The sequence below is a fragment of the Myotis lucifugus genome, unplaced genomic scaffold, assembly GCF_000147115.1.
Source record: "Myotis lucifugus unplaced genomic scaffold, Myoluc2.0 scaffold_23, whole genome shotgun sequence".
NCBI classification, from domain to species: Eukaryota; Metazoa; Chordata; class Mammalia; order Chiroptera; family Vespertilionidae; genus Myotis; species Myotis lucifugus.
In genome coordinates, this window is record NW_005871071.1 from 1,187,740 (window position 1) to 1,289,604 (window position 101,865).

The 101,865-nt window shown below is 44.5% G+C and overlaps 1 protein-coding gene across 3 annotated transcripts; it reads right to left on the reverse strand.

The window, feature by feature from the left end:
• Positions 1–16,429: 16,429 nt before the first annotated feature.
• Positions 16,430–86,127, reverse strand: MYZAP (myocardial zonula adherens protein). Of its 3 annotated transcripts, XM_014453397.2 has the most exons (12): positions 86,088–86,125; positions 75,278–75,433; positions 72,050–72,142; positions 69,281–69,394; positions 65,844–65,996; positions 63,906–64,031; positions 62,739–62,867; positions 60,646–60,725; positions 59,119–59,224; positions 35,742–35,825; positions 25,913–26,013; positions 16,430–17,393 (listed from the first exon to the last, which is right to left on the reverse strand). In XM_014453397.2, the coding sequence occupies exons 1-12, from the start codon at positions 86,100–86,102 to the stop codon at positions 17,294–17,296; spliced, it is 1,257 nt and encodes a 418-aa protein (XP_014308883.1). In that variant the 5' UTR covers positions 86,103–86,125; the 3' UTR covers positions 16,430–17,293. The 3 variants fall into 3 exon arrangements, with proteins under 3 accessions (XP_014308883.1, XP_023607373.1, XP_014308884.1); XM_023751605.1 differs by lacking the exon at positions 35,742–35,825; XM_014453398.2 differs by lacking the exons at positions 16,430–17,393; positions 25,913–26,013; positions 35,742–35,825 and adding an exon at positions 49,886–51,261 and having other exon boundaries at positions 86,088–86,127.
• Positions 86,128–101,865: the final 15,738 nt, after the last annotated feature.

Sequence of the window (101,865 nt, forward strand, 5' to 3'; positions counted from 1 at the left end):
GGGGACCCACGCTTACTCGTTGCGCAAAGTCTCTCCTGGCGCTCACATCTCCGCAGCTCCGCGAACTCCGCCGCCCCCAGTCCTCGGGAGCTGGCGGCTCGAAGCCGCGGGGCCGCGCGACATGCTGCGGGGGCTGCGGCTGGCGGGGCGGCGGGCACTCGGCTCCCTCGGCGGCTCCGCTGCCAGCGCGGGTCCGCCGCCCGCGGGCGCTCCGGGGCACTCGAGGGCGTCGCCATTTTCCCGGAAGGACTGGATTTATTCGAGCCGAATCGAGCTTTATTGAAACGCCGGAAACAAACACAGACAAGGAGAGGGGCGGGGGGCGTGGAGGAGTGCGCAGGGGCGGAAGTGTCCGAGGAGGACGTCGCGCCCCGCCTGGGCGTGAGCGCGCAGGGGTGGTGACTTCATCCGTCAATTCAGAAAGTTCTCCTCTCTGTAATGCTGTCAACAATTCAGTGAACGTTTAATTTAATTTAAATTTTAAAAAGTTTTACTCGTGCCGGGCCGGCGTGGCTCAGTGTTTGAGCTCGACCTGGTTGCAGGCTGGACCCCCGGTGTGGGGCGTGCAGGAGGCAGCCGATCAATGATTCTCTCTCATCATCGATGCTTCTATCTCTCTCCCCCTCTCCCTTCCTCTCTGAAATCAATATATATGTTTTAAAGTGTTACTCGGTGCCACCATGATCCCAACAATAGCCACTGCCATTGTGGAGTTTACAGAGTGCTGGAGAGGGCAGACATCAGTCAAATAAGGAAACAATATGATGGTAAGGTTGGTGTGGGCAACAGGGGAGGTATCTGAGGAGGGAAATGTAAGTCCAGACATGAGTGAGGAGTTGGCCGCTGGGGAGGCCGGGTCTGTGGTGTGGTGCCCCCGTGCCCGAATGGAGGCCTCAAATGTTAAAAGTGGAAAGGATCCTGAGGGACCATTCGCTTTTCTTAACGGGATGCTGTGGCCCGTGGACCCAGACTTTTATTCATTTGCGGCACTGCCCCAAGCATCGCAAGACATTTGGTGTCTGGCTTCAGAGCCTCTCTTAACGATTTCAGATTTTGCCTTTAGAAAAACAGAGGCACAAAAACGGAAGTAAATATTCCCAGGGCACAACACTAGTGACAGCACCAGCTTTCAAACGCAAACGCCCAGCTGCTCTTTCTACAACACCAATCTGGAAATCCCCTTCACTTTACGCCTGTTTCCAAATGTTTAAATTTGTTGAAAGGTGTTGTGTGTGTGTGTTTAAAGGCTGTTGAGAAGAGGAAGGTGGCACCTCATTCTTATCCTCTCTTTATAATTCAGCTACCCGAGCTGTGTCCCAAAGGAAAGACTAGGAAGCATGCAAGAATCACAAGAAATACCAACTGGGAGGTTTGAATGGCACCATAATTTCCAACACTGCCTCCCCATTCTCTGATATGGAAAATTTAAATTTTCTCAGTCCTATGTAAGGTGCTACAATAAATACAGCAATTTCCTCCAAATCAGACGCACACTCTAAGTCAGCGGTTCTCAACCTGTGGGTCGAGACCCCTTTGGGGGTCGAACGATCCTTTCACAGGGGTCACCTAAGACCATCGGAAAACACATATATAATTACATATTGTTTTTGTGATTAATCACTATGCTTTAATTATGTTCAATTTGTAACAATGAAAATACATCCTGCATTACGATTCGTAACAGTAGCAAAATTACAGTAGCAAAATTACAGTTATGAAGTAGCAACGAAAATAATTTTATGGTTGGGGGTCACCACAACATGAGGAACTGTATTAGGAACGTTGAGAACCACTGCTCTAAGTAATATCTGAAGCTACCCCAGGGAGCACAGTTGAAGCCTTTTCTGTGTCCTCCCAATGTGGTCCATTCGGATCAGATTAACTGATGGATCAAAATTCTCAATATAAGCCCTGCTTTAAGGACTTCAATAACCTGCTCTGGCCCTAACTAAATAAGAAATACTGGAGTAAAACCCTTGGCTCAGGTAATTGTCCCCTGGCAAGCTTCCCCAAACCTTTCTCATCTTGTCCCTGGGCCAAAGCTGAGGCCTTTATTACCCCTCAGTAGTGAACCCCTTCTTCTGATCCTGTGCCACAGGTGTCCCCAGGCAAGGATGCCTTCTGTCAAGCCTTGGAATTTTTCCCCCAGCTGTTTTCCTCTCGTGAAAGGCTGTCCCTTTCCCCTGTCCATTATAAATCTTAGCTCAAGTCTCACCTTCTCCCTGGATTATCCCAACCCAAACTGCTCTCTTTTGAGCATAACTATAGTGCTTAGTAGAGTTAGAACCTCACTGCATGAAGCATATTGTGCTTTTCCAGTTGTGTTATGCATGGTGATTTCTTTGTCCTTTCTAATAGAATTGTACAGTCAAGGAATTCTATAAGGGGGCTATGTTTGTACTTCTGTCTCTCCTAATGCATATTGACGAAATCTCACTCATAATTTTTCTTTCTGCCTTTCCCCCATATTCCTCTTACTCTTAATGAAGTGTCCCATTCATACACAGAAATCTTAAACTTTTTATATAAATATTAACCATAATGACTGTGGAGATATCTTCTGTGGTATGGGATAGAATCTTTTACACAACCTAGCTTAGGACTTCAAGGTTTCATAATGAATATCTGAATTTGTAACAACACCCATACACAAACTTTCTAGTCTAAGCTTTGGGTACAAAATAATGAATAAGATGAGTTTCCTGCCACACTCAAACATATATTCCATAGAGAGTATAAGTGCCACACAAAGATTTAATCAGGTGACGTGATCAGGAGTGATTAAGAGGCTACCTTGATTGATTAGATGGTTGAGGTTGGTTTTTCTGATGAGGTAATTTGTAAGCTGAGACCTGAATGATCAGAAGCAATTATCCATGGGAAAATCTGACATAAAAACATCAAGTAGAGAGAAGAGCAAGTACTAAAACTCTACAGCAAGCATGTCAAACTTGCCACCAGTGGGCTGCATGTGGCCCACAACAAATAATTTTTGCAGACCAGTCAATATAACTATGTAAGAAACGTTTTAATAAAAATTTTGTAACTTAATTTTTGCAATATCCTGTTATACATAATTATTAATAACAAACTACAATGTTCACTAATGACTGATTACTATAATTGTATTGCATCCATTTCCCTCACGCACCTGCCTTATGCACAGGCGCACCATTTATCTCCACTAATACAAGCAGCAAATATTTTAGCAGCTGATTGCCACGTCATTACTGACTTGTTTGGTGTGCACAATAGGAAATATTTCACTTTCAGAGAACAAGAAAAATAGGTTTATTTGTGTTATGCTTATTAATTTGTGCAGTTATCCAGTGTCTGGTAAGTTAATGTTCAAGAAAAATATTAATTTTTATTAAAATGTTCTATTTTATGTTAACGATGACTCATTTATTTCAGCCCTTTGTATTCAGCATGTCTCTATCGAAATAAACTTATGTTTCTATGAAAATTGAAGCGTTTGCTTTATTGAAGCCCACATAAACATACTTTGTTTATTTGGCCTGTGTTAGCTTTTGAGTTTGACATGCTTGCTCTACAAGGAAAAAAAGCTCAAACGTGTCCAAATAACAAACAAACAAAAAGGCAGAGCTAGATGTTGCAGGCCTTTGTAGACCAAGATATGGAGATTAAATTTTATTCCAAGAGAAATGGGAAACCAGCTGTCATTGCCAGCTCTAGGATGACACCCACCAGTCCTGCCTTGGTCTAATCCCCTCCCATTGTATGTGGGCCAGACTTACTGAGTTGCTTCCAACAAATAGAATATGGTCAACAGGATACAATTGGTGAAAGTGATGGGGTGTCACTTCAAGATTAGATTATAAAAGATTTGAACAGACATTTCACCAAAGATGACGTACAGATGAAAAATAAGTACACAAAAGGTGACCAATGTTATTAGCCATTAGGAAAATGCAAATTAAAAACACAATGAGATACTATTACACAACTATCAGAATCTGTGAAAGACTGATCATGCCAAGTGTTGGAAAGGATGTGGAGCAACTGAAAGTCTTATACACAATTAACGTCAATGTAAAATAGCACAGACACTTTGAAAACAGTTTGGTAGTTTCTTAAAAGCTGCCATGTGACCCAGCCACCCCTCAGCTAAATTTTTACCCAAGAGAAATGAAAGTATGTTCATGTGAAGATTTATAGATAGATATTGATAGCAACTTTATTTGTAATAGTCCAAAACTGGACACAGCTCAATGTCCATCACTAGGTGAATGATAAACCAATCATGGTATGTCCATTTACTTGAATACTATAGTCTATGCAACAACTTCAATGACTCTCATTTATACTCAGTGAAAGAAGACCCCCAAAAAAGAATTTATGTAGATTCTAAAAAATGCAAACTAATCTATTGTGTCTGAAAGCAGATCAGTGATTGCCTACTGATGCAACGTGGCAGGGAGAGGGTGGAGGAAAGGATTACAAAGGGGCAGGTGGAAACGTTTGGGGGTGATAGATATGCTCATTATTTTTATGTTGATAACTCACAACTTATCACGTTGTACAGTTAAAATATGTCCAGTGTATGGCATGTCAGTTATGCCCCTAATTAAGCTGTTCAAAGTACATCTCTGGCTTCCACCCTCTTCTTTTTTCAGAGATTAACTTCTTCAAAGACTTATCTACACTCTCTGACTGTACAACTCCACCACTCTCACCAGTGCCATGAACCCTCTCCTGGTTGCCAAACCCAAGGAGCAGTCTTTTTTGTTTTTCTCCTCCTTGCTGCATCTGACCCTGTTGACCACTTTCTCCCTAAAACTCTCTCCTACCATAAATTCCATGTTACCAGTCTCTCCAGGGTTGTCAAATCTGGAGTTTTGTTCTGATCTAAAATTAGAGTCAGGGTAAGGACCTGACCACCTGGCAGTCCCAAAGGTTTCTTAGGTTCAACTTGTCTAAAACTGAACTTATATTTTCCTCCCCCATCCCACTCTTCCTTTTAAAGCTCCCACTGTGTGGCATGACTCAGTAGTTGAGCATCGACTTATGAATCAGTTCGATTCCTGGTCAGGCCATACGCCCCAGTTACGGGTTCCATCCCCAGTGTGGGATGTGCAGGAGGTAGCCAATCAATGATTCTCTCTCATCATTGATTTTCTATCTCTCTCTCCCTCTCCCTTCCTCTCTGAAATCAATAAAAATATATTTTAAAAAATAAATAAAAGAAAATTCCTACTGTTTAATGGCAATACCATTCACCTAGTTGCCCTAACCAGAAACTAGGTATTCATACCTGACTATTCTTTTTCCTTCAACCCAACTGATCACGAAATCCTGCAGCCTAAATACCTTCTTCTCTGTGCACTCTGCCTCTTGACAGCCTTGCAGCACCTCCCCATACACCCACTGCTGCCTCCATTGTCTCTGCCCAAGCCCTTCATAAAAGCTCCTAAAAGATCTCCCTATCTGTAGCCTAAGCTGTTCTGTTCCTCTGCTGTCAGATAGTTTTTACTTAAATCTAAGTTTGCTTCCTTCACTTGGAATACTGATTGGGAAACACCATTATTGATGCAGCAAAGACTGGAAGTTGTTCGATTCCATACTTGTTGGGCCTCTCAGCACACAGAGATGGTCTGTCCCCACATTGGGATTACTGGAGCGGGGATGGGGGAGGAGGGGTGAGAGGGGAGGGAGTACGGCAGGGAGCCAGGGAGAAGCATGCCCAATCTCTCTGCCTAGAACTGACCATCGTGGTTGTGGTGCATGGTCATCGTGGCAGTGGCACATGAGGCCACTGTAAATTAAAAATTTAGCCCAACTCCTGCCAAGTGGCAGAAACTCGGGCAGCAGAACGATGGTTAGTGGGAGGTTAGTCCCAAAAGAGAATTTAAAGGAGTGGATAGTCAAAGATTGAAACCAGACAAGGCCATTAGAAACAATGGTCACCAACAAAGGAGCCTGTGATGGTTAATTTTATGTGTCAACTTGCCTTGGTCACAGTGTCCTGATATTTGGTCCAACATTAGTCTAGATGTTTCTGTGAAGGTATTTGTTGGCTGACATTAACATTCAAATCAGTAAACTTTGAGTAAAGCAGATTGCCCTCAATAATGAGGATAAGTCTTGTCCAATCAGTTAAGCCTTTGCCAGAACAAAGACTGGCTTCCCGGGAGCAAGAAGGAACCCTGCCAGCAGATGCCCTTCAGACTGGAACTGCAACAGTGGTTCTTCCCCGGGTCTCCAGCTGCTGTCCTATGTTGCAGTGATAATCACGAGAACCAATTCCTAAAACTGAGACATTCATTTTACAGAGTCCAATAGCATTGATCTGTTAGAAAAATCAAGGCTTGATTGATGCCTGGACTTCTGGTGAGAGAGCGGACCGAGAAGAGGGAAGGCTAGCTTTTGGTCCGCCCTTGCTATGTGCTGGGCACATGGAGAGGAGATGGGAACCAAGGGTCATAAACAGATTCAAATAAAATTCTATTTTCTTTCGTGTTGTTGTTTTTTAAGCATCCATTTGGGAATGAAACATGCTGAACTTTCAAACCATAGCAACCATAGCTAATAAAAAATTAATAAAGAATGGTAAACCTAAGACTTTATTGAACAATAATAGCTGACATCTGCATACCATTTACCAAACCTCCTCTTCCAGTCGCTCCCCAAACTGCTTTTTCAGGTAGAGCACTGGGGACTAGGCTCACGTCACAGAGGGAGAGACAAGTGCTAATTCCTCCTGACCCCTCCATCTATGGGCCAGTCTTGCCCTGCTGCCTCCTCTGTCTGTCCCTCAGCATAGAACTTCACAAATAACTGACAGGAGCCCTGGCCAATTAGGGAAGAGAAAGTAAGGGAGGACACGGGGAGTTGGAACTAGGTATGAGAAAAACAGAGTGAAAAAAGGAAAAAGAAAGGAACTGGTAAAGAGGGAGACAAAAAAAAAAGTGGACGGGGTAGGGAAGAGCAATCACATTTCTCCGCACAGGAATCAGAAACAGAAATCTTCATAGGAAGCTCTGTGCTGAGGAAATCACAGCTAAATTCTTCATTTCCCTTCCAGCCCTAAAACTCTATACTTCGACGGAATGCCACATTTCCCCTCTTTGTATTTCACGGTGCTCCCACTGCAGCGAAAGGTTTTCCTCAGCCACCCAAGGGCTTAGGCTGTAAAGAGAATGTACTCCACACTAAAAGTAAATTCTTGCATTACTTATCCAAACTGTTTGAAATGAGGGACCAAGTTTTCAGCTCCTATCTCCCTCTTTATCAGCAAACAGTAATTTAAGGCCATTTACCAGAGCTGTGGTTCCCGGCTGACAGACTGTGGCCTATTAAAATTAATCCTGACAGAAGATCCTGGTTGCTTTCTCCAAGCACATTCAGGCAGCGGGTTTATGAACAGGATGCACAGCGGCCCATCCCAGAGGGCTGGCGGGAGGAAGCGCATTAACATGGCCGCCTACAGCTTTGTTTGCTCAGCTGCTTGGAAAAACTAAGACTGAGGGAAATGGGATTAATCAAGAGGGCAGTTGCCCATGGAAAAAAAAAGAAAATAGGAAGACTCTGGTGAGAAAATCCCAGCCAAATAAGGTTCAAGTTGAAGGGAAAGAATTTTTTTTTCCCTCGTCAGACTTTCACATGGTTGAATGTTATTTGGTGTCCAATCTCCCATTGCAGGCCACCACCGTGTTTTATGATCTTTTTTATAGTGTGGGAAGAGATCATTTAGAAAAAAAAAATAATTGAATGTTTGATCCTCTAAAATTGCATGTGATTTTGTTTTTTAATTAGATTATGTGATGAGTTGTGGTTGAATAACATCTTTTTATGATTTTTAAAAAATAGTTATTGAGAGAGAGAGAGAAAGGGAGAGGGAGAGAGAGAGAAACATTGATGCAAGTGTGAAGCATCAATCAGCTGCCTCCTGCATGGCCCCCACCAGGGACCGAGTCTGAAACCCAGGCATCTGACCCAACTGAAATCGAACCAGAAACCTTTCAGGGCACAGGATGACACTGTGCACTGAAAATGAGCCACAAGGGCTAGGGCCTATGATTTCTCATATGAATAAACTCACAAACGAGAGAAAAAAAGTCCTTGAAAGACCACACGTACTGATCTTTGGTACACATGGTATAGGCATTATAGCTGAGTCCCCTCCTCTTAGTTTAGAAGGATCTTGAACAAGATTTAAAATATCTTCCCCTCCCCTTGATTTACTTCATTTTCCTTTGACAAATTAGCTGAAATCCCACCAATAAGATTATTTGGTTAACAAGGATCTTTCTTTGAGACCATAGATCTTCTGGAAGGGTTGTGGCCTATCAGTCATGTACACGTGAGTGTGAATTTGTTCCAAATGACTTTCTTACAAAAGCAAAGCTGAGGTGATGACTTACACTAAAAGAATGGAATTTGATAGGTGGGAAAGGGAGAAAATGGAATTAATTTTGGGTAATCGGAGAGGAAGAATAGACCAGAGAGAGTATTACAGCAGTGAGTTTAGGATAGCAGGAAGACCCCAGAAGACCTCCTACCCAAGATTTGGGGAATATGTAGGGCAGGCAAAAAGGAAGGATGTCAAAACCAATCTTTACTCAGAATTGGTTCAAATTCCATGCTAGAAAGCAGGATCTCCATGTAAATGGGCCTCATCTAAGATTTTTCACAAGACATCCCATACATTGTGTATCACAAGTCTGGCTATAAGAATGATTTCATTGCCTGGCCGGTGTGTCTCAGTGGTTGAATACCAACCCATGAACCAAGAGGTCACCAGTTCCATTCCTGTTCAGGGCACATGCCCCGGTTGCAGGCTCGATACCCAGTGGGGCATGTGCAGGAGGCAGCCAGTTGATGTTTCTCTCTCATTAATGTTTTTTCTATCTCTCTATCCCTCTCCCTTTCTCTCTAAAAAAAAAAAAAAAATCAATAAAAACATATATTTTTAAAGCAAGAATTATTTCATTAGTAAAATACATTCAGTATGTTTATACTTCTTTTGTGTTTGAGGAAAAATGGTTTCACATACATTTATCAGAAAACAGAAAAGAAGATCAAGAGAGGTAATTTGTAAAGTCACCAAAAGTGAGATTACATGATTTCCTTTCAAGTTTCATCAGGGAGGGAGTGGGAGTTGTGCCTGTAATGGAGGAAGGAAGGACAGGGCCTCTGCAACAATCAACACACCTTATGTCTCACCCTTTGAAATATGATGTACATCAGAGGCCATGACATAAAGAAATTGATCAGCAACAGGATGACATTAGGGAAAACGACTACTCATCTCTTCTCACTAGACCTGGCCAGAATCGAGTGTCTAGCCGCCTTTAACGTTCTGTCTTGCATGAAAAGGAACACAGCTCTGAAAAGCTTCAGCTAGGGGAAGTAGAAAAGGAGTAGCAAGGGATGCTCGTGTAATATAGAGTCAGGGGAATTATTCAGGAAAAAAAGTCCTCCTTGATTTTCTTCCCAAAAATGTGGAGGAGAGAACAGTCAGGCATAGTATGAAGGACAATAAAGGTGTACCAGATCAGAAAATGAAGGGATGTGGGTGAAATTTGTCAATCCCCAGCTATGCTTTTGGGGGAAGAGGGTTTGCATACCACTAACTTTGTGAACAATTTGACTTCTCTGGGCCTCAGTTTCTTCCTGTTTAAAATGAGGGTATTGAACCAGACAGATTCCAAGATGCCTTTCAACACTTAAATTATATGATTCCAGTATGATTAATGTTATAATGCATTCTTTGGCAACATCTGCATCTATTTAAGCCCATAAATGTTGAGAAGAAATATTTGGTATGCAGTAAACCAGGAAGCAGGTAGCTCCCTTTAAATAAATACTCATCCAACACTGACGAAGTTTCAGGTTTTATCAACCTTAGCTGGACTCCCACAGTTGCCCATATCTTATGAGACTGGATAATGTTTCCCATCACCTAGAATTCTTGGGCTTAATTTAATTTTTATATCTAATGGATGACAGCTCTGAGTAATTTAAGATTGTTTATAAGGTTTTTAAAAACTGAAGTTGTCCAAATAGCAGGAGACAAGCAAACTGTAATTAATGATGTGGGAGGAACATCATTCCAAGCAGACTGGAGGAAAAGATGGTTTGAAGGAATAAGAATTTTCTTTATAATGCACAGAAAGAAAACCAGACAATGCAAAATTGTGAATTTGAGTGACTTTAAGATGGACATGTACTTCAATCTGGGTGAGCATCCTCCCTACCCCCCTCCCACCAGCCACTCACCCCCATTATTCTACCCCAGACCCTTCCCACCTTCATGCAAACTTCCTGGGCACCAGGGCACCTGAGTTTGGGTGTGTGATGCAAGTATAAGTGAAAAATTTTGCCCATCTCTTTCTTTTCTGAGAGTCTACAATGTATATAGCACAGAAACTTCCTAGATTACTAGCAGGAGATATAAACTTGTTATAGGAAAGTGTTCTTTCCCTCTAAATCTCCATCTTCCTAAGACTTCTGTGCTTTAAGAATACCCACAGCCGAGCAGAGGTGGCTCGGTGGTTGAGCATCAACCTATAAACCAGGAGGTCATGGTTCCATTCCTGGTCAAGGCACATGCCTGGGTTGTGGGCTCCATCCCCAGTGGGGGGAGGGGGGAGGGGGTGGTGTAGGAGGCAGCAGATCAAAGATTCTTTCTCATTGTTGATGTTCCTATCTCTCCCTCTCCTTTCCTCTCTGAAATCAATAAAAATATATTATTAAAAAGAGAATCCCCACAAATGGTTCTCAGATAATTCATAGATTTAATATCCCCTCATATGAGACTACAGGGTTTTGTTTTTATCCTGCCCACCCCCACTCCCTGGAATCAAGTGTGAAAGGTGAATTTTAATTCAAAAGGACAGCCTTTCTTTGGGGAGAGGAGAGGCCAGTTTCCTTATTTTATAGTCAGACTAGTAAGTGCTCTGTCAAAGCACCCTGTTATTGTGAACAATTCCTAAAGAACTGTTTGCGAGCATCTCAAACAAAGCAAAGGCATTATTTACAAAGCTTGATATAACATTTTTATCTATGACAAAAGCCATTTTAAAAGGTCAAAGAAAATTGCGAATTTTTATGATCAGTGTGGACACATTAGCATCTTTATAACATCTCCTCCTCTAAATTCATATTGGAGATTTTGTAAGGAAAAAGGTTAACTCGAGATAACCCTTAATTTATTTTCCTTCAGCACCCCAAAATGTTTAAATAACTTTGAGGGTACCATAGAGACCTTTTACTTTTAGGGTTGGGCCACAAAGTGACCAGTTAAGGTTTTTCTGGCCGAATGTGTTTTGTTTAGGAGGTGGCAAGTTAAGAGGAAAGGGGGGAATTAAAACATTTGCGAGATGCCATTAATCTCCAGCAAGAGCCTAGAGTTGTTGTTTTTTCCCCCTTTCATTTCAGAACTAATCCAGCTTTCTGTTATTTGGCTCAGAAAAGTCTTAAATCTGTAACAAGAGAGTAACTTCCTGTTCTCAAGAGTAAGGCTGCCAAAGAAAACATTTACAAGAAAAGTCCCAGGGCCAAAAAATTGCCTACTAATTATTTCTCAACCCCCCCCCCCTCCCACCCCTAATGCAGGAAGGTGAATGCTGTAAATGCTGTATGTTAAAACTCTAAAGTATGTATTGAGAAATTAAGAGAAAACCCCCAAGAACTGTTTGCCATTTGTTTATATTTTATTGCATCCAAATTACATCAGTTTTATGGCCCTTGGGCACACATTAAATATTTCTTATAAATTTTGTTGGGAATTCCACAAAGATTATACTGTACCTTTATCAAAACACATTAGGGAAGTTTTTACCTGGTACCTTCCCAGCTGAAGAAGAGAGAAGTCGCTCCTGGTTTCAGGAGCTGACCTAGTCCTGCCAGCGAGACTGTGATGTTGCTACGAGCTGGCCTGACACTCACAGGCAGGTCTCCTTGGTGACCTACCTACTCAGTGCCATCCCATCAAAACCCCAGCAGCCCTTTGGTAGAAACTGACAGACTGTAAAATTCATATGGAAACGCAAAGGACCTAGATTAGCCAAAACAGCTTCGAAAAAGAAGAGCAAAGTTGGAGACTACCTGGCTTATGGTGAAGCTACAGTAACCAAGACAGTGGGGGTATTGATGTCAAGACAGGCAACTGAATCAATATAACAAAATAGAGAGGACAGAAGTAGAATTATGACTGTATGGCCAGTTGACTTTCTACAACGCTACAGGGGCAATTCCATGGAAAACGGGTAGACTTTTCAACAAATGGTGCTAAAACAATTGGATATTCACATGTGAAGAAACTTCTTTCATTGATACTTCTCACCACATATGAGTAATCTAATCCTGCAGAGTCCAATTACCCCCAAATTTAGCAGCATCTACCTCTGGTCTCTCTTTCCAGAAACGCATCTCCAGTCTCCCTTTTGGGCTTTTCCTTCCCTGACAAAGTCAAATGAGTGATTCCCAAATTTGTATATGAGGAAAAGGAGACTAACTTTCTGCTCATCCAGACACATTCTCCTACTTTCCTTCTGTACAATATATGTCCAATAAGAGAAGAGCGGAGATCCTTGGCTTTGCAAATGTTCATGGTGCCACACCTCCTTCCCAGCAATTATTAGTAATGATAGCAGGTATCAATAACTGTCATGTCTCTGGTGTAGAGCTGGAAAATTTTTCCATGCTATTTCATGTGATCTGCACAGCAAGGCTATGTGCAGGGTGCAATTCCATTTGCTTCCTGGGCAGAACTTCTTACTGGGGCACCGAGCCTCAGAGAGCTGAAGTGACCTAACCAAGGGGGTATTGCGATTCAGTGGCAGACCTGGGACCGACTCCAGGCTTCCCACCCGTGTCCTGGAATCAGACAGGCCTTGAGTTTGAGTTTGATCCCTTTGAGTTTCAGTTGCCTTATGTACAAAATGGTGGGGACAACACCTTCCCCATGGGACTGCTGTGGAGAGGCCGGGCATGTAAGCCGTGCTGCCTCAGCAATCTCGGGCCCCTTTACTTCCCCGACCAAGGCCCTTTCTGGAATGCTTTTCCTTTGTAGATTTCTTCGTGCTCATCAAGGTTGGGAATGATCCTCTCCAAATTATGTATGGGAAACTGCTTCCAAAGTGCTTACATCACTGGAGAGACAGAAAATGGATGTGAGGATAAATGATTAGCTATAAGAGTAGAAGAGATGGGCAGAGACAGCCAAAGATCAGAGGAGCCCGACTCACTAGGACAGGTTCTGGTATTGACAAGGTCTTGAGGTGCACATGTGTGTTTTCCTAGCACCTGGCACGCAGCACCTGGCACACAGCACCTGGCATGTGCTGGTTGACCTGAACTGAACCTCTGAGTCTGGATGTCAAGAAAAACACCAGAGTTTGATGTAGCCTGAGCTCCCCAACCCTTGCCCTGAGGACCAACCTGAAGGTCCGAGAGCAGGCAGACAGCATTTGCTAGGGAGAAAATGGGTGCCCAGAGTAGACATACTGGTACATCCTTGGTTAGTGTGCCCTCTAATGGGGACCATGTCACATCCCCCAACGCCAAGCACTTCCCAAATGTTCTCCTCTCCCTGGCTGACTCTGAAATCTGCCCTCCGGGGCATGTCCCACTCAGATTCACACCCCATCTCAGGCACATCGCCTGAACGTCCCTGTCCCATGGCTGGCTCTTGCTCCTGGCTCACTAAGCAGCAGGCCCTCTCTGATTCCGGGGCCCGGGGGGACACCTGCTCCTCTGAGCCCAGTCCTGTTTCCTGTCAGCTGCCCAGGCACTCTCTGGGCCATGGGGACGCTACAGGCCTGCAGAACACACCTGCAGTCCCTGAGCTCAGGTATCCAAAGGCAATATCCTGAAGGAATTTTCTTCCCTGACTGTTTGGAGGACATATGCGTCTGCTTAAAGCAAGCAACTTTACACACGCCTTCCTTTCTCATCCCCCATGCTGGCAAAGGGGCTGAGAAACCACATTCTCATCCTGTGGGGGAGAGTTTCAATGGATTCAAATTTCCACAAGCCAAATTAGACCTAAATGTACATCACTTTTGACGCAGCAATTCCTTTTCTAGGAATTTATCCTGAGGAAAATGTTTAGGCAAATGTAGAAAGACATATTGTACGGGATGGTTCATCAGAAGATTGTTCAAAGGGAGTAAAATTCCAACAATAAGGAATAGTCCAAGTGAATCATAGAACATCAATAAATTGGAATCCAATTAATTATAAGAAACAATGGTGTAGATACCTAGAATTATCATACCAAGTGAAAAGTAGTTACAAAAGTATGCAATGGTAACAGGCGGCATTTATTGGGTGCTTATGATATGCCAAGCACTATTCTAAGAACCCCACAGATGTTAACTTGCTTAATCATCACACCAACCCCAGTTAGGAAGGAACTGTCACTGTCCCCATTTTACAGGGGTTGAAGGGATTCTATGACTTGCCCAAGGCACACACTCAGTGGCTGAGCATATTCTGCATCTCAGAACAGGGGCCTATTTAAGAACAAAACAAAATAAATGGTGTGTGTGGGTGTAAGAAAATCTGGAAGGACTAGGCTAAAAATATTAACCGAGGAATAATGTATTATAGGATGTTATCTTTTTTTAAGTTATATATACTGTTTTGTTCATTTCATTAGACGAAATTTACCCTGTCATGTTAGAGTTCATTCTGCCAGTTCTACTCATGACCCGTGCTCAGGAGGAGATGAAGAGTTTAACTCTCTCAGGTAGTGGGTCAGGGGTCACCAGAGTTCATGTTGACAAAGGATCAAGGAGGGTCATCTCTATTTCTTTGTTTCAGTCTACACTGCTCAGGAACTCACTTAGTCTTTCTGAATAGTTCAAATGTTCAGAATTCTCTACATCAGTGATGGCGAACCTATGACACGCGTGTCAGAGGTGACACGCGAACTCATTTTTTTGGTTGATTTTTCTTTGTTAAATGGCATTTAAATATATAAAATAAATATCAAAAATATAAGTCTTTGTTTTACTATGGTTGCAAATATCAAAAAATTTCTATATGTGACACGGCACCAGAGTTAAGTTAGGGTTTTTTCAAAATGCTGACACGCCGAGCTCAAAAGGTTCACCATCACTGCTCTACATGTTAAAGATATATTTAAAAATATAAAAGCCCTAGACCTGGCCAGGTGACTCAGTTGGTTGGAGTGTCATCCCATACACCAAAAAAAAAAAAAAAATGGTTGCAGGTTTGATTCCCAGTCAGGGCACATATCTAGGTTATGGATTCCATTCTCAGTTGGGACATGTAAGGGAGGCAGCCAATCGATGTTTCTTTCTCATATCAATGTTTCTCTCTCTCTCTCCCCTTTCCTCCCCTCTCTAAAATAAATAAATAAATAAATACATACATAAATAAATAAATAAATAAAATCACTAAACATATCCTAGGATGAGGATAAAAAAAATACAAAGGCCCCAGATAGAGATCACCTTTAATGCTGTGAATGATCCATGGTATTCTTTGAATGTAAAATTACCCACTAAAATTTTCCCCTTTTTTCTTTCTTGTTTTAGGAAAGAGGCGGGAATGTGGTGGTGCTCACGGAGCAGGTTTCATTTCTGCCTTGCTCCCATCAAAGCTCCCATTCCTTCCTGCGTTGCATTGCATTTAGAAATGGCTGTCCGACCAGCTTCTCTAGAGGCCTGCGGCTGGCAGTTCCCTCTGCCACTCCAAGTCCAGCTTCTCTCTCCTGTTCCCAAGGGCTGCCGTTGTCTGAGATGCTCCTTTTCTGGGCACGGTTTCTCGCCACTGGGACATCCCCATGAGGGGACCAGGAGGCAGCAGAGCCTTAAAATAAACCTTCAGGATGAAGCAATTGCTCCTGCGCTCAGCGCCCGGCCAGTGCCTCTGTGTGAACACCTCATTCGGCACTCACATCAGCTGTCCAGGGAGGAGTGCTTATCCCAGGTTCTTAGAAGATGAAGCTTTGGTGACTGCCCAAGGTCCTACAATCATAATTTAAATACCACTTTGGCTTCAAAATGCACACTTTCCTTTTTACACTATCCTGACTCACAGGGATTTACCCATCTAAGTTCCTTTGCTTCATTTCTTCGGTGCTTTATTTTTTTGAAGTAGGGAAGGGCAGAGGGGGGATTGCGCAAAAGGGAGGGTGATTTTTTAAAGTAAAAACTACTTTTGTATTTTATAACCATGTATCTTATTCTTTTCAGAAAGAGAGTTAACTAGTTAAGTTTCAGAGCTTAAAAATACACACACACACACAAACACCATAACCCCCCCCCACACACACACACACATACACACACATCTTATGGTTCATAAGTGCTTCTATGGATTATGCTAATTGAAAGCTCACCATGCCCTGACCTTAACACCCACTTCAGAGTCTGATTCTGTTCTCGACCCCTTGTCCATGGTCATGGGTGAAACACAGAGACAACATCAGTAGAACAAAATATATGGCATTTATTAAACAGATGTGACACGGGTAATTATAATATCAGAGTAGAGCATGCATGAACAAATTACTCATTCGTTTAACAAAAACACTAATCAATACTGAAAACATGACATGATTAAATTTCCACAACGTACAAAATTCTCTTTCAGTTAAAATGAGAAAGAAAAAAAAATCACAGGTTGAATAAATACAGTGATTTCAGCTGGCTCCACAGAGGCCTAAGGCACAGATTAAACGAAGGGATTGGCAGGTCAGAATGAAGCGTGTCTGCCCACATGAGGACCATCTCCAAGGGTTCCCTCAACGCTGCACACAACCGAGAGGAGACCGCACTTGTGCTGGGAACAATCCACCTCCCAGCCCCCACCCCCGTCAAGTTCCCCGGTGCCCATGCTCTTGTGGGCAGGCTTCTCTGCTCCAGAGAAATACTGCCTCTAATACTTTTACGGGTAAACAAAGCCTTCATGCGTAACAAATGGTCCTGGCCAGATTAACATGAAATTTCAAATGAATGCCCTTTTTCCTCCCAACTGAAGTCTAGTAAAACAAAATAGATTGTGAGGGAATTCTTCTGACAGGACTTAAGCGTATACACGGAAAACTAACAATGGCCCAGGACAGTGGAATAGGCTGGTTGGGTGTTTGAAATACGACCTTGTAAACCTCTCTCCTGCCCTCCCCCTCCGCCTCCACTTTCCTTCACATCTTATGAAATGGATCAGAACCGCAGCAATTTCCATTCTGGCTTAAACTGCATATGCGAAGAAGCAATAGTCACCCTTTCCAGACTTCAAGCAGCCAGGTCCCAGGGCCTTTGTCCATCTGTAAAAAGTGCACGTCTCTGAGGGCCTAAGTCAGAGATTTCTTCATGGTTAACTCCAGGACTCGTGCGTATGGGGCATAGTTCCTGGAAGGCATTGCGGAGACTTCACGGGTCCGATGTGCTTCGCTGAGAAATGAGAAAAGGCTGGTCAGGAAGATGAAACAAAACTCTCCGTGCTCTTGGGAAAGTCAACTCTGGGAAATGGCTTTTTGACACTTAAAAACAGACTGTAATAATGCAGTTGAATATTTCATTTAAATGTTACAAAAGGGACCATTATTTGTAGCCAATTGTAAAGGCTTAGCACGTGCAAGGCATCCATGATTCAGAAAAATGTAAAACATGCATTGAAGGAACTCATAATTTGGTGGGAAAGATCCGTACATAAGTCATTTTAAGATGATGTATCGGGCACGACCATAATAGAGACGTAAAGAGCTGAGCTGGATATTCTCCATTTGCCCACTCAGATCTACTTTCCCGCTTCTCCACTCCCTCTCAGCCCTGGGGAGCTGACCCGAAGGTCAGCATCAATGGACTCCCTCACCGTTCATTGGGTCATTTGACCAATTGGGACATGATAGCGGGAGATGAGAAAACAGGACAGAGAGGTCAGAACATCTGTTCCCTCCTGGCCAGGTGGCAGGTGGCAGGTGGCCATACTCCGCTGGCAAAGGCCACAGGTACAGCCCTACCCTCTGTCTCCTCCACTGGCTTTCACCCCTGCCTCTTTAGGCCCAGACTCTGCCACGGTCCTTTGCTTATTTTCCTTAAAGGTGTCCAAATCTTTACAAATAGTCCCTTCATTTAAGTTTCTCCAATAGTCCCTTCCAGCCAGGACCCTGAGAAATTAATATATTATGGAAAAACTGGGGGCAGAATGAGCTAGCATTACTAGGAGGGCATCCGGAAATCCGCACAGGGAAGGTGAATCTTGAAGGATTCTCAGGCATCCCTCACGTGGGCAAGGAGGGGATGGGGATTCCAGGCAGAAGAAACCGTATGCGCCAAGGCAAGGAAGGGCAAACACGAAGGCCGCAGGTGCGAAAGGAGACACACTTGGTTCAACTGGAGCAAAGACTTCAAAATGGAAAGCGGGCAAAGCCAAGACGTGGTGGAGCAGGGCCCTTGGTGCTCTCCTAAGGAGTTCAGAGGGGACAGAGTGTCCTAAAGGCTTTCAAGGGGTTTGGGGGGATGATATGCTCATATTTTTATTCCAGCAAGATACCTTGGTACTGCTGAGGGCTGACTGCTAGGGGTCAGTCTGGAGGCAGAAGGTTAGTTGGGAGATTTTTGCTATTTAGGATGTGATCATGAGAATGAATTCTAACAGTAGCACTGCAGGTAAAGTAGCAAGGAAAAGTTAGGAGGATATGTGAGATGTAGATTTAATAGGATTTAGTGACTAAGATGGAGCCATATCTCATATTATTTCCTCCTGGATACATAATACAACTACATTTCCCAGCCTCCCTTGCAATTCGGTGGGCCACGTAACCAAATGAGCAGAAATCATTTACAGTTGACCCTTGAAGAACATGGATTTGAACTGTGCAGGTCCACTCATAAGAGGATTACACGGATTTAAAATATCTGCATATAAGGGGGCCCACACAGTTCAAACCCGTGTTCTTCAAGGGTCAATGGTATTTTCAGTCTGCAGTTGGAAATCCATGTACGCTCAAGGCCTACTTATTATAGTCAAATTTTTGATTGCGTGGGGGCTGGTGCTCCTAATTCCTGCATTATTCAGTAGTCAACTGTATACTGCTTCCAGGTTTAGCCTATAAAAACCTTCTACATAATTATCTGATTTCTCTCTTTCCTTTCATGCAGAGGAGACAATAGAGGACCCAAGAGGACTCCAAAGCCCAGGCAGAGTCACTAGACAGGAGAGTCCTGGGCTCCTGGGTGGTGTGTGGAGCGAGGCCCATGCCAACCTGCCTTAGGTTGTGGTGAGAAATCAACCTTTACTGTGCTCAGCCCCCAATATCTCTGGGCTGTTTGTTACAGCTGCTACATTTCTTATCCCGACTGTTGCAATGACCAATTATGTATATGAGATATAAGACTCAACTCTCTTTCCCCTAACTTTCCATGCCCAATTACGCACCAAGTGGTATGGAATTGAAAGTACTGTTTTGTGATCTCTCTTCTCTATCCCCCCAGCCACTGCCTTAGTTCAGGCTCCCATACTTTATCTTTGAATTTTGGAACAGTGTTCTAAATGGTCTCCCTGACTCCACCTCCCCGAATTTACTATCCATTTGCTGTCAAGGACATCTTCCTAAAAAAGACAACAGAACACATTACAGTTGTTAAAAATTCTCCAAAGTCTCCCTAATACTTCCTGGGTGAAGTCCAACTCCTCTGTCTGGTCTAAAGGCCCTCCACCATCTCCTGGCTGACTTTGCAAACCAGCACACAATTCTCACCATTCACTGCACTGCTGCCCACCTCCCTGCAACCTCATGCTGTCCCCTCCACCTTGAGTGCTTCCCTAATCAGATCGATCTGATGAATTCCTGCCTGTATTTCAAGACTTAAACCAGGCAGCACCTCCCATATGACAAGTTCCCTGACCCCCCCCACCAGTGACAGAAATGATCCTTCCTTTCTTTATCCGTTCACAGTTCCCTTGAGCAGCGCTGCTCAATTCCTTGCTTCCCAAAGGTTCACTTCTGCTAAACTTTCCCAACACTAACACCTCCCATTACCTTGCAGTGATTTTCAACTAAAGAGTAGTAGGGAGACAGTTTCTTAATGAGGTCTATTAGAAGCTTGGGGCGGGAGAGGCTTTTAAACTTCACATGTCTCTCCCCAATTGATTCAATATGTCCTTTCCAAGCCCTCTGCCTTACCCTCCCCATAACACCTTGAAAAGGCCTGTCACACAGGCTTCTGACACACCACTGGGAGCACCTCATTGCACCCCCTGGTCTATGCATCTAGGAGACAACTCTGCTGGGTGTCAGTTCTTGAAGAGTGAAAACTGCATCTCACTCATCTTCATGGCCCCAGAAGCTCACTCAGGCCAGGCACAGAGCCCTCACTCCACATACAGGTGACAGAGGGAACCAGAGGACCAAGGATGCTGAGAAGGATGCTCAGAGTGTCACCTGCCACACAGAGGAAGCCACGGGATCTGGCAACCCAGGAGTCCGCAGTGACCTCCCCAGGCAGGTTCGTGGAGTGCCAGGGGCAGAAGCCAGATGGCAATTTTTGCCAACCACTGTGAAAATTCCCCATAACAGAAATGGTCTCCAGTGACAATATTCTAAAAGCCCATAAAGTGCAGAAATATTTATAAAGGTGGACCTTCCGGGCTTCAGAAACAGGCTCATACAGCCCAACCAAAAAGAGTGAGGTATTTTACTCAGTTGATCACTAGGAAACAATAAGATTTAAGAACACAAATAATTTTTTCAACCATATAACTGAAATTTGACCATTTTCTTTAAAACGTTAAGGCTATTGTTAACCATTTATAAATCCATAAAGAGGAAATTCCCCTGGGGGAATGATAGCAGAATCAGCAACTAAAGCTTTGACAAAAGCTACTTTGTGTTCTGGTCTCTGCAACAGAAATTTGAAAATGTAGGCATTTTAAAGTGCTTACTGTGTGCTCGGCACTTAGGACCACAGGGAATATTTTTCATTAAATTGTACCTATTAAGACATAATTTATGAGTTTGCTGGAAACCAGGTTTTACTTGGGGCAGGAGTAAGAGGCCTCTTTTCTTTTGTTATTTTTGTTTTCACTTTTCTCTGTGAACTAAGGTTAGCTGACCTGAAATTGCTCTCCACGGCTTTAATTAGCATACGTCAAACCTTTCAAATAAAGCGGTTCAATCTTTTATTTTAAAAATAGGAGTTTAAAAGCCCCTGAAGTCGCACTGAGTGCCTTCTCACTTCTTCCCCTTCTCCTCGCTCCGTGAAGAGATCCTTGCTGTCCAGGAATGTGTGTAGCAGAGGTTAGAGGAAGGAGGGGAAGGATTTGAAGAGAAGAGCCTGGAGGTTGAGAGATTAGACATGACACTAACTAACCTCAGGCAGTGGGAAAAGAAAGATATGAAGCAAGTCATGAAGGAAAAAGGCAGCACTGTATGAGTGAGTGAGTCTAGAACAGCCATGAGCAAACTAGGTGACTGCAGTATACTGAGCTTAGGTAACTGGGAAAGCAGTGGCAGCAAAAGAAAATACGCAAATGTGGTCACTGCACTGGGGACCCTATGTCTGTGACTCATCTCAGCAAGCTTCTGAGGGAATTACTATCTTGCTATTCCAGGTGAGAAAACTGACTTGCACAGCTGTGGATGGAGCAAGAGGAGGCAGATCCAGGACCCAAACCCAGAGTTAACCTCCTGCAAGTATTCAACCACCACTAAGAGAAACCGACTTTGGTAGAGAGAATGACTGGCTCAGTGATGGATCTCGTGGTATGAAGATCAAGCAGACATGAGCTGGGAGCGTCCAGCAAGCAGAAGGAAATGAAGACTTGTATGCAAGACAGAGAGATTCAACTACTTCATGGCTCAGCCACAGGGCAAAGCCAGGAGACTGGATGCCATCTTTATAGAAACTACTGTAACCAAGCTAGAACCATGAGGAGTTCCTACAGTGAGATCTTAGAGGAAAAAGAGGATCCACCAAAAAACATGAAGGACAGGCCAGGAAGGTAGGAGAGAACCAAGAAAGGAAAGTCCTATAAGGGTAAGAAACAGACATTCTTCTGCTAAAAAGGACTATCAAATGCTAGAGAGGGATGGCTCCAATCAACAGATATATGTGCCTATTATGTGTGAAGTACTATTCTACTAGTAACTAAGTCCCAGAGAGACTACAGTTAGTGAAATGGATGAAAATCCCTGCCCTCCTGAAGCTTACATTCTAGTGGGGGGAGAGAGATAATAGAAACAAAGAGGTAAAATATAAGCAAGAAATGTTTTCCCACCCTAACCGGTTTGGCTCAGTGGATAGAGCGTCAGCCTGCGGACTCAAGGGTCCCAGTTCGATTCCGGTCAAGGGCATGTACCTTGGTTGCGGGCACATCCCCAGTAGGGGGTGTGCAAGAGGCAGCTGATCGATGTTTCTCTCTCATCAATGTTTCTAACTCTCTATCCCTCTCCCTTCCTCTCTGTAAAAAAATCAATAGAATACATTTTTTTAAAAAAGAAATGTTTTTCCAAGTCCTTTATTAAATAAACTAGAGGCCTGATACACAACATTCCTGCAAGGGGCTCAGCCCTCACAGCCCCAGCTTCGTCTAGTCGTTCTGCTGTTTGATTCAATTAGCATATTAGCTCTTTATTATATGGGATCATATTATAATACAGATCAGCTGCCTAAGACCCCACTTGGTGTATATCTTTCATTCATTCAGTCATGAAATAAATGCTAGACCAGGGGATGGCACCCTAGCATCCCTGTCAGTAGGCTACCCAGTGTCGGCAGTGATGGGGGAAATGTGTGTGTGTGTGTGGGGGGGGGGGGTGATAAAAGGGGCTTGATGGCTCTGTAAGTAAGGAAAAGGTTAATTTCAATTCTTTTCAGCAGTACATAAATATAGGACAGCTCTAATAGACAGGTGCTATTAGCCATAGCACAGCGTACAGCCCTTGCAGGTGTGAGGAGAAATGAGCCGTAGGGCTACTCCACAGTGAGACTTTGTGCCGGGGTCTGGGACACGCTGGGGCCACTCTGATGTCTCAGCTGACAGAGCCTCTTCAACCCCTGGGCCTGTCTAGAGGGTTTCAGACCGCTGATAGTTTAACTGAGGAGCTCAGTGCATACTAAAGCACTTCGCACTTGAATAAGCTATTAATACACCTGACGAAATCATTAATAACCACCAATAAAAATTAAGTTGGATACACTGTCTTAGCACACACACATTCATTTATATTTGATACACTGTCTTACATGTAAAGTCAGAGATTTTACTTGGTTACTAGTAATAATAGCTATTATTTAGGAAGTGCTTAATTTAGGTCTCGTTACCATGCTAAACACTTTGTACACGTTTTCATGTAATCCTCTTAGCAACCCTCTGAGTTCTGATACTGCCATCTTCATTCCCATTTTAAGGTGGAAATCACTGAGGCTTAAGAGAGATGACGTAGCTTGCCCAAGGCAGTGCTCTGCTGACAGCTGGCCGGGCAGGGCACACCTGCAGCCCGGGGTCCCCAGCTGGACCACATTGCCGAGTCCTTCGTGGGAGAAGAACAGGGAGCAGGAACCAAACCCTTGTACATCCCTGAGGCGTAACTCAGTACTTTCGTTGATCTAAAACACTGTGGAGGAGCCTGTTTGTAAAACATTCTGGAAAACACCATGGAATCTTGTATCGGTTAGACGCAAGTTTGAAGTCCAAATTAGAATCAGGAATTTTGTTGGAACACACACAACACAATTTAGCGACTCTATTTATTATTTTAAAACCACAAATGTACCACACCAGGGCTCAGAAAGCCTGGCTCTAATCCTGGCTGTGTGGCTTCCAGTCATCACTTTATCTCTCTGGGCCTCAGTTTTGATGTCTATAAAACATGGGGATTAAGCTAGACCAGGGGCTTCCAATTTGTTTGATCACAGGACTCTTTATTCAAACAAAATCTTACTTGGAATCCAACTATAAAGCACACTAAAAGCTGACTTCTTCTCAGTTGGTTTTCTTTGGGTGATGGTGGTGGTGAGGAGGGGGTCCCCATAAGCCAGCTCCTGGCTAACATCCTCACCCCAAAGCCTTAGCACAGAGCGTGGCGGTTCCAAGAAGCACAGGTGGAAAACGACTGCCCCGGATGATCTCTAAAGACCTCGTGGTGCTCACCACCCTGGCTGGCGTGGTGCCTGTCACATAGTAGGCACTTCATAAATATTTGTGAGGAAACGAATGAAATATTATTCTGCCTTTTCGGAAATGTGGATACGTAGTTTTCATTTCCTCCGCTGATTGACCCAGGTAGTTAAAGTGCTAAGATGGATCCTGGGGGAGACCAAATGTTACATTTATGGAAAAGCTGCTTTTAGATACCGAAGTGGCTTCCAAGTTCACCGTGGCCATAAGTTAAGGGTCTGTCAGCACTTCCATTATGAAAACCGCTTTGTGGTTTCATGACTTCGCCATAAAAGTTTGCTTCAGGCTATCCTTCGGCACACAAATTGAAAACCATGTTTTAAGCCAAAATGTGGGAATTAGAAAACAAACAACTGATTGGTTTCAGACACAGTTTTGGACCTGGCCTGGCCAAACAAGATTTATTATGTGGGCAATTAGAGTGGACTAGGCCACTTGGTTCTTAAAAAATGAAAAGGAGGGAAATGGCCTAACTATTTATATTTCAAAAGGAGTTCCTGGATATGATCAATCATTCCTTTTTAAAATTTTTATTAATTTGTTGACTTGAGAGAGAGAGAGAAAGAAAAAGAAAGAGAGTGACATGGAGTTGTTGTTCCATTTATTCACTGGTTGATTCTCATATGTGCCTTGACCAGGGATGGAACCCGCAACCTTGGCATATGGAGATGATGCTCTAACCAACTGAGCTACCTGGCCAGGGTGCTTTTTGGCTACACTTTTATGATGTACTCTGTACCTCACATGGGTGAGACCTGGGGCCTATTTACATAATCTTCTCCCCCTTTTTTCTTTCTTTTTTAAAAACTTTTTCTATTAATCATATCGGAGTGACGAAATTTGCCTTGCTTTCACCAGAAACAAGCAATGTAAATGAGAACAATGTGACCTTGGTTACCTAAGTCACAAGCCACATGTCATCAGCATGCTGCTTATCAGCTTGTTTTATGTCCTCTTTGGACCAAGCACAGTTGTGAGCACCTGGAGACGGTGGGTTCGTTACAGGTTCCCAGGCTCTAATCTTACTAGGACGAGACCTAGGCATGGGCGTGTGGAGCTGAACATTGAACGTGTCAGTCCTCTAGTGCAGAAATGCAACCGAATGCAACAGGCTATGGTTATGGTATATCTGCTCATGACTGAAGCACATCATTTATTTATTAATCTGAATCAGTGCTTGACAATACTCTGTTATGGTGCTGGGGCATAGATGAATTTTGTTCAAGATTTAGACTCTCCCTCCCTCACAGGTCCCTCTCACAATGTTGTAAGTCACTACAATATCTGTTTTCCCTTCCAGGCTGCACTCTAGGACAGGATTTCCCTCCCAGGCTGCCTCTAACTGTTTGGCACAATGTCTATGGAAGGAAGGAAGGAAGGAATGTCGGGCACAATCTCTTAGTAGGAGGAAGGATGGAGGAAGGAAGGAAGGAAGGAAGGACGGAAGGAAGGAAGGAAGGAAGGGGAGGGAGGGTTGAGAGGGGAGGGAGGGGACGGGAGGGGAGGAGAGGGGAGGGGAGGAAGGGAGGAATGCACTCACTGATAGTGGCACTCAATCTCTCCCTGAAGTGGCTTCCCAGATCTCTCCTTCACCTCCCCTCCCCCCTGAACAATGCCCCCCCCCCCCACAACTCCCACAGAAACCACTCAGATGCTTCAGCAGTCACCACTTATCTTTGAAGAAATATTTTTGATAGAAAGAATGCAATTCTCATCATAACAGCTCAGGAAAGTATTTTCTTAAGTCAAAGAAGAATTTGAGTCAGAAAAACAGGAAATTCCTAAATACCTGGGTACAAGATCACAGCCCACTCCAACCTCTCTGGTTTCCACTTCAGTCTTGGGCTGGGTTTCTATTAAGTAATCCAACTTGCTTTGTAATTCATTATTCTAGAGATGTGGGAGAAAAAAGTATTTTTAGTAAAACAAATATGTTCCCCCACAAATATACATGATATAATTTACATATATTATCAGATTTTCCCCCATGACATGGCTATCTATCACAATGTATAAATCAAGCACCTCTTATACAGTAGGAATTGAAGAAATACATAGATTGGATTCTTACAGGTAGCTTTCTGTGCATGCACATACATATGTATCCAATTTTACATAAATGGAAACAAACAAAATATCCTGATCTACATACTAAATCTGTTTTTCACTTAACAATTTGTTGTGAATACCTTTCCACATTTATTAGTTTTCTTTTTATATCAACAAACTCTTTTAATGCATTCATAGCATTCCATTGTGTAGATGTACATTATTTATTTAACTTATTGATGGGAATTTAGATATTTAGTGCATTTTTACAATTATAAATAAGGTAAGTTCAGCTTTTAATACTCCCTTATTAAACTATAAAATGAGTAACTCTATTAATTTAATTTAATGGGAAATACCTCTATAACTTAATAATTAGTATTTCATAGGTGTGGAAAATTCAGAATCTCAAACATATAAAATAGAACAAGCTCTTTGGGATTAAAATTAGCATTCTAATTATTTTTTTTTCAATGCAGGGCCAAACATTACGTAGGTTGATGATCACATGCTCAGGAATTGGAAATTTGCCCCATGGGGAAAATGAAGGACAAAGGAGCAAAAAAAGTTGAGGATATTGGAATGAAAACAGATGACATGAAACAGATGAAATGATGGTGCCTAAAATCTAATGGGCAAAAACTTACACAAAAAATTCAGAAAGAGGTTAACAGTGGTTATCTCTATATAGTGAGATTTTTAGATGTGTACTTAAAAGTTCTACTTATTTTTCTATAATGCTAGACTAAATTTTCATGCGGCAATGAGCATATCTATCTTACTGGTTATATCCTCAGAGCATGGCATGTAAGATGTGCACAATACTTCTTTATTGAATAAAAAATGTGTAAATGCCTTTACATATTATTTGCATAACTAGAAAAAAACGTTTCAGAATTTGTCTTCTCCTTAAGTTGGAGCAGAAGCTGAGGCTCCGTCCTAAGGTACTAGATAGCACAGAAACGTCTCCAAGTTCCATGGAAACAGAGGCTCATTTGTTGGAAAGGAAGAATGTGGGTTACAGCTCAGTAGCGCCCACTCTGAATGGGTGCTCGGATACAAACTCCTGGAGGGTGTAAAGAACCATGAATTCTTTCTAATAAATGGGAAGTGGTGTAAAGGAAGGGAATTCAATCCAGATTCCCTAGCAGCTCACAAGCCATGACAGACCTGCAGGCTCCGAATCTATCCCCTGACACTCAGTATGGGAGACCCCTGCTGGCTCCCTGCCAGGGGCACATCAACATTCTCTCTCTCTTCCCCCCGCACCCCCCCCCACCCATTCTCCCCTGTTCTCTCATATGTAAGTAGATTATATTATACATACTTTTGTACTTCGTTCTTTTCGTTTATATAAGCATTTCCTGTTATAAACATTTTAATGGTTGCATTATATTTTCTCTTAATCTCTTTAAAATACATATGATTTTTAAAGCAAAAATTACAACAATATATTGTGCGTTTATAATGTATATAGATTCAATACATATAATAATTGTAACAGCAGGGGGAGGGGTAAATGGTCCTATATCATTGCAAAATTTCTACATTTCACAGGAAGTGGTACAATATTACCTCTAAGTGGACTGGGAACACTTAATGATGTATATTTTAATACCTAGAGCAATCGCTATTAGAGAAAAGACACACAGCAACATTCCAGTTGATAAATTGAAATGGAATTCTAAAAACTACTGAAATCATTGAAAGGAAATGGGAAGCAAAACAAACAAAAACAAAGGGAATAAAAAACAAATAATAAAATGGTAGACCTAAATCCAACAATATCAGAATAATTAAATATCAATGGACTATATACTCCAATGAAAAGTCAGAGACTATTAGAATGTATAAAAAAGCAAGACCCAACTTCATATTGTCTATAAGACTTTAAATATAGAGGTACAGTTCAGTTGAAAATAACTGGATGAAAAATATATACCATGCAAACGCTAAACATGAGAGGGCAGGACTGGCTATATTGATAGCAGATAAAATAGACTTCAAGACAAAGAATATGAACAAAGGTAGTGACCAACATTTCATAATAATGAACAGGTTAATTCATCACCAAAACATAACAATAAAAAATGTGTATGTATCTATTGACAGAGCTTCAAAATACATGCCGTCAAAAATAACAGATTAAAGGAAGAAATGGATGGCCTAAAACCATGGTTACACATTTCAGAACCCCTCTCAGCAATTGATAGGACAATTATGTCAAAAAAACAGGAAAATATAAATAATCTAAGCAATATTATTAACCACCTAAATCTAATTGATATTTATAGAACACACACAAAAACAGCAGGATACACTCTTTTCACAATATTTAACCGAGAGAAACCATATGTTGGGTCATAAAACAAGTCTCAATAAATTTAAAAGAATTAAAACCATACAAAGCATGTTCTCTGACCATAATGATTAAATTAGAAACCAAAAACTATAAGATATCTAAAAACAAACAAACAACAACAAAAAAACCAACCACACACCCCTCAACTATTTGGAAGTTAAATAACACACTTCTAAATAATGCATAAGTCACAGAAGACTCTCAAAGAAAATTAGAACATATTTTGAACTGGATGATAATGAAAATACATCACATCGAAGCTTGTGGGATGGTAGCTGAGCAGAGCTTAGAGAGACATTTATAGCTTTAAAGGCTTATATTAAAAGAGAGGTCTATAACCAATGACGTAAGGTCCACCTCAAGAAGCTAGAAAATGAAGAGCAAAGTAATACCAAAATAATTAGAAGGGAGGGAATAATGAATATCAGAGCAAAACTCAATAAAATAGAAAACAGACAATAAAGGAAATCAATAAAAATAAAAGCCATTTTAATTTTTTTAAAAAACATCAACAAAGTTGGTAACCCAATAGCTAGACTGATCAAAGAAGAGGAGGGCAGGGAAGGAGGGTGGCACAGATTATCAGTATCAAGAATTAAAGAGATACTGAAAGGAAACAGGTGGGTATCTAGGTGGGGGGAAATCACTAATCCTTACACTCCATACAAAACACTAAAATGAATTCCAAAAGGATCACAGGTCTAAATTAAAAAGCAAAAACTATGACATTTTTAGAGGAAGTCATAGGAGAAAATTTCTGCAACCTTGTAGTAGACAAAGATTTCATAGGAGGCAAAAAGCATAAGCTATAAAAGAAAAAAAAAAGATAAATTGAATTTTATAAAAAATAAAAACCTAAACAAAAATACCTTCAAAATATATCCAAAAAGTGACAAAGCAAATGGAATGAGAAAAAATGTTCACAATACATTTATCTGACAAAGAGCTGGTATCCAGAGTATACAAAGTACACCTAACACAATAATAAAGAAAACTAAAGACTCAATAAAATAATGGGCAAAAGGTTTGAACAGACACCTTAAATATAGATATATAAATGGCCAATATGCATTTTAAAAGATGCTCAACATCCCTAGTGATCGCAAATAAAAATCACAGAGATACCACCACATAACCTCTAAAATGGCTAAATTAAAAAGACTGACAATACTTAGACTGAGGACGTGCAGAAACTGGAGCCCTCCAATGGCTGGTGGGAACAGAAAATGTTACAACCGCTTTACCAACCTGTTTGACAGTTTCTTTAAAAGTTAAACCTACATCTACAATGCAGTTATTTGACCTAGGAATTTACACAGGAGGAAAAAAACATGTCCACATAATGATTTGTACAGTAATGTTCATAGCAGCTTTCTTCAAAATAGCCCCAACTGGAAACAACGCAAATGTTTATCAACAAGCGAATGGATAAATACATTGTGCTATATTCATACCATGGACTGCCACCCTGCAATACATCTGAAATCATTATGCTGAGTGAAAGAAGCCAGACACAAAAGAGTCAATGCCATATGATTCCACTTACATAAAATGCAAACAGGTCAGAGTGACAAAAGTGTCCCCTCCTTGGGGGAAAAAAAAAGTGATTGCCTAGCAAGAAAGATTGACAAGGGAAACAGAGTAGCTGGCTGGGGAGTGATGGGAATGTTCTCTTTCTTGATTGTGGTGGTGGTTTCACAGGTATACATGACTGTCAAAACCCATCGCATTATACACTTCATTTTTGTAGTAAAGTATAATGACATATAACATATTAGTTCCAGATATACAGCATAATGATTCGATCTTTGTATATATTGCTAAATGACCCCCACAGTAAGTCTAGTTAACATCCATCATTATGCACTTTAAATAGATGCAGTTTATTTACATAAATTAATATATAATAAGGTTGACGAGGGAAAAAGAAAAGATGGTGAGAGCCTGAACCTGGGTAGTACAAGGGAAGTTGTAAAGGGAGGGGCAGATTTAAGAACTACTTAAAAATAAAATGGACAGGATCCGACACAGGAAAACACAGGCTGCCTGCTGCTCCCAGTCTTGCAGAATGCGACTAAACTGGACCGACAAGAGCAGCTCAGACTGCCGCCTGGCCTGTGCGCTTAAGAGGTTGCTTCTAGGATCCAGGATCAAGTTCCAGGGTTTTCCTGCTTTCAAATACCACCACCTTGCGTTTAGATGTGAAATGCATACCATCCAGCAGCTCTGGAGGCTGGGTGTCTTCCAGGAAGGAAGGGCCTGGTATGGCACCTTTTGACAGTCTTTTGGAAGTTATGTGACAAATGCGGGGCAGCCACCACCTCCCCCGTCTCCCTCAGGCCCGGGAAACAAGCAGCGAGGCTGTAGCACACACACTAAACAGAACGTGTGTCCAATAAAGGGCGTGCATGGAGCCCTGATGCCTGGGGCTGCTGCCCACTGGTACACGGGGAAATTAATGAGTCCCAGGAATGCACAACAGACACGTGGAGAGGTTTATGGACCACACAGTACACATTAAATGCAGGATGGACCAAACCAAGACATTCGAATCCTTCCCTCTGACTTTTCAATGTAGCTGTACATGTAGGATTTCCAGCAGAAAAAAATATATAAAATGGGATTTATGCAGAATTTCAGAAAGCTTACCAACCTAATGAAGATGTATGCTTGGAATTTTATTTTGAGAATATCTTCTATATAAAAAACAGGAAATGGGATATTTCTTCTTCAAGAGTTTGTTTGGAAAAAGAATGGGCATATTTTTGTATCAGGAAGATTTGAATCAGTTGATGAAAATGCAGTCTAGTGGGGCTAGGCTAGACAAATTTTGGGGGATCTGGTTGGGGTGGGAATTGCATAAGCATCAATAAGTACAAATGATGAATTCAGGGACCAAAATTATCCATATTTCTCTATTTAAGAGAAGAAGGGGGAAGAAGACAGGAAGAGGAGGAGGAAGAAATATATACCAATGACACCTAGACAACGGAAGAAATAATAAACACATACACTTTTCTAATCACTTAGTATTAACTAATTTAATCTCTCTAACAACTCTGTGGAGAGGATGCCATACCAACAGAGGACTTCCATGTATAGATGAGCAAACCAAGGCACAGAGCAAAGTTAATGTGCTCAAGATCACATAAGTAATAAGTGGCAGAGTTGAGATTTGAACTTAGGTAGTCTGGCTCCAGCGTCTGCAATTGGGCCCTTAAAAGAAAGTAGCTACTTTATTCATAAGACAGAATATAGGAACTTATCAAATTTGCTTACCAAAACTTTTCAAAGAGATCTGAAACACCACCACCGGCAAAATTATGGTTTAAGGCATGGGGTGAAAAGTCACAGTATAAAAATTACTGGTATTAGACTAGATCAACATAAAAGACATTCTTAGTGCCCAACAGAACCCTGTATTGTAGAGCAATGTAATTAGATAAATTTGGAGAACACTGGTGTGACCTCATGATCTTAAAAAAAATCCATTTTCCCTAATCCTGTTACTAAAAAAATTGCCAGATAGTTATTCTTCAATGTAGTTCTCCACCAAAATGAAGCAGAGCTGCTTGGAGACAAACCAGTGTCCCATCCTGGGACAGGACAGAAACGAGGATGGGTCGGAACACTGTGGTGTTGCTGTGCAGCAAGAATGACTCCATAGTCAGGAACCCTGCACCTGGGCAAAGTAGTTAAGGTAGGAGAACTCTCCCCAGCTGAGTGGCGGCAATTTGAGCAACAGAACAAGGAGGAGGAGGAGGAAATAATTGCTATAGAAACAAGAACAGTCTGAGAAATGTCCGGTGTTCAAAATATAGTTTAAAAAAAAAGAAGGGTGAATATAAGATGTGACAATTTGCATAGATTTTTAAAAATAAGTTAAGGTGGTATAGTTTCTTTTACAGAGTATCCTATATAATAAAAGGCTAATATGCAAATAGACCGAATGGTGGAACAACCGAACAACTGATCGCTATGACGTGCACTGACCACCAAGGGGCGTGTGTGGAACATAGCGGGCGTCGGCCACGGCGGGATGGTGGAGCAGGTGAGCGGGGGTGCCAGACCAAGGCGGGGCGCCAGTTGCTATCATTGGGGCGAGCCTCTGGTGGTTACTGAAAATTCTTTGCTCCCATGTGTCGTGGTCCTGCCCGTTGCTCATACCTGCTGCCAGTCCTCAGCACTGTCAGCTGGTGCGAGTGGTGGCTGCTGGCCCCGATTGTCCCTCAGCACTTCTCCACCTCCCCCTGTTCCTGAGAGGAGATCAGGGCCAGCAGCCGCCTCTCACACCTGCTGCCAGTGCTGGAGCCGCTGCTCGCACCCACTGCCAGCACCAGCCCCACTTGCACCCACAGCTGGCGCCGCCGCTTGCACCCGCTGCTGGCGCCCAGTGCCAGTCCTGATCACTTGGCACCATCAGTGGCTGCTGGCCCCGATCACCCTGAGGGCTTCTCTACTTCCCTGAGCTCTTGAGGGGTGATCAGGGCAGCAGTCACCGCTTGCACCCACTGATGGCACTGGTCCCACTTGCACCTGCTGCTGGTGCCGGCCCCAATCGCTCCGCACCATCAGAGGGTGCAAATGGGGCCAGCGCCGTCCACGCATGGGAGCAGCAGCAGCGGGAGTAGGGCTGCCAGGAGACAGGGGAACGGGGCCACGGCGGGAGGGGCTGGGCAGGGATGCAGAGGATGGGCCGAGACCCGCCCCTGTGCCCACTGCAGCCTTGCGGCCCACAATTCCTTTCAAGGTACACGAATTCGTGCACTGGGCCCCTAGCTCATTATATGTGTGCTTATAAAATTTCTGTGTTAAGTAGGAAAGAATAGCAAAAGGAATTAATTGTAAGTCAGGTCGTCCCAGCACATCAGGGCCCATGGAAAGACTGGTTGGCCTTGGTAGTCATACAGCCAGGTAGAAAGGGGCAGCAATTCCATGGCGTTAGTGGTCACACACAATGAGCAAGGAAGTAACAGTCAGCAGTGTGTCTGCAACACCCTGAGCTAGTCACACAGCCGAGAGAGGAAAACCAAGCACTCAGACTCACTCTCATGTCCCAGGAGATGAAACCTCTACATGGTCCAACTACATATGGTGGAATAGTAATAAGGAACATATTCATTTCCCATAATGCTAATGACCTGTCAATGCATCACCATGACAATGGGTCCTGAGTGTGAATCACCCTGAAACCACCTACTCCTGTGACCTAAGAATCGCCCACATCCTCTCTCCTTAGCTATTCAGAAAAGGATTCTCTCTCCTTTGGATCTGAGAGATAGCCCGGCCAGGGGAGGAGGAGGGGGAGGGCTGCTGGGCACTGTCTCTCCTGACAGCATTTCCCTCTTCTCTCCTGTAACCACCCTCTCTCTAGACCATGAGCTTCCACTGCGACACTCACTCCCTGACTCTCGCTGGGCACGTGTGATCCCCTCACGGGAGGTGATTTCAGAGGGCAGTCTTCACAACAGGAATGCCTGTTCACAGGGCTGGAGCTGGACCCAGTGACTGCGGAGGAGACAGGAATGGCACGGGGCAAGTATCTACTGACACAGCTGTCAGGACACTGAGATTCCTGGGCCTCGAATCTGCTACCAGGGCCCCAGGGACACGAAGGGACTGCTGGTTGTGACTTTTGTAGGCAGTCCCTCCAAAACGGAGTAAATGAAGACCCAGCTCGCCACCCCGACAAACATACTGGTTAAGAGCTCAGGCTTTGAACCCAGGCTTACCCATCTCTTCCGCCACATTGGGCATGTTCCTTAATGCATCTAAACCTCAATTTCCCCTTCTATAAAATGGGGGAGAATATAATCTAACTCTCTGGGCATCCTCTCAATAAAGAAGAACAATAATAACAAGTTACAGGTTAACAAGTGCCCAGTACCTGCCAGGCACTCTCTATGCATCTCGCTGCACAGTCACACACACACACACACACACACACACACACACACACACACACACGTAGATGCAGTTAACATTCGCATTTTATAAGAAACTTTCCCCAGCATCACCCAGCTAATAGGAACCAGAAGTCTGATCCCACTCAATGTCAATGTTATACAAAGGACATAGAAAGTAATTAACAGTGCCCAGTGAGTACAAGGTGCTTAATAAATGCCTCTTCTTTCCTGGCCCCTTACTTCATCCTCGCCTGGGCTGTCCCGGGGGAAGGACTATAATGAAGAGTCAGACAAGGCGAGATTCATGGAGGTTCAGAAGGAAGAGGCTCAATGCCAAGCTCTTAATACATACTCTTCAGAGCAAATAAATTTTGGCTTCTCCTCCAGTTAATACCTAAGCCCTCAATTTTTTTTCCCAACTCCATAATTTCCTTCTCTGGAACCTATACAAAATCCCAAAATGACTTTCAAAAAGCCAGAAAGTCAGCAATACTAAATAGCTTTAAAGTTGCAGGTGAAATGAAGTCACCGCTAAAACGTGGTGACTTGGTTTCCTAGAAGAACACTGGATTGAGAGCCCATCTCTCCACCCGGCCCTGGCGTTACTGAGCTGGGTGATCCCGAGCAAAGCACCTGCCTTCCCTGTCTCTCCTCTTTAAAAATTGGTTAAGCCTTAGCTGATTTGGCTCAGTGGATAGAACATCAGCCTGCGGACTGAAGGCCCGGGGTTCGATTCCGGTCAAGGGCACATGCCTGGGTTGTGGGCTTAATCCCCAATAGGGGGTGTGCAGGAGGCAGCCAATCAATGATTCTCTCTCATCATTGATGTTTCTCTCTCTCTCTCTTCCCTATCCCTTCCTCTCTGAAATCAATAAAAAGATGTTTTAAAAAAATAAACGTTGGTTAATACAAAGATAACAATTCTGCTCTTGCCTTGCTTAGAGCTGCTGAGAGAATTGTGTGAGGAATGTATGCGAAAATACTTCGCAAATTATGAAGCACTATACAAGCGTGGGCAATGATCAGTATTATTCAAAAGCTTATCAGGCTTCCTAAGGAAATTCTTGAACAAGAAAAATTAGAGCCGAAATCAGAGGTGAGCGGCAGGCGGGGTTGAGGAGAGCCAGGTGGCAAAGAAAAACTAGCTGTCAGAGCTCATGTTCAGCGCTGGCAGTTAACCTTCAATCTGTTTTATAAGGCCAGGAAGTAGCCATATTTTTAATTAAGTGTCGACGGTAGGCTCAGCAACATAAAATGTAATGGCAGGGAAGACACACCAGCTTAAAGAAACAGCGTCTTACCTCTCCTTCTAAGAAAGATATCTTTTCTAAAAGCTGCAATATTAAGAGCTGCTTCTGTTGCACCTTTTTCTTTAATGATTCAATCTGGAAAGAAAACAAATTGAAGATTGTTAGTCAAAATTACAGAACTGTACAGGTTAATCCACTGGAAGGGATGCCTTTGGTTTTCATTTAAACAAGACCTATCCATTGGTTCTGTGTGTTCCATGGAACGGTATGAACATGAGAAGCTCCGTGAAAAGGGAATTCCGTGCCCAGGTAAGCCTGGGACATCAGACGTGATTTTGGAGTCGCATGTCATTAGGTGTGTGCAACCTAACCTAGTCACACTGATTTTGCCGTGTAACCCTTATTACCATCCCACAGAACATGCTTTGGGAAATGCAGATACGACTCTACATAAAATAATTCGTTTAAATATATGAGGTTCCCAGCATGTCAAACATGCAGCTCTGTTATTCCTGTTAGTGCTTCCTATTTGCTCAACCAGGTGTCAAAAATTTTGGTCTGGGGAAAGGGCAACTGTCACTCAAACTGCTAATGAAGCTCAGAGGACTGGGGACTCCTGTGGCCTGGGGTGAGCGGGGAAGGCTCCCTAAAGAGACGGGCTTGAGCTGGGCTTTCACCTTTGCTTTTTGATACATATATTCTCTCTTGGACTCCTCTTTGCTCTTCTTTCACATATCACGTCTCCATAGACAAACCACAGATGCCTAAAGCATGAACCAGGGTACTGTGTACCAGGTCGTGACTCAGAAACTAGTGGGAATAGCGTGCAGGTTCATCAAGTAACTCACGATTTTGAAGAATGCACTAATTTTCAAACAATCTTGTATATTAAATTTGAACATTTGCAAAATTGTTTTTAAAGTCCCTCTCAATGCAAAGTGACACAATTCCTATAAAAAGTACAAAAATATAATTTCATCTATCCTTTGACTCAACAATTCGATTTCTTTCTTTTTTTTTGTTAATCCTCACTGAGGATATTTTTTTCATTGATTTTTAGAGAAAGTGGGAGGGAGGGAAGGAGGGGAAGGGAGGGAGGGAGGGAGGGAGGGAGGGAGGGAGGGAACGTGGAGGGAGAGAGAGAGAGAGAGAGAGAGAGAGAGAGACATTGATGTGAGAGAAACACATGGATTGGTTGCCTCCACACACACCCAAACAGGGGCCTGGGATCAAACTTGCAACCCAGGTATGTGCCCTTGACCAGAATTGAACCTGTGACCCTTCCGTGTGTGGTCCAACACTCTAACCACAGAACACACCAGCCAGGGCAGCAATTACATTTCTAAAAATAGATTTTGAAGACATATTGGCCAAAATATGAAATGACTTAAACAGGATTTTTTTTTTTTTTAGAAAACAAAACTCTATCAATAAGTGGCTGGTTAAATAAACCATGGTGCATCTTAGCACTGGATGTCTATCTAACCTTCAAGAAAAATGAAGATCTCTAAAACATTGATCTGGTGTATTATAAGGAATACATGGTCCGTAAGCATTGGTGTAAAATAGGTGAGGATATATGAATGCATACATATTTGCAAAAAGACATACTGCAAAGATAAAAACAAATCTGAATTATTAAAAAATAGTTGCTGTAGGGAAGGGGAGAAAATTAGATAGAGGACACAGAACAGAAGAAAGACTTTTCTGATAAAACTATATTATATAGGTTTAATTTTGAAAGCATATTTTACAGATTCAAAAAAGAAAACTAAACCAAAATGGACAAAATAAGTGAACCCTAAAACCTGAAAACAAACTGAAATAAAGGAACTTAACTGTATATTAAATTGGTGAAAATAATTAATTCAAGCATTTTAACAAGATAATTTGACTATATTTTTTAGTGGAATGTATTCTAAAGATAAACAGAATTGCAAAAAAATCTCTCATTCACTAGGAAAATTGTTAGTAGTAATATCAGTATTGTTATTTTAAAATTAATATTTTGTTAAACATCCTATTTAATAAAGAGCTATATAATAAAGAGCTAATATGCTAGTTAGACTGAACAGCAGAATGATTGTCCGGACAACCTTCCAGACGAAGTTGGGGCTGCGAGGGCCAAGCCTCTTGCACAAATTTCGTGCATCGGGCTGCCAGTATTTTATATTTGGAATCAAGACTTTTAGTGTAAGAGAAAGAAATACAAGTATGAAACCAAAGAAGTAAAAAGAGTTTTATTAAATTTGAAATAAAATTTAATAAAAATATCAGTAGGAACACATAATCTTTTATTTTCTTTTGTTAAATATGCATTTCCTAACTTTTTCCATGGAGAAAACTTAGAAACAATAACAATAAACACATAATATATGCAGATTGTGGTCTTTAAATACCATTCCTCACCAAAAAGACACAGGACATCTTGAAGGAATGGCCCTCTTCACGGGGCAAAAATATATTAAATGAACCCAAACACCTTGTTATGCTTGAAAACAAGGACATGAAAGGTTTTCCCTGGGCCAAGGTTGGGGCAATTTGAGCATCAAAAAGAATAATGAATGGAATTGAATGGAAAATATATATATATTTTAAGAGAAAGATGCAAATTGACCGTACCTTCACGATGCCCACCAGCCAATCAGGAGTGAATATGCAAATTAACCCAACAAAAAATGGGTTAATTTGCGTACACAGGCGCCAAGCAGCGTTCCGCACTGCCCCAGCCGCTCCGGGCCTCTGGGCAGCGTGGGAAGGTGGAAAGGCGGCTCCAAGCCAGAGTGAAGGTGGTGCCAGCAGCCAGGGGAAGGCCCATTCTTGCACGAAATCTTCGAGCATTGGGCCTCTAGTGTGTGTGTGTGTGTGTGTGTGTGTGTGTGTGTGTGTGTATATATTATGATTCTTCAGAAACAAAACAGCAACTACTCATTGGACACCATTGGAAGTGAAAGGGCACACAACCTTATTTACAAACTTGGCAATTTAGAGGAAAGAATAAAGCATTTATCCTGCCTTTCTTATACAAACTGCATTTTGAGATGACTAAAAAGTCCTAGTCTATGAGGGGGAAAGTTGTACTTTTCAGAAGAATTCCAGTTAATAAATGGGTTAAAAATAATAAATTTAAAAAAAAAACAGAAAAAGAATAAATGAGAAAATCACCATTGTGCAATCCCTATGAAACAACTGACTCGAGCAACCACCATGAACAGATGAAAGTGTGAGGGGCAAAGCTGATGAGGAACTTTACAACTGCTTCAGGCTGTCACCATCTGAACCCATGATCAACCTTGGCATCATTAAAAGTGGGACAACCACACACTGTGTGTTCTAAAATGATGCAAAATGAATCACAGAGCACCACTGTGAAGTATTCTTGCCTCCCCTCACACACAAGAAGTTGAAACTGAATCTAGGAGAGCTTCTAGAGCAAATAAGGAAAGAAAAAGACAAATCCAGAATGTGGGAACCTTTATAGGACAACCAACTCCATGTCCCTGGTGGGGGTGAAACTGGAGGCAGGGGGGCGGGGGTAGGGGTAAAAGGAGGGCAGCAGACTGTAGATTAAAACACTTTAGAAACATAACAACCAAATGTAATGGACCTTCTCTGTGTGCTGATTGGAACAAAGCATCAGTAAAAGACATTTTAAAGATATTTCAAAAAATATTATCACAGATTGGTTTATTCAATGATACCCAGGAATTATCATTAACTTTGTTAAGTGTGACGATGGTATTATGATTATATAAGAAAAAGTCCACATGTTTTAGAGATGGATGGTGAAGTATATAAGAAACATATGCAGAATGTCTGGGATTTGCTTTAAAATAATTACATGAAGCGGGGGAGGAAAAGAAGAGACAAATAAAGCAAATACAGCCACGTTTTACTATTTGTTGAATCTGGGCAGTGAGTCTAGAGAACTTCATTGATTATTCTCTGTCCTAAGTGCATTTGACATTTTCATTATAAAATATTTTAAATTCCACCCAGTGTCAAAAAATATAAACCTCCAACATGAAAGCAAACCTTACAAAATAGAATATACGAAACACACTTAAGAAAAATGTTCAATGTTGATCATAACTAAAGAGCTTAACAATTTCAAACAGTAATGAGGTACCCTTGAATACCTATTAAATTTGCTCCAAACTACTGACTAAAGAAATCAGTGTTGGAAGGGGTGGGAGGGACAGCTACTCTCATGTGTTGCAGGTGGCATTGTAAATTAGAATGACCCTTTGGGCAATTTAGCAATAAATATTAAGAGCCATAAAGCTGTTCGTACCCTTTGACCCACTAATCCCACTCCTGGGAATTTATCCTAAGGATATAACTCAGATGTAGGAAAAAAAGTTATAAATACAAAGATGTTCTTGCTCCTATTACTTATAATAGAGAAAATGGAAATAACCTTAATGTCCAGCACTAACGGAGCGGGTAATAAATTACGGGATATCAACTGGACAGAATATATTACACCAACACGAAAAACAAATATATTGCAAAATGGGAATGTGTTTATCAAAAGCCCAGAGGGGGAGAAAAACAAAAGTTTGCAATGACGAAAGTAAAAGCTGCAAGAGAAGTTAGATAAACTAAATCAGTCTGGGGTTGGGGTAGGATTATGGGCAAAACAAAAAACTTATATTGTTTACATTTCCTTCAACATTTGTAGGAAAATTTTTCAAAAATCATCCTTATAATAGTGTTCCTTTTTCATTCCTTCCTTTAGAGTTTAAGGTTTTTAAAAGTTGACTTTTCAAATCTTAAATGATAGGTAAAATGGGTTTAGTCCTGAAATGAACTAAAATGTTCCAGGAAGGTCAGAGGTGATATGTCATCAAATAACATAAAATAACATAGAGAGTAACTTCACACACACACACACACATACACACACACACACACACACACACACACACGTTTCACTGTCTCTGAAGTAATCAGAGGGTTTGTGAGTCAAGAGAAGCAAGAGGTGCGGTAAGGGCACCCTAATGAACAGCTCATGGGAGCATTTTCATTTAAAAAAGGAAATGAACACAAGGCAAGATGTCGTCTGCAGAGAGCTGAGGGGAGAATGCTGAGCATTCCGAGGGGCGAGAGGGTTGGTTCTAAAGAGGCCCCTGGTTCTCGGGAGAAAGGACAGGCTGCGGGGAGGATTGGGGTGCTCAAGCTTCTGCCCAGGCTCATAGCGATGTGCCCTTGTGCTGAACGAGAGCGGTGCGTGCACATGTCCTTTCAGCCTTGAGCGTTTCTTACAGAAGCATCTGGTACAGTATCTTCGGTGACCAGGGTCTGCTTGTTCCGATTAGGAAAGAAGGGCAGTAAGACTGGCAGGCAGGGCGTGGCTGGCCCCTTCTGCCCTACGGGTGCCAAGTGTGAATCCCCGCTTAGTCCGCCGTGGAGCCTGGCCCTTGGAGCACATCCCAGGCCCTCTCCCAAGTGAGAAGGTAACGCTTCTAAAATAAGCTGACTTGCATGCTTCCGGGTCTGATAACATAGCAACTGACTTCCAAATATGGCTCTTTAGCCACAACGGCTAAATCACACCTTTGTGTGGAAAACGGTGTTATTTTTGACTGCCCACTTCAAAGAGCTTTGAAATATTGTCTCACAAAGCACCTAGCATACCATCAACACTCAAAACATTAGCTACTACTACCGCATTACTGCAATTTCTCCCTCTTAGACTGTGAGCTCCTTGAGAGTAAAGACCTTGGTCACCTTTACATTCCCAGACAATGAATGAATCAATCAATGAATCCATCCACACATCTCTGAACAATCCATCCTAGACTTCTGGGGAGGAACTGTCTGGAACAGACTTGGAGAACTTGATGAACCCAGGTGAGCATGTTCCCAAAAGAACCTCTCAAAATCAGGGGCCGCTCAAAATCCAGGGTGCTGTGCAGCTTGTAAGTGAAATCCATGTGGTACCTTTGCCCTCACTTTTTGACGTGCTTAAGCTTACAAATTTGACCTTCAACAGGTTTATGTGCCCTCGTGGAGAAGCAGTTAGGTCCACCTGTCATGAGGTGGCGGTAAATGACCAGGCTCTAATCAGGGCATCGGGAAATGAGAAATGAGAAGCACTCGCCTTCCAGACCTCACCTACTTTATCTATACCAGGAGGTAATCTTGTCGCAATAGTTACATTGAAATATACAGTTGTAGACCCCCTGATAGAACAAAGGAAAGAAACCCATCTTGGTAGAATCTGGAACCTTTTAACAGATGTTAATAGAATCTTTTCTAATTTTTGTCTTCATGAGCATGGTTTTTGGTAACTCAACCTGAATATATGTCTTGCAGCCTAATTGCTCATGCAGGATATTAGTTCTCTAAGACTATAGGCCAGTTTGATATTTAAGGAGGAGAGGAGGTCTTCAAATTTTTAGGACTGATAACGGCTTTTCTTCACATTGGTCACAATTGAGTGGCCTGCATAGGCGATCTGAGTTAAGCAGCCCCTCTTATCCACAGCCACACCCTGGAATCACCTGGGCGGAGCTTTTACAGAAAAACCAACTTCTAGGCTCTACCCTCAGATGCTGAGTATCACTCTCCTCCTTAAAAACCCACCCAAGCGTCTAATATTCAAACTTCCTAGCAGGGCATCAAGCCCTCTGCTGTGGTCCCACTATTTCTCCCCAGTTTCGTTTCTTGCCTGTCCTGTCTCACAATGAATCCTACAGAAAAGCCACTCCATCCTCTCAACACTCCATGGACACAGAATGGTCCTACCTCCCTCCCTCTGCACGGGTTGGTGCCACACTCCCTCCCCTTCCCCACCAGGAAACCTCCCTCTGTCATGAAGAACTCAACAGTCACCTCTCACCTGTCTTCCCAAGTCCCTCAGGCTGGCCTTGTGTCCCCTCTTGTTCTCCCTCAGCCCTCCCAGCAAACCCTTCAGGACAATCACTGCCATTTACCATCCTTTACTCACATCTTGCCCTTGCACGAGACAGCAAAACCTCCTGGCACAAATGTCCAGTGTATCAATTATCTTATAGGAAAGAGTAGTTCTCTGAGGAGATGAAATCACCCTTATCAATCCACACGTCTTTATAAACTGCTTTGGAAATAGAGTGCTAGTGAAAGGATTCCTCCTAATTTGTTTCAAAAAGAGCTTATGTGTCAACCAGATCAAAATGAAATTGTACAAAAATTGAGTGAAGCCCTGTTATGTATGGATCCATACAACCCTGGAGGTTGCAAGGCTTCTCGGCTTCCTGGAGGTTTTTTCCATTAGTGACAGATGCGAAGGACACAGGTTGTTTTGTGTTAGGACAACAGAACGTGATGCAGGCCTGTAATTAGAACTATGAGAATGGCACCCAACTGTGCAAGACTCGTGAAACATAACTCAATATTGAGGGATGTGGACAGAAATGAAGAAATATAAGAAATAGCAGCAGCAAATAAGTATTAAATGCTAGATAGCACTTGATATGTTTTTTAAAGAAATTGTGCCTGGGATGCTTTCTCTTACCAGCTGGTGGCTGATAATATGCACGTATCTGGAAAATGCCTTACATCAAATAGGAAACACACTGAATGGAGTACGATACTAGGAGTTACGTTATTTTTTGTTGTTTACTAATAAGTTTATGATATTGTTTATTTTCTTTGAAATTTGTTTTATTTTGTTTTCATTCTAATTTTTAAAAAATATTTATTGAATTTATTGAGGTGATATTGGTTAATAAAACTATATAGGTTCCAGGTGCACAATTCTACATCGTATCATCTGAATATTGTATTGTGTATTCACCACCCCAAGTCCTCTCCTATCACCACTTATCCTCCCTTTACCCTCTTCTGCCGTTTTCATTCTAATTTTAGGAAAAGCCCACAGGTGCTTTTATTCTAAACCAAACCAGGGTATGAGGGCGGTGTGTGGTGGTAGGAAGTTCCCAGCCTCTATCAGCAACACTCCTTCCCCTGGACCCTCACCTAGACACACTTCCTGCTTTAAACCGCACTGATAAAGAAACAAATCCTTTTCCCACTGCTAGACAGATCAAAGAAGAAATGCCAACCGAAGCTTCTCATCAGAATGAGATCATCTGGGTTCTGAATTCTGGGTCAGAGTAAAGCAATAGGACACTTTATGGTGAGCCCCTGCAGACTTTTCACAGGACATTATAAGCTGTGAGATGACTTGAAAATTACACAAGAAAGTAACTCGAGGATCCCCATTACTGTTTCAAAACGCCTAGAGGTCCGGTGAACCAGGGAACCGACTGGGGCAGGGATGGGCCGGGACTGGCAGGAACCTTCCAGAGCTCACTCGGGCTTCAGCGCCTCCTCCCTCGGCTTCCTCTTGTCCTGACAGGGCCTCGTTTTCAACCCGAACCCCTTGTGATCTGGCAAAGGGTTGTCTCCATTTCCCTCAACAAAACAGGAAGCACGCGGGACCCTCCTGCACCCTCCATGAAAAATGGGGATAACCCGCATTTTACACTTTTTTCTCCTGAAAAGGTATGTGTGTTTTTAAAATTTTCCTACAGTTCCTCTTAATTCTATTTTACAAGTCTTGTGACATTGTCATTTCACAGTAATGCGTTTTAAAGTGCATCCTCCTCCATAAAAACGACCGCAGTAAGAATTTTAAAAATAATAAAGTTACCCTCTTTCCCTGAGAAATAACAATAAAGCAGAGAGAAATACGGCACCACCGGAATCCGGCCGGCACTAATGCAGCCTGAAAGGACAGTTTTAAAAGGACAAGGAAAATGGTACATTATCTCATTTTGGGGGGAGTGAAGGAAATGAATTAAGGCCACAACAAAATGAAACTGAAAAATTGCTAAATGAAGCTCTGAGTGGGGAAAATGAAAAATCAATGAAGGGATGGAGGGAAAAAGGTACATTTTTCATCTTCATGAGCTTGATTGGGTTTGCAGAAATTCATTTTCAATTAATGTGTCTTGTGGCATTCAGCCAGGCTGGATATGAACAGGGCACATATTTTAATCAATTTTTTTCTATTAAGTTTGAAGTTATATATAATAATAGAACTATACCATTCAAAAGGATCAGTTGAAACTGGCTTCCGAGGTAAAATAATCGGATTTGGTTTGATTTCTATCTTATATTAACGATAACTCAACTTCTCTTGGAGAAGAGAGACCCGAGTCTCCTGGCGCCTGAACGTGACTGGGCTGTGTACACATCCGGGAAGGATGAGTAAACTGGCCCTGCCACCTGCATGCATTCACGGGGACGGAAGAAAGAGGGGTGCACTGGGTCCCGGGGCTCTTGCTGGGCTAGCTCATTATTCTCAGAAACAACCCGAAGAGCAGTCATCCCCAAAGAGGAGGAAACTGAGGTTCCTAGAGTCGCATCATCGCTCATCCCTCAACAGTCACCTGTGATCACCTCTGCGGTGGACCCAGCGTCAGGTGCTGAGCGAGGAAGACTTGTCTCCACCTTCACAGAGAAAACATCCCAGGGAGGAAGGCAGGCAGTAAGTGGAGAAAGAAATGCAAACGTGAGTGCAATAAAGCGAGCAGGCAGAAGGAAGTTTGGTTTCTCCCCGAATATGGAATGCACCTGCCGGCTATTGATGGGGAGAGGAAAAAGTTCAGACCACAGGGCTAACAACCCGCTCACCCCAGCTTGCAGGGACTTTCCAGGCTTTCGCACTGGAATTCTCATGTGTCAGGAACTTCTCGGTCGCAGGCCAATCAGCACAGTGGTCACCCTGGAGCTTGAAGCTGGCAGGCCTGAGATCCAAACCCACATCCTCTGAAGGCAAAGCTCTTTCATTCACACCACACTGATGTTCAGAGGTTCGCCTCCATCCTCTCTGGGTGACAACCTATTGCTGTGATGCTGCCCAGAAAGGAGGCAAAGCTGGGAAGAGATTCTGGGGCCCTAAGTCTTGAAGGCTGTTCTTTCTCTTCTGTGACTTTAGAGGAGGAAGGTGGGATGGAGAAGAGGGTGCTCTAAGCGTCTCTGTCCCTGTGCTTTCCTCGGTAGATGCAGGATCAGGGGCAAAAGACCACACACTGACCAGGAATATCCCGGGGAAGAATCCCTGGAGATAAATGCAATGAGATATGTATATGGAAGTACCCAGCTCCACACCTGGCACAAAGCTGGAGCTAAAAAATAAAAGTTTCTCAGAAAGCCAAGAGGCATATGAAAAAATGCTCAAAGTCACTCATCATCTGAGAGGTGCAAATCAAAACAACAATGAGATATCACCTCACATCTGTCAGAACGGAGGGTGGGTGGGAAGAGATCAACCAGTGAACTTGTATGCATATATGCGTAACCCATGGACACAGACAATGGGGTGGTGAAGGCCTGGGGGAGGGGGACAGGAGCAGGCTGGAAGAGATTAATGAGGGGAAAAGGAGGACCTATGTAATACTTTCGACAATAAAGATTTAAAAAATAAAATAAAAGTTCCTAAAGTTTGAGGGCCCTGAATATGGGCCCTCATCTGCACTAGCTTTCCTCCCTGCTCTCCCCCCCCCAATGGCCCAGCACCCCCTAAAGAGCCATCAGGAATTGAGAGTAAAGCAATAAAGGACACCCTCTTGGCTTGGCGCTGATAACCCACATTTCCAGCCTCTTCATTGGGATTCCCTCCCACAGTCCAGTCAAACTAGATTAGTGCTCCCTGAACTCACCCCGCACTTACTGGTCTCCATGTTTTCAGTTTTTGTTTATTCCATATCTTGTCTGGCATGTCCTTTTCCACCCACTCAATCCCAGCCTAGAAATTTCCAATCCATCCTGCAAGACTGGGTCAAATATCGCCTCCTCCCTAAAGACTCCCGCCCACGCTGGGATTAGTGAGCACGCATTCTGCCAGTCCCTCCTCACAGCCACCTCTGGAGCAGGTGCTGTTTCATCATTTCCATTTTGTCGGTAAGGAAACAGTGTTGGAAAGAAGAGTAACTCACTAAAGAAATAAAGCCCACCCAGGAACAGAGGCAGGACACAAACTCAGACTTCATTTATTACTCGACGGCTGTGAGCCTAACTACTGTTGTCTCCAGGTCCTGTGCCTCGGCACCGGATCATACCCCTGCGTACGACATCACGTTCTGCCTTGAGTTCTCACAGGTTTTAATGTCAACCAGAAAGCCCTTTGAGGGCACAATCGGACCTGGCTCATCACCCGCATCCCCACTCCTGACCCCGAGGATTGGGTTTCCCCGCAGACTTTAGCACAAGGGCAGGAGTGCAGAAATATTTTTTAATGTATATTTTTTATTGATTTCAGAGAGGAAGGGAGAGGGAGCGAGAGGTAGAAACATCAATGATTGGCTGCCTCCTGCAAGCCCCACACTGGGGATCGAGTCCACAACCCAGGCCCTGACCGGGTATTAAACCGTGACCTCCTAGTTCATAGCTCGACACTCAACCACTGAGCCACGCCGGCTGGGCGAGAACAGAAATGTTTAAAGACAGTGGCACAAGGGAAACATCTCCAATGATAGAGGTGGCATGAAAAAAAATCAGTGGGGCAAGGATGGGCCATCCAATTAATGCTGTTAGAGAAACAAGCTTTCCATGATCACCCACTACCCCGCCCCCCCCCCCCAATGGATCCCTATTCATATCACATATACAAGAAATAAATTCCACATGGATTTTTATTTATTTGTTCCATAAATATTTATTGAGCTTCTCCTCTGGGTCAGTGACTATTTCAGGTTTAGAGATACAGCTATGAACAAAACAGTCAAAGCCACTGCCCTCGGGGAGCTTACATTCTAGTGGAGGGAAACAGACAACAAATAAATAAACAAAACAGGTAAATGTAGGACGTATTACAAGATAATAGGATAGATAGGTATGGAGAAAAAGGAAGAGAAGGTATGAGTGGGTGGGTGGGGGGTGTAATTAAAGACCTAGAGATAAAAACAGACCTCTGAAACTATTATAAACACATCCTTATGGCAAACAAACAAGACACACAGCACAGCACAAAAAATTAGTAACTTTATACCAAAATTAAAAACATGTATGTTACACCAGACACCATAAACAAACAAAACACACTGACTGGGAGAAGATAATGGCATCAAAATATTTTTTGATAAATGATGAATATTGATAGTATTCAGAGTTCCTACAAATCAAGAGGGGAAAAAGATAAACAACCAAAGAGAAAAATAAACAAAGATATGAACAGCCAACTCACAGACATGAAGCCTGAATGGTCAATAAGCCTGTGAAGATACTCAACCTCGCCAGTCGCAATGAGTAGTAATCAGGCTGATGCAATTAAAACCCAAACAAAGAGATACTATTTCACAAATGGCAAAAATTATAGTCCAACAGTGCCAGGAGGTGTGAGGGTGTGGAGAAATCCACCTTCTCATACGTGACGGGTGGAAGTGTATGTCTGCTTTGGAGATCCATGGGCAGTACCTGGCAAAGGTGAAATTGTGCCAACCCCAGGCTCTGGCAATTCCTCCTCTAAGTACATTCCCCAATTGGAGAAGCACAGAGACATGTTTGGCATTGTTTGTAAAAAAATAAAAAATTGGAAAAATGCTTCAAGTCTATCGTTAGGATACAGTATCCTATATTTACATAGTGGAATATTAGAGAGCCATTAAAATGAATAATTTAGATTTATATGTAACAGCATCAGAAACAAAAGTGGGAAAAGAACTTGCAAAATATATACAATAAATTTTACTTATTTATATATTATAAATAAAAATGTACATACATCTTTTATCAATAAACCAAGCTATACGCTGATAATAGACACATATATAGGTAGTAAAAGCATTGACACATGGTCTGCATAGAGACCAAATTGCCTCTGAGGAGGGAGGGAGGGGGGACAAGGAAAAAGATCAGAACTGGAGAGGGATAAAAAGAAAAACTCCCCTTTGTACTGTTTTCTTTTATTTAGAAAAATCTGAAATATATGCCAAAATGTTAACATTTGTCAATTCTAGAGGAGAGTACCAGGGTTTTTGTTTTAATAATTCTCTGTAATTTTCTGCATTTAAAACTTTCCCCTCCAGTTAAAAAAATAGAAGAAGCAAAGAATGAATGTTGGTTTTGGAGTCAATGAACCCGAGACCAACATCTTTTGCTAAGAGATGGACGGCTACTTATTTTTTAAGACACTAAGTCTCAGTTTCCTATGCCCAAAAAAATTGGGCTAATAATACCTTCCCTAGAGGTTTAGTGTGTGGGGGACTGTGAGGTCTACACACAGAGCCTTGAAACCTGAGAAACACCCAGTAGGTGGTAGCCACTTGGACAGGAGCAGAGCCTCACACACTCTCTATGGGAAGATCGTGGGCACCTGGTCTCTAAGAAACACTGCAGAGCCAACTAGAAACAATCTCAACAAAGAGAAAGTGGGTTCGGTGACATTGACAAAGAAAAGACCTTCTCCCTCGAAAGGACAATTTGTATGGTGAATACATGTATCAGTACATGTCACACAATGAGACTGCAGTAATCCTTTCAACAATGCATCGAAGGAAAGGCTCACGCACTTAAGAGCTTTCTGATACCTTCTAAAAACCACATTTTAGTAAAGTATCTAAGATTTTTAAAATAAAGACATGAGTAATACAACATTAAACACTAGGATCTGAAACCATAACATTTTAATTTACTATAAATACATTCTGCCTCAAATTTCTGAGTAGCACCTCTTTTGGGTGGAAGCCTGAGTGACCATGAGACAAAACTGTAGCCTTAAGAGCCAAAAGCTAATGATCCAGTTAAGGGGAGGAGCATGGGTGGGGTGCAGCAGAATGTGAACACCTAACTCAGGTGTGACAGGCAATAAGTCAAGTACACACCATATCACAATCCTGGCAGCAAAGTGTGAACTGGACACAGGCAAAGGAGGGAGGGGCAGATGGAGGGAGGTCCTGTCAGGCTGGGAACCAGGTCAAGGAGACCACCAACTGGCCGAGGAGCTAGTGCCAGTTCTAGGGGGACGTGGATGAGGCACTGAGGGCATAACATATTGGAGGCTCTCAGGGTCCTGCAGACAATCAAGGCCCCCCCCACCCCCTCTGCACAAAATAAAGCCTAGCTGGCCTCCAGGGACTGTCTGTCACCCACAAGAGGGAAGAAGCTCCAAGGGCAGGAGGACAGCACACGGTTCTGGGAGAAAGGCTCACCTGGATGACCCACTTTCTCTACAAGTCAGGACATTTCCGTTTCATATTCTTTCTTTTCTTTTCTTTTTTTTTTTTTTGAAACTGGGTAATGAATCTATGCCACTAGAACAAATGCCAGGAACTTTTTCATCAGAGACTTAGAAAAGCATGAGGGGAGTGAAGGTATGTAACCCTATAAACAGTGTAGGTTACAACACTAGAGTGACATCTAGGTCAGCAAATCTCAAATTTGACTCAAATCTCCCTAGCAGAAGTCTGAGTTCCCAGCAGAGTATCTGGGGACCTGCGCTGAAACAGGATACCCAGGTAGATTAACTGCATTAACAGTTCATTACTAATCTGGAAATTTATTCACCTGCTTCCTTTCCCGTCCACTGCTTACTTGCTTAAGCTGGACAGAAGCATCTCAATGGAAGACCAAAGGCAACTATTGACAAGAAAGCATCTGCCGGTCCACCTTGCTCTGAAGAAGTGGTGGGAGTGGACAACTACCCAACATCAAATTGACGCTGTCCCCTTAATGAACTCACTCCATTAACCCAGTCTACTAGCATCGGTGGGCTAATACCACCCACTGACTATTATTACCACCACCACTGCCGCTGCTACTACTAACTAGATTTAAGCAACACTACGTTTTGACGAGATACCAGCTCCCCATACAAATAAAGCAGCATGAAGCATATTTCACTTCAATATATTTCAGCCGAATACATGTCTCTCGTCATCAGATATACTTCTCCTTTTCATGAAGTTAATCGAACTGTCTATTCAGGCAAAATGCCTGTGGTGACAGAAGCCAACCAAACTCTCCTTAAACCAACAGGAAGAGTGCTAAGTTGACTAGTGCTGTTGCTCTCCACTCAGAGAGGACATCCGCTGGGCCACCACTCAGATAAATAAAAGCCAACTACATGGACACTCGGCTGCTTCTGTATTTTCTGGGGTGTGATCTGGTGGCAGCACTTCCCGTCTTCTTAGCAGGGTCCTCGGCAGCTTCTCCATACGAAGGCTCCATTCTCCAGGACCTGACGACCGGCCTCCACCTGGCACTTTCCAAATTATATTTAGGACTATTTTTCATTGTGGCTCCTTCTTTGATGTCTAGGAACCCAAGTTTCTAAAAAATGGTCTGTGGATCTTTGAGCCCTCTTGACTCTGCAGTGTGGGGCTGTACGAGTTGAGGTTACAGTATGTGGTGTTTCCACAAGTAAGAGCCCCCCATGGTCAAGTGTTCCTTTTAATAGCATGTCCTTCCTGTTTTGTTCATCGGCTCATCAGATACATGCCACCTCTTCCCAGCAGAGAGTGCAAGCGTTCTTCTAATCACGAACAATACAGGGAGCCGCTTCCAACCCAGGGCAGGCTACCATTTATCATCTTCCAAAGAGCCGGAGACTAAATCTGGAGAAGAGCTCGTGGGACATGATCTGGAAACAGGTGAATTGGGTGGGTTAGGGTCGCGGGCTCAGTGCTGTGGCTCCTTCCCCTACCCCCACGTGGCTAATTGTCAGTGCTGGAGATCACACGGAGTCCTCCAAACACAGGGCATTTGGCAAAAATGTACCTTGGTGTTGTACATTTCAGCACAGCACAGGATAATTTCAAAATAAATTGCTAATAAATGGCTGATCCATTTAAAATGGAAGATTCTTGGGATGTAGAGAATTGATTTTTTTAAATTGCTTTGTGTATAGCCCTGGCCAGTGTAGCTCTGTTGGTTAGGCATCGTCCCGTGCACCAAAAGGTTGCCAGCTCGATTCCCGATCAGGGCACATGCCAGGGTTGCAGGCTCGATCCCCACTAGTGGGCATGTGGGAGGCAGTTGATCGATGTTTCACTCTCACAGAGATGTTTCTCTCTCTCCTTCTCCTTTCCCCTCTCTCTAAAAATCAATAAAAATTATTTTTAAAATGTGCTTTGTGTATAAATATTCTACTCAAAGGACAGATGGCTAAGCTAGAACGCAGCACAAAGCACAGGAGGAGGAAGAAGGTTACCCAAAGATCCATAAGATTCCCAAGGAGAGAAGGGCAGTCCTGTGTATTGGTCAAAAAATCAACCCAGCGGCTTTTGCTTTTAACCCATTTAACTTTACCTTTGGTGTTCACAGCAAGGACCCACCCATCAGTAGAAGCAGTAGTAATAATAATAATAATAGCAGCTAATATTTATTGGGTATTTCCCATGTTCCAATGAATATGCTGTATTTTCTAAAGGGTTGATCCTTAAACAACACAGATTTGAACTGTGCAGGTCCACTTATATGCAGATTTTTTTCAATAAATACTTAAAATATAGTTTCTCCTCCTTATGATTTTCTTAATATTTTATCTTCTCTAGCTTCATGTATTGTAAAAATACAGTATATAATACATATAATATACAAAATATGTGTTAATCAATTGTTTATGTTATAGGTAGGACTTCCAGGCAACAGTAGACTATTAGTAGTTAAGTTTTGGGGGAGTCAAAAGTTACACACGAATTTTGGTGTTGTTCAAGAATCAACTGTACATCACCTCATTTAACTCTTACAAAAAATCCTCTCGGATAGATACTGTTATTAACCTTGTTTTACAGACAAGAAACTAATAACTTTTTGAAGGTCCCACAACTAGTCAGTGCAACATGTCTGCGTCTAGAAAGTCCATGCTCACCTCCAGTCTAGGTACCTTTCCCTGTAAACCCATAAAGTTGACTCCTTCCTCTAACTTACTTCCCCGGGTCTCTAATGCAGGGGGTGTATACAGATTCGGGGCCTGGGAGGTAAGTTATGGGGACTTGAAAAAAGAAAACAGAAGCCCAGCTTTGCTGGCTGGCTCAAGAGCCAGAAACTAGTAACTCAAACCTCAACTCCCCAAAGAGTCACTCATCATCTACTCTCCCTTATCCAGTTTGTCTCCTCAAAAAACTATAGAGTTATAACAAGAAATTCACTCTTTAAAAATCTAAAGGATGATAATCAAATACTTTCAAAACCATTTCTGAGGAACTGCAAAAATGTTCTGCCTCGTCTTGCACTTGAGACAAAGTCATTGTTAATACTATGATTTCAACAAGGTATCGTGTTCTTTTCTTTCCAAGGAAGGCCAGTGTGGCCAAAAGTAAGGTCTTCTGTGTAGACAGAAGTGAGTAATTTAAACCAGGGCAAGGCTGTACATGTGCACACACAAGCACTGCAGGAAGAGGATCCATGCGAACCACTTTTGGTCTCTTTGTTAGTGGTAGCTCTCGGCTTCCACTGCAATTGGATTCTGTCCCTTTAAGTCTCTATTATCTGCTTAACGAGTGTGCCTAAATATACCTGCCTTAGTAACAACTTCTCTCTAGGTGGCCAAGGATAGCCTTTGGGAAGTTTTATTACCTGGACACCACCAGGCCAGCAGAGCTATTAAGAGTGAGCCATCACCCTAACCGGTTTGGCTCAGTGGATAGAACATCAGCCTGCGGACTGAAAGGTCCCAGGTTCGATTCCAGTCAAGGGCATGTACCTTGGTTGTGGGCACATCCCCAGTAGGGGGAGTGCAGGAGGCAGCTGATCCATGTTTCTCTCTCATTGATGTTTCTAACTCTCTATCGCTCTCCCTTCCTCTCTGTAAAAAATCAATAAAATGTTTGTTTTTAAAAAAGAGTGAGCCATCTAAATGGGGCTTTCTAGATGGAGCTGTCTAGATGGGGCTGATAGGACTTCAGACGGTCACACACTTGGACCAGCCTCCCACTTCAATGCTCCTGGTCCCTGCTGACCCGTCTCGCACTTTCTTCCCTTGAGCCCTTCCTACCAGCTTCACTGCCAGCTTCTCACCTCAGGCACAACAGCTCCTGAAGGAGGCTGGCTAAATGCACTGATGACCTGAAAACCCAGCATGGAAACGCACGCCACTGTTGTAAGAACCCGGAACATCGGTTGCATACTGGAATCTTGTGGGGCTTAAAAACCAACCAAAAATACCCCCAATCGCCAGTCCCTCCCTCCTACTCCCATCTGCTGGGTTCTGGAATTTTTTAAGGCTTCCCTGTGATTCTAATGCACTGCCTGCACGGAGAGCCACTAACAAGAAAATCGATTCCTTGCACCTGTGCGCTCATTAAACATCTAAATTATACAAGGGGGTCGGGGTGCAATTGCTTTCTGCAAAGGAAAACTCAGGAAAAATGCCTTCTCTGGAACTCTTCAGACACTTGCATTTCACCCATCACAAACACAATGGGAAATTAGAAGAAGGCCATGATGAAACAAAAGGATGCCTATGATTGAGGCGGAAAAGGTAAAGGAACTCTTATTAAATTACCGTGTATTCAGCTGAACAATATCATTGCCCATTGGCAAAAATGTACGTCTACCCTTTTTGAGGGCAAATAAGAACTTGTTTTTTCCTCCAGCTAATTTCCCCTTGGCAGAAAAGCCGCTTTGGATGGCAGGAGACTGGGCGTTGGTGAGCACAGGGAAAGAGGTGAGAATGACCCTCTGAAGGGCCAGCTAAAGTCTTTAACACTTAAAGACGAGTCAAGGTTCCGCCCTGCCCTTTGCTCCTCCCTGGGCCCCGGGTTCCTTTCAGGGAAAGCTCAAGAATGCAGCCTGACTGAGGCACAGGGCCTACCCCCGTGGGGCTTGCAGGACACCCAAGGAGGAGGGTTACTCTGGAGCTTGGATGACACCGCTGGGGAGATGCAGAGCCACACCTGCGCCTCCCCACCTGTCCCAGCCCTGCACGGAGAGTGCTGGCGGGTAGCTGGTGGACGGAGGGATGAGTGAATTTCCCCACAAGAGCTATTTCTTTCAGTCCCTCTATATTTTCTGGCAAACCTTTGAAGTCTAAGGAGCATATGTAGAGCTAGTTCTCTTTTTTCTTTTCGTCAGAGTTAGAACCAGTTAGAAGAAGGAGTGACGGAGGGAGACACCAGTCCCTGACATCCACCCCAATAAAGATCTAGTCTGTGGGGGTATTTGGTCCCACACTTCACACAAGATTCTTCGAGTTGCCTTTGTCCAATGAACTTGGCCCCACAGATATATATTAATCTTTCATTTCTAAAAGGCCCATTCTGCTCTTTCCTTACATGTGCAAGTCCTTACTGAAACATACTGTCCCCCACAATGAAAATCAATTACTGAGCTATGGGTTACAAAACGTAGGCTGGGTATTTTTTTGTTGTTTTTATATATTTTTTATTGGCTATGTTTTATTCAGATTGTATTATTAAGAAATTGCACTGTACTGAGGTGGAAGGAAATATATTTCCTAACAATTTAAGAGTCCAAGGACCTCATGGATGATTGGAGCTGGGAAAAGAAGCACATCATTTTAATAAACGGAGTTTCTTCATAGACACTGGGACGAAAATGACACCAACAATGGATGGAGACTAGATTCAGCCGTTGGTGAATGTGAAGCTACCACACTGACAAGCTTTCAGACTTCCTGGGAGGGAAGGAAAGGGGACCCTGACATTGGCTGCCTCTGTTTCTAGTCAAATTGTCTTAATATCCGGAGTTCATGGATAAAAATATATTTCTCTTCTAAAGTCAGAGTCCAAGATTCCACAAGTAACTGATTCAGTGGTCTGGGTTTCTGTTTTGCTTTGTTTTTAATCCTCACTCAAGAATATGCCTTTCATTGATTCTAGAGAGAGAAGAAGTGAGAGAGAGAGAAAAAACATCGATCGGTTGCTTCATGCACATGCACTGACCCTGTGGTGCACAGGACAACACTCTAACCACTGAGCACACTGGCCAGGCAGTAGTCTGAGTTTTTTAAAATTTGGTGCAAATGCCCTGAAGTGATTTAGTTATAATTTTGCCGATTTTGGTCACTGGGCAAAGTAATGATAATGCTGTGATCATAACAACAGGCACAGCCTAGTAAACAATAGAAAATTCTTTATTTATAAGGAGCTTCTATCTCAATTTCTTATGTCATAAGGAATGCATCCATGGTGAAGGGCTAAATACCTTCCAGGGCAGCAAATATTAGAAACTAGAGGCCCGGTGCACGAATTCGTACACCAGTGGGGTCCCTCAGCCTGGCCTGCTGCATCGGGCCAAAACTGGCTCTCCAACATCCCCTGAGGAGTCCCGGATTGCGAGAAGGTGCAGGCCAGGCTGAGGGACCCCACTGGTGCACAATTGGGGCTGGGGAGGGAAGGGGGAGGTTGGCCAGCCAGGGAGGGACTGTGGGAGGGCTCCAGGGTGTATCCGGCCTGCCTTGCTCAGTCCCAATTGGCCAGACTCCAGCAGAAAGCTAACCTACCTGTCGACTGTCTGTCCCCTGGTGGTCAGTGCACATCATAGCAAGCAGTTGAGCAGCCTTAACATATCATTAGCATATTACGCTTTGATTGGTTGAACGGATGACCGGACGACCGGACACTTAGCATATTAGGCTTTTATTATATAGGATGTTTTCCTTATGTTGAACCAAGAGCTGAAATTTGCCTTTCGTAAGTGCCACCCAGTGGTTCCAGCCTGGCCTTGCATGGCGATACAAAACAGGTATATTCCCTCTTCTCGATGGCTGTTATCTAAGATGTTAATTCAGCTCTCACATCCGGCTCCCTTGGCCATCTCTTCACCAAAGCCTTCAACCATTCCCTGAATTTCCAGAGTTCTCACCTCCTTTCCAACCCGATCCTGCTCTTCTGAATGTGCTCATTTGTCAATATTCCCTTTTCCATGTTTCTAACTTAAAAAAATAATTCACATAAATGGCTACAGCAATTAAGATTCTAAGCCATCCCTTTGTTGTAAAGTTAACACAGTGTACTAGACACATTAATTCTTACTACTTGACTTAGATGTTTACATTTAGAATTAAAAGCCTCTTTCTCTCTCTGTTTAAGTCTCCATCCACTGCTGAAATCCAGCAGGCCCCTGAGTGAGGCTCCCTCTGACGGTGCCATCCTAAATTTCAGCCTGTGATCTCACTCCAGTGCCTGGGTCTCACCGACCACATCATCGGGACGCAGGGAAGCTCATTTGGGAGACAGACAATCACAGGTAGAAAGGCAGGGCATGGACAGTGATCTTTATATACTTCCTTATTTTCATATATAGATATTCGCCCATTCCACTCCCTTCAAATTGGTAGTTCCATTATGTTCCAGAAGTAAATTAGAAAACAGCAAATCCTAAACTTCTTTGAAAATGTCTTTTTAAAAAATGTCTCTTGATTTTGGTACCAATCATAAACATTACAAATAATAATTGTATCAGAAGCCAACCAGTCTGAGGTTTTAGTCCCTGGTTCTCTAATATTAGATATGAGATCAGTACAGAGCACCACCCTGTGGTGAGGTGGGGGAACTGCAATGTTCCACAATAAGGAGCCACAGGTGGGAAATGAGAACAGCCCTGCCCTAGACTTCATGTCAGACACAGAAAAGCTATGCTCTGACAGCCATGGCTCCCCGAGATGCTAACTGTGACAACATGATGCTCTTCCTTGGGAAACACACTGCTGATATCGACCTAGTGTGCCACTGGGCAGGATCCACCATCGCTGATGCCGGCAGTGCTCCTGTTCAGGTGTGCAAAGGGGCTGCGAAGGTGCGTGTGTGGTTGCCTCGTCTGAACCTTGGCTGTCTGTTCTTTTATTCTACTGCTTCCGAGGCTGGCACAGGAGCCAATATAATACGCACAGCATTCAACTCCATGTGATTGGATTCCTTGTTTGGGAAGTAAATTTAGTCTAATGTATATGTTTATCCTACACACAAGAAAAAACAAAGTGTCCCCCCCCATCCTCACAACTCCCTGACTTTAAGCCCATGCCACTAATATCTCCAACAGTTTACAGTTTATACTTTTAAACTTCTATTTGTGTCATGTGTGTAAATTATGTATTAGAAGTAGATATACTTTTAATTTCAGTAAATCAATAATAAAAGAAATAACTTTTCAGAGTAGTGCTTTACATAAGGGGAAAAACTTTTTTTCCCATTTTTTTCACTGCCATCCACATGTTTAACTAAATTGAACCACTTTCTTTTCTTTGCAAGTTAGAGAATTAGACCCTAGAGAATTTTTATAAACCTGTTAGTACTAACTGTTCTTTTCTTCTGATTTTTAAAAATATTTTTTTATTGATTTCAGAGAGGAAGGGAGAGGGAGCGAGAGATAGAAACATCAATGAGGGCCGTAACTGGTTTGGCTCGGTGGATAGAGCATCGGCCTGCGGACTGAAAGGTCCCAGGTTCGATTCCGGTCAAGGGCATGTGCCTTGGTTGCGGGCACATCCCCAGTGGGGGGTGTGCAGGAGGCAGCTGGTCGATGTCTCTCTCTCATCGATGTTTCTAACTCTCTATCCCTCTCCCTTCCTCTCTGTAAAAAATCAATAAAATATATTTTTTTAAAAAAAGAAACATCAATGAGGAAAGAGAATCATTGAGTAGCTGCCTCCTTGCATGCCCCCTACTGGGGATTGATCCCGCAACCTGGGCATGTGCCCTTGACCAAATCGAACCTGGGACCCTTCAGTCCACAGGCTGACACTCTATCCACTGAGCCAAAGCAGTTAGGGCTTCTGTCTGATTTTTTAATTGAGCAAGAAAAATTACAATAATATGTTACTGGCTTTACAACAGCATAGACTTTCTTCTATTGAGCAATCACCACAAGAGAGACAGATTACATTAACACGGGTTAAAAGAATTGTTTTCCTCTTAGATAATATAAATATTCAACTTATCTGTCTTTTCATTTAAAAAAATAGAATAGTAAACTATGCTCAGCATATAGTAAACCTACAACTTGGTTTCACACAGAGGCACTTAAGGAGAGAAAGGATGGTGGAAAATGAAAAGATGTTGAAACAGAAGAAGAGAATGAAGGGAGAAGGCAGAAGAAAGAGAAAACAGATAGGAAAAGGGAATGAGAGCACACCAGAAATGAAGAAAGGACGAGTAGTAGCCCGGGGAGGCAGGCAGGGGGCAGTGTAGAGACACGAGCTGAATTAAACTTTCCTTGTCAAACTTCCCTTTGCTCCCTGGGCTGCAGGCACCCGCGTAGGGTAGAGGGTGTTGCTGTCCTCTGAGAGTGGGTGAGCTATGCCCTGCACCGCATGGCTTATTAACTGTCACCCTCTGATCTGGAGAAGACCCTCTTTTGGAGGGATAATCAGCAGGGGGGACATACGAGGAAATTCCCCTCGGGGCCAAGACAGAGGTCATCTGAGCGCGTCCACTGTGAGCCCCAGAACACTGAGCTGAGGTCAGATCTGGCTGCAGAGCTGAAATGTCCCCACCGCCGGAAGCACCCCGGCCCATGACCTCTGACGAGCGCTTACCTCCTCAACCATCTGCTTGACCTTCTTCTGCTGGCAATGCACCATGTCATCCAGATGTCGGATCCGTTCCCGGAGGCTGGCCGACGCCTCCTCCAGCTGCTGATACCTAACACGACAGAGGAGAGAGCCACTGAGTCCCACACCACAGCAGCGGCACGGCACCAAAGTCACCGCTGGGAAGGAATGTTGCCAAGAACAAGAAGGGGAACGCCAAGATGCATGTCCTAGGTGATTACTCAAGCAACCCCCTCACCGTAGAAGGACTAGAGGGCTCTTTTCACGTTCCCACTTGTAAGTTTCCTCTGTATAAGGACAGTTAGACTTTCCAGGCACTGAGAGGGAATCTGCTGGTACCACTTACAGGTATGAGAGGCTGTCTGTTTTGGAGTTAATACGATATTGGGACATCCAGGAAGTTACGCTGATTAAGGGAACGGAGAAGGAGAGGCATCTAGCAACACAACAGAATATCTGAAATGAGAGCTCCCAACAGAGCCCTGGGAAGGCTGGAATCACCCTTGTTCTATGTGAGATTATTGTGGGAGAATGGGAAACAGGTTGAAAGACCTTCTCTTCACCAAAACAGACTGAACTACATCGTACAACATTTCACACTTTGGCTTTAAAAGAGCAAAAATTATTCTCTGACTTTGCTGGTTTCAAAGAAACCAAAGGACCCAGCAGATGGGCCCTTCTGTTCTCGGGGGCCCTGGACCGGACCACTGGTGCAGGGTCTGGTGGTGAGCTCACCCCTTCCCACCTCTCCCAGGTCCCTCCTCAGCGCTACATAAAGACCAGGCAAGACCCCTATAACTCCGCAAACTCTGAAGTTGCATAAGAGGAAGGAAAACGGGTATTTTTTCAGCAAATGCTATGTGGCGGGCAGTACGTCCAACATGTCCCTCATAATAATAACCCAGTGAGATGGACGCTGTTATGATCAGCACAACCCCCTCCTCCTTTAAAAAAGAATTCCCGTTTCCCAGATCTCGGGGAGGATAAGGAACTTGCCCCAAATGCTCAAATCATCCCAACCTTGTTCCCCTTCACTAAGGGGCCACACAAGGCCTTTCAGCCTTTTGATTTCTAGAAGAGTCTGTGCACTACTTCTGCATTTTCCACGCAGGGCTTCGTACACTCAGAGACAGGGGACAAGCCAAGATTTGGCCGAGCAATGTTTGGAAACACAGAAAGACATTTTAAAGTTAGCTTCCATGCCAACGATATTAATCATAGTTGATGATTTCTCATCAACAAGGTGCATCCTGTGGAGTTCAAGGTTATGGAGAACATTGGTAACCTGAACTTTTGCACTGTGACAGTGCAAAACTAAAACGTGTGCCACGGCTGTAGGATGCGCTGTTAGGCTCCTAAAGAAACCAGCTCCATACGGGAAGCTCTCCAGCACTGTTTTCTGCAGGAAGAGATGACCAGGTGAGTGAAAAATGAAAGGACCAAGTGAGCCCACAAGCACACAGCACGTCCACCATCAGAACCCACCACGAGATAAAGGGCACTGCATCTTACCTTCCGTTGTCAGAGTCTGTTATTTCCCCGGACATTTCTGTTTCGTGCTCTAGGAGTTGTAGTTGCAGCTGATGGCGTTCCTAAAACAGACAGACACTGGCATGTTCCCCAATGGATTACACCAAGTTGGACAGAGAACGTGTACCTCTGCCAATTCCAGCACTGGGGAGCTCAAGTCCATATGCAACACATGTGAGTTGTACCCACCCACTCACCAGAGTCCTACCGAACTCAAAAACGCCAAATTTGTTGGCATGTGTTTCCAGGCATATTTATGAGTTAGAGACAAACATCTTGGATAAAGCCATTCACAGTATTCTGTCAGCCTAGGCTCAGATGCCTTGTGAAATTTGTAGTTCTAAATAATGATAATCAATACTCTCTATCAGTGGCCTGTGATACTGCAAAATTCTTGATTATTTTCTGTAGCAACTAACGAGGCTCTATATTGCCTATAGACTAACTTGGGGGGGTGGGTGTTACATAGGTATGTTCACCTGTAAAACTATGCTGTGGTCATAAGAACAATAGCTCCCAACAATGTCCACATCCTGATCTCTGAAACCTGCATATGCCATGTTACTTGAGAAAAGGAACTTTGCAGGTGTGATTAACAGAAAATTACCCTGGATTATCCATTTGGGCCCTTCCTTTAGGGACGGTCAGAGTCAGAGAGAAACAGAGATTGGAAATGCTACCTGCTTTTCCAAAGCTGGGGGAGGGGCCATGAGTCCAGGCATATGAGTGGTCTGAGAAGTTAGGAAAAGCCAGGAAATGGTTCTCCTCTGGAGCTTCCAAAGGGAACCCAGCCCTGCCAACACACTGATTTTAGAACTTGTGGCCTCCACAATAATCTGTATATATAAAAGCCTAATGTGCAAATTGTCACCTGGAGGGAGCGTGTGTGTGAATGGGCATCTTCCGCTCTTGTAGGAGAGCAGGAGCATGGAGCCCGCTCTCCCTCCCGAGTCCTAGAATACGCCCCTGCTGCCTGATCCTCACTGTCACCACCTCCCACCAACAATGACGGTCTTAAGCACCTCACATCCTCTCTTCAATAAAGGACAGGTTCTGTTTTCCAGGGTAGAGGTGAAATGGTCATTGACTCTTTAGTTGTTCAAGTCCCTCCCAAATACCAATATTCCCCCAGAGGGGAACCTCAGCAAGGCCGAAGCTCCGTGGCACTGAATTCAATGCCCTTCCCACTCAGGCTCAACCTCACCTTGTCAGGGGAGGGGCTTAAGCTGCAGACATGGGGGTAAGGAGACCTCTTCTCAGGATCGCTAGGAAGCCCAGATGTTGGCCTTGCTCACGTCCTCATCCCCCCTCTCACCATCATCAACCTGGAGAATCTCAGCACCCAGCATGAGTGCGGGGTGCCGATACGTCAGGGTCCTGGCAGGTCACCACTGCTCTGCAAACTCACATGTGAGCCATTTTCCAGAAATCAGTCCCAGGCTTGGCTCGCAGCCACCACCCCTCTCCCAGAAGTCAGCTGTCACCTGCTAAAGGTCACAGGCCCCTCTTTCCCCCTCCCTTCCTTCCTTTTCTCTCCTCTCTCCACCCTTTCTTCCCTTTTCTCCACTTCTGCCTAATCTCTGGCCTCCTCCCTTTCTCTAGGCTTCATTATCTCAGCTGAGCGCCTGCCTTCCCCACACAGCCCCTGTCCCCACCCACGAAGAAACGTGCTACCCCCACTCTGAAATGTGGGGTGTCAGAGAAAAGCCACCCTTCAGACACACTCCCAGAAACAACAGGCTTGGGGTGCAGATGTAACATCTAAACAGGACTTGACCATGCAACTAAGTTCATGCTTGAGGCCCCAGCAAAGCAGAGCCACTAAAATATTCATTTTTGTAAATAATTTTATATGTAATGCTTATTAAAGCATTAAAATGGTCACCAGGGAAAAATTAGAACATTCGTGGACTTCCCATACTTTGACAGTTGGGTCTTTTCTTTGAACTCACACATTGCAGGGCCGAGAGCTGTCAGTGCTATGGGCGTCTGAGGCCTTCACACAGGCCTGCAGGGGGGCTGCGGAAAAGCCGGGCATCCGGGCGAGCGGAATAGACAGGAACTGTGTCTGTTACCTTTTCCATGCGTTCGATCAGCCTGTCCAGCTCCCCAATCCTCTGGTCTTTCTCCTCCAGGCTGATCTCTGCCGCCTGCATCTTCTTATTGGCTTCTTCAATCGTTTTCAGAAAACTATTGGTTTCTTCCTGGAAAAGCAACACACTGTCCTCAGCAGAGCCATGGAGACCCTAGACTTCCAACCAGGGTGTTGCTAACGATGCCGCTAATGCATGACATGGGGCCTAGCTGCATCACGTGGCTTTTTAATAAGCCTAGTCATTTTCCCCCTTTTTTCCCCTTGAGTCTTTATATCTAAGACGAGCCTGTGAAGGTTACTTAGCCGTTGACTAGACACTCAGAATGTCAGTGTATGTGCCAACAACGTGAAGGGGATGAAGGCCAGATCGGGAGTTGAATGCAGAATGCCCACGTCTTTCTCCCTTATTGCAAAGCACCAGCTCAGTCCATCTCTCGGCACATTATGACGCCTGTAAGGACACAGGTTAGGGCAGACCTGGAGTCCTCGCCTTCAAGAAACAAATGCTGTCCTAGGGAAGCCAAGGTGTGAGGCATACAGCCCGTCTCCGATAAGGGGTACAGAGAAGGCCACGCAAAGGGCGGGGAGAGCGTGCGGGCTTCCCAAGGGCAGGATGCTGCCGGCTGTGGGAATGGCAGGCCCTCACTTTCACGGCTCCCAGGGAATGTGGGTAGGATCGGGGACAGGAAGGAGGAAATTCCAGGGAGAGAGGAGCAAGCGGGGAGAGGAAGGACACAGCTGCAGGCCCAGGACCTGCCTGGATGCTGGCGAATGGTCAGATTCGCGAGAGAAAGAGATGGATTTAGAGCCAGAGCCTGGGGGCTATTCTGAGAAGGGAGGGAGATGAGTAAAGGAAAGGAGGGAGAAGGGAAGGGAGTGGATGAGCAAACAATAAATTCCTTGAGCCCTCACCCAGTAGTTAGTCCACCAACTCACTCCAACCAGAAACCCTACCACAGGGTGGGGCACAAGCAGGAATACAGTTGTGAGTATGCAAACACAGAGTTGGTATTATGATTTATTCGTTCTCGAATTATTTTCCATACTAACAACTGTGACCTACTTTTGTCCACCCCCGAGTTTGAACCTCAGCGACAATACAGAACCAAAAGCCCTGCTCTGCTCTGTTCTCCGCACCACGACGTACCAGGAGCGCCTGCTTCTCGGCGCTGTGCCGCTGCTGCTCCTCCTGCAGCTTGTCTTCGTACTGGCTGTACAGCTTCCTGGTCATCTCCCTCAACACCTCGGCGTTGGCTTCGTGGGAGGACTCCACCTACAGAGACACCCGTTTCAGAGCGGCAGCTTCGCCGGTGCCAGGGCGTCAGCCCTTCTCACTCTGTACGTGTCACGGGTGGACACACAGAGGAGGGGACCCACCGGCCCGGGCTCGGCAGAAGACAGAGGCAGCAGGAACTCACGGGCAAAGGGATCGAAGGCAGAAGGAAAGGGGGTGAACAGGTGCATAGAAACTAAAAGGTGGCACCTTATACTAACTTACTTGATAACAGGAAAAGTGTTCTGCATGAGCGAATTTTTAAAGAGGTGGAAACTTACCTAGGTATTAAACCAAATGTGGAGAAACGGGAATCCTCTTACCCTGCTGCTGGGAATGTAAAATGGTGCAGGCATATCTCTAGATTACCTTTCATATTGTTTGACTCCGCCCTCTCCCTCCCCCCGTATGTTCATATATTACTTTACACAAATTATGTCAGAAAAGCGGGGAGGCCGTTGAAGAGAAGTTGTCCACGTGGAGTTGAAGCTGCCCCCTTGGTTGCACTAACCAATGAATCACTGGGAAAGACTTAAGCTCCTGTAAGAAATTCGGACTCATCCTTTCCATGCCTTTGTGCTTTCCCAAATGTTGCATTTGGAACATTCCCACCTGGTTTGGGCCACACTAAGCTGGGGGCTCCTGGTGCCTCGGGCAGACCCAGCTTAGGAGACGAGAAAAGTCAGTGGAGTAGTGGGTGGGCAGGGCTTCGGGGGGACGTGGCCCTGCTCTTGCCTGTGAACTTCATGCCATTGACCTCATGCTGTCTGCAGCCCTTCCTTCCAGCTACCGCTTGTTCCAGAATGCTGAGTCTGCTGGATATGTAACCCTGGATAAGCGAGGTGTACTTCAACCTCAACAGGTTACATGATGTTTATTGCAAAGATGCCCTCTAACTCTTCTTGTCACTAGACACCCGTTGGTACCCAGAAGCCACAAAATGGAAAATCCTGAACAGAGCTGTCATCAGCTGAGAGAGACCGAATGCATCCTGCACCCCATTTCCACTGCAAACACAGACTTCGGAAATGACTCGTCACCCGAGTCCTGTTTCCTCTGCATCCAGGTCATGTGAAACGCTCTGACTCCTGTAACTTTATTTATTTGGGGGTCAAGTAACGCATTAGTCTCTAAAACAGGCATCTGCAGGCTGGACTTAGGCGCTTGGTCTCCTTGGAAGGAGCCAGTCTGCCAAACTGCCTAACCATGTACCCAGATGCTGGATGCCAGCCCTGGAATAACAGGAACGTCCAGGACGGACACACCGTAGACACAGTACAGGGTGGGTCAAGTAGGTTTCAAATGTGGGAGGGCAGTAGGAGCCCGGCAGTGGACTAAGCACAGCCTGGTGAGCAAGAGGGACACTGCCCAGAGTCCATGGCCACCATCGGCTGTCTTCCTGTGTGCCCTTCAGCTCTTTCTTGTCAAACCACACAGAAAAGCTGGGGCCTCAGAGAAAATCTCAACAGTGAAGCTGCTGAAAGCGCAGACCTGAGGGCATCCCAAGGGCCTCTCAGTACTAACAGCAGTGCCAAGTGACTGTCTTGGCAGCCCTGGAGGCCACTGGGCCCAAGGCAGGGGCGCCCAGTGGGGGCATAATGGGCACCCCAATCTGGACTGAGGTCTGTGAGCACAGAAACTTCCTAGTGCCTTTAAGCCAAGCCCTCTGGGGTTGATCCCAAAAGGGTGAGAAAATTCAACAAAGAGAACAGAGAAAAGGAAATGGAAGAGCTGAAGACGGGAGGAGAGAGAAGAAGGAAAGAAGAGAAAAGTTAGTAGGAAATCTATCCGCCCCCCCTTGCCCTACTTTACCTTCATTTTCAGCAGCTGGTTTTCAACTTTCGCAGCCTCTAACTGCCTCTGCTTTTCCCGCAGCTTGTCCATGGACGCTTCATATGTCTGCTGCAGGTTTCTGATTTGATCCTTAATGTTGCTATTTTCCAAAGTAACATCCACAAGCGTTTTCTAATGGGGTGAAAATTTTTTAAAATTAATAAATAAAAAACACAGATCTCGTGATGTGAGAAAACATGACCAGAGTCATGCACACACGAGGACATCGTTGTTATTAACCACTGAAGTAGAGGTCAGGCCACCGAGACGCCAACCCGGGACCCTGGTGTTTGAGGGGCTGAGGGCCCCCCTGGTGGTCAAGAGCTCTGTGGCCTTGTAGTTGGATGGACCAAGAACCTCCCCATAAAACCCCACCGCTGCTGCCAGTGCCCCTGCCACTGCTTAGGATGGACGGAAATGGACTAAAATGGAGGCTTTCCAAGGAAAGTGTTCATAATACATGATTTCACTTTGGGAAAAATGGGTTTGAAAACAGTAAGTATAGAACAATCTCATTTTGAAAAAAAAAATGTATAAGCGTTTGTTCAAATGTGTTTACACAGAGAAAATTTTAAAAGACTAGCATGAAATTCATCCAAATCCAAATAATGGTTTTCCATAAGTGATAGGATTGTGGATGATATTTATTTTCCTCTTTGTGTTTTCTATACTTCCCAAATTCCCACAATGGAATCAGAAAATAAAATGTATTTTGTAGAACAGAAATGTTTTCCTTTTTTCCTTGCAGGGGCCCTCACTTCTGTGCTTTGACTGCTTGCCAGGACAGGGACAGTGTGGCGGAGGTTGCTGTATGCCCGTATTGCTTCACCTTTCTCTCTTGGGCGAGGAGGTGGCGGGGAAGGAGGACCAGGGAACAGGGTTCGGTGACTCAGACTAGTGTCTGACAAGTGTCAAACGCCTGTTGATTATTGCTCCAGGCCACCCACTGCAGCAAGAATGTTTAAATGAAGAGTGTTGCTCCTTAATGCTTCACGTTCTACTTGGTTAACTCTCTTCCAGAGCCCAGAATGCCTACCGCTGGACACTGGGCTCTGAGCACCTCCCAGCGCCTCCCCTGGCCATCTACCATTTTAAATCAGAAGATCTGGTGCCGGACACTTTCTCAACCCTTTGTCCTCTTTGTAGATGATCAGTCTCTGAGGTGCCCCAAATTCTTAGCCTCCAATTTAAATAAAAAGCCTCATTCCTAAACATACTTGAATCAGAAAAAGAATTTTCAATGGTAATAAACACGGGAGCCATTGGACGCATGGAATCACAGAGCACTGAAGCTGCCAGAGGATACGGAAACCACGTGGCCCAACCACCCCTTTCCAAGTCCCACTGGCTCTACAGATACTTGTAGATACTCTTGTGCTCATGAATCTACCTCTGGACCAAGAGACGGGTTCTAGCCCTGGCTCTGCCACTAGCTAGGTACCTGATAGTCATTTCCCTCTATTGGCCTCAGTCTGTTTATACATAAACAAGGAGGTTGGCGATCATCTCAACAGTTCTTTCCAGCTCTGATGTTCTATGAAATCAGACCAAGGGTCTGATCTCGCTGTACATAACAATGAAAAGAGGGTATAATGGACAATGGAAGAGGTTGGGGCCTTGCAGAAGTAAGAAGCCAACTATATACAGACTCAGGTGTTTCCTGGCTATGAGATCGTACCTTTCTTTACTGCCTTTTTTCCCCTCCTTTCCCCCCTATTTCTTCTTCCTCACCTTCTTCTCCTTCTCCTTTTTAATAATGGTTTTTAATATTTTCCTTATAAGGTTCCTCTGTTGGCCCAAGGCTAAGAGGCTGGACCATAACTGGGAATCAGTCAAGTACCTGGGTTATGGTTGACCATGTCCTAACAGCTGACCTCTGAAGTAAATGCCTGAAGTGACAGCAAGAGAGCAAATCAGAGGGATCATGGGGAAGGAAGCCCAGAAACAGCATCGATACAGACCAGGTGTGAATCGGGTGAGGCACAGCGTCTCCTAGCTGGCTGGGAATGAGGTGTCCAAGAGGGAAGGGGAGGGAGCCTTGGTGAGCCCCCTTGATGGCAGGAGTCAGGGAACACAAAGGCTGCTGGATTGAGCAGGGCCTGGCCTGAGGCCAGGGGAACGGGCATGCGGGATGGAGAGCCAGGAAAAGGGAGGGACACAGAGGCCCCACCAGAAACAGGCTCCCAGACACATCCAAACAAGGGGCCCGCCCAGGCCCGCTGCGGGACATTGGCCTCGCTTTGTTTGCGGCCAGGCTGCCCCAGCAGTTGTTATTAGAGAACACCAGGTTCTAGGGGAAGTGGGTAACCCTAACATGGAAATCTGTTTGCTTATCTGAAAAGCTATTTATATGGAACCAGAGAGGATGTGAAATAGCTTATGGAACTTTTAAGAGGAGGGAAAAAAGATAAGAGCCACATATAGTTGAAGGTGGGGCAGAAACTACTGTTTGCATATTTAAAAACTAAAGCCAAGGGATGGGCCGCAGCTTCAGGTGAATATATGCATTGTTTTGGTCATCTTCAAATTAATTTGCATGTTAGATGGGGGGGGGGCTCAGTTGGAAGAACAGCAATGGGCAGCATCTGAGGAGTAAACTCCCAGCAAATCAAATTAATCAGGAAAGCAAGCCCCTTGAAGGGGTGGACACACACAGTTGCACAAATGTAAGATCCTGAGGCTTTAGAGAAAGGATCTCTAAACAAGAGATTCTTTAAAATGCATATTATTTCTTTTCATGCAAAATAATTTCTAAATTAGGAAAAAGTGCTTAACAGCCAGTCATGAACACAGGTTGCCTTCTTTCCTGTGATTGGGTGGAACTTCCTGTAAACCAGGGCTGCGGGGCGGAGGGGGGCTGATAACACTGACACTTAAGACCATTTGGGGACCTAGGGAGCAAGCGACATCTCCAGCATGGAACTCGGGACCTGAACCCCCATTTTAATGAGGACAAAACAACTGCAACACAGAGGTTTTCAGCGGTTCTCAACCTGTGGGTCGTGACCCCTTTGGGGGTCGAACCACCCTTTCACAGGGGTCGCCTAAATACATCCTGCATATCAGATATTTACATTGCGATTCATAACAGTAGCAAAATTACAGTTATGAAGTAGCAACAAAAATAATTTTATGGTTGGGGGTCACCACAACATGAGGAACTGTATTAAAGGGTCGCAGCATTAGGAAGGTTGAGAACCACTGGTTTAGAGGCTCAGCTTGGAAGCGCTTCCCTCAGTTTCCTGCACCAGCTTCCCTGCTCGGCCTTGACGGCAGCCAAGCTTAAAGGGTTCTGTGTGAGGACTGAGGACATTCTTCGGTGACTCGCATTTGTTTCTACAAGGGCACAGGGCCACTCTGGTTAGGCCTGCCTGCCCTCCAGCAGACGGCACCCCACCGACCAGCGAGAGGAATACCTGCAGGTCAATGGAGTCTGACGCCAGCGCTGAGTTCGTGGCATTAAAGCTGTCCAGGGCCGACGACTGTGTTTCGATGTGATTCTCCAGGTAGTCCTTCTGCGCCTGTGAAACCTGGACAGAGAGAAGAGACAGTTTCACAAAACCAACGCAGACACCCCCAGTAACCTTTGTGTGGGCTGGAAGAGTCTCCTGACAGTAGCCACATCCACCTCAATGACAGTTCATGGACAGCTTCAAATTAAAAAGTCAACATCTGCAGGACCCAGAGACCAGAGAGATGAGAAGATTTTTTCCTTCGGATAATTTGTACACATTCACCTACTGGGCCTCAGCCCTCACAACAACACTGTGTGGCAGGAAACAGAATCAGAGAAGGTAAGGAATTTGCACACAAAGGGCTAAGAAGTGGCACAGCTGGGACTCTAACCCAGTTGGAATATCTTCTTGGCCCTATTGTTCTTTCTACCCACCCTAGAAAGAATGTACTTTGGGCTCACCCCTTTCTCAAGAGTTGTTTTGTGGCTGCTGCTGTTGTTGGGTTGTCTTGGTTGGGTGTGTGCATTTGATACTTTGAGAGAATTCATCAGAGGCCCATCTTGAGCTAGAACTTTTAGGAGGGCTGGCTAGAGCAGGGCAGGGAGGCAGCAGAGCTAGGGGAAGGGACCTGGGTAGGCTCAAAGGTGATCCTTGTGAGAGCCACAGAAAGCAGCCAGCACGATACAGGAGGTGCACCCTGGGGATGGGACAGAGAGCTGAAACAGCCTGCCAGGACCCGGAGCGGGTGGCGTGCTGTTGTTCAGGGCGTGTTCACACAGCAGTAGTTTAGCAATCAGTCTGGCTGCAGTGTGTGGTGTGGCCTGGAGGAGGAGGAGGCTGTAGACAGAGAGACAAGCTCCTGTGACAGTTCTGGCATGAGACAACAAGGGTGAGCCGAGACCTGTTTATTCATCTTAGCAAATCCAATCCTTCAGTGTTAATTAAAGTTGTTAGTGTCCGTCACTGGCTAGCTGAGTGAATTTCCATTAGTAGGAGAGAATTTTACAAATCGCTTCCTACGTGCCAGGGAGAATGGCTGGGTGGATGTGTTTATGAACCCCTGCCCCTATAAGCAAGGCAGTAGGTCTTAAGCAGATACTCTCACAGCCAAGCCGTAAAGTAAACTCTGATGTGTGGCTGTTGTAACTGTGCTCCGGTCCTGCAATGACTAACTCTTATGGAGAATATGTCATAGACACATGGACTTTTTTCTTCAAGATTATTAATCACAAATTTTGTTTTTTAACTTTTCTCACAAGCGTTAGCTTGGTTAAATCAGAGGAAGGTTGTCTTTTCTTAAATTTTGATGCAGTAACAGTCACATAGTTCAAACTTTTAAAAAGTGTGAGAGGTATGCACTAAAATAAATCTCCCAGTCTCATCTGCTTAGTTATCGCCTTTCCCAATTTGCCCCTCAACTAAGAATCACTGTTAATTACTTTCTTGATTATGTTTTTAGCAACTTTTTGTGCACACGCAAAACAATCTAGATACATTTATTTACCCTCCCTGTTTTACATAAGTGGTAGCATTACATTACATTACGTTATCTTGAATCTTGCTTTTTCGTCATCTACTCTATAACCTTTGTAATCGTTCCATCTCCTTTTGAAGAGCTTAGTCACTCTTTTCATTCTCTCACTGCCTCTCTCTCTCTCTCTCTCTCTCTCTCTCTCTCTCTCTTTTTACAACTCTGTATTCTATTGTAGAGATATAATTTCCCTGGAATTGATTCATATATAATTCTGTCCCAACAGCACATAAGTTGTCACCACAGTACACACTGACTGGTCCATTTTCCTCCCTTTATATGAGATGCTACATTTGTCACACATTGGGATACATTTCTAAATTTTTTTCATTGATGCCTATTTATTTATGTGCCAATACTGTTTTAATTTCTGGGGCTTTTTCAGTTTCTTGTAATGGTAGTAGGGCTAGTCTCCCTCATTGGTATTTTCCCCCCAGAATTTCCCCAACTCTTCATATTTATTTTCTATATTCCTTGAAATCACCAGTTCCAGTTGTAGAAAAACAACTTAAAATAAAAATCTGTTGGTATTTTGGCTTATCTTAAATTTGTATATTAGCTTGATAGTACTGACATTTTATAATGTTGAATCTTCTATTCTAAGCACGTGGTATGTCTTTCCACTGGTTACCGTTTACTCCTAGATATTTGGTAGGTTCTTTTTGTTGTTGTTGCTGTTATTTCTTCTAACTGGTTGGTTTTTATACACTGAAACCTCTTTCTTTGTATCTATTAATTTTTCACCCTGCTACTTTACAGACTTCTTTTATTGTTTATAGAATTTTTTTTCATTGAATCACTTGGACTTTCTAGGTACATAATCATATAGTTTATAAATAGTGATAGTTTTACACCTACCTATCTAGTTTTTATACCTCTAAATTTATTTATCTTGTTTAATTCCACTGGCTAGGACCTCAGACACAATGATAATTAATATGGTGACAGCTGGCTTCCTTGTCTTCTTCCTGAACTTGGAGGGAATACTTTGATATAAGGAAGAGTATTCTTGCTCCGAACAAAAAAATCCTTTAAACGATAACTTTAATCTGTAATAAAATTCCCTCAGTTCATTTAAAACATGATCCCACTCATAAAGAACATCATAAACTCAAATGCCTTCCGACACTAGCCACTGAGAGGGAGCTCTAGGTTCTGTCACCCCTCCATAGGCCCACGTCACCGAGACATTGACTTACTGACAGCTCCTGGGTGATCTGCCGAATCTTCTGTCTCATTTCATCATAGTCTCCGTACATCCGCTTCCTTACTTTTTCCAAGGTGGCTCTCACCTGCAGCCCACAAAGATGCTGGTTAGAGAGCAAGCTATAACGTTTTCATGTGAGATTTCCCAATCTTTTAAGAAATCCTAATAAGAAAAGGGCCTCCTACCACTACAACAATCTTAAGAACAGGACAATTTGGGAAATTAAGGAATAAGATCACTCCTGATATCTGGTTAGAAACCAAGGGTATTATATTATGTTAATAATAACAACATGTTATGATTATATATAATTATAATCATTAACAAGTATTAATTATACAAATAATAAACCCTGGAGAGAAAATGCTTTGTTGAAATTCACCCATCACCTTCAAACCACAATTCAGGCAAAGTCTGCCCCTTTTCCTATCACACGTTTTTTTTACAAGTAGAAAAATTTTTAAAACTTGTCAGCAAACACACAGATGAGAGGACCAATAAGCAAAAGCAACCTCTAATTTTCCCTAGCTCTGCTCTGACTGCCAATTAAATGTCTGGAATGTAATGCAGGGGAGTATGAGTCCTGGAAAACCCATAAATTTGGAAGTCAGTTCCCCCAATAATCTGGTGCCCCCAGGATGGGCAAAGCACTCAAGGATCTGCAGAGAGAACAGGGAATCTCTGGAGCTTCCACCACAGGAAGGGCTCAAAGGTTAGAGCAACCACAGGCATGCAGGGGACAGCAGAGGGGACTCAATCTTGAAGTTGCTTTTACAGAATTAGCTCGTTTTAAAATCAGACATGTTTATTAGGGGTGACTGGATATTGGTGGAGATTTGGGAGGGCAGTTAAGTAAGATGCCAAGCCTTCCCCAGATGAATTCTAATAATAGTATACTTTCAACAAAATAGAAACAGACTCATAGATACAGAGAATGACTGACAGATGTCAGAGGGGAGGAGGTTTGGGGGCTATGTGGAAAACATGCAGTACACGTTGGTAGTTACAGAATAGTCACGGAGATGCATATTACAGCACAGGGAATACTGTCAATAAGATCATGATAACTATGTATGGGGCTAGGTGGGTACTGGAAGCAGCAGGGGGACCACTCTGTGAGGTACACCATTTTATAACCACTTTGCTATACATGTGAAGCTAATTCAGAATAATATCGAATGTAAACTATAATTGGAAAATAAAAATTAATAATTGCCTACTTTTCTGCCATTAACTACAAACAATTTGGGGAAATGGGGCCAAACTCACTACTTTCCACCGAGGGCAGGCAGAATGTCTCACCCGTGCCCTGAGTGTCTCGCGCTGCCCACCAGTGGGCAGTGGGCGTGATCCTCAGCTGGGTGGCAAACACCCAGGAATCCAGCGAGAGAGGACAAACAATCCCATAGACACGCGTAGGAAGGAGCAGGCCAATGATGGATTTGAAGCCAGCTATCAAAAGGGGACCTGGAGACGACTTTTAAGTTGCAGAGCACAATGGAGGTGGGCACTTCAAGGCAGAGCCACCCCTGTGAGCTGGGCTCATGTCATCCTGGTCCACAGCCAGCCTGCACCTGCTGTCTTTGTCTTGAGTGATTTGCAACTCTCCACCCTGCTGAGAAGATTCACCTCTGAAGCGGTGTCATGTTATCTGGGGCGTTTCAATGAAGGGCCAAGCATTTCCATGAGAAAAATACAGAAGGCTACAAATGTCCAAGCTGCTCCTATACAGGTTTTGACTTCAAGGGTCCCTTCCCAGCTCCATGATCTATGCATGAGCAAACTGAAGCCTAGAGAGGGCTAAAGGTTGGCTGGGCCAAACAGAGAGCTGGACCTTGAACCAAGGCCCATGAGGTACTCCATGGCCCCACAATGCCCTGCTGCTCATGAGCACCTCTAGTCCATGGGTCAATGTTTAGGGGCCATAAATGTCACAGAAGCTCATTTTCTCTCTATGTAATCACTCTAGCTTGGTCAACAAAGGCATTGGTCAATCTACAGAAACCAAAGAACCAAAGAGAAATGGAGATATATAGCAGATAAATAGGTACAAAAATTTTAGAAGGAAATGCTCCAAAATGCTAACAACTGCTCTGGTTGAATGGTGGAACTATGGGTGATTTTGTTTTCTCTTTATTACATTTTTGTCTTTTCCAAATTTTCTAAAACACACACACACACACACACACACACATGAATTCAAAATATTAGAAATGTAATATTAAATTCAAAGAAATGGCATTGATTGGTCTGGATTTAACAATGTCTATTGGGTTGACTTTTCAGCGTCTGTTTCAAACCAACTGATTGGTCTTAACCAGCCACAGTCATGCCATTCCCACACCAGTGATGGATTCGGGAACGGGCATTGACCCAGTCCTGGCCCATGAGACATAAGGAGAAGCCTAATGGAGGCCTTTAAAGAGTGATCAGAGATGAGAGATTCCTTTTCTTCCCCAGACACTGTCATGTTTTCAGGTGACACTATGAGCCCGAGGCTGAAGGAGGAACGAACCAAGGGAAACTCAGAGAAATAGACCAGAGCCTGGAAAATGCCATTCCTGGAGCCACCTACCCCTAGACTAATCCCCACACGAGACAAGTTGCCCTTCTGAGTTGGCTTTTCCGTTACCTGCATCTAAAATCATCCAAATTTATACACTTGTCCAAACTCATTCATTAGGAATGTCCAATAGAACAAGCAAAACCAATTAAGAGCCCCCATATTATACACCAGTGGTTCTCAACCTTCCTAATGCCTTGACCCTTTAATACAGTTCCTCATGTTGTGGTGATCCCCAATTTCATTGTTACAAATTGAACATAATTAAAGCATAGTGATTAATCACAAAAATATGTAATTATATATGTGTTTTCCAATGGTCTTAGGCGACCCCTGTGAAAGGGTCGTTCGACCCCCAAAGGAGTCTCGACCCACAGGTTGAGAACCACTGCTATACACAAAATAAGAAAGTCGCTGGTCTCCTGGGCAGTCCTACTAAGTAACACCCAGAAGCTCATTGTAGACCTCACTGAAGAACTACATCTGTACTCTTAACAGGACCATAAAGATATGTAGAAACATTCCCATCCAAAGTGATAACGCTAAGAATTCTCCCAAAATACGTGTTACATTCACACCAATGCTCCAACTCCACCCTCTTGCATGCTACAGAGAGAGTATAAACCAGAAACAAAAAAAAATCCTTAAGTGACTCACATCTTTGATGTAATTCATCTCTTCTTTCAGCTGATTGGTGGACCACCCGTACACCACCATTTCTTTCTGCTGATTTTGATCTGATCTTCGCACCACACCATAGACAACGCCCTGAGGAAGTTTCCTGGTTGGCTCCCCATTGCTTGGGTCAGGATGCTGGAAAAAGTAGGAAAAGAAAAATGAATAGTGACGCTTTAGGCCGTGTGAAGAAAGCTGTAACAACAGGTCCACTGTATATGGTTATGCGGGCTGTGCCCAGCACTGGTTTGCCAGTCTCTGCTCACCAAGTTTCACTGGGCCTGGGGAGAGCCTGCCTTTACCCTGGAGGAAGAGTGCCTTTCTCTAATTTCTCCAAGGCCTTGTCCATCCACCTAGAAGTGCATCTGCAGGGCCCCATCTTCCCAGAGGAGCCTTTTTCTAATTCCACAAAAGGGCTAGATTTGTGTTGTCCCCAATAACAAGAGCAAGTGTCTGAACTCTGACATTCTTGGTAACGCTGTTTTTCCCTTATACCAGTTCTTCTGTGTGCCTTCAACCTCCTCACTGAATATGTGGCCTCAAGTGCATGGGATTGAGATACCTGGGGGGAAATGTTGGCCCCCTCTGGCAGCCAAATTGTCCTCTGAGGTTTGGTCTGACCCTAGGACCAGCTCTGAGAAAAGGGCACAACCTGTAGGCTGAGTACACACCTGTTGTGACTATTCATACAATATTTCAAAAAAAACAGGCAGAGGGGCGTGACCTCACTGCAAAAGTATCTTCCCACTTTAATTTCTTCAGTTAAAGTTTTGATCAGCTTTGGAATGCAAATACCTTTAGGAAGAAGTAATATGCCCAAGTCCTAACATACCTTTCTAGAATGAAGGCTCAAGAAGCAGGAGAAAAAGAAATTAAGACTTGTGGAGTACATACTATAAGCTAGAACTGTTCCTTAGCACACTTAATCCTCACAGCCACTTAATCCTCACAATCACATAGTGATTGTCTTCTCTACTTTACAGCCGAGAAAACGAAAGTAAAACTAAAGTTCAGAGACACATTAGTTAAGTCACACATCTAGATTCAAACCCAATTCCATCTGCACTAAGTGTATCTCCCCACTCGCAGGCTTTGAAATATGTCAGAAGACAGAGTAGGGGTCTCCCCAATATTGAAAAGAAGGAGCAAGAAAAGAATCAAGACCAGGGACTGAGATTTCACAGACAACCTGGTAGAGCCCCAGCTGTCCTGGGGGCTGACCCTGGTACTTCAGCAATCACAGCGCAGAAGCCTGGGTCCCATCGCGGCCACTCCGCTTTCCCACTCATTTTTAGGTCACCTTTGCATAAATTCTTCCCAGGTAAATATGTTTGACATATCAAACTGTCATTTGCATTTTAAAATCATTCATTTGTGGAAGAATAAGGAGTACTTTATAATCCCATTTAAAATTTAGAAAACTCTAAAAAGATACATGACAAATGATTAATAGTGATGACCTCAAAGGAAGGACAGCAGGTGGGGCAGGGGAGCTAGAGATCAGGATAACTGTCAGTTTTTTACTGTGTACCCTTTCGCATTGTCTGCTGATAATGTGAGCTTTTTAAAAAAGACAACAAAATATTCATTGCTTCCTACCCTTCTGCACATACTTGGGGAGAGATGGGATATGAGGAACTGTGACCCTCTACGTTTGATTCTGGAAAATACTTCCAATTGAATCCCTCACCCTTGTCCCACAGGCATTGATGAACTCTAGAAATTGTCCATCAAGTTGAGGTGAATGGGCTGTTAAATGGGTCTTGGTGGAGTGACAAGCTGGGGTTAGATATCCCTGCTTTATTAAGCATGGAATTAGGAAGAGGAAACGCTCTAATGAAACTCCCCTGTACCAGGAAACAAAAGCATGCTCTTTCAGCCACGGACCCCACCCGGTTCCTGCAAAACAAGCTGATGATGACATAAGGCTTTGGTGAGATGCATTTCTGCAAAGCACACCCTCCACGGGTGGATTAGCATCCAGGAAAACGCTCAGGTGGCTGGACACAGAGGACTCTGCCTTCCTGCCCATGAGGGGAAATGAGGGCCACCGCCACGAGGAACATACCAACAAGGCCAAGGACAACGGGGTCTGCGAAGCACCACTCTAGGGGTCATGGATCTAAAAGTTTTGCACATGGAAAGATATGAAGATCCTTTAAGTAAAAAAATACTAATTTTCATATTCCCATTTCTTGTTTTAAGAATGTGTGCTTGTGTGTATAAAACATCTAGAAAGATGTAATTCAGACCTTTAATGCCAGTTTCCTCAGTAAAACTGGATATCATTTTTTTCTCTTTTATACTCTTTGATTTTGGGGCTAAAAAGGCATTATGTTTGAATTAATAATTTTTATTTTAATTTTCAAAGAACTAAAAATTATTACGAAATCAGGGTGAAAATAAAACTAAAGTTCAGAGAAGTTAAGTCACACATCTAGATTCAAGCCCAGTTCCACCTGCTCTAAGTATATCTCTCCACTTGCAGGCTTTGTTACATGTCAGGGGACAGAGTAAGGGTCTCCCCAACATCAAAAGGAAGGAGCAAGAAAAGAATCAAGACCAGGCCACTGGGAAGGGCCCAGCCCAGGACTCTGTTCAGGAGCAGGCCCACCCGCAGGGGCCACACCACAAGGAGAGGGCTCCTGAGGCCATGTGAGGAGCTACTGAGCTGTGAAGGGAAGGGGAAGGAACGTTTATGAAGAAAGAGAAGGGGAAAACATTTGTTGTCTAGTCATTTTATTATACAATATTTTTTAATACATTTTATTGATTTTTACAGAGAGGAAGGGAGAGTTAGAAACATCGATGAGAGAGAAACATCGATCAGCTGCCTCCTGCACACTCCCTACTGGGGATGTGCCCGCAACCAAGGTACATGCCCTTGACCGGAATCGAACCTGGGACCTTTCAGTCCACAGGCCGACGCTCTATCCACTGAGCCAAACCGGTTAGGGCATTATACAATATTTTTTAATCCTCACAATAACCCTCCTATGTGATTTTAGTGCTTCCAAGGTGGCAGCATTCAAGTGCCTGTCTATGTCTCGTCAAATGTAAGCTCCTTCTTTGACTACAATGCTTTCAACGTAGCCAAGAGTCAGGAGAGGAACTGGAACTCACATCTCCATGTGGCAGCCCAGACCTCAGGGTCCTAGGCCTTTGGGAAGAGGTGGGCCCAGGATGGGGAGGCTCTCCTCCAGCCTCCTATGGTCCATCTCCCCCTCAGCCTCCTCCCCATTCCAGCCTCACTGCCTCCTTTCTGTCCTTTTATCAGCCACCTTCCTTCTTGCCTCAGGGCATTTACACAGGCTATTCGCTCTGTCTGCAGGGCCCTGAAAGGCCTCCCTCAAGGTCATCTTCACTGGTCCTTCCACCTGCTTGGGTCTCTGAGATATCCACAACCATAATGAAGTGACCATTAATATTGTTATATGAGGAAGGCCTGCTCCCCTATCAACTGGAAGCTCCAAGAATTCTAGGGCCCTTTTTGTCTTCTTTTCCACTATAATTCCTGGCATCTAAAACAATGAGTTTCTAAATAAATATTTGCTGAATGAAAAGGAAGGAAGCTTTAGAAGTTGAAAGAGGTTCTGGGAATTACCCAGAGTGTGTGCACAGGGTCCAGCTGAAAGAGACAACCTTGGGTCCTCTTAGATGGCGGAACAGGGAGCTGATGGTTTTGCCCCAATCATAAATTTGATATCCAGTAAAGCTGCAAAGGAGCTGAGAGTGCTATCATTTTTACCAAAACGGGAGAATACAGGAAAAAAAAAAAATGAAAAGAGTGACTTTTGGCACTATATGACTAAATTTTCCTCCCCTTATATCCTTTAAAGTATCTCCCTATAAGATAAATATTAACTTTTTTGGCATGAGAATAACATCTACACTAATAAAAGAGAAACATGCAAATTGGTGTCACTCCACTATGCCCACTAGTCAATCAGATGAGTATGCAAATTAACCCAACAAAGATGGCAGTTAATTTGCATACACAGGCGCTGAGTGAAGACTGAAGACAACATAGAAGGACGCCAAGCGCTGCAGAAGGGAGTGAAGCTGCGGAGAAGCAAGTGGGGCGGCGGAGGCAGGAGGGAAGCAAGCGGGGCGGCGGAGGCGGAGGCGGAGGCGGGAGCGAAGCCCACCTCAGTGGGTTTTCACTCCCTTCTCTGCTTCGCTCTGGCCGCAGGAAGCCCTATTCTTGCAAGAATCTTCCTGCAACAGGCCCCTAGTCCTAAATAATAAAGAGGTGATATGCAAATTGACCATCACTCCAACACACAAGATGGCCAGCAGGGGAGGGCAGATGGGAGGGACTGGGTCTGCAAGGGAGGGCAGTTGGGGGGGGACCAGGCCTGCAGGAGAGGGCAGTCGGGGGCAATCGGGCCAGCAGGGGAGCAGTTAGGCATCAATCAGGCTGACAGGAGAGTGGTTAGGGGGTGATCAGGCTGGCAGGCAGAAGCAGTTAGGGGAAATCAGGCAGGCAGGCAGGCAAGTGGTTGGGAGCCAGCAGTCCTGGATTGTGAGAGGGATGTCCAACTGCCCATTTAGGCCCGATCCCGGTATTAGGAGATAGCCTTTATCTTTCAGAGAAATACACTTAACTAAATATTTATGACATCAGAATACAGGGTGGAGGAAGTAGACGGGGTGTAGACAGGACAGGACTTGCTGGGGCTGGGTGAAGGGTCAATGATTCATTACACACTTTAGTCTCTTCTTATTTGTGTTTGAAATTCTCCATAATTAAGTTTTTTAAAACTTCTTTATAATGATGCTTAGTATTTAAAAAACAAACAAACAAACACTAGGCCTACTAACAGTCTCCAGGGCATGAAACAATACTAGGCAAATTCTCTGAAAACAAAAGCCCTAATAAATGCATGGAATGAAAAGAAAGTTATTGCCAAAAAGGGAAAAGGAAACAACCAATACAAAGGCCATCCCAGAATCCCTAGGTGAAATGCAGCAGAATTAACAACAGGCATAATCATTAAAACATAGACTGTTCCCAGGGATATACTCATAGCTTAAAATTTACTTACAGGCTCATGATATGGCTGTTTTCCCTAAAGATATATTTAGCAACCAGTGCCTTAGAAAGAAGGAGAAACCATAAAAAAGTAACTCAGCCTAATTTCCTGCTATATGGGCTTCAGTGAGGCCAGTGATAGGTGACCATATTTGATCTTACAATGAGATAAGCTCTCTTGAGGCAGAGACAGTATTGACTGTCTTTGCTGCTCTATCCCTGATACTCAGCAAAAATAGATGCTCTAAATACGTTCTGAAGAAAGGAAGACAGTAGAATATTTAGAATCAGGTCTATGCCAGAATATTTGGAGTGTTTGGTCATCTCAGACACTGATCTGTGCAAAGGAAGAAAGTCCTTGGACAAAAAGGGTTTGGGGGGGTGAGGGATAAAGAACAGCAGAAACACAATTTAACATAAATCCAAACTGACAGTGGTAGCCGGCCACAGCCAGCCCCTAGCCCCAAGGGCTAAGAAGGCCAGCTGGTCCTACCTCCAGGCTGCCAATATAACAAAGATGGACCACAGCGTGAATTGAATGACTTGTAAACTAGAAGTTGAGGGACCTCGTCTTCCAGCCAGAGGGCAGCAGCTGACCCAGAGACAGCTGAGTGCTGGGGCACCGGGCATGCTCTCCATCCTCAGGCACAGGGCACTTTCAGGAATGTGGCCTGACCTGTCTGACCTGTGCATCCATCTCGGCAAATTATTGGCCCCTGGTCATTACTTACACTTGACACTGTTTTGCCTTCTTGGGAGGAAAATGAACATGACAGCTGAGCCACAGCCTATCAGAGAAATAGGGAAGGGATGGGCCGCCCAGGCTCCTCAGAGAAATGGAAACCTTTGGCTATTGAGATATTTATTTCTGATGATCTCACAGACTGAACAGAGACCCCTTCCTAAATAAAATCATGCTTGGGGAAAAACAAAACAAAACAAACAAACAAACAAACAAATGACCACTTTGAATGCTTACCTATGAGAAGAAAAAGAAAAACTTCTAGTCACCCAGAAATGCCAAAGAGAGTGTAATTCTAATGATAGTATCCTGATAGGAGGTAACTTCTTAAAGATATTACTTTACAGCTCTGAGCAGACAACAGGTGCTTATGCCTCACAACTCGGGGAGGTAGGGAAGGGGAAAGAAGGACATGGGAGAGAGTGATCAGGAACTTCTTTTCTGGATCCCAATGTTCAGTAGACACCTTAGGTAACCTTCACTGATTAAATATCCTAAACAGACTTTTCCTGATAGGAGAGAGTGTACAAGTTGGCATTCTCATGGCAAAAGGGCCTCGTCACAGAGGCCAGTTGTAACTGCAAATCCTCTATGTGTAAGTTATTTACTTCACTGAGTTTCAGAGTCCTGAACAGTAAAAAGGAGATAATGCCACCAATTTCAGAAGGTTGCTCTAAGGAATTCACAGAGTAACATATATGTAAAACAACCAGCATGCAGCAGGCAGACTAGTAGATACTGACAGATTCTGTTATTGGTAGTGGTGTCTTTACATTTCTGAGGCTCTGCGTTCCTACTCAAGTCTACATGTTTCTCTGGATGCTTCTGTCTGTCTGTCCACCTCCCTTTCCTTGGGTCTTTTTGCTGCTACCATCACAGTCATCAAATTGACTCACCTCTCGACTTGACTTGGGAGAGAATCACAGAGTCTCAGAAGTTAGAAATATGGAAAGAGTTGCAAACCGGTCCCTCCTCAGCATCTGATAGAGCTGTGGGGCCGCGGAGACGCTGCTGGGCATCTCACCCAGCCTGATCTATGGAAGGTACAGCCACTGCACTTGCACTTTTACTGGTGGCACCTCTCTACATATTCACTGGTTCTAGGCGAATGTTTCCATTTGCTGAAAGAGGAAACGGAGGCCGCTAGAGATGTCTTGACTGGCTCAAAGGTTGGTGAGGGAGCCAGGACTAGAACCCGGGCCTCTTCCCATCCTCCCAGGGCCACTCTCTCTGGGAGACACGTAGATCCTGCACTCTATCAGCAGGGCAGCCCTAGCCCCACCCCCACCTGAATCATGACAGCACACTCCCTCACCTGGCAACAGCCCATGATGTTGTGTAAACAGTCACACCAAGACGGGAACTCAGGCTTATTCACCCAGGGCTCTAAAGGAAAGGGGACTATAAAACCCAAGGGCAAGGGTTGCCTCCTTTTCAACATTTTATTAGGCTATGAAAACTCCCGACTTTTCCTACATATACATATATCTGCTCTCCCTCACTCAGAGTCCTCAAAGGTCCAGAGAGAAACAGATTCTTTCAAAACACAGGTCACTAAAGGACACCTACGATGCGGGTATATTAAGAGCTACTGCAAATATTATCTGCTTCAAACTACTTTGTCAATTTGCAAAAGGCTTCACCATCACAGACTCAAAATCAGCAAAGTTCAGATCACATTCTCAAAAATTCAACTGTACGGTTGAGACCCTGATTCAACATGGTAAGGCTGTAATAGTTGGTGTTGTGTCTGTCTCTTACTTCTCTATGTGTAAGAGTATGTGTGTTACCTAAGAATGCACTGCATATAGATTTGGATAGAAATATGGATATGTGCATTCACGAAGTTCTTTGAAAAATCATAGGCATTTAATTTCAAAATTATCTACCACCAATATTAATTTTAATGTTGAACAATTTTATAAAGGTTATATTCCACATTTACCAATTTCTCAACATAAACTGTGTGCCTACAAAATAACCAACATTTCCTCTCCTAAATTATTACTGATTTTTTAAAAATATATTTTATTGATTTTTTACAGAGAGGAAGGGAGAGGGATAGAGAGTTAGAAACATCGATGAGAGAGAAACATCGATCAGCTGCCTCCTGCACACCCCCTACTGGGGATGTGCCCACAACCAAGGTACATGCCCTTGACCGGAATCAAACCTGGGACCCTTCAGTCCCCAGGCCGATGCTCTATCCAGTGAGCCAAACCAGCTAGGGCTATTACTGATTTTTTAATAAGAAAATAAAAGTCCATGGCTAATTCATCTGAGTTGTTAGTACAATTTAAGGTGATTATATTCTACAAAAAAACGTATTATGGGTTGAATTGTGATATACAAATAAATGTATATCAGTGCCTAATCCCAGATACCTCAGAATTTGGCCTTATTTGGAGCTAGGGTCAAGTTAAAATGAGATCATTAGAGTGGGCCTAATCCTGTATGATTGGTGTCCTTATAAAGAGGAGAAAAATGGGATGCAGAGACACACATACACAGGGAAACGCAATGTGAAGACTGGAGGGATGCTGCCACAAGCCAAGGACTGCTGAAAGCCACCAGCAGCTGGAAGCGGCGAGGAAGGATTTATCCCTAGAGCCTTCAGAGAAAGCATGGCCCTGCTGAGTGACCCCTTATCCCAGACTCCCGGCCTCCAAAACCACGAGCCAATAAATCTTTGTTATTTAAGCCACCCAGTCTGTGGTCCTTTGTTATGGCAGCTAACCTAGGAAACGAATACAAAGCCGCATCATCATAAACAACAGCCATTCATTGAGCACAAACTATGAGTAAGGCAGGTGCTAGGCTCTAGGGAGAAACAAAGACACCACCTCATTTCTCTGTGTGTGTAGATATGCATAAGTATATGTTGTGCACAAATTTCGCAGGAATGCGTGTATAGACATGTGGGAGTTCTTAGCAGCAGGTGCCTAGGTGCCAGGTGAGGGGCAGCCTGTGAACCTGTAATTTGAGACAATCAACAAAGCATGGGCAGTCAGGGGAGTTCTCGGGGAAGCAGGCCTGAAGGACAAGGAAGAGGTCGATAAACTGAGAAATGACGGAAGAGACCCCAGGCCTGGGCGAGGGCCTTAGCAAGGGTTCTGGGGAGGAAGTAGATGTCATGGGTTTAGGTAATAAGTGAACCTGTCCAGTGAGGGCAGACCAACCAGGAAATGAAAAAGGAGATAATACTGACTTGGTTTCAGGTGGACTGAGAGGCACTGGCCAGCAGGCTCCGAGTCCTGCTACCCAAACAGGGGTGCCGCACTGGAATCAAACCAAAATACTGGTATTTTGGCATTTGTGTTTTTTTTACAACAAAATATAGTTATTTTATTTAAAAGAAGAGATCTCGTGACCTTTTTCATCTGTCCTTTGTCTTCATTTGCCATTTTATCTGAGAGGGCCTACGCCCGACTGAATTTCTCAGATAGGTTATTTGGGGAAGAAGGTTCCAAAACAACTAAATTTTCCTAGAGAAGAAGGGTCAGGCTCTGAGAGAGAAGGGGTTTGGCTCTGGAGGAAATACAGGGAAGGGTCAGACTCCAGTGAAGGACAGGGACTTGGGTGCTGGCACCAGCCTCCCCCACTCCCCCGCCTCTCTCTCCCCCACAAACCCCCACACACTGTCTTTGTATTCCCCGTAATGCCCTGCCCATTTCCAGGATGACTCCAGCAGAATCCCCTGGAAACAGATGACACCCACATGGCTCTGAGGGAAATACATACGCCGAACAAACCTAAGACAGGACAGCCGTTCTCGCTGTAACTGGGGAACGGGAATGTGAGATGCCCTGGCAGCCTGTGGTCAGGGTCAGCAGTTTCTGAAGGGGTGTACCTGTACTCCATTCAAATTTAAATGAAGCCCACAACTTTATGGGCAAATATTTTCATATAAAACTATGAAATCCAGATTTCGTATTTTAATGCTAAAAATAATGGCAAAACTCTAAAATATCTGTACCCTGTACATAAAAATACCACCACATCGAGAACACTGAGAGCCAGTGAGGCCACCCACAGGGCAGGGCTCAGGAGAGCAGAGCTGGCGGGGTGGTGGGCATCCCCCCAGAGGTGGCTCTGAGCTGTGTAAGGATGAGTTCTCGAGGTAAGGTTGTGCAGGGAGAAGGGGCCAGGCCTGGTGGAATGGGCAGAGGGTTACTCAGATTTATGGAAAAGGACATCATGACATCAAGGCTATGCAGCAGGCACAGCCCAAGAGGGTGGGGGAGATGCAGGCCCGGCAGTTCCAGGAAGGGGACCGGCTCCAGGATGGTCCGAGGGAGAAAAGCAAGAACAAGAATCACTATTCTGGGCGTCGAAGGGAAGCAATCTGGCATCCAGTCACTGCCACTCTACTCGGTTTTATAGGCCAGACAATGAAGTGGGCCCTTGGCCTATATGAGCTCATTTGCTCTTTACAACCAGACGTTATTGCGCCTGCTTGAAAGATGAAGAAACTGAGGAGCAGAGACAGTATTTGAGAGCTCACCTGAGGCCTCAGGGCAGTTAACATCATCTCTAAGAGAAAGAGTAAAAGGAGCAGACAGCCTCCCACATCCACCCCACAGCCCCATGACTCCAGAAAAAGCCGCTGCCTCCGTGGTGCCTGCCCCAGAACCTCCAGCCACACCACCGGGAACCTAGGCAGCATGGACCACGTGCCACACCCATCCGCTGCGAGGAATCCTCTCTGGTGATGTGGGAACAGTGGACAGAAGAACGGCCCCACTGGCAGTGGCATCTACGTGTGGCCGGCCACTCCATGTCATCTCAGGTCCTCAAAGTACACTAAGCATCTTCCGTGGCTGCGGAAAAGGATAAGGCCCAGCCCTGCGCTCAGCCGGCTGCAGCCCTAGCAGGGCCCTGGAAATCCTCCGAGAAGTTTCGCTTCATCAGAAGCCACTTGGGCCATTTACATCTTCCTGCCTCCACATCTCAGCAGGCTGCAGTCCCCAGCCTTTGCACACCACAGACCCCCCAAAAAACCAAAGTCATCTCACCAGAACTCCTGGCATCTTGCAGGTGGGCTACGATGTCCCAGGGAGGGGCTGCCACATGGAAGGCACATCAGAGGAGGTGGCACCCCCAGGCCTCCTCGCCGGTACCTGCCTCTGGCTCCCAGTGACTTCACACCAGGAACCCCACCAGGACTGGTGACGAAATCACCCAGAACAGCCTCACGTTTACCACCAGTGCCTTCAAGTGCTGCCACCACCCAAGGACTTCAGTCCTGGGGACACAGCCAGCCCCACCTCCTCCTCTCTACCCCAGTTCTTCTGCAGTGAGTCACCACTGCATCACAGACGGGCACTCCGGCTGCACACCTGGTCCACCCAGTATGAGCGGCATCATGGCACGTGATCTATGCCTGCGGTTTCTGCCCTGTGCTCCTGGAGTTCTCAGGCAGGAGGGGGCCGGGGAGCAGGGTCAAGGGACATGGGGAGGACTCTGGCCTTCACCATCATCATTTTTGCCTCGATTATATATAAAGGCTCGGGATAACATTTTGATCAGAAGGGAAAAAAAAGAGGGTCCAATTGCTTTAAAACATTTGAAAAGCACTGTTCAAGACAAAGAGGCAAATCAGTACACAACTTGGTTACCAACTCCCACCTGACGGGGGGGGGAAGTGCCTGTTTCTCTGGGAATGCCTGGTTCTTCCTTAGCGGTGACGACGTGCCCTCCAGGGCTTCCCACTGCCCCAGTGTCAGCCCCCGGGAACCCTTCACAAACATCCCCCCAGGCCTGCAGCACGGGTCACTCCAACAGAGCAAGTCCCCCACCTCCTCCACCATGCACAAGGGAACAGCCACCAAGGCCCTGTCCTGTCACTCACTCGTTTGGGACCCTTTTCAAAAAGTGCTTCTTCTGAGCCCAGCCAGTGTGGCTCAGTGGTTGAGCGTTAACCTATGAATGAGGAGGTCATGGTTGGATTCCCAGTCAGGGTACAATCCCCAGTAGCGGGGAGATATATATATACTTTTTTTTAAGTGGTCCTTCTGAGTCCCCACATGCTAAGCTATCCATGTGCCCCTGGCAATAGCCCAGGCCCATTTCTCTTACAAATCTATCAGCTCTAAAAGGGACAGACAGGAAGGGGTCAGAGAGGACAGAAGGGGGACACACACTCCCAGCAACAATAGGGCCCCACTCAGTCCTGGTCACCAACAAGGATCTAGTGGCTAAAGCCAGGCTACCCCTGTTCTCTTTTGGTTACAAGCTTTTAGCCCCAAACCTTTTCTTTGGAGAATGTTCAGAGCTAATTATCCCAATGTGTCTTTTATAGAGTTTTTTTCATCCAGGATCTAATCAAGGTTCACCTATTATATTTGACTAGAGGCCCGGTGCACGAAATTCGTGCACTTGGGCGGGGGGCGGGGGGGGGGGTCCCTCAGCCCAGTCTGCACCTTCTCCAATCTGGGACCCCTCCAGGGATGTCTGACTGCCTAAACGGGCCATTGGACATCCCTCTCACAATCCAGGACTGCTGGCTCCCAACCGCTCGCCTGCCTGCCTGCCTGCCTGCCTGCCTGATTGCCCCTAACCACTTCTGCCTGCCAGCCTAATCACTCCCTAACCGCTCCCCTGCCAGCCTGATCGACGCCTAACTGCTCTCCTGCCGACCCGATTGCCCCTAACTGCCCTCCCCTGCAGGCCATCTTGTGTGTTCGAGTGATGGTCAATTTGCATACTGGTCATGACTAATTAGCATATCCGGTCGTGACTGTGAGGGCATCATGATCATTTTGCATATTACCCTCTTATTAGTATAGATGTTAAGTCTCTTTTATCTCCAACAGATTCTCATCTTTTTTAAAAAATAACATTGAATTTATTAAGAGATTCTGGCCAATTGTTTTGCAGATAGTCCCATGTTTGGCTTTTTCTGTCTCCTTATTACTAGGTTCAGTTAAACAAGGTTGGCATGAATGTTACATAGGTAACACTGAGTACTTTTTACTGGGACCACCTCAGAAGTCACGTAGCATCAGGCCACCCCACTATTGGTTACTAAACTGGATCATATATTGATTGATTTCAGAGAGGCAGAGGGAGAGAGAGATAGAAACATCAATGATGAGAGAGAATCATTGATCAGCTGCCTCCTGCCTCCTACTGGGGATCGAGCCCACAACCTGGGCACGTGCTCTTGACGGGAATCAAACCCAGGACCCTTCAGTCCACAGGCCGACACTCTATCCACTGAGCCAAACTGGCTAGGGCTCTCTGTACTTTTTTAATCAGCAAACAACCTGTGAGGCCATGTGACTACTGTTCCACAATAATCACTCACCTATTAGTTTTTGCATCTATTGATGACTCAACCTAAGAGTTACAAAACAGATTTTCTAAATGTATCAGCTGATGTTCTATAAAGAATAACATCAGAGAAATATCTCTCCTCTCTCTCTCCCCCTCTCTCTCTCTCTCTCTGTCTGTCTCTATTTCTCTCCCCCCCCCCCACTTATTACGATACACTCATGAAGATTGTTTTTTATCATTCAATGTGTCATAACCCATTACTGTCATTCTATTTGGTGCTCAAATGTTCCACATTTGCCAGTGAGAGCCCTTTCACACCAGCTTCTGGGTCCTTTGCTATGACCCCATTCGCCTTTGAGTGCTTCCCTTGCTTTCTAGCAGGTGATGTCCCAGGCTCACCTTGTACTCTCCCTGCTCCAGCCTGGAACCAGCTATTTTACAGGATCCTTCCAGCGGGACTCATCCTCTCTTTTCCAGCAGATAAGCAACTTCACATTCTCTCACCTTGCTCTAGTCATAACCTCATTTTCTTTCCTCCCTACCTCCTTTCCCGGCCATTCATCATTTGCATGAGCACAGATGGCTCTTTGTCCTTGGCAGCAGGTGGGGAGAAGAAGGGTGTAAGAGAGGGGAAGGAGAGACAAAGACCTACAGTAAATTTTTTTATAGGTAACCACACAACTGGTTGTTTCCAAAGCACGGCTTGTATTCTGAGATGGTATTGTCTTATGATTTCATGTATAACATCTATATTATATCATAGTTTACTGTTTTATTTTACACTTATATAAAATGCATGCAGAAGAAAACCTACTACCCACACCCTGGTATTCCTGTCCCCTTCTCTTGCTTAATTTGTCTCCATCAGCACTTATTACCTTCTAAACTATAAACGGTGCTTCATTTTTAAATTTTTGTTATTCTCCCAATAGAACTTATATTAAGTTCTGTGAATGATGGACTTTTTTGTTTACTGCTTTGTCCATTACTACACTCACAGTGTCTAGAACAGTGCCTGGAATACAGTAGGTACCCTATACCTGTTTGTGAATGAGAAAAATGACTTGCCCAGGACCACAGGCCTCGAGGTGAGCAGGATCTGCCATGTACCTCTAAGCCTCTGCTCCAGTCACCCCCACCCCAAGCAGTCTGTTACCCCCTTCCCGTGTTCCCAGAGCCCTTCTTACACTTCCGGATGCTGACACGAAGTATCCCATCATCACTGTTTACTTACACGTCTGTCTCGCTTGAAACACTGCAAGTTTCTCTGAGGGAAGGACAAGGTCAGACTTATCTCCATGGCCCAGCACTGAGCACAGCAGCTGGCACAGAAATGCCTGCCCCTCCGACCTGCAGCCAAGTGCCCTTGCCCTTGCCCTTGCCCTTGCCCCACACCCCAGAGCCTGCTGGGCTTCTCTCAGGCAGCCTCTCCGCAGCGTGCACCGGCTCCAGCTCCAGCTGCACAGAAAGGCCAGGCCCCACCAGCAGCTCACAATGGGCCCTTTGACTCTACGGGGCTGCGCTCTCTCAGGAAAAACACGTTCCTGCCACAGCACCTGTCACTAAAGCCAACACAGAGCCAGTGTTCATCAGGAAGCAAGGGCAGGGGCGGGGGCAGGCAGAGCCAGCAGTCAGAGCGGTCTGGCACCTGGAGGACAGACGGGGTGCAAGGTGGAGAGCCCTCCATTCAGCAGGGCTGCTGACACTCGGCTCTGAGTAGCCTAGAGAGATGACGGGAGGGGAAGGGCCCAACATAAAAGAGTGTAAAGAGCACTTGTCAAAGCTTTGCCTCAGAAATGCCTTACTTGCTCTTTTCTTTCAACCTTCTTCTCACTTTCCTCAGCAACGGGACTCTCTGGAGGTACGGTCAGCCGCAGTCTGCAGACATTTGCCTGGGAGAGAGAGAGGAGAGGCCAGTTGTGAACCTGCGTTTGGGGTAGAAAGAGCTGGGCGATCTTGTGCTTCTCAGAGCCTACACCCCTACTCTGCAATGTGGGTGATCGTTCCAACCACACAGGGGACTGAGGCAAGACCAGCCTTCGCCTGCCCGTCGCCGACACTCACCACACTGCTGCTCAGAGCAGGGAAACCACTGAGTGATTTCCTAGTGTTCCAACAGTTTTTTTAACAGCAAATAGTATATATAGAATAACCTTATTTCACATGCATAGTCCAGAATACAGCTAGAGGGATAGAGGCCAAAATACACACAGTGACGACTGGGGTACGAGGTTGCTTTCTATTTGACAATATATTGAATTTTTACAATAAACATGTACGTTTAATCACAAAGTTTTTTTAAGTTTATACAATCATGTTCATAGCTTCGTCATTCACAATAGCAACACAAATGTCCATTGATGGATGAGGGATAAATAAAATGTAGTATGTACAGAGGAAGGAATGCTATGCAGCCTTAAAAAGGAAGAAAATTCTGACACATGCTACAACATGGGTAAACTTGAGGATATTATGCTGGGCGAAATAAGCCAATAATACAAATTCATAGAGACAGAAAGCAGAACGGTGATACAGATATAGATCCTATAATAACCCTCTGATTACCCGCCTAAAGGACTTAAGAATGTTCACGTATCCAGACCACCTGACATCCATTATGCCAGAAGCTGAAGAGAGAAGAATGAGCACTTATTATGTAATGGATATGAAGTTTCCATTTGAGAAGAAAAAAAAAATTCTGGAGACAGATGGTGGTGGTGTTTGCAAAACAATGAGAATATACTAATGACACATGTTGTCTATTTTACCCTTATGTCACAGGCTGGTCCCGCTGTGACATTTCCCAGGGAGAAATGATCCAGCCATTTAAAAAGCCCAAGGAGCCTGGCCAGCATGGCTCAGTGGTTGAGCATCGACCTATGAACCAGGAGGTCACATTTCGATTCCTGGTCAGGGCACATGCCCGGGTTGGGGGCTTGATCCTCAGTAGGGGGCATGCTGGAGGCAGCCGATCAATGATTCTCTCTCATCACTGATGTTTCTCGCTCTCTCTCTCTCTCTCTCTCTCCCCCTTCCTCTCTGAAATCAATAGAAATATATTGGGGGGGGGGGGGAGCCCAAGGAGGGTTCCAGCAGCACCCAGAGTACCCAGCCCACAGCCGCACAGGCTCAGCTTATAGGAGTGCTGCTTGGCCCTGTTATGGATTGACTTGTGTCTCCCTAAAATTCAAATGTTGAAGTCCTAACACTAGCACCTCAGGAAGTGACCTTATTTGAAAACAGGGTCCTTACAGATGTATTACGTTAAAATGAGGCCTTTAGGGTGGGCCCCAATCCACAATGCCTGATGTCCTTATGGAAAGGGGAAGTGTGGAGACAGACAGGCATGCTGGGAGGACACCATGTAAACGTGCTGAGGAGAGGAGCCTGGGACAGAGCCCGACCGACACCTTGGTTTTAGACTTCTAGCCCCAGAACTGTGGGACAAGACATGTCTGTTAAGTCACCTGGTTTGTGGTCCTTTCTACAGCAGCCCCAGCAAACTAAAATACCCCCAACCTGATCTGCAGGGTCCTGGGTCTGCACTGACCCACAGGGTGGGTTCTGAGCAAAAATGCCCTGCAGCCGAGAAGCCCAGGGTGGGATGGAAGAGGAAAAGGCCATTTAAGTCAACCCGCCAGCCTGTGGAGGAATGAAGTGAAGAAAACCAGATGAAGTCAGTACAGCTAAGCTGACTTAAAACAGAATCTGTATAGTCAAGCTGGCAAAACTGGTTCTGACCAAATGGGCTGAAGCATGAGGAATTAATTTTATTTTAACTAGCCTGAGGACTTAAACTTTTGAACTTTCCAGGTGTGCATCAATGCCTTGAGATAGATGTAGATATAGCTAGAAATAGAGAGATAGAGATAGAGATAGAGATAGAGATAGAGATGGAGATAGAGATATACAGATCCTATAGATAGCCCTGTGATTACCTGCCTGAAGGACTTAAAGAATGTTCAGGTGTCCAGATCACCTGACCTCCATTATCCAGACAACCAGGTATCTGGAAGATTATTATCTTGGACCAATCCAAGGGCTAATAAGAATGTAGGACTGATTCTTCTCAAGAATGCAACTTTTACCATAAAAACTCTTGATATTTCTTTCTTCCTTGGAACACTCTGTTTTAACTTTGCCATTTTTAATTGTAACAAAGCATCACGATTCATTTACGCTTGGTCAACACTATGAAGGAAACCCCACAGCTAACAATGTAACTGGCAGATGGGTGCCCAGTCTGGGGGTAACATTTTCTACACGTGAGCATTTGGGACACGTGTTAGTTCTTCTACATACACCATCACCTCCCTCCAAAGCATCCCATTTTGCTGCCCAGCATCTCTAACCTCCAGGTAATGAACTACCATTGAAGTATGGCAGCCATCATCTCGGGTAGAAACTATAGTTTAACTTTAACCCTGCTGTTTGGTTTCTGTACTTATTTGTTTGCTAAAATAATAGAAAAGTTATTTTGATTTTCTGAATTATATAAATTATCCCATTCGATTAAGATTGTAATGTGAATATCCCATGGGTTGTGGTCATACTGGTCTTAGAAAACACATTTTCCTTCACCTGGGAAGGACAGCACAGTCATCCCAAGGTCCGAGGGCTCCAGTGTTCTGGAGACCCAAAACTGTGATTTAGATAACATGCTGCTTCTGCTTCTGTAAACTGTTTTTTTCCAAACCAGGTTCCTCATTCCAGACCCGAGGGCTCTAGATAATGTGTTTGTCAATTCAGTGATCCGGAGACCCAAAACTATAATTTAGATAACATGCTGCTTTGCTTCTGTAAACTGCTTTTTTGCAAATCAGGTTCCTCATTCCAAACCCTGGGATGTAATCAATACCTTTGTGATCTTTGCCTATATAAGTCTGGTGTTCCGGCCATCTTATCACTATGAGAATTGGGAGAAGAGTGAAATGGCCCCTCATAGTCCCGGATCGCAATAAATGTGACTCTTTAATTCGACTTCTTGAGGCGTCCTTCTGTGATTCGCGGGGTACATTACAGCACCATGTTCCCTCAGAACTCTTACCTAATAGACCTAGCACTGCCCTTGGGGACTGCAGTACAATTCCCTTTCTCTAGACAGGCCTCCTATCCTCTGAACCTCTTTTCCTCTGGATTGAACAATCCCAGTTCTTTCAACCACATAATTTGATTTCGAGATCTCTCTCCATCCTTACTCTCCTTAGGGCAAGCTTTGTCCCCCAATGGTCCCAAGGCTATCTGCCTCTTATGTGGCTAATTGTGTACCAAACCTTCAAAACTTGCTGCCAGTCATGTTGGCCAAAGAGAAACGAACTCTACCACAAGTAACTCTCTTAGCTGATCGGCAACAACACTGATGGGAATCTTAGTTCCTCCGGAGAAAGGCAACCCTCTGACTTCAGGCCACTTGAACTGGTTGAAACCAGTTGGCATTTACACAGACATCAAAGTGTAACTCAACCAGATAGGCCAGTGATGGTGAACCTTTTGAGCTCGGCATGTCAGCATTTTGAAAAACCCTAACTTAACTCTGGTGCCGTGTCACATATAGAAATTTTTTGATATTTGCAACCATAGTAAAACAAAAATTTATATTTTTGATATTTATTTTATATATTTAAATGCCATTTAACAAAGAAAATCAACCAAAAAAATGAGTTCGCGTGTCACCTCTGACACAAGTGTCATAGGTTTGCCATCACTGAGATAGGCAATCCAAGTCTGTGATGCTCAATAATCTTCACTGATAGGCTGGATCTAATCCACAGTTTAATTCTGCAGAGAAAATAAGGTACTTTTCTCCGGTACCACATCACACAAACACACACACACACACACACACACACACACACACACGTGTGCACAGGTGCACACATGCACACCCAGGTTCCAATACCTACCCTCTGTGTTGACTATGGGACAGTTATTTGAGCTCTCTGAATCTCAAGGGCAAAATGTGAATAAAAGAAAGAAGTCTGGCACATAGTAAGCCTCTATCAACATCAGGGATTATTATTATCTCCATAGTCTCCTCATCCTACAAGTTCCAAAATGAAATGAGCCTACTTGGTCCTGCAGCTCTGCTTTCCATGGAAATAATGATTTGGTCAGTGGATCTAGTGGGCATTAGAACTGTGATTTTTAGTTTGTTTGTAAGTCGATTGCCCCAGATGGGTAATCCATAAGGGCAATAAACTACAAAACTGAAGAGGCAACAAGGCCCAGAAGGGTCCCCAGGGGTCCCACCACCCCAAGGTGAGATGTCCCCTTCCTCGGCTTGAACCATTCTTCATCTGCCCACCCCAAACTTTGATATTCCTCAGCACACTTCCTGCAGCTCTCGCAGAGCCATGCCCTATGGCATACAGAGCCGCAGGGTAAACAGAATGCAATTCCCTGAACTATCAGTTTTACCTGGTAACAGATAATGAATTAAAATAAAATGAACCTCAAAGATATCTGGCAGTTGTAGAGTGCCCCTGGATTGTTTACTCTTATCATTAGAGGTGCTCTGATGGGACCCTAAGGACCCTGCTAGCATTCTTTAACCAAGGCTGAGCCAGGGCAATTTAAATCCAGGAACAGGAACAGATGCCTTCCTAATAAGATGGCCAAATACGTTGTCAGGTGGAAAAAAAAAAAAAAAAAGCTGCATTGAAATAATGTTAAGAATAACCCCATTTTTGTTTGTTTGTTTGTTTAATCCTCACCTGAGGATATTTTTTTTATTGATTTTTAAAGAGAGAGGAATGTGGGGGAGAGAGAGAAACCTCAATTGGTTGCCTCTTGTATACACCCCAACCAGGTACTGAACCTACAACCTAGGTATGTGCCCTGACCGGGGGAATCAAACCCACAACCTTTTGTTGTACAGGACGACAATCCAACCAACTGCGCCACCTGGCCTGGGCACATTTTTGTTTTTTAAATACACTCTGATCACTGGTGTAGATTTATATGGGAAAATGTCTTTAAGGAAACACAACCAACTGGTGATGGTGGTGGTAGTCTCTAGAAAGCGGGATTTCGGCATTATTTGCAACTGTGCAAGTTTTTTAATTAAAATAATAACAGCATTAATGATAGCACTAATAAAGATTGAGAGCAATGCATCAGAAAGATAGGAGGAAAGATATCAACCTGTCCTAAACCCACAGGACTGCCTCGGGAGCAGCAAACAGGACATCTCAGTGGTCTGGAAGGCACGCCGAGTTCCTCAACAGAAGCATTATGAGAAGTAACCCCCGAATGCACCCATTAGGTGGACCTGGTGTGGTTTACCTCTCTTTATTCATTTGTTTTCAGGAATCCACTCGTGGGGAAATCTCCCCCTGAGTAAGAGCAAGGCAAATCTCTCAGCATTTGGTGATGCTGATCTCGATGGTTTCCTGAAACTCAGATATACAAAGCTCAGAGCAAGTCAGGCTGGGCAGTACCTGAGAGGCAGGTAGGGTACTTTATTCTCAGGGGTTCCCACAGCGGCCGGCTCAGCCTTGTGTTCTGAACAGTGAGGAATGCTGAAAATTACCTACCCTGAACACCACTGCTATTGGGCCAGCCACTCCTATAGGTGAGGGTCCCCTCCAGTGCATAAAAGCAGAAAGATGGACTCAGTGTATTTGATCACTCAGTTACTGAGCACCCACTACTTGTAAAGTACTTTTAAGGGCTCTGAGGGCCCCAAGATGAAAAAGAAACAGCCATGCCCCCAGGAGCTCAGAATCCAAAAGCATACCCAAACAAGGCAACCAGCAACACTTAGTGTCACCAACACAAGGTCCTGAGGGACAGGACAGGTTGGTGAACTCCACTTCCTGGATTCTAATATTGGCCCCGACACCTACTAGCTCTGAAGCCTTTGGAAAGCTACTTGATCTTCAGCTTCAGTTACCTTGGTCGTAAAACAGAGCCAACAATACTGCAGAACCACTCTCTTGGGACTGTGGTGAGGATTAAATTAGCGAATACATGTCAAGGGCTGAGAACAGCTTCTGGCACATATTAAACCCTCTGTAAGCATCCTTGGTTACTATGGGAATATAGGAAAGAGAACAATCATCTTACCTGGAGGCAGGAGCATATATGGAAAGGCTCCTAGAGCTGACATTTGTACTGGGTATAGAAGCACAGAAAGAACTTTCCAAGTCAGTGAGGTTTGGAGAACTCATAGTCCGAATAACAGACAACTACCACACAAGGTGTTTGCTCCCGGCTGATCAAAGGTGCAGAAGCTGGCCTGTTCTAGGAATGGTAAGTGGGCCAGCAGCCTAAGCTAGAGTAGAAGAGAAAATGGGCAAATAGGCAGAGGCCAACCTCTAACAATCTACAAATGGCTGCTGCAGAAGCAAGGCCTCTAATGGAAGGCTGGGAGCCATCGCTGGAGGAAGGAACTAAAACTCAAACCTGAGTTCAGTGATTCGATAGCAATTATTGGGTACCTCCTGTTGTGTCCACACACTGCAACATGGACAGAAGGGGAAAATGGAGAGATCAGGCAAGCTGTGTACCCTCATTGCATTGGTAGCCCTTACAGTGCTTAAAATAGAATCAACACAACATAGGGCCTTGCTCAGTAAATACCAGTATGGATTTCTTTTGGGGTTGAACTAATACGCAGTAAGGAGAATATGCCTGAAACTCCCTAGAGAGCCTCCCACATTCTTCAAACTAACCCCCATGGGAAGGAGAGCAAGGGAAGGGCAGACAGCATTCAAGCTTTCGCCACAAGAAAATACACAAGCAAGCCCTTGTCTGCAACTCAGGGTTCCTGGAAGCTAAGCCTGCTCTCTGGGGCTTGTTCCTGACCCCTTTGTGGAGGCAGAGGGCTGCAGATCTACATGCCATGATGCTCTCAGCTTCAGGCACCTGGGCTCCCTTGAGGAAAACTATCCATCTCACATAAAAAGGGGTGGAGAAGATGACCCTGAGAGGTGACAGGTGTTCTAACCCGTTTATGACCATGGATTTCCCTAAGGAAATTAGCCAACTGCATTTACATTTCCCTCAGCCCTGGTCTGCGCTGTGACTGTAGGGCCCTTGCCCAGCTCCACCTAAGGAGAGAAGGTGTGGACCCTGTGGCTGTGGCGGGAGGATGGATCCCACGCTGTCTCTGCTCAGCATAAGCATAACCTCTCCAGAAAGCTCAGGCCAGTGTGGAACAGGGCATGCCTGTTCTGGAGTAGGCCTCTTATCTCTGCTGCGGCCCTGAACTTGAAGGCCTGATTATCTACATCAGGGTGGGGCAAACTTTTTCTGTAAGTACCAGAGAGTAAACATTTAGGTTTCCCAGGCCACTATAAAAATCATGCTTAGCTCAAAGTATACAAAATAGGCCAAGGACTGGCTTTGGCCCATGGGTAGTAGCGTGCTGACCCCTGACCTATATAGTCGGACACTTTTTCTCGTGTCAGGGCTGGCTCCAGACAAAATTCATAAATAGGAGATGTGACCTCTCTCCCTGTCATGCTGGCTCACTTCTGTACCAGCACACAATGTGCGAACGCCAAGATCAGGGAGAGCACGCAAGTAAGTGAATGCTCAGAGAGATAGCGGTGTGACCTGCAGTGTATGACTCCCCCACCTGTCCCTCCCGACAGCCTGGCCCTTCCACAAGGCCAAAGGGACCTTCCAGAACACTGTCCCCGGAGTGGCGGCATTTCCACAAAAGCTGTAAGGGGAGAGCAAAGCTGGAAGAAGGAGTTGTGATCCTTGGCTGCACGCTGAAGTCACCTGGGGAGCTTCCTGAACAATACGGATGTTATTCTCTGCTCTCTGAAGTTCTTGTTTAAAAGGTCTGGGGTGGCGCCCGGGCACAGATATTCTAAGCTTCTTGGTGATGCTATGTACAACCAGGGTTGAGAACCACTGACTTAACCAAAGGAATGAAACTCCAATTATGCAACAGGATGAGGTAACTGCAAAATTGGAGGCCTTCCCAGAACTGTCAGACTCCTCACCTGGACCAGCACTCCCATCCATGTGTCACCTGCTTCCTGCCCAGGTGAGCCAGGGCTGATGGGCTGGCTTTACTCCCAGCTTCCCTTCCTGTTTTCCCCTTTGCCAATGCAATGCTAAGTGTGGCTCCTTTAGGACCCTGGTGACCGCCTCTTCTTAGGCACCCAGTACAGCAGGCCTGGGGAGGGAGGGTCCCTGAAGTAGTTGATTGTAGGTGATGCAAACAATGACAGGGTTCACAAGCCTCTCGGGGCACACGGAAGGGGAGGGTTCAGGGCACACTTCCGGGAGATGACCCTTCATCAGAGGAGAGGCACAGAAATGGCAGCAAGGCAAGGAACAGCATGGAAAGCTTGGGGAATGGCGAGCAGTTCGGAATATCTGGGACAAACATGGGGGGCGGGGGGAGGAGACAGGGAACGAAAGGCAGATCAGAGGGAGCTGGATGCTAAACTAAGGGGTCTGTACTTTCTCTGGCAAAGGGACCTCCCAGAGCACTGTCCCAGGAGTGTCTGCATGTCCACAAAATGAGGGGGCTCTTGAAGCAGGACTCCGGTGATTGAATTTTGCATTTCACTCTGGCCTTAAGGAACAAGTAAGAGTCAACAATGTGACTGGCATTTAGGAAATATCACTCATCTAAAGGGGGAAAAGCAGTAAATGCCACCGTGTTACTCTTCAGTGTGTTGGGCAATACTAGAATTGTTTCAGCCTGAGAGGGATCGCCACAGGAAACTCTAAGACCACGACACACAGAATCACTGAAAGCATTTTTTTTTAACCCTTGCCCTAGGGTATTTTTCCATTGATTTTCAGAAAGAGTGGAAGAGAGCGGGAAAGACAGAGAGAAATATCGATATGAGAGAAATACATCGATTGGTTGCCTCCTGCACATGCCTCAACCAGGGCCCGGGCTGGGGAAGAGCCTGCAACCAATCGAACCTGGGGACCTTTAGGTCTGCAGACCAACGCGGAAAGCATTTTAGATCAAAACATTTCAACATGGTCTCTGGTTAGTTAGCACTGGATCCACAGCCCCCTGAACTCAATTAGACAATTTCTGAAGCTGACTGACTTCAAAGAGTTTCCCAAGTGACTAGAAGCTTCCAGGTCTCAAGTTTCCTGAACAGTCCTGAGGACTCATCCTACCCTGACACAGCAAGACAGGTGAACCAAACCAGAGCGGCTGGGACAGTTCTTTTTCTTTCTCTCTCTCTTTTTTTCTGAGATATGACTGTCAACTTTTACTGGCAGAGGCTTTTGGGCTAAGCCCCGAGGATGCCAGGGTTCCCAAACCTTGCAACTTGGCCTGTCAGGGTCTGGCTCAGGAGGCCCCTGCCCACGCCCTCCCTGGTGGATGCTGCAGCCAACTTCCCTCCCTAGACCCTGAGGTCCCACAACACCCGTGTCCCTTCCTCAGAGCCTGTGGGACAATACAGAAGTTATGCACACAGTGTTTCTGTGAAAAGGAAAGGGAAATGAGGTAAATACCTGTCCGGCCCATTCATTGCCCAGCGAAAGAGAATTCTTTATATTGAGCCAATCAGGCAGAATGGGACCCAGGAGAGTGGCGCATGAGCTAGGAAGTGATGACTGGCAGCCCAATCTGGCATTTAACAGGGGAAGCCTCTGCCAAATAAACAGAAATGTGGGCAAGAGCAGGCTAGGAGACAGTCCTAGCCTTGTGGCCTTGTTGGGTTTGGGGGTTTTTTTTTAGTGTTTTTTTTTTAATTGACTTTATAGAGAGGGAAAGAGAGAGAAGCATTGATTTGTCATTCCACCTAGTTATGCACTCACTGGTTGATTCTTGTATGTTCCCTAGTCGGGGATCAAACCTGAAACCTTGGCGTACCTGGTCGATGCTCTAACCAACTGAGCTATCCAGCCAGTCAGGGCCAGGGTTTGGTTTTGTTTTGTTTTGTTTTTATATGCCACTGAGGGGCCATGATAACAGTAACATCAGCCAACAGTCTTATTATCAGTAGGCGATATTCATAATATCTAATGGTGCGGGAAGACACCCTTGACAGGTCTCACACCACCCTAGCTGGACGGCTTGACCAAAAATATCTGGCTGCACAAAGCAACATGTGCCTTCCCCCAAAAGCGCACAACCTGGCCACACAACTGACCTTTCACTTCAAAGGCTCGTTCAGTGGGATTGACTGCATTTACAAAATTTCTTTCAAAATCATGAAGCAATGTCGGTATTTTAAAGATATTTTCCCCATTCTCCAAGGTCATTTTTCTGCCTATGGTTATTCTCCAGCCAATTTATCTTCCTGCTGTTGCCATAGATAAAACTATTTTTAGAGCACAACTGGTTTGGAGGCAGATTGTTTTAACAATTTCACAACCCCTGCTGTTGGCATCCATACATGCCTCTTAGAGCTTTGTTTATCAGCTGACAGAAATTACTCTCCCACCTACAGTTGTTGTTTTCTTCCTTGAAAGATGATTTCAGATAAGAAGGAAGTATAAATTGCAGGTGGCAGCCACTCAACGAAGGATAACTGGTGACAGTCTGGTCTGGCCACACCACCCCTGGCAGCTGACTCAGAGAACTCCCTGCTCAGTGTCAGCTGTCACCACCACTTCTGGTTGGCTTGAATGTCTACACCAACACAGCCTGGTTCCCCTGCAGCCCCTAATTTGGTAAGAAAACAGAAATGCTGTTTTAATGGCCAACGTTATTGTTCAAGACCATCCCTTGTCCGACATCAGAAAGGAAAGACAGAACAGAGCAGAGTTCATTGAAAAGCTTTCGACTTCAGGAACACGTTTCATGATTACTTATTTGGTCTACCACTTTATTTTCAAGACAGTGTGCTCCTGTTTTTCAAAAAAAAAATAATAATAAGTGTTTTGCTCTAAAGCAGGCCCAATATGCCACTGTTATACAGTATATGTCAAGAGTTCCATTCAGAAGAACGATAGTTCCTCCTTTCAGCATCCCAAAAATGTCAATGGCCCTGCAAACTCCTACTCATCCTGCAAGACTAAACTCAAATATCTCCTGCAGAGGGAGGCCTTGCTCAGATGCGTCCAGAAGAGCCTGACCTTGCAGCTTCCACTGGACTTACCAACACTCTACCCCACTAGGGCAACCCTCACACTGTATGATGGTAGTCCGTGACAGTCTGCCTCCACAGGTAGAGTGAGCCCCAGTGTCTGGCCCTGAATCACACAGAGGAGATCTATAAATGTTGTTTAATAAATCAATCAAGCATCGGTCAAAAGATCACAGCCTCTCATCACCTCCCCCCCCCCCCCCCCCCCCCGCTACAAACACACACAGACAGGACTCATGAAATTTGGAAATCATGAACAGAGGGGGAAATCCTAAAACCTTTAGAAATCTTCTCCAAACAAGTACTCATCTGCTTCAAACAGCCCTGCATGGTTTGATTCAGGGCCCTGACCCCTTCTCTCCAAAATATTTAGGGTGTCTTATTCAAAAAGCAGAGCCTCCCTCAATAATGGGTCCACTGGGCCAGACACCAAAACACGTAAAACTAAAGAAATTCTTGAAACTAAATTTTGAGAAAAACATCTTCA

Bases quoted from the DNA above. Each gene is read 5' to 3' on its own strand.
- MYZAP (XM_014453397.2), bottom strand. The intron at 59,225-60,645 runs GTAAGATGCAGT...CTGTCGTGTTAG, and splicing joins ACAGACTCTGACAACGGAAG to GTATCAGCAGCTGGAGGAGG. The intron at 26,014-35,741 runs GTAAGACGCTGT...CCACATCTCTAG, and splicing joins TATCTTTCTTAGAAGGAGAG to AATAATGAATTACAAAGCAA.